At 39.7% G+C, this 114,689-nt stretch overlaps 4 protein-coding genes, 3 long non-coding RNA genes and 1 pseudogene across 10 annotated transcripts; 4 read left to right on the forward strand and 4 right to left on the reverse strand.

Annotated features, from left to right (window-relative positions):
* Nucleotides 1–815: 815 nt before the first annotated feature.
* Nucleotides 816–4,732, reverse strand: LOC121889735 (H-2 class II histocompatibility antigen, E-S beta chain-like). Its single transcript, XM_042401932.1, has 6 exons — nt 4,563–4,732; nt 4,018–4,287; nt 2,572–2,785; nt 2,142–2,209; nt 1,114–1,227; nt 816–912 (listed from the first exon to the last, which is right to left on the reverse strand). Exons 1-6 carry the CDS (start codon nt 4,615–4,617, stop codon nt 887–889), a joined length of 747 nt encoding a protein of 248 aa, XP_042257866.1. The 5' UTR covers nt 4,618–4,732; the 3' UTR covers nt 816–886.
* A 14,587-nt stretch (nt 4,733–19,319) lies between these two features.
* On the forward strand, nt 19,320–26,582 carry LOC121889069 (annotated as a pseudogene).
* Nucleotides 26,583–31,550: 4,968 nt separating this feature from the next.
* On the reverse strand, nt 31,551–46,970 carry LOC121889743 (RLA class II histocompatibility antigen, DP alpha-1 chain-like). Its single transcript, XM_042401942.1, has 4 exons — nt 46,752–46,970; nt 46,414–46,659; nt 32,500–32,784; nt 31,551–32,095 (listed from the first exon to the last, which is right to left on the reverse strand). The coding sequence occupies exons 1-4, from the start codon at nt 46,822–46,824 to the stop codon at nt 31,974–31,976; spliced, it is 726 nt and encodes a 241-aa protein (XP_042257876.1). The 5' UTR covers nt 46,825–46,970; the 3' UTR covers nt 31,551–31,973.
* On the forward strand, nt 42,275–46,181 carry LOC121889833. Its single transcript, XR_006093664.1, has 2 exons — nt 42,275–42,355; nt 46,040–46,181. It is a non-coding gene; the product is annotated as an uncharacterized LOC121889833 (long non-coding RNA).
* A 3,295-nt stretch (nt 46,971–50,265) lies between the features above and the next one.
* Nucleotides 50,266–52,544, forward strand: LOC121889829. The gene is made up of 2 exons (XR_006093660.1): nt 50,266–51,583; nt 52,155–52,544. It is a non-coding gene; the product is annotated as an uncharacterized LOC121889829 (long non-coding RNA).
* Nucleotides 52,545–58,548: 6,004 nt separating this feature from the next.
* LOC121889734 (H-2 class II histocompatibility antigen, E-S beta chain-like) lies at nt 58,549–65,783 on the reverse strand. Its single transcript, XM_042401931.1, has 6 exons — nt 65,652–65,783; nt 65,114–65,383; nt 59,518–59,731; nt 59,268–59,335; nt 58,856–58,969; nt 58,549–58,590 (listed from the first exon to the last, which is right to left on the reverse strand). The coding sequence occupies exons 1-6, from the start codon at nt 65,704–65,706 to the stop codon at nt 58,565–58,567; spliced, it is 747 nt and encodes a 248-aa protein (XP_042257865.1). The 5' UTR covers nt 65,707–65,783; the 3' UTR covers nt 58,549–58,564.
* A 25,581-nt stretch (nt 65,784–91,364) lies between these two features.
* LOC121889742 (RLA class II histocompatibility antigen, DP alpha-1 chain-like) lies at nt 91,365–111,708 on the reverse strand. Of its 3 annotated transcripts, XM_042401939.1 has the most exons (5): nt 111,528–111,708; nt 111,187–111,435; nt 93,230–93,514; nt 93,144–93,199; nt 92,195–92,463 (listed from the first exon to the last, which is right to left on the reverse strand). In XM_042401939.1, exons 1-5 carry the CDS (start codon nt 111,598–111,600, stop codon nt 92,425–92,427), a joined length of 702 nt encoding a protein of 233 aa, XP_042257873.1. In that variant the 5' UTR covers nt 111,601–111,708; the 3' UTR covers nt 92,195–92,424. The 3 variants fall into 3 exon arrangements, with proteins under 3 accessions (XP_042257872.1, XP_042257875.1, XP_042257873.1); XM_042401938.1 differs by lacking the exons at nt 92,195–92,463; nt 93,144–93,199 and adding an exon at nt 91,365–91,609 and having other exon boundaries at nt 111,528–111,698; XM_042401941.1 differs by lacking the exons at nt 92,195–92,463; nt 93,144–93,199 and adding an exon at nt 91,776–91,903 and having other exon boundaries at nt 111,528–111,707.
* LOC121889826 lies at nt 107,965–111,562 on the forward strand. Of its 2 annotated transcripts, XR_006093656.1 has the most exons (4): nt 107,965–109,043; nt 109,436–109,507; nt 110,813–110,901; nt 111,487–111,562. It is a non-coding gene; the product is annotated as an uncharacterized LOC121889826 (long non-coding RNA). The 2 variants fall into 2 exon arrangements; XR_006093655.1 differs by lacking the exon at nt 111,487–111,562 and having other exon boundaries at nt 110,813–110,954.
* Nucleotides 111,709–114,689: the final 2,981 nt, after the last annotated feature.

Below are 114,689 nucleotides of genomic sequence, written 5' to 3' on the forward strand. Positions count from 1 at the left end.
ATTGATGAGTTTAATAAACAGGAAGTGTGTCAGCTGTAGTGATCAATGTCTGATCAATAATATCATCATGTATCACTTTATTCACACTCACTAAACTTGTAGTTTCATTTTTTGTGGAATCAGAACAGACGGAGAAAACAACCAATCACTGAAAGCAAGAAGCTCAGGTACAGTTCACAGAGAGCCACAAGGTTTTCTGAAGGTTTTCTGAAGGTTTATTGTGGTTAAAAACTTGTATCAAATCTATCAATCACACACAAATCAATCAGATCACTGGATTATATTGATTGAAGCAGAGTTAAGGAGTCAGTCAGTGGAAATACAGGAGCCACTTTATCATCAGGCAGCGTAGGCGACTAAAAGGACCCAAACATCTGTAGATGAATTATGATGTTTAGATATAAAATGTTGAATTATGTTGCTGTTCTGACTCTTTGTACCTGAAATAACTCACAAAAGGCCCCAAAAGCTCTTAAAGATGCAGCTGAGTAGTTGAGAGGAAACATTGTTCCACTGATTTACTGACAGATAAATGTTACTGGTTACGCTGCTGCTTCACATTTTACCCACTAAACACAAACATTCACACATGAAGCATCATCACTGGTTCAAATATCAGCAGGACGCAAGAAGGGAAAGACCAGGACCAGGACCAGGGGTAGGACCAGGACCAGGACCAGGGGTAGGAGCAGGAGCAGGACCAGGACCAGGACCAGGACCAGGAGTAGGACCAGGAGTAGGACCAGGACCAGGAGCAGGACCAAGAGCAGGACCAGGAGCAGGACCAGGAGTAGGAGCAGGACCAGGACCAGGACCAGGACCAGGACCAGGAGTAGGACCAGGAGTAGGACCAGGACCAGGACCAGGAACAGGAACAGGAACAGGATCAGTTAGAGGGGACCAGAATGCGTCCTGAGTTAAAGAAGAAGAGACGAGAACAAGATCAACAACAGAACCAGACTCATCATTAACCCTGCTCAGAGTGGTTAAACTGGTATCAGACTGGTATCAGACTGGTGTCAGACTGGTATCAGAGTGGTCAGACTGGTGTCAGACTGGTCAGACTGGTGTCAGACTGGTATCAGACTGGTCAGACTGGTTTCCTGCTCTGACCTTGGGACTTCCTCTTGTAGTAGATGAATCCAGCCAGAGATAAGATCAGACCCAGGATCAGTCCTGACGTTCCGATGGCGATCTTGTTTCTCTCTGACTCAGGCAGGGACGGATCTGAGGACAGACAGGTAGAGAGACAGACAGGTGAGCACACAGACAGGTAGAGAGACAGACAGGTGAGCACACAGACAGGTAGAGAGACAGACAGGTGAGCACACAGACAGACAGACAGACAGACAAGTAGAGAGACAGACAGGTAGAGAGACAGACAGGTAGAGAGACAGACAGGTGAGCGGACAGACAGGTAGAGAGACAGACAGGTGAGCACACAGACAGGTAGAGACTGCCCTCACACTCAAATATCCTCTGTTAGTACTTAGATTTGCTGTTTCTGCTCAAACTGTTTGCTTCCACTCAAATATAATGTTGCACAGATTTGCTGCTTCAGCTCTTCTCCTCGCACTCAGGCTGCTTCTGCACTTCTGCGGGGAACTCTCAGATTAAATGTACTACTATAATACTGTATGCAGCTACTATAGTAATGATCACGGGTGCTGGTGTATAAATGAACCGTCCTTTTATTCCAAAAGTCATAAAGAAATCAAGGGAAGTACATTTAATGAAGCCCTGGAGGACGGAGTGGATGAACCCAGTTAAAGAGAACCCGCCTGTACGGGACGCTCTGAGAAGTAAAGCAAACAAACTCGCAAGGAGGCAGAGATCATTTCATTGGTCAACACTAAACCTGGCCTTCTATTGGTTGAGAAATCAGAGAATAGAAGTTCCACGAGCGCGCAGAAGCAGCCTGAGTGAGAAGAGCTGAAGCTGGAGCAGCAAATCTGTGACACATTATATTTGAGTGCGACGGCAGGGTTTTGAGGGACAATATTACAAAATTTGAACGTGAAATCAATAAATTATGCTCTCAAATTGATATAAAACGCTCTTGAAGAAAGATAGGGAAATAACTTCACAGACAGACAGGTGAGCAGACAGACAGACAGGTGAGCAGACAGACAGGTCTTTACCCCAGTCAGTAACCAGAGGTTCTTGCAGGCTGGCGTGTTCCACCATACAGGAGATCTTCTCTCCAGACCTTCAACACAAACAAACATCAGAGTTTGTGATGTTTGACTCAGAACTTCAAAACATTCTGTGAATTTATTTCGTTCAAAAATACAAATTTGTTGAACTTTGACCCACAAATTCACATCATTGACTAACAGTAATCCATCCTGACAGACCTCATGTAGCTGATCAGCTTATTGAAACAACATTTCATGAAAACATGCAGATGAATTTCACTGTGACAGTTTCTGATGTGTGACCAGAACTTCACTGAACACCTGGACCAGACTGGACCAGACAGGACCCAACTGGACCCAACTGGACCAGACAGGACCCAACTGGACCTAACTGGACCAGACAGGACCTATCTGGACCTGCAGCTGGACTCACCTGGGCGTGTACTCCAGGCGGGAGTGGATCTGGTAGTACCAATCACCGTCTGGCAGTTCATCGGTGGAAGTGACATCAGAGGAGACTTCCTGTCCGTCTCTGAGCCATGTGACTCTGATCTGTTTGGGGTAGAAGTCGTAGACGCTGCAGACCAACATGGAGGGATGGTTACCAGAAGAGGGAACCTCAGAGTCCAGGACCACGTAGGGCTTCACTGGAATAAAGTCACATGATATAATATAATGACATAATAAAACTAAACTGATGTAACTGAGTCAAACAAATGTCAGCATGAAGATATTTAAACTATTTCAACAACATGGAAACTTTCACACAATAACAATCCAACAGACTTTAGTTTCATGTTAAAATTATGTTTTGTTATAAAATAAATGAGCTGACTGAGGTCAGATTTGATACGACATATATAGCTAATGACTAATTATCCTGTTATCACTGCTTGTTTCTGATTGGTGGGTGGGAAGTCACTCAAAGCTAACCAGCCAATCACAAGTGAGAGATCATTAGCAGCTCTACAGAGTCACCAGTCTGAGTCTGATTAACGACCAGAAAGAAAGAAAATATCTGTTTCTGTCACGTTTCAGGTAAAACTTCTGTGTGGGAACAAACAGATCATTACTTTGTTCTGTATTATTCTGTGTTCTGCTCAGTTTATGTTTATTGTTTTATGTCATTTCATAGTTTAAGTTTGTTTATTTTGCTTCAGATTGAGACGTCCTGTATTTTATCAGACTACATTTGGAGGATTTTGTTCCCTGATTATTCATAAAGAAATTAATAAATCTTTAAAGTGTCTAGTATTTAGTTTTACTGCTGAACACTAATAAAATGTATTAACATTATTATTAGCAGTAGTATTGCAGTAGTAGTAGTAGTAGTAGTATTGCAGTAGTATTGTAGTAGTATTACAGTAGTTGCAGTGTTTCACCACCAGATGGAGTCTTTAGTCTGATGTATTTTAGGAAACAAACATCTGTCTGTTAATGTAATGTTAATATCAGGCAGATTAAACTTTAATGTTTTCATTCAGAATTATAATGTTTTAATATTATTTCAGGATCAATCAGCTGACAGGTTTTTAAAGAATATTATAATTTTCAGCTGAGAGGACAGAAAAACAAACTATAAACCCAGATGTGGTTTCATAGTTTTATATTTAATTCTCTTCTCTGTTTAATTATCTGTGACTCTGAATTTCATTGTAAACTGTAACTGATTCTCTGTTAATGACAATAAAGATTTAATTGATTGATTTGACGTGTTTATGTCTAAAAACACAAAACAAACCTTTAAAACTGATCTGATCATTGATTCATCAGTTTAAACTTTATTGATAAACAGTAAATATGAGTCATGATGTCAATCAATCAGCAGTTAATGATCCAGTTTGTTAACGAGGTTTAATGTGATCAAACACAAACTCACCTGATTTAGTCAGAACATTGTTGTACCAGTTCCCAATGTTGTTGTGGCAGTACGTCCCCCTCGCAGCTTTCATGTCAGCCAGATCTGGACCGTTGTTCCAGTAGTCTGCGTTCTTCACACCAAACTCAGTGTATCCAACAAACTTCTCCACACTGCTGTCAAACCTGGCGAGCTCCAACTTGTTGTAGTAATAAGAGAAGATGAGCCGGATGTCCTTCAGCTCAGTGGAGTTAAACTCACAGCGAGCCGTCTGATAACACATAAATCCATCTGAAGATAAAAACAATCAGTTTGTGAATCAGAGAATTGAACCTTCAGCTGACAGTGTATTGATCAGTGATCAGTGTATTGATCAGTGATCAGTGTATTGATCAGTGATCAGTGTATTGATCCTACCTGCTGTGTAGACAGTGATGAAGTATTAACAGTGTATTGATCAGTGATCAGTGTATTGATCAGTGATCAGTGTATTGATCCTACCTGCTGTGTAGACAGTGATGAAGTATTAACAGTGTATTGATCAGTGATCAGTGTATTGATCCTACCTGCTGTGTAGACAGTGATGAAGAGGAGGGAGAAGCTCAGAAAGGATGAAGCCATGTTGCTCTGTTCTCTTGACAAACACTGACACAGTCTGACTGAGAGCTGCTCTAAAAACCAGAGGAGCTGATCACATGACCTGCTGATCAGCTGTTACCAGGCAGACTGTTCACACAAACGTCTGCTGCTGGAGAACCAACTCACAGTCACAGGACACATGTTACAGTATCTCACTGTCTGCAGGAGTAAAACTGATGATTCATGAACATCAATACATGTTAACTTGTGATCAAACTTTAACTTGTTGGTTTAGAAAGTCACAAGTTTTAGTTTAAAGGTAAGAAAATCTCCACACAGCCAGTCTGCTGCCTCACTAAAGACTTTTATAGTAACTACAGATGAGGAAAATGTTCTGAAATGTTCTAGTAACATCAATAAAAGAATAAATATTAAGTGTTAAAATATTTAACATAAATGTTAACATTGAACCAGATTCAGCTCAGCTGTTTCCTGTTAATCACATTGAAAACATCCACACAGTGACAGAACACTAAACAATACAACATTACACACAGCAGTACAGGTGGATGTTAGACTGTTTAAAGACCAAAGTGTTTGTTTGCAAAGACAAAACAATCAAACACAGAGTCAGTGCTTCCAGAGATAAACAGCTCGAAGCAGATTTTCTGTTTGGCTTTAAAGCTTCTGATAGAAATGAACAAGGTTGTTTTTTCCTATTTGCATTATAAGCAACTGCAAAGGGCCCCCCTATACGGCTAAATGGCTATATTTTATACAGCATTTTTATCATATGTTTTAGTTTAACTCATCTGACCATCAGACTGATTGTGTTTACATGAGTTTATTATTGGTTAGCTGTTGGAGGAAACATGTAAAGTCCCGCCGCTCCACACACTACACGGTAAAAAGTTGATTAAAACAGACGCAGAGAAGAGAGTGGAGTGAGAGAGAAACTGTGGATATTAACAAGTATAAAAAGTTAATAAAGTGTATAAAACTGAGTCTTGAGACTCCTAGACTGAGATCCTAAACTGACCTCAGAACTAAGAACAGATCCTAAACTGACCTCCACACTGAATAGACTATAACTCAGATCTGAGGAAACCTGAACACACCAGAGAACTGAACTTTGTTACACCATAAGGATCATGGCTTCAGAGGAAATAAGGACGTCTATATAGTTTATTAATAGGTTTAAGTTATGTCTGTTATTGGTTTTAACAGTTTGTTTATCTGCTGAAATGTTGTGGAGAAATATGGGTTTGGTATTTGGTCTACTGTGAAACTGTTTCATTGCACCTGAAGAAGGTATAAAAAAAGATCCACATGTGATGCATTCAGGGACACGTGGTTTTCAGACAAACATTCACAATGGATTTGTGAATGTTTATCCAGATTTCATCACATGTGATATAGTCTGGATAAACATAAAACACTAATCAACTTAGAAATTGTAAATGTACACTGTTTTATTTCAGGTCCTGATGACCTTGTTAAAACTAATTAGGCTTTAAAGGATTAATTTACATTTGTCATTGTCAACAAATCCCACGAAAAGAACATAACCAAAAATATAAAAATGTGTTAGTCCGTCTTTTAATACTTTTCCACTGCAGTTTTTAGCAAACACGGAGTCAAAATGAACTACAGTGTGTGTGCTCATGGCAATGAAGGACCAACATCTTTGGCACTTAATATCCTTAACATAAAGTTGATATTTATCAGTGTCCAAAGCTCTGAAAAGGCTGAACTCTCAACAAATGGACAAAAAGCTTCTCAGTGAGATTATATTATTGTTAGGATGAACACACATCACCACACATCTGCAGCCATAGGCAGACACTGTGTGTCTCAGTTATTTAGTATAATGACCATAGAAAATAAAGAAAACAAAAATACTTTACATACACACATTTATATGATTTTTATCAACCCGACCCTATTTTAATCATAATTCAACTGTATCTCATGTCATAAATGATCCTGTTTGCTATCATGCATTTAAAAAGGATTGATGAGCCTTGGTAATACAGGTTAATGTACAAGGCACAAATTTAGCGCCAACCACCAGCCAAATGTTGGTAAAATATACAAGTGGCTGGTAGATTTACTTCACTCACCAGCCAAAAAAACAGTGATAATCCACTGAGTGGCTGGTAAAACTTGAACATTGACTAGCCGTTTGGCTGGTGGACAAAAAAGTTAATTTTGCTCCCTGTTAACAGGTTACAGGTAATACGAGTTCACCGACCAGTTTAATGTGTGTAAAAGTATGTGTGAATATTTTGTAGCAGCTTTGTGAGATTTAATATAATTTAATTTAATATAATAATATAAAATAATATAACTAAACACAGTGGATGTTCATGCATAATGTCACTCTGGCACAGTACTTCTATCTACTGGTTGGAGAAAACTTAATTAACATTTTAAGTCAGTTGTTCTGAAACTAAATTTCAATCTTTTCTACACAAGTGGTTGTTTAGAGACACTGAGACCAAAGACGAACTTTTAGCAACTGAAGTTAAAAGCAGTGAGGATGAGCTACAGTGTTTATCACTATACATCACAGCAGCTCAGTGCTGTCTGGCAGGTCTGTATCTGTACACAGCACCAGTAAACCTACAGCAGGAACTACACAAACTACACAATAAATACCAATAAAGATGACCTTTTTGGGAGCCTCCTCCACATGTTTTGGAGGAGCTTTCTGCTCCAGCCACCTCCTCTCCAATGTTTTTATGTGAGCAGAGTCTTCTGTAATAAGAGATGGAAGTATTGTGTTATTCCTGTGTAGGTAAATTAAATGTTATTCACTTTTATTGGAATTTTAATAATTCTTCTATGATAATGCACAACTCAGAATTAGAACATCTTTAAAATTCTCGGTTTACTGTCAAAGTGGCTTAATGAAAAGAGAAGTTGCTATGGTAACCTGGACTCCACTTTAACCTCAGTGTGGTAAGGCCTTATGCGCTGGCAGAAAGATCTTTCCCTCCCTCTCACCCAAAAGTGATCTGGATCTTTATTTTAACATTAGTTTAATAGGGTGTATAAACTATATTAGTCAGTAACACTGAATACATTCCCATCCCAATGTATTTCGCAGCGTAACTTGGTTGGTATTTCACTCTATGAGTTCTGCTCTGTCCCAGCTTCATCTACCTATGAACTGTAGCTGTACACGTATATTCAATTCAGTTTTATTTATAAAGCACTAAATCATACAGAAGTTATCTCAGGGCACTTCCCACATAGAGCAGGTCTAGACCAAACTCTTTACTTACAGAGACCCAACATTCCTCCATCAGCAGCAGCAGGAAAAACTCCCCTTTAACGGGAAGAAACCTGCAGCAGAACCAGACTCTAGGTGGACGCCATCTGCCTCGACCAGTTGGGTTGAGACGTTATTATATTTATATACTCAAAAGAAAAGAGAGAGAGAGAGAGAGAGAGAGAGAGAGAGAGAGAGAGAGAGAGAGAGAGAGAGAGAGAGAGAGAGAGAGAGAGACAGTATACTGAAGTGGAAGAAATCATTTCTACTGCTGGATAACAGGTTAAGTTAAAAATTCCTTTTCTATTTTCCTCCTGAGGTTCTTTGATGGTACCTAGAATCTGTACGTTAAAGGAGACGTATTATGCTTTTCCTTATTTTCAGACATATATGTGATGTCACAATGTCAGATGTTCATGTTAAAAGTGTCCGACTATTAAATAACAAGGTAAACGTATGTAGCAGTAATCCTCAGGCTGCTCTGAACGCTTGGTTTCCAATGGTTTTTTCTACTTTCAGCCGAGCTGACGTCAGTTCATGACGGATTTCTTTATATGGACGTCTGCTACATGCACAGCGCACGAGTTCGCTGCTCCACTCCGAGATTAGTTACGCCAAGCCACAACTCCATTACACAGCACAGCAAAGTAAAATAAGTAGTTTACCTGTTGGAGGTGTGCTGGTCGTATGCAGCTCATCATCATCATCATCATCATCATCATCATCATCATCATCACTATGGCTGTTTCTGCGTGTACTCTTCCTCACTGCTTCTTTCTAACTGATCCACTGAACAAATAGCTCAAATAGCTCCATATGTTGTTGTTTCAACTGGTTTTTAGCGCCGCTAACGAAGCTCCCTAATTCAGTGAGGAACACGTTTTTACTTCCTGTAAATTCTTCACAATAAAAGTCTCCCATCAATAAGTCATTTAAAAGCTTTTAATTTGAAGCAGTAAAGCAGGAAATGTTTGGTTTGCATTGACAGAAGAGTTACACAACTCTGATATGTAAAGCTGGCCAATCAGAACAGAGTGGGCTCATCGGGAGGCGGGCCTTAAAGAGACAGGAGCTAAAATGGAGTGTAATAGAAACTGTGTATATTGAGGGGCTGCATAAAGGGCCAGTATGAGATAAATAAGGAATTTTTTGAACTGTGAATCATGCAGAGCTACTCTAGTGGAGTCCAAAAATAAAACTTTAGAGCTGAAATGAGCATAATAGGTCCTCTTTATAGATAATGCTGTGCGAATCACGGAGTAACATTAAGTTAACGTCGACATAACGTTAAACCGTACTAAATTCACAGATAAAGCTATGCAACAAATGATTTCACCAAACAAGTAATTAAACATGGCAAATTAATTTATGTACTTGTAAAAGAATATGACTTAACGTTACAACTATTAGCATCCAACTATTTAGCTTGTACGTCAAAGTAACGTTAGCGTTAAGCTAGTTTTAAGTTAACAGTTACTCACCACTCACTGCCGGTAACCTACCGTTGCTGGGTATTTTTCGCCATCCTCCCCTTGTCGGCTTACTGGCCCGATCATGTCAGGGTCATTCAGCATTTTCCTCTTTGAGACACATTTTTCTTTAAATATACTAATTTGGTTGTAGTTGACCTGATAACTCACCGCATCCTGATCCATTTCTCTGTCTCCGTCTGGGACGTTAATCTGCTTCCAACGGTCAAAGATGACGATGCATTCAAGTGCACCATCCAAGATTCATCTTCATCAAAAGCTTGTTTTACGTTTACTTACTTAATAGACCTGTTATGTAAAGTAACTGACTGTACAAATGCGGTGTGACTTCTAAAGTAAACAAAGTCACATAATGGAGGAGGAGCCGAGTCATTTAACACGTGTGTGTTACAGTATTTGTTGTGCTGTTGTATGTTTTGATTGTGGGGGACTACGGATGCGAATTAGCTTCAAGCTAACTCCGGTGCAGTGCATCATTTATGCTTAAAACTGCACACTGTCCCATTCAATAACTCAAATCAAACAAATGAGCAGGTGATTTTGAGGTGAATGCTAGAAAAGTCACATTTTTGGCCATGTTCTTTTCATGGGATTTGTTGACAATGAAAAATATAGATTAATCCTTTAAAGCCTAATTAGTTTTAATAAGTTAATCAGCATCCAAAATAAAACAGTGTACAAACATTGATTTGTCTGGTGAGAAGGGTCACTCCAGTGTTCAGTATTAAAAAAATGGTTGCAATATTTTCTTTTCTCTCTCCCCCACCAGGCATGAAGAGGAGTGTCATGAGAAGGCAGTTTTCCACCACATTCCCCCCTTTGCGACTTTACAGTTGCATCAAAACATCTTCTCTACCTGCAATGATGGAGTCAGTCACACAGTAGAGCAATAAAGCCCCTGTGGTGAGATGACCATAAGTGTGGATACCATCCCAAGTGGATCCAATCATTGCAGAGCATGGCACAGAAAACCTCTCCTCCCTGTTTGGCAGGGAGTGAGTAAAAGCTGCACCTTGCCTACACCTCCCTGATCCGAGTTGTGAGAGCAAACTACTGTTAGCTCGATGAGGGAAATCTCTCACAAGTCAGTGTTCAACTAATCCAGTGAGTTGACATTACAGCATCTAAGAGGAATCACAAAATAAAATTACCCATATGTTAAATGATTCACAGTGTAAAACCATACCATAATATAATATCATAATAAAAGAATCACATTGTTTCACTAAGCTGGTGAAAACATATGATGTGAGGCTAGCACTGATTCAAGTAAAAACATATGACATACTGTAACTTATGGTTACTCAATATTGCAGAATATGCTGTTTTTCTGGTCTAAAGACCTGGATAATAGCAAGCTTTTCACACTAAAATAACCTAAATAAAACAAAATATAAAACACATGATTAAATGGGATCAGGCCTCGGTTCCATGTAAATGTGACAATAAAACTTTTCAAAAATCACAGAGTGCAGAGTGAGTTGATTGGAAACACGCATAATAAACATGAAAAAATCTTTGGTATGAAAGTCCCTTCTTTTCTCCATTACCCTATGGTGCCATTAAGACCCCCACATCACACACTGACTCTCAAAACACCAGGCAACTGCAGTGCTGAGTCAGGGTGATGGGTTACTCGTTGTTGCACATCCTCTTCTGGTCCTGATCTGTTTGATTATCTGTTGGCGGCATCCACTGATCTGTGGACTCCTTTGGATTTGTCCATAGGTGTCCTAGGTCAAACGTTGTCTCCATGCTTTGGGACACTGGGGATCTGTCAGAGTTCCTCTGTGGTCTCACTCCTCCCTTCAGTGACTCCTTTCACCTGTTGAAAGATAGCTTTGTGGACAGCAGTTAGGTGTTAGGTGACATCGTTTGCTAATTCCATCTCTAATTGTTCAAGCGGAGGTCCCTTATGGGGTCCTCTAAGGTATGCAGGTATCACATCTGGCTATTTGAGCTTCCCTCTTGCACACAAATTCCAACACATCTTAGCCAATCTCAGTTTCAAAGTACCATTTGCTCTTTCCACCATCCCTTGTGACTGAGGATGATATACACTTCCTAACCTGTGCTTGATACCCATACACTTAGTCAGGAGCTGTATCGTCGCATTTACAAAGTGTGGACCATTATCTGAACTGATCTCATGAGGTACGCCAAATCTTATATATTTAACCCTATATGTATAACCTCTTTAATAAGAAACTTTGCTACTGCTTGCAGCTGTAGCTGTAGCTTCTATCCACCTACTGACTCTATCAATAATCACCAGCATGTACTGCTTGCCTTGTGCCCTTCTGTCTTCTCCCATGTCAGTAAAGTCTATTACTATTAATTTGTCTGATCGATCCATCTGGCACCGGAATGGTGTCAAAAATGTTTTTCTTCGGTTATGCACAGCCCATGTTGGACAATCTGCCAGAAATCTATCAACCATAGCTGTCAAATATGGTGACCACTAATTCTCTTGTCTCCTAACTCCCTGGATCTTCTATATCACTTCTGCATCACTTCCCCCCTTGCGAAATGGCCTTCACCATGCGCATCCTTAATCAAGGTGTGTTGCACAGAAGTTGGATCCAGAAAATGACCAGCAGGACCTCAACATCCCATCTGGATCTTACATTCCCCCCTTTTTAACCAATCCCTTTTTTATAAATGCTGGCTGCTTCTTAAGGTTGGAGGAGAGAGGATAAGTCAGATGTTGGGCTCTGTTCTTCTGCTAAAGGAATGACTCAGTTTGTGCTTCACAGTCATGGGGCGTGCCATCTGTGGGCCACATCATTCATGATGCCGGATTTGTTTTAAGGTATCATTTAGCTTGGTGCTATAGTAGGCTAGTGGTTGTTTGCCAGTAGGCGTGTCTTGCATTAATACTGCATTTGCATATCCTGACCTTTCTGCCACATACAGGTGAGAAGGTTTACTGTAATTAGGGTGCCAAATGTTGGTACTAATTGCAGTTCCCCTTTAATGGCTTTAAATACGTCGTCGGCTTTGTCTGTCCCCTGCAACTGTGCTGAACTATTTATTTGCCCTGTTGCTTCAATCATTGCCCTGAGGGGTGCTGTTTTCAATACTACAAACAGTCTGGTATTTGCTGCAACTTCACCTGTTCTGCACTGTATGCTATCAGTGTGGCTGGTTTGTCATCCACTATCACTCTGTCAGCTATTCCCTGATCTCCTGTTTTGTTTTATATCCTAATGAGCTATTTGTCTGCTGAGATGTGGATGTAAGGGTTCACTCTGGGGGACCGTGTGTGCTCCTGCTGGGCTTATTTCACCAGTTGATGTGATTCAAATCCTTTTTCAATCATCAAAGTCACATGGTGTGGAGTTTTTGACTTGAAACTATTGTGTGAGATGTTCTGGCAGTTGTACAGCAGCAGCTGCTCCTTGTGGCCCCCCATAGATGTCTTCTGTAACCAGATGAACTTGGTGTTTGTTCATGAGCTCATCCCAACATTCTTCACAGTCTTTGTCTGATAGGTCACTGTAAAATTTAAAATACAGTGAAGAGGTAATGTTGGGTCTATGGGTTTGTTCAGTTGTGTTTGTACCCACAGTTTCCAGGGTTTGGTAGGACAGTCTCTTTGCCTGTGTCCCATTTGGTGACATCCCAGAGGTTGTCATTGGGCATCCCTGGGCCTCGTTGTGTTCTCGTTGGTTGAGTGGTGGTCAACCATATTAAGCAGATTGTGATCGGCCTCTCCAGCCCCCTCTCTGGCCGGGGCCCACTCCCATCACTGGTCTTCTTCACCCTTGCTGTGGTCTGTAATTACCCACTGGTTAGTAGACATGCACATGTATGGGCAGAGGCTGTGAGGCTTGAACGTCTGTTTGTTGACTGTATGACTGTAGTCTGTTGTGGAAATTTTCTCTGGAGAAAGAGGTACATGGAGACATAAAGAAAGCATTAAACATTGTTACTTGTTGAAGCAGTTGTAAACACTGTACAATCCATCACATCATCAGTAACAATTATACAAATGTCCAAACACAAACAAAAATACAATCATCTTGTATTTTTGGAGAGAAAGCTTGTTGTTCAGCTGATCCTTTCTCTAAAGATTGTGAACTCAAATTAGTCCATTTAGTAATTTATCACAATTTTAAATTTATTTAATTTAGATAAAGCACCTTAGTGACACTCCACTCCTCTATTGTCTATTTATATCCTTTCCTGCAAAAAAAGAAAAGTGTGCTCCAGTACCTTTTATCTGTGTATCCTCTATGTCCGCACTGTTATCACCCCGCCTTTACACTCACACAGAGGCTGCAGCAAAAAGAAAAAAAAGAGAGAGAGTGGCGTCTCTCCGTTGCTGCTATACTCCTCCACTGTGTTTCAGTCTCAGCGCATCTACACAGTCACAGATTAAACAACTCTTACTAGACTTCTCTCTTTTCACTATCCTTCTCTCTCGTTGGAGAAGACTAATGCAACCTCGTCGTACCAACTGTGTGGTGTGTTCAATCACTTCAATTATGGTATAGACACTTTGATCTAGAATATTTTCACCAAGCCATTGATAGTGCATACAATCAATATCACCAAATAAATGAATAGGCATTTGATCACTATTATTCTACGCACAATTACAACAACAAATATTATTTACACTGAGCTCAACATGTTATTTACAAAATCATATAATAGTGCACTTCATCTATTTGACACCACAACATACAAACAACACATAAGCTTTTTGTCTATATTCAGCCCTGATTATGGTGTTATCGCAGATTCTATCTGATCTGAATGCAGCTCCGTAACAGCAGTATCTTAGACTATTCTCATAAATTGCCGTCCCCTTGGGCTCCCTAGCAATTGTCCCCTCTTACTTTATCTGTACTCATACGTTCTGCAACTATTACATTGTTGCAGTTATATACTCATAATTTGGTTATTATACAACCAACACAATCTCACATTTAAACTCCAAAATTCCCTTAAATCACTATTATCAACTGTTCATAGTATCTCAAGGTCTCACATCACAGCAGCTGCTGACTTGTGCAAAGCTTTACTCCACACACACAGAAAGCATTACCAACACATGCATACATCACATTGAACTCTTTTCAGCGTCAAGTGAAAACACAGTTCACTCCCTTTTTCTATTTGATTATTTATTTATTTATTTCTATCACACAATGTTTCAATCTTCCAGATTCAGACACTTAATGAATGGTCAAGGATGGAGATACCATGTGATTCCGATTCATCAGTCTTTCAATTAATTGCTTCTATTAATTTTTACTAGTGTTTTATTGATAATCCTACTTAAAACACAACTTCATAATATTAGGTTCTTTAGAGGAGAGGTGTTAGTTACCTGCAGCCCGGGCAGACACAGTCTGAAGCCAGAAACAACAATTTAGCAGATTTGGTAAAAGATTCTGCTTACCTCTACTAGTGGGCACACTGGTTCTGGTCAACAGACGCCCCGCGTGAACGTCAGTAGCCTCTGACACTCTCCTGGCACAGCTCACCATGTCGAGGAAAAAATCTTCAAATGGGTCAATAACTGTTCAGATTACACACAACTCAACACAAAACTCAAAATTTATAAGAGAGAGACTCAAAAAAATACACTTGAAGCTGGTAGAGTTCAACGTGAATAGGTTTACTGTGTATGAAAAATACAGAGCAAACCGAGGCCTTCATCCCGGGACAAAGAACCTAATGCAAAATCATAAAACATGATATTTTATATCCGTCATAACCCCTCCTATTGTGGAGCTTATTTTCTAGATTCCACCTCATTTTTTAATTATGACGTGCTTTAATCATTTCACACAAAAAAAGAAAATGCTACACCACAGATTAGCCTTCTTGCTAACTCCCTGGGAACTGTCTCTTATTTGGCATAATGTTATCTTTGCACACTCACACTCACTGGTACATTCGTCATGGGAAGGCAGTTTCCACCACAGGAGTGACTACATGAGGGAGTTACAGTTTTCTATTTTACAGTTTTAATCTAAGGCTATTGTTTTGGTTAGGTTAGGTCTATGGCAGTTTTCAAATGAATTGTTCATGTAATTTTAAATGTTTTTTGGGTGTTTTTTGCCTGTATGTCCCCACATTTTCAGAACATTAAATATCTGTATATGAATGAAGAAAGAGGAGAGTGTCAGCGTTCAAGGGATATAAAAACAATGGTGAAGAAGTATTAATGGATTATGTCACTGTTATTCTTTCATTCTCTGAGTTTAGCAAATACAGTCCTTCAAAATGCTTTGGGGGATGCAAGCAGGAAGTATAATGTTGCCACTGAGTCAGTGAGTCAGTTACATCTGGCAATGTTGTATCCTTGAAATGTTTTACCTGTTGAAATGTTATATCTTAGCTATGAGAGGTTCCTGTTCTCACAGTAACTGGATTACTTTTGATACTGAAGAAAACTGTTAATATCATGCAATATCTGAGGTTATAGGGAGTGTGTAAATTTAGATGTCTTTTTCATTTAATTTTTGAGTTGATTTGTGTTTTATGTTTATCCAGACTATATCACTATGATGAAGTCTGGATAAACATTCACAAATCCAATGTTTATGTTTGTCCGAAAACCACATGTGCCCCTGAATGTTTCACATGTTAAATCACATGTGACTTAAACAGCACTTCACATGTGATAACTCACATGTTTTTTTGGTAAGGGTTCACTCTTTCTTTTTTTTTAAATCCCTAATTTCCCTTTGGGATTTATCTAGTATCTGTCGATCTTAATTTGCTTTGCCAGCTGAGGTGCAGAGAGACAGTAAACATGGTAGAGTGGGGACCACAGATGTTGCAGTTATGTGTTTTAACCAGCAGGCTACTAGGGAGCTCCACAGGACACTCATTTTAATGTAATTTCAAATTCTCAAAGCACAAAAGTTTCCAGTGTTTCTCCAGTATCTTACAATTATGGCATTGAACTGGTGTCCGCAAAAAAGGGAATGAATTTCAAAAAAATTTAAGGTACAGAGTCATCCCTTTGTGCATTATTTTAGATTTAATGAGTTTCTACAGAGGTTGTATCTAGTTGGTTTACCCAACATATGAACGGCATTTAGTCAACATGCCTCATATCAAGGAAGCTTCATGCAAAGACTGTCTCAGTGAACAAACAAACCAGGCTTAATGTCTGCAGGACAATGAGGCCTCACTGCAGCCAACAGCTGCAGCAGATACCATGATGAGAGCGTTAGCCAACATGTCCAAACTACCCAGCAAAAATTGTTCAGACAGCGACGTTGTGTCTCCGGCCAAAAATGGTTCCAGTCAGACACCAAAAACAGCAACATGCACATGAAACGCAAAAAAATTAAACTCAAGTCAAATTGCTTTGTAGTGGATGTGTGCACATATATGGAAAACAGATGTGCACATGTTTGTGTCAGTCTCTCCTTCTAATGAATATTTTGTCCAATTTTGGTTTAAAAACTGTCGTGAGCAAACATCACGTCGTCCTTTTCATGTTCAGTAGAGCTTCAAAAACACTTCAAACACTTCATTCACTGTACAAACGTCGATGGCTATTATGTTTTGTATTTTTCATACAAAACCTTTTATGTTTATTCATTAATTGGTTGAGAGCAGATCGTCCTAAAGACACGTCCTCAAAAGAATCAATGTCACTGGGCTTTTCAACAGTTTAGCAATGATGTGACCTTTATCTGGGTAAATAAAAGTTACAACGGGTTTATTATTGACTCACATATCTTCATCGTATATATATTATCTTCATACTTTTGATCATTCATGTTTGATATGAGTGAAGCATGTCTCTTCACCATGAGAGCTGAGGATGTGCTGCTCACTTTGAAAAGCAACCAGAGGACAGAAACGGAAGGGAAATAATGCTGTTGGGTTAGTTTGTTTTTATTTTGGCATGTATGATCTGCAACGTTGTTGACATGTTGATGAAGAGTTCAGTGATTTAGAGCCTGTTTCCTCACAGAGTTCAGATGAGTTAGCGTTAGCATTAGCATTAGCCTGCTGCAGCGTCAGTGGAAACTGGAGAAAAGTGCATCAAGTGGAATTGAAAGATTTCAAACTGTAAGATTATCTACAAGAAGTTGTACTTTTGATGATCATCTTTTTCTGTTGTTCATCTTATCTTCTGTTTCTGTAAAAATGATTCATGTCTTGTATTAACTCAGATATTTCATATGTTTGGTTATATATCATCGTGTGATTGCTGGAAGCAACCACACATTGTTCTTCTCACTCTTTATTCTTATTCCGTCTTCTGTACGTTTTTTGCCGCGTTTCAACTGCTGCACACTTTGTGCTATAAAAACCATTCAAACATCAGTCTATGCAACTCATTCAGCAGATGTGTGCTTGTATTTTTCTGAAATGTAACATGTTTCAGTGATTTTATATAATTTTTTAAAACATTAAAATTTATAATGGCAGTCTATGGGACGAACCGTCCAACTGAGTTGGGACCTTGGTCACTTTGACACTCAACTGCTTGGAAGTCCCTTATCGTACAGACGCCATTCAAACTGTAAAATGTTCACAAAGCTTTTTTTTCAAAGTTATCAGATTGTTTAGTGATATCTTTTGTAGTTTTTCAGCAATTTAAGCCCAAAGTCAGGGGTTTTTCAGACTTTTCCAGGTCTCACCAGTGTGTCATGTGATCAGGCACAGTGGAGAGCACAGATAATTTTAGACCAGAAATGTTTTTCTAAACTGCTGTCACTCCCACAATTTTAACTCCTCAAGCACATATCTTGCCTCAGTATGTTGCCACAAGCCTCCTCTCTCTCACAATGTAAATACATTTCATATAGGACTTATAGTTTTTGAGATCTGAACCGTAATTAATAGAGAGTCCCTGTCATGTTCTCATTGACTGCAATACAGTCTGCAGGATGTGTGTCTCCTCTCACTGCAGTTTCATAAACTTACAGATTCTCTCTTCCTTCAAACACTTTTTACACATATCATTCATTCTCATGTTAAACTAGTCTTGCTTTCACTAATGATGTACACATCTCTGGGCTTCAAGCTCTAGTTTAAGACAAATACATTTTCCTCATCAAAATGGAGATTTTTTCCTCTCATTACTGGGAATGTCTGTTGGCTCAGTGGTTTAGAACACTGCTCTCATGATCAGTTATCTCTTAGATGACAAGGTTGTGTGTTCAATACTTGCCCACTGCAGTGCTCCTCATAATGCTGTCATGTACAAAGTTGCTTTCCATCTCTATCATGTACCATAAGTCAATTCCCCTTTAGCTTACATTAACATTCTTACCTAAAATGTGGATTGCTACTCTTATTAAGTATATCTTTTCCGATTATAAAGATCATGTCACTTCTCAGCTCCTTTTAGATCCAAAGGTTGTGAGTTCAAGTCCCACTTAGGGCAGAGCTCAGTAGAGATGAAGGAGTCCAGGTGATGTCAATCTGCTTAATGAGCTGAGCTGAACTGCTTTTTTGTCAATTTCATGCAATTGACAGACTAAATAGCAGAATCTGGCCTGGAATTGCTGTGTGGCATGTTAGCTCAGTGCATAGCATGTCTGTCTTATGAGGATGCAGGTTCAATTCTACCCATTGCTGATTTTAATCTTGCTAGATTTTTCAATAGTGTTCAGCTTCCAGTTATGCAATCTAAATTCGCTTTCAGCAATCACACACAATTTCTACAGAAATTGCATTTTCTAGTTTATTATTGGATTATATTGAAAGTGACAGGTTGTTAAGATGTATAACTTAACAACGTGTATAACTTAACAAAGTCCGGACAGGACATTGGTTGAACCATTTTGGAACACATATTAAGTTGTTTATCTGGACATATATGAAGTTAATAGATTTATAAACAAAGTTTGGGAACAAAGACCATGCCTTGTACATAACTCACAGAGTATTTAGGCACAACTCATCCGCTCCTCTCCCCTTTGTCCCAGTTTGCAAGCACTCTGTGACACACTCACATCGTGAAAACACTCCTTACTTACCGAAAAATGGATCTCGAGTTGTTCCTCAACGCATTGGACGAGGACTTGTTTGACGTCCATCTCCCAGCGTCCGATCTTTCGAGTAGCCTCGTTTGCACTCGTCAATCTCCATCATTCGGGCCTCTCAGTCCCCATCTTCCGCTGACGCCAGCTTTATCGAGCCCTTGCTTCCCAGTGGCTCCAGGGGAAGGTCCCATATCCGGCGTCCAAGGGATGTTGCTCGTTCCCGGCGCCCATCACAGTCTCACTCAAGATCCCGAGCCCACCCAACAGGAGTAGCCACCGCGTGCAGTGCTCTCTCCGCCACCAGCGCACCGACCATGCCTTGGCTCCAAACATCTCTGATCGGACCACTGCTCGCTTGAAGCACGTCCTCAGCCAGCATCGCAATGACAATAAGGCAAGACTTTTCCAATTGTGCACAAACTCCCTGCAGGAAAACACTCTCTCCTGTCGATCTTTCGTGATCTTCTGGGCTCCCAGCGTCGTGTTCATTTGACGTCATGGCACATCACTCCGCCCAATGCACACCTTTTTCTTCAGCCACTTCAGCCTTTTCTGAAGGCCAGGCTGCTCATAACACTGCACAGCCTTTCTCTGCCCCACAACCACCTTTTCCACCTACTTTTTCTTTAGCTTCACTTACATCCCGTGCACATACATCCCTCCATCCCTGCATCCCTTCCTCCTTTCCGGCTCCTATCTCTGCTGTCCCTTCACTTCTAGCCACCTCAGCTGCTCCCCCACCAGCACCAACTACAACAGCCACACAGACGGCACCAACAAGAGTGGGCCTAAGCAGCACCATCAGTCACATCCCACCATTTCCATCCCCCATTCTCCAGCCCTCCTTTCCCATCTTTCAGGGTCAGTCAAATTGGAGTGGCAACGCGGAAGAACTCTGGGAAGAAGAGGCTCATCATCAACCTTTCGTCCCCCCATGGTCCCACCGTCCTGAGCATCAACAGCCTGATTCCCAGCCCGGACTTTTCCATGCAGTACACCACTATAGATCATGCCATCTCCCTCATCCGCCTCGCAGGTCAAGGAGCCTGGTTGTCCAAGGTGGACATCACAAGTGCTTTCAAGGTCCTCCCCATCCACCCACCCTCTTTCGGAAGGGTGCATACTATTTCGCCATGCGTCTGACCTTCGGCTGCAAGAGCAGCCCAAAAATCTTTGACTCATTGTCAGAGGCCCTCCGCTGGATCCTTTCCAACAACTACATTCACCTACTCGATGACTTCCTCGTGGTTACGCCACCATCTTCACCCTCGTCATACGGTCTTACCACCATGACTTCTGCATACACCGATTCAATTCAATTCAATTCAATTTTATTTATATATCACCAAATCACAACAAAAGTCATCTCAGGGCACTTTTACATGGAGCAGGTCTAGACTGTACTCTTTAATTTACAGAGAGAGACACCCAACAATTCCCCCCATTAGCAGCACTTGACAACAACGGTAAGGAAAAACTCCCCTCAAGCAGAACCAGGCTCTAGGTGGGCAGCCAACTGCTTTGACCGGTTGGGTTGAGAGAGAGAGAAGAGGGTGGGGGGGTGGGGACACAGAGAAGCAGAACAGCAACAACAAAAACAACAACAACAACAGATACATGACTAGCAGCAACAAACAGCAACAACAGCAACAGCAGGAACAGCTGGTGAAGGACAGAAGAAGGACGCCAACATGTCAGCATGGTTTATGGGGCACAAAGAACACTGAGGAGGAAGTCAAGTTAGTAACATGCATTAATAGTAAAAGAATACATACAGATGGAGAGGAGGAGGAGGAGAGAGGAGCTCAGTGCATCATGGGAAGTCCCCCAGCAGTCTAGGCCTATAGCAGCATAACTAAGGGCTGATCCAAGGCGAGCCTGGTCGGCCCTAACTATAAGCTTTATCAAAAAGGAAAGTTTTAAGCCTACTCTTAAACATAGAGAGGGTGTCTGCACCCCGGACCCAATCTGGAAGATGGTTCCATAGAAGAGGAGCCTGATAGCTGAAGGCTCTGCCTCCCATTCTACTTTTAGAGACTGTAGGGACCACCAGTAAGCTGCATACTGGGAGCGCAGTGTTCTAGCGGGATAATACGGTACTATGAGCTCTTCAAGATATGATGGTGTCTGACCATTAAGGGCTTTGTAAGTTAGGAGAAGGATTTTAAATTCTATTCTAGATTTTACAGGAAGCCAATGCAGCGAAGCTAAAATGGGAGAAATGTGGTCTCTTTTTCTAGTTTTAGTCAGAACACGTGCAGCTGCATTCTGGACCAGCTGGAGAGTCTTTAGAGACTTGTTAGGGCAGCCTTATAATAAGGAATTGCAATAATCCAGCCTAGAAGTAACAAATGCGTGAACTAGTTTTTCTGCATCTTTTAGGGACAGGATGTGCCTGATTTTTACAATATTACGTAAGTGAAAAAAGGCAGTCCTTGAGATTTGATTTATGTGGGAGTTAAAGGACATATCCTGATCAAAGATAACTCCCAGATTCCTTACGGTGGTGCTGGAGGCCAGGGTAATGCCATCCAGAGCAGCTTTATCATTAGATAATGTGTTTCTAAGGTGTTTAGGGCCAAACACAATAACTTCAGTTTTATCTGAGTTTAGTAGCAGAAAATTGCAGGTCATCCAGGTCTTTATGTCGTTAAGGCATGTTTGGAGTCTAATTAACTGATTGGTTTCATCTGGCTTCATTGATAAATATATTTGGGTATCATCTGCATAAAAATAAAAATTTATGGAGTGTTTCCTAATAATATTACCTAAAGGAAGCATATACAAGGTGAGTAGAATTGGTCCAAGTACAGAACCTTGTGGAACTCCGTGTCTAACTTTTGCCATCATGGAGGATTCATCATTAACATGTACAAACTGAAATCAGTCTGATAAATATGACTTAAACCAGCTTAATGCAGTTCCTTTAATGCCAATTAAATGTTCCAGTCTCTGCAAAAGGATTTGATGGTCAATTGTGTCAAATGCAGCACTAAGATCTAACAAGACAAGTACAGAGGGAGAGAGAAGTCCTTTGTCCAATGCAGTTAGGAGGTCATTTGTGACTTTCACCAGTGCTGTCTCTGTGCTATGATGCCTCTAAATCCTGACTGAAAATCCTCAAATAAACTTTTTGTGACCTGCCTAACTGGAGGGTAAGGCTAATCCCACATTAACCCGGGCTTCCCCCAAGACCACCTACTCTATACAGGTCAGCACACAGATAAGTGTAAAAGATTAAACAGAGACGTGGCTTCGAGTCCAATTGTATCAAAATTTATTTAAAAAGATCAATTTATAAAAATGACAGTGGCGTTGTAATACAACCAGAGATCAATTTATTAATATAATAAAGTTAATATCTGCCAAGTAGGTATTTAAGAGTTAAAGTGCCTCACACACCCTTGCAATCATGCTGTGTCTGTGCATATAATAAAAAAATATATATTCAAAATACTCCTACTCTAAAGGAAAACCAGAAAAAACATATGATTAACAAGCCAGGCTCACTGGTACAAGATAACCACTTTTTCCCACGACTATATCACCATGTGCCTTCACAGCACTGCCACCACTGCAAACACACACGCACACACACACCAAACTAACACCCCTAGGTGCCGTGTAATACTTATCTGCATGCAGGTGCACCACAAGCCATACGGCTAGAGCCCCCAAACAGTACAGCCCGGGTATCTGAAGCTAAATAAAGGGGCACAGAGACAGCATTAATACACCTGACGAGGTCCTTCAGGCGCAGTGGGTTCATCGGATAACACAAGGCAACCAATCCTACAATCAGTCAAAATATACTAAACCAAAAGAGGAAAAAACAACAATAAATATAACTAAACAAAAGAAACAAAGAAAAGAGAAACAGTAATAAGAAAAAAACAAAAAAACTACAGGCAAAACAGTAGCAAACTATCCTAAAAGAAAAGAAAAAGAAAAATCAAAAAAACAATCTCAAATATCCGACCGTGGCCCTCAACATGATATGCTCAATTGTTTCATCCTACCTCTACCATGATAACCCCGGCCAATTATGGCACAGCTCAACTGCTCCTCCGCACTGGACCCCTAAATAACAGAGAACTCATCATTTTCGATACAGCACTACACAGGAAACGACAACAACAATTATTAGTGTTTACCTCTACAAGTGAAATCTGTCTCCCACGGATCTGGGTGTTCAAAAGCTGGGGTTGTCTGCACCTCGAACAGAAAGACTGAACTCTCTGTCTGCCAGCTGATCACTATAGCACTTTGCCGCATGCGATGGGAAAACACTTCTCTCTGTGTGTGTATTCAATGAGTATTTATAATGTGTCCGGATGGTAATTGAATGGGACCTGATTGCGCTATTGGCGTTTCCCTTATATGGAAAGTAACATACTAACAAGGGGAAGTGACATAAGTGGCCGTGACCAGCCAGGTAAAAGTGACTACGCAGGGCTAGGCAGGTAAAAGTGAGGTGAAGGCGAGACTAACCCTTCTACATATTGTTATCTAGAAAGTCACGTAACTGTTTGGCGACTGTTTTCTCAAGGATCTTAGAGAGAAAGGGAAGGTTAGGTATAGGTCTATAGTTGGCTAAGACACCTGGGTCGAGAGTAGGCTTCTTAAGAAGAGGTTTAATTACAGCTACTTTAAAGGACTGTGGTACATAGCCTGTTACTAAAGACAGATTGATCATATTTAGTAAGGAAGTGCTTATTAAGGGTAAGACTTCCTTAAGCAGCTTAGTTGGGATGGGGTCTAAGAGACAGGTTGAAGGTTTGGATGAAGAAATCGTTGAAGTTAGTTCAGAAAGGTCAATTAGAGAAAAACAGTCCAAATGTATGTCAGGTTTCATGGCTGCTTCTAGGGTTCTTGAGTTTGTGGATAAATCAGTAAATTTTGATGCTGTAAGTCGGCACAAGATTGAGGGTGTGATTAAGACAGTGAGTGGGTTTATTTACACTCCAAGAGAAGCCAATTAGGTCTAACAATGAGATAAAGGCAGTGCTGAGACTATCATTATCGACGTCCACATGAATATTAAAATCACCTACTATAATTACTTTATCTGTACTAAGGACTAAATGCGACAAAAACTCTGAGAATTCAGATAGGAATTCAGAGTACGGGCCAGGAGGACGGTACACTATAACAAATAGAACTGGCTGTAAAGTTTTCCAGGTTGGCTGAGAGACTAAGATCAAGACTTTCGAATAAGTTATAATTAAATTTAGGTCTAGTGTTGATGATTAGGCTTGAGTTGTAAATGACTGCAACTCCTCCTCCTCGGCCAGTGTCTCTGGATTCATTTAGGCTGACATATTCTTCATGACACAGCCAGGTTTCAGTAAGACAAAATAAATCAATATGATGATCTGAGATTAGATTGTTTATTAATACAGCTTTAGATAATAATGATCAAATGTTTAAGAGTCTACATTTAATTCTCCTATTTTGTTGAACAGTTGCAGACGTGGTGTTAATTTGTTTTAGATTTTTATGAATGACTCTTCTTTTGCTTATTTTAGATTTAATGGATTTAAGCAGTCTCTATGTGGTTTGGGGGACAGACACAGTCTCTATGTGGTTTGGGGGACAGACACAGTCTCTATGTGGTTTTGGGGACAGACACAGTCTCTATGTGGTTTGGGGGACAGACACAGTCTCTATGTGGTTTGGGGGACAGACACAGTCTCTATGTGGTTTTGAGGACAGACACAGTCTCTATGTGGTTTTGGGGAGAGACACAGTCTCTATGTGGTTTTGGGTGGGTAACTGCTCTAATGGAAGCGCAGAGAAGCGTGTAGGACTGCAGCTCTGCCTCCTGGTCTCAGCTCTGGGTTGTCATGGTTTTGGTCTACTAATAAACTCAGCCATATTTCTAGATATGAGAGCAGCTCCATCCAGAGTGGGATATATGCCGTCTCTCCTAACCAGACCAGGTCTTCCCCAGAAAGTCTGCCAGTTATCTATGAAGCCCACATCGTTTGCTGGACGCCACCTCGACAGCCAGCAGTTGAATGATGACATGCGGCTATACGTCATGTCATCACTGGTCAGATTAGGCAGCGGTCCAGAGAAAACTACGGAGTCCGACGTTGTCTTTGCATATGTACACACCGACTCAACATTAATCTTGGTGACCTCCGATTGGCATAATCGGGAGTCGTTACCGCCGACATGGATGACAATCGTACCATATTTACGTTTATTCTTAGCCATCAGTTTTAAATTTGATTCTGTCGCCTGCTCTGGCCGCAGGAATGCATTTGACTATGGCTGCTGGTGCCGCTAACTTCATGTTTCTCACTATGGAGCTGCCAATAATCAGAGTTTGTTTCTCAGCAGGTGTGTCGCTGATTGGGGAGAACTTGTTTGAAACATGAACGGGTTGGTGGTGAACTGTGGGCTTCTGCTTAGGGCTATGTATGGATCTTGGCGTTCCTCTCTCTCCAGAGTAAACAGAGGGCCCAAGCACGTCTCTGGAATTCCTAAAACTCCATTACACTCCAAGCATACCGAGGAACTCCACCGTATCTCTTTACTCATTCAAAATTTTCCTCTGGCCGACATATGCACCAAGTGCCAATTGCTTTTGCTGCTGGGCCATTTCAACTACGCCATCCGCATCATCCCGCGGGGCCAATCCTTGTTGTCACACCTTCTCCCCAAAGCCACCACCGTCCCATCCATTCACAACCACATCACGCTCGACAATGCATGCAAGATGGAACTGAAACTGTGGCACCATTTCCTCTCCTCTTGGAATGGTATCTCCTTCTTTTATGAGGACCACATCACCGAGGCTCATGACATCCAGCTGTACATGGACGTGGCCTCTTCGGTCGGCTTCGGTGGCTACTACGGCAGCAGGTGGTTCACAGCCAAATGGCCACCCAGCTTTTCTTCTCTCACCCTTCCTCCGCTATTTCCGAAATGTACCCAATACTCATCATTGCCATCCTTTGGGGGCACGAATGGCCTAAGAAGACCATTGCCATCTACTCCGACAACAGTGCCATCGTCGACATCCTCAGCAAAGGCCGATCACACATTCTGGACATCATGCAGTTCATGCAAAAGCTCACACTGGTTTCAGCTCAGCACCAGTTCCTCATCCAAGCACACCACCCCCCAGATCACAAAAATGCAATTACTGATTCACTCTCTCATTTCTTGTTTCAGAAATTCAGACAACTAGCTCTAACCTCCAACCCTCTTCTGACCCCAGTCCCTCCGTTTTCAGCCACAAATTTCAACTGACCCCGCAGCTGGAACATCTGGCCACCACCTCATGGGACACCATCCTCAACAGCGTCACCCCCTGAACACTCTCATCATACCTAACTGGCTGGAATTCCTTCAAAGCTTTCCACGCCTCCCACGGACTTCCATTCCCTTCACTGGATGTTCTGACCGTCTCCTGCTTCATTACGTCCTCCCACACTCAACTTAAGATCAAGTCTTCCACCATACAGGCCTACCTCAGCGGAATCAACTTCTTCGTCAAACTGATTTCAGGAGCACCGTGTCCGGCCTTGTCCCACTCGCATATAAACATGTTGATAAAAGGTCTCCGCAAGGCTGAACTACATCCTACACCCCATTCACCCTTCACGTCAGATCTCTTGGCCCGTAGCATCCACGCCCTCTGTATAGGCTACATGTCTCCCTACATAGACAAAGCCTTGGAGTCCATGTTCTTACTAGCCTTTTTCAGCTTCCTGTGCTGCTCTGAGTTCACCGCCTCTTCCAACACCTTCAATCCATCTCACCACGCCACATTGTCCAACGTCTCTTTCCATTCTCCAGACACTCTCATCTACTACCTCAAATGCAGCAAGACCAACCAGTGGGTCAACCTCAACCCATTCATCTTTTCCAACTAGATTTGTACATAAGGTCTTACGAACCCATCCATGAATACGCCAACTCAAGATTAACCAGCCAAGCTTCCCCCCAAGACCCTCTGTTCATCACAGAGACAGGCAAAGTAGCAACACGCCTCTGGTTCCATCACCACATGCACTCAGCACTCGCCAGATCCCCAACCAGTTCTCAGGACACTTGTTCTGAATTGGAGCTGCTTCCACCGCTTGAAGACAAGGATATCATTAAAATTCTCAGCTGCTGGTCTTCTTCCACTTATCAAACTTACATACGTCGCGACCGAGACAACATCAGGAAATCCCACTCGCACCACTCCACTTGAAGACTCTTTTGGGGGCTCCACACAGACATCAGACCACTGAGACAGCACCCCCACTCTGAGTCTCAACCCCCCTCATTCCCCTTCCCGCTGTTGATGCCTCACCTTCTTACACCATGCATCCTCCCATCAACCCCCTCTTTTTCTTTTTCTATCTGCTCTTCTTCCCCTCATCCTTCAACCCTCATCCCCTCGACTCTCAAGTCAGGATCCCCATCCTTCAAAGGATTCTGTTCATCCTTGTAGACCGCGAAGGCCGAACCGAGTGTTGTTATATGAGACGGTCTGGTCTACGGAGGATTTCCAGCTGCATCACCAGCTGTTCCCGCCCTCACCCTGCATCACGAAGTGCTGCTCCTGTCGCCTAGCAACGTTGACAGCTGCAGATGACAATCGGGACACAGCTGGATGGAGCCAGAACTTTTCGTTATATTCTTGTGCCAGCAGCAGGGACCCAAATATACAGAAACACATTTTCTAAGAATTGAATTTAAGACTTTTAAGGACCTGCAGACACCTTGTTTATTCCATTTCTTATGTATTTTATCTATGTTGTAAATAGTTGTAAAGACCGCTGTAAATGAAATAAACAATGTATTAATAAACAATTACTTTGTTTGAATTCATTCAACAGTTTTTATTTTTCAACCAACCTCTGGAGCAGAGAGAAGAGTCTGTTCTCTCTCAGCAGCAGCAGCTCAGCTCCAACACATCGACCTGACTGTACTGGGACAAATAATCTCTACTTAAAGCTAATGTAAATTATGTTATTCAGTCTGTAATGTAGCTATAATAAAAATCCAAACTGTTATGTAGCTTAATATAATAAAACAAAATTTAATACAGACTGATATGTTTATTTTAATCCATTTATATTTGTGTAAATGTGGTGATATGTGTACATGTGGAGCTCCAGAGGCAGCGCTGCTGTTCTGTCAGTAAAAACATGAAGCTTCACTTTACATTCAGACAAACTAATGTTGCAGCTACAATTGTTAGATTTCATCTGTGAGATCAACATTTATCTTCCAGAATGAATTATATCATATATCTAAATACTGCAGAGACATTAGAGCCAGCGGTGAATCAGCAAAGAGCTGCAGATCAGCTCATGGATCATGTTCTCCCCGGGATGACCACATGTTGACCGGTTACAGTTATTTATTATATTGACTGTTAAAACCACTATGGCCTCTGTTCATTTCAATGTATATTACTAATTCAACTTAAACCCCTCCTGGTTGTATTCTGCATTGTGTGGCTCACTGCACATGTACATTAGTGTGTATCTGACCTCTTACATCAAGATGATGTCACATAAGTAACATCATGTTTTCTAGTCAGACTTAAAAAAGATTTTAAACCTTTATGTTAAAAAAAAAAATGATTGAGCTTGTTTTCAGCTGGAGGCGTCTCCTTTATAACGGACGTCTGTGGTGACACAAATCCAGCTTTGTTTATTGAAGTCCTGCAGCTGAAGCTGTCAGAGCTTCATGCTGCCATGTGTTTTCATGTAAACAGCTGAACAGGGGAAGTATAAAACTCTTTCCATCTCTCACCTGTTTGGTTCAGTTCATTTAGACTTCTGTGAAAGCTCAATAAAACCCTCCTGAAAAGCTCACAGTCCAGTTCCAACTGAACTCTGGTGTTTCATTTGTGGTTTGAAAACAAAGCAGAACAAACACTGAGCCTTTCATCTTCATCCAGCAGCCTGAAGCAGTTTAAAGGACCAGTTCACATTCTGTCAGGTCCATATGAACAGTGAAGCAGGTTTTGCTGTAATTATTCCTCCTGTTCATACTGAGCATTAGATATCTGCAGGTTTAACACAGACCTGCCCTTTAAAGGCTCTTTATAATCCACCAGATGATTTATGTATTAATACTGTGATGATACTGAACACCGACTGTGAAAACATTTTTGGATTCTTTTATTTATTTTATATTTTGATTGATCACAGCTGACAATCTGATTAAAAGAGAAACATTAATGTAGCTCAAAGTGCTGATTAATAATCAACAGCCTGTATTACTTTACAGGATTTGGCAACATATAAACATAGCACAAATTGTAAGGAAATTTGTGTTTGGTAGATTATTTCTTTGTTGTAACAAAGCTTTTTGGCAATAAATCTTATACCATTGGAAAGCCTGTTTATTTCCCTTTTAAATGGAGCCACATTTATAAGGAACATGCATTTGTGGGATGAGCAGCAGAGCTGAGTATGTGGGTTGCACCATGAAAAATTTGATAAACCTTCTCTGCCGATGCCAAACAGCTTATTCTGCCATTGACTCTTGTTTGGTGTTTGGTGGATTGGATGATTGAAGTTTGAAGAAACAAGACATATTGGCAATTTAACAATTTATTCATTTAACAAACAGGAGCCTCAGTAGTATGTGGAAGAACCACACACAGCCACAACAGCCTGGCACCTCCTACTCATGCTGGTCACCAGCCTGGTCACACATTGCGAGATGGCATCCTATTCTTCAACCAGCATTTGTTGCAAGTCAGCCAACATGGTTGTGTTGGTCACTCTGGCACGAACAGCACGCCCAAGCTGATCCCACGAGTGTTCAGTGGGGTTGAGGTCAGGACTGCTGGCAGGCCGTTCCATCCTCTCCACTCCCAAATTCTGGAGGTAGTCTCTGATAAACCCCTCTCTGGGATTGCCACTGGTTGCAGAATCTCATCTTGATATCTCTCTGCATTGAGATTACCTCCAATGATGACATGCCTGGTTTTTCCAGTGAGGGAGATGCTGCCCCACACCATCACACTGCCTCCACCAAAAGATGTTACTTTATCAGTGCAGCAATCAGCATAGCTTTCTCTGCATCTTCTCCACATTTTGACCTTACAATCCAACTGCTGTAGGCAGAATCTGGACTCATCGCTGAACATAACGTTCCTCCACATGTTCAGGTTCCAGTGCACATGTTGCCGACATCAGTGCAAACGGGCCTGATGGTGAAGGGCAGTCATGGCAGGCCTCCTGGCAGAGACCGGAGATTGGCTGCGTGCAGTCTGTTCCGGATTGTCTGGGCAGAGAGCCACCAGCCATATCATCCTGCAAACCTTGACTGCAAATCTGTAGAAGACAGCCTACGGTACCTAAGTGCTGACAGGGTGAGGAAACAGTCTTCTTGGGTGTCGACTTCCTGGGACGCCCACGATGCGGCCTGTCTCTGACATCCCCTGTAATATGAAACTTGGCCTTCACTTTGGAGATGGTACTAGGGCTCACTCCAAATAATGCCGCAACTTGGTTTTGCGGAACACCAGCTTGAAGTTGCCCCGTCACACGGGCCCTATCCAGATCAGTCAAACGTGGCATGTCGATTCTTGGAGCAGACACCTGCTGACCACTGTACCAGGGCCCAAGCTCACAGGTGCTGCCAATCAGGTGCCTGATTAGCACCTGATTGGCAGCACCTGATTGGCAGCACCTGGGGGTACCAGAAGCTCAAAACAAGAGTCAATAGCAACAGCAAAATAAGCTGGCAAATTTTTCATGGGCGCAACCCACATACTCAGCTCTGCTGCTCATCCCACAAATGCATGTTCCTTACAAATGTGGCACCATTTAAAAGGGAAATAAACAGGCTTTCCAACGGTATAAGATTTATTGCCAAGAAGCATCGTTACAACAAAGAAATAATCTACCAAACACAAATTTCCTTACTTTTTGTGCTAAATTTATTTATAAATCAATAAACTACCAATCACTGTCATTATCATTGTAATGAGGTGAAAAACATCATTTAATAGAAATCCTAACCACATGAAAATATAAATGTTTACTTAATTTCTCTATCTGGAAACCTGATGTTAACAATACATACATGTTTTAAACAGAGCAGCATGATTTAATGTAAATGATTTTTTTTTTTTTTTATGCAGCAGATGTTCATGGATTTTACTTTGTTTTTTACAAAGTGTCAGTTTGTAGTTGGATCAGGTGATCACAGCTCAGAACAGCCTGTGTGGCTTTTAGTGACAAAACCAGATGCAGAAGATAAGAATAAGAAATACTTTATTAACTCAAAGGGAAATTTAAGTGTCATACCAACAGTATTGATACAGCAAACATCACACAGAAAGTAGAGGTTCAGCCTGTATAACTGTTTCAACAGCTTTTTAACTATACAGGATGCAGCAGTATATCAGTTATCAAAATGATGTTGAAGCAGTTATTATACAGGCTGAACTTATAACAAAATCTATGAGTTATTAAAGTATTTTGGTCCCAGTTTTAACAAACAGCTTTTTTTTCACCTGCAAATCACTAAAAAACACAGACTACATTTCATAGAAAAAGATTTACAAAACTGATTTAAAAGTAAAATCTTTTACACACCATAAGTCTTAAAGCTGATTTACACATGAGATGCACAGCAATGCTAACAACTGGTTTACATGACATCATCAGCCCCAGCCAATCAGCTGCACTCATTTCCTTTGATGAGGAAGAAGGTTCCAGCTGCCACACCGAGCAGACCGACAGTCAGACCCAGTCCACAAAACACTGCAGGTCCAACACCTGGCTGCTTCACCTCCACATCTGGAGACAGAAACACAGAAACATTAACACACTGCTGCACCTCCACATCTGGAGACAGAAACACAGAAACATTAACACACTGCTGCACCTCAACATCTGGAGACAGAAACATTAACACACTGCTTCACCTCAACATCTGGAGACAGAAACACAGAAACATTAACACACTGCTTCACCTCAACATCTGGAGACAGAAACACAGAAACATTAACACACTGCTTCACCTCAACATCTGGAGACAGAAACACAGAGACATTAACACACTGCTGCACCTCAACATCTGGAGACAGAAACACAGAAACATTAACACACTGCTTCACCTCAACACCTGGAGACAGAAACACAGAAACATTAACACACTGCTTCACCTCAACATCTGGAGACAGATGTAAATAGTTTCTCACCCCAGAACCTGGTCAGTGGTTGGGTCAGTGCTGGGTGAGTCACTCTACAGCTGTAGATGTCTCCCTGCTGAGGGATGAACTCCAGTCTGGAGATCTGGCTGAAGGAACCGTCTTTGTTGGGGAAGGGAACATTGATGCTGGTTCCTTCAGTCACGTTGTCTCCGTTCTTGGTCCAGTAGACTTTAACAGGAGCAGGGAAGAAACCAGTCACATGACAGATCAGCGTGTTCTGGACTCCCAGCTCCACATTGTCCCTTTTGTAGATGATGGGACTAGAAGGAGGATCTGAATAGAAATACAGTTCAAATCAATAATGCTGCATATTTATACAGTAAAATAAAACACAAACATACACACAACTGGTTTAATGTCAGATATGATGTTGTAATAATATTGTCTTTAAGTTTTTACTTTTCAGTCCTCTCTGTATACAATAACCTTTCTGTCGCTGGAGGATCTTTTTATCAGCGAGCAGTCAGACTTTTTCTCTTCAAGCAGGAAGAATAATGTAGATAAAATAACAGAAAATATGTCTGCCAACTGAATACAATGTTATGATTACACTGACTTTACATACATGACTTTCAGTGGTCAGTTGAAATGAATCATTTGATGCAGTGTAAACATTAAAAACAGTTGTGATGACCCTGCTGTTTGGGTTAGCTGTGTCGTTCACCTGTCTCTGTCTCTACAGGTGTGTCATCAACACCTGGTGCAGCTGTTCCTGCAGCTGCTGCTCCTCTCTGCTCCTCTCTGCTCCTCCCTACAGGCCCCCTGTTTGTTATGTTGCTGTCTTAGTTTCAGACACACACACACACATTCACCACACATGCACACCTAACACCACTGACTCTACTACTATTCACATTCCACTCCTCATTAATATTTAGTTGTTTCTTTAAAGGGAACCTATTATGATTTTCCTTATTTTCAGTCAGATATATATAATGTTACGATGTCAGATGTTCATATTAAAAGTGGCCAAAGTGTCAGATAATGAGGTAAACATATGTAGCAGTATTATATATATATGTACATACATACATTATATATATATATATATATATATATATATATATATATATATATATATACATATATATATATATATCAGTAATCCCTGTGAGCAGAAAGTAGCAGCCTCAGACTGCTCAGACTGATCTGAAAGGTTTCGAATAGTTTTTTCTACTTTCAGGCCAAGTTGACGTCGGCTGGTGATGGATTTCTTTATATGGTCGTCTGCTCCACGCCAAGCCATGACTTAAACTTAAACTTTAAGTTTTTACTCTTCAGTCTTCTCTGTATACAATAACCTTTCTGTCTTTCTTAAAAGTGGCCAAAGTGTCACATAATGAGGTAAACATATGTAGCTCTGCTCTGAACGTTTCCAACAGTTTTTTCTACTTTCAGGCCGAGTCGGCTGGTGATGGATTTCTTTATATGGGCGTCTGCTCCACGCCAAGCCATGACTCCATTACACAGCAGCAAAGTAAAATAAGTAGTTCACCTGTTGGAAGTGCTATGGTCGTCTGCGGCTCCTCATCAAATATCATCATCACTGTGTCTGTTTCTGCTGGTACTCTTCCTCTCTGCATTATTTCTAACTGATCTGCTCAACAAACAGCTCCAGATATCTCCACATTGTTGTGTCAAATCGTTTTTAGTGCTGTTAACTCAATTGGCTTCTCTCAGTGTGTAAATAATCCCACTCACTGTCTTAATCACACCCTCCACCTTGCTCTGACTTATGGGATTGAAATTGAACATTTAATAATTTTTCCACAAAATCCTATTTTATCAGATCATTACTTGATAACTTTTGAATTCCTGTTACTGGATTATACACCATTAGATAAAAATGTCTTCAATAGATGTCTATCTGATAGTGTTGTAGATAAAGGAAGCAGTTCCATCAGTACTGAATTCACTGCCATGTCTCAATACTACAGAGGACTCTTATGTTAACTTTAGTTCCTCCCAAACTGATAATCTTGTTGATAGTGCTGCAGGCTCACTAAGACAAACACTCGACTCCATCGCCCCCTTAAAAAAGAAGATGATAAAACATAAGAGGTTAGCTCCATGGTTTAACTCCCAAACCTGCAAATTAAAGCAAACATCGCAAAAATTGGAAAGGATTTGGCGTTCCACCAAAGTAGAAGAATCTCACTTAGTCTGGCAAGATAGTGTTAAAACATATAGGAAGGCCCTCTGTAATGCCAGAGCCGCCTATTACTCAGCATTAATAGAAGAGAATAAAAACTGCCCTAGGTTCCTTTTCAGCACTTTGGCTGACAAAGAGTCATAACTCTACTGATCCATGTATTCCTATAGCTCTCAGTAGTAACGACTTTATGAGCTTCTTTAATGATAAAATTCTAACTATTAGAGACAAAATTAACCACCTCCTGCCCTCAACAGGCACCGTTCTCTCCCCAAACACAGGAACCTTAGTAACAGCAGTAAATCCTGACATATATTTGGACTGTTTTTCTCCAGTAGACTTGTCTGAACTAACTTCAATGATTTGTTCAGCTAAACCATCAACCTGTCTCTTAGATCCCATCCCAACTAGGCTGCTTAAGGAAGCCTTACCCTTAGTGAGCACTTCTTTACTAGATATGATCAATCTGTCTTTAGTAACAGGCTATGTACCACAGTCCTTTAAAGTAGCTGTAATTAAACCTCTTCTTAAGAAGCCTACTCTTGATTCAGGTGTTTTAGCCAATTATAGACCTATATCTAACCTTCCATTTCTCTCTAAGATCCTTGAGAAAGCAGTCTCTAATCAGTTATGTGACTTTCTACATAACAATAGTTTATTTGAGGATTTTCAGTCAGGATTTAGAGGCATCATAGCACAGAGACAGCACTGGTGAAAGTCACTAATGACCTCCTAACTGCATCAGACAAAGGATTTGTCTCTATACTTGTCCTGTTAGATCTTAGTGCCGCATTCGACACAATTGACCATCAAATCCTTTTGCAGAGACTGGAACATTTAATTGGCATTAAAGGAACTGCATTAAGCTGGTTTAAGTCCTATTTATCAGACCGATTTCAGTTTGTACATGTGAATGATGAATCCTCCGTGAAGGCAAAAGTTAGACACGGAGTTCCACAAGGTTCTGTACTTGGACCAATTCTATTCACCGTGTATATGCTTCCTTTAGGTAATATTATTAGGAAACACTCCATAAATGTTCATTGTTATGCAGATGATACCCAATTATATTTATCAATGAAGCCTGATGAACCCAATCAGTTAAACAAACTCCAAACATGCCTTAACGACATAAAGACCTGGATGACCTGCAATTTTCTGCTACTAAACTCAGATAAAACTGAAGTTATTGTGTTTGGTCCTAAACACTCTCCCATTTTAGCTTCGCTGCATTGGCTTCCTGTAAAATCTAGAATAGAATTTAAAATCCTTCTCCTAACTTACAAAGCCCTTAATGGTCAGGCACCATCATATCTTAAAGAGCTCATAATACCGTATTATCCCACTAGAACACTGCGCTCCCAGTATGCAGCTTACTGGTGGTTCCTACAGTCTTTAAAAGTAGAATGGGAGGCAGAGCCTTCAGCTATCAGGCTCCTCTTCTATGGAACCATCTACCGGATTCAGTCCGGGGTGCAGACACCCTCTCTATGTTTAAGAGTAGGCTTAAAACTTTCCTTTTTGATAAAGCTTATAGTTAGGGCCGACCAGGCTCGCCTTGGATCAGCCCTTAGTTATGCTGCTATAGGCCTAGACTGCTGGGGGACTTCCCATGATGCACTGAGCTCCTCTCTCCTCCTCCTCCTCTCCATCTGTTTGTATTCATGTAACATCAATGCATGTCACTAACTTTGCTTCTTCCCCGGAATTTTTTGTGCTTTCTCATCTCACAGGAACCCCGGGTCCTGGGCCGAGCCTTTGCGGTCCTTCACAGTCCTGATGGCATCCTTCCCTGGCTGTTGCTGCTGCTGTTGCTGCTGTTATCGTGTGATTGCTGGAAGCAACCACACATTGTTCTTCTCACTCTTTATTCTTATTCCGTCTTCTGTACGTTTTTTGCCGCGTTTCGACTGCTGCACACTTTGTGCTATAAAAACCATTCAACTGTCAATCTGTGCAACTCATTCAGCAGATGTGTGCTTGTATATTTCTGAAATGTAACATGTTTCAGTGATTTTATATAATTTTTTAAAACATTAAAATTTATAATGGCAGTCTATGGGACGAACCATCCAACTGAGTTGGGACCTTGGTCACTTTGACACTCAACTGCTTGGAAGTCCCTTATCGTACAGACGCCATTCAAACTGTAAAATGTTCACAAAGCTTTAAACTTTCCAAGTTATCAGATTGTTTAGTGATACCTTTTGTAGTTTTTCAGCAATTTAAGCCCAAAGTCAGGGGTTTTGAGGACTTTTTTAGGTCTCACCAGTGTGTCATGTGATCAGGCACAGTGGAGAGCACAGAAATGTTTTTCTAAACTGCTGTCACTCCCACAATTTTAACTCCTCAAGCACATATCTTGCCTCAGTATGTTGCCACAAGCCACCTCTCTCTCAAAATGTAAATACATTTCACATAGGACTTATAGTTTTTGAGATCTGAACCGTAATTAATAGAGAGTCCCTGTCATGTTCTCATTGGCTGCAATACAGTCTGCAGGATGTGTGTCTCCTCCCACTGCAGTTTCTTAAACTTACAGATTCTCTCTTCCTTCAAACACTTTCTACACATATCATTCATTCTCATGTTAAACTAGTCTTGCTTTCACTAATGAACAGCCGAACATAATGGCCTCTAGTTTAATTAGTTTAATGAAGGTAAACTGGAGGTAACAGCTGACGCTGGGTTTCTTCATCCTGATGCAGGCGTGTTATTAATATTCCAGATTGACAGAATATCATATTATACTGAAAAAAATATCAGACACACCATCGAGTATCTGTAACACAGAGTGTAAAGGACTTTGCACACCAAGTCCGTTTTGTATGCGTTTTTTTAATTCGTCATCCGATAAAAATCGTTACGCACAAAAACCTAGCACACTGAGTCCGATGCGTTTTATTATTCTATTCGTTGCGAAAATTCACAGTACAAGGCAAAATGGAGTCATCAAGCAGTGAGGATGATTTCCACTTCTTGAAGGAGAAAGAAAAAGAAAAAGGAAATATTGTCCATCCAAACCTGAGAAGACGTCAAGAGCAGGGAAAGTTTCACCTGTTGATAAAGGAGCTGCGGAATTATCCCGATCATTTCCAGGTCAATTTCAGGATGTCAGTGGTCCAGTTTGATACACTTCTAGCAATACTGGAACCACACATTAAAAAGAAGACGACCAATTTCTGGTACTTTTTTGAAAAGAACCAAGAAAGTTGAGCTTCATTAGTAAGAACGTTTTGTAATCAATCAATACATTCATCTTTGAAATTAGTGGGAGAAAAATTTAGTATTTAATGCCATCTCTCCATTTTTCCATGAATGGATCAAGAGCAGAATTATCGTATTTGGCTCACTAAGACATGAACATTATTTATAAGCTAAATTAGCCACAGCTTTTCCAACTGATCTGTTTGTGACTGTCAGGCATCATTTAATTATGAAAATCTTGTCAGCAGCAGTCTGAGCAGCACAGAGACGCACAGACAGGTGAGCTGCTGCAGCCTCAAAAATGTTCTTACCAAGGTTAAAACCAAACCTACACCCCTGCTTTAAATTGTTCCATCAATTTATTAACCTAGTTGCAAACACACATGTCTGTTCGTTCATCAGTTCATTTGCTATTTGTATGATTGTAGATATCTCAGCACTGGGGACTCATTTACCACCATCGCCAGCAGTGCCCAGGTTGGGCATCAGCACCGTGGGGAAGATTGTGAGGGAAACCTGTAACCAAATCTGGCTGCAACTCAAGGACAAATACATGCCAGCTCCAACAGAGGAGATCTGGAAGAACACGGCAAGAAGGTTCAGCTCTGGATGGGATGCATGTCAGAATAGAGGCCCCTGCAAACACAGGTTCCCTTTTTTAATTATAAAGGCACCTTTTCCACTGTCCTCCTCGCCTCAGTGGATGCGGATTACCGTTTCCTTGCCATAGACGTGTGGAGCTATGGTGGGAATAGCAACAGAGGCATATTTGCAGATTCTGTGCTGGGACAGGCCCTCCAGCGTGGAACACTGAATGTCCCATCTGCACCTGAATTGTGGAAGGTCAATCATGTAATTGTGGCAGATGAGGCTTTTCCCATGAAGCCATACCTCCTCCCTACCCTGGAAAGTGTCTTGAAGAGGACAAGTGCATCTTCAACCTCCGCCTGTCAAGAGCACGTTGCATATCAGAAAATGCGTTCGGCATTCTGACCCAGTGTTTCAGGGTTTATAAAGGCTGATGGAGGTGAACCCTGACCTGGCAGACAGCATCGTCAAAGCAAGCTGCATATTAGGCAAATACCTGCGCAATGAAGTGGAGGGACCAGCCAGCCAGGATGACAGCTTTGATGTTGGCGATGCCAGAGCGTGTCTACAGGAGATCCAGAGGTCAAGTGGCAACCGGGCATCTGCAGAGGCTCTGTGCATGATAGTTGGCCAGCATGATGCTGGCCAACTATCATGCTATCATGGCAGGACGACCGTGTGCGCCGCGGACTTATAGGTTAGAGATAAGGCAATGTAACCGTAGAAGATAGAAGATGTCAGATATTTTAAATTTGTTTGACTGTTGTTCATAGGTTCAATACTGTACAGTTAAATACATTAGCTGTTATTGTTATTTTTGTAAATGCCACACTGAACCAGATATTGTTCTACAAATATGTACATATAAAGTGAAATAACAAAAGACCAATGAACTCGTTCCGTTTATTATGCATTCATAAATATAAGGACTGCACACCTGCAGATCGACAGGTGTGTTGGAGAAAACTATGGGTCGACAATAGTAGAACAAAGAACTCCCACAAAATGTCTTCTGTGCTTGTAATTAGAGGAGATTTATTGGGAACAATGTTTTTGGTACGCAGTTCTTTGTTTTGCAATCATAAATACAAGAACCTGCTGCTCAGAAGAGCACAACCTGAACCTATGCAGACAGAGAAATTGCTATATTAAAAATCAATAATAATACATTGTTAACTAAAAAAATAATAAATTAGTAATAATTGTTTTGAAATTTAAATTACATTTAAACATTGTAACATGTTGAACAACAACAATAATTATTTACAATATGTACACAACTATCACGCCTGGAAATTAAGAATGATGGTATGTTGGATCCTGGAACTGCAGATAGAAGACCCCCCCCCCCCCCCCCCCCCAAGGTAGCTTCATGAACCAGCTGCTGCATCTTAATCTTTACATGGGAAAGTTTCTCTCATGCTGGGGGCCAAGCTGAAGAGAAAGGTGGACACTTCGTCTGTCTGCTGCTCCTGCCAAGCCTGACACTGCTGTTGCTCTGCCTCTCGCTCCTTCTCTCTCACTTCATCCCTTGCTTCTCTCCACTGCAGGTACCTGGCTAAACTATCTCCACTCTCTGTCTGCGTCTTTGATTTGGCACCGTGTCTACCTGAAGGGGCTGAGCTGTCCTCCCTCTCTGTCTGTGTGCTGCCCTCATCATCTATGTCATCACCCAGCTCAATATTACTATCTGACCTGTTGAAAATAGTCTAGTCTGACTTATGAAATGATACTGTGTGGCCATTAAATTGCACTCTGCTGTAACTTAAGCATCATCGTTGCTGTTGTACATTTCCAGTTACCATCTCTTTGTTGTGGAAGATTTCAGGAAGGACGTTGTTTCCATATACTTCCACCTATTTTTCCTGCTGGTTTCCTGTCCACTTCTGCCCTGCTTCTCTCTCTTTTTGTGGACGTATGTGTCCCTCAGGTAACACCAAGTTTTCTTCACTGCTTCAACTAACATAATACAAAACAAGGCAAATTAGCTTAGCTGTCTAGAGCACAATCACTACTGTCTCATCTTCTGTACATCCTCTGTTTTGTTATCAGTACCAACCATCCCCAATTCCAAGCTGCTCTGCAATCACCTGCCACAATCTGTCTTTGAATTCCACATCTCTATATTCTTTGCTTTCTTTCTCATAAGGTGCTTTGTGCTGGGAGATGAAATGGATAAGTTTCTCTGATGCCATTTTGGATGATGATGTTTGCGTGTACGGTGGCTCTGAGTAGTCAAACAACTCTTTTAACTGATGCAAAAAACGCAGAAAATTGAACCTGCTCCAAAAACTTTAATGACGGATGAAACTTTCGGAGTCAGTGTGTAAACGTGATTGACACAACGTGACGTTGTATTTATTTTTTGATGTGTGACAATTTCGGACAAAAAAAACGGACTTGGTGTGCAAAGACCTGAACACTGTATGAAAGGATAAATAAAGTCACATCATTCAGTACTGATAAGAGAAATATTTCCTTCATGAAATATATTGGTTGATAATCAATGATAATAATAATTTAACATTTATATGAGGTAAATGTTAGTCTGTGTGGAGGCTGCTGGATCTCAGTGATGATCTGAAATGTTACAGATGTTGAACTGTAATGAGGTTCAGTAGCTGCTGAGGAACAATCCACACAGCTCAGTATTTTCTATTAGCCACACTTTTTATGATCTAATATAACCTCAGAATAATAAAACAGTCAGTAAATGTAACTGTCAACTAATAAAGAAGTATTGGTTATTAAGTTCCCGTTCATATTATCTGTTGAGTGTTTAACTGAAGCTTCACTTGCTGCAGAAACAGTTACATCAGTGTTGTGATTCCTCAGTAAACTCAGGTCAGACTTTAAATACATTCAGAGTTTTACTGAGTGTTTTTTACCTTTCAGACCTTGTGAACACAGGACACAATAACAGGATGTGATGTTTCACTGTCCTGCTTAAATAAAGCTGATGATTTATGTATTCGTTGTTTTACAGCCTGTTCTAGTGACTGTGTGTGAGGATAAAGTCAGTGTGTGATGTGATGCTGCAACACTGAGTGCTGCCACTACACGAAAATCACCAACAGAAACATGGAAATAACAGATGCAGCCCAGTTTAAAATATGCATACATAAATAGTTGTTTGTGATAAATAAATAATTAAATAAATAGGGTTTGTTAAAAGAGTATGGTTAAAATTCATATTTCTCATTGTGTGTTTAAAAAAGTCAAGTTCATGGATAAAAATGTTAAGGATGTTAAAAATGCATACATGTATTTTATTTTATTTCTTTTTGATAAAATAAGCTGCTAATTAAATAGAGTGGTATCTTTCTAGAGAGGTGAATATGGTCAAATAGGTTTGTGTGTTACTTGGCTGACGTGTGTGTGTGCAGACAGGGGGAGTAAGAGAGAAAGAGGAGAGAGACTAGAGGGGCAGAGAGGAAAGCAGGAGGTGAACGAGCTAATGCGGGAGTTTTTCTGGTGGATATCCGAAGTTGTGCAGGAAAAGGTATAGATGAGTCTTAGATTGTCAGCTCGATAATCTGTACGAGGACATGTTTTGAGAGTAACAGATAACTTCTACCCGAAGTCTGCTGCGCTGTAGCCAATTAGAAAGAGGCGGCTCGTTAATGAAGTGAGCGGTGAGTTAGCAATGTGAACAGACTGTAGGCTGCTGCTAGCTAACCCAGCTCGACAAAGTAGCTTCGTCTGGACTTATTCCGACCTGGAAACGAGGGACGACAACCAGATATCGCTCTGAGCCACCCGGGGATGCGGAGTTCCTCTGGCAACGCTGGATAACCACCAAACTCCGTGAATATGCCCGAGTGCTGCCATCCTGCTCATGGACAGACACCTGTGGACTGTTAGCTTTCTCTGGAGGATGCCATAACTCTGAAAAAGGTACCGATCTGCTTTATTTGTTTCATGCTCTAAACTTGAGTGAAGCGACCACTAAGTTTTAGTCCCTACGATCACAAGCACCGCATCAGGCCTGCAACGCTTTTATTTTATTTTATTATATCCTTTTTTCCGGCTTAGCATAGAGTGATTATGTGTGTGTGTTTGGTCACTAAAATAATTCATTGGAAAAGATAAAAGCATATAATTTATTTTATTTAAAGGTAAAAAGGGAAAACTACTGTGTGACTTGAAAAACAAAAGCAGTGAACACTCCTGAGATTTAAGTTTATATTATTTTATTTAATTTTGCTTTAGAATTAAAGGAGGAAATTATTACTTTTAATTTTAAACGGTTTCTGACTGTGTTTATTATTTCAGAGGTTAAAGGATATATAGCCTTCATACACTAGTTGTTAGATTGTGGTGCTATTGTACTGTATTAAAGGGTTAGTACACTCAGTTATTTGTTATATTGTGGTCTCACAATAAGTCAAATTCAAGAGGTATAGGATTTCCAAAGTGACCAAAGCTAAAAACATTAAATTAATCAGAGTCAATATAACAAAAGAAATTAGAATAAAGAACTCAGGGCCCCATCTACATAATACAGAGGGTAGACATAGAAAACATTCTCAACATAAATAGTGAAGCTCATAAAGTCCTTTTAAAGTGACTAATGTCATACAGTGAAATATTCTATCTACTTTAATAATCAGCAGTCCCACTCAGTCAGGTTTCCTTGAGCATTTTCATGTCTTCATCTTTAATAGTGAGATCTGGATTGATGACCTTTGTCACATCTCTGTGCAGCATCACATTACTCTCCATCTAAACTCAGTCCTGGCAGGAATTTGGCCCCCCCCCCAGGAGAAATCTACATCAACACTGTTTTACTGCACAGGCTGAGCCCCGGACTCAATGATGTAAAAAGGCCCATGATAAATAAAATGAAATTCACAGGGAGGAAAAAACTCCTCTGGGTCTACAGTCTAGACCTGCTCTATGTGAAAGAGCCCTGAGATAACTGCTGTATGATTTGGTGCTTTAGAAATAAAAACTGAATTGAGCATCACCTCGTGTTTAGTATCTCTGCTGCTCCTGAGTGGAAACCAGAAGTACGATGTTTTGTTGTCAGCAACAGTTGTCACATTTTTACATGTAGTTTCACTCTTTTTTCACTCTCGTTCTGTTTCTAAGAAGTTTTATTAACCATCTGAACTTCAGTTTGCAGCAGTTACTGTTATTCAGAATATTTGTCACCGTGTGACACCGGAGTGGGAAATTGATCAAGTGTGACAGATGTAACTGATGTAACAGTAACGGTGATATTCCCCTGCATGAGGCTCTGGTAGGTGACTGTGTCGATGCCTGTTCAAAACACTGTAAACGTTAACAGCATTAAATCGTTTATATAGTCTTCTTGTCAGTCTTATATTCCATCATGAATCTGATGTCAAGTGGACCTGAGAACAGTTTCTACTCTCATACAGACTATAAGTCAAACATACAGTCTGAGGTCTGTGTGTGTTCAGTTGAACACAGTGTGGTTAGCTTCTAGCTGCTAGCTGTTAGCTGTTAGCTTCTAGCTGCTAGCTGTTAGCTGTTAGCTTCTAGCTGTTAGCTGCTAGCTGCTAGCTGTGGCAGGTTGTGATAGTGTTACATCCAGTTTAATTTGTGAATCAACATCTGTAATGTTATCTACCATCCATCATGTTTATATTAAAGGCTACAGACATTTATCTCTCATTACAACAATATTCTTACATGATTCATCACGCTCATCCATCCATATTAGACATGACTGTTAACTCTCATTTAACAAATAGTGACAGAGATTGGATAATGTTTATGTACAGGTGTAGAAACTAAGGTCACTGCAGGGTTCAACAGTCTGTATAAGTTCAGTTAATATATCACAACAGCTGTCTGTGGATGTTACTGACTGATGTTCTGCAGTGATTTCATGCTGATACTGTGCTTAAAGGCCAACTATTAGTTCTCAGTAATAATAATAATTATTAGCTAATATTAAAGAAAAGAGGAAGTAACTGCAAATGTCAATCAATCATTAACAAAATGTTGTTGTTGTCCGTCTCATGTTTGTATCAAATATCATTATTAATCTGATGTGAAGTGTTTCTACTGTCATTCAGCCTGTAACAGACAGTCTGGAGTATGTTCACCTCCAACACAGCTGGAGTCAGCTGTAGCAAAGCCTGATAAATCCAGATTAACCTGTGACTGATAATTTATGACATCTATATATATATACCATCAATCATATTTCATATTAAAGGCAGCACACATTTATCTCTCTGATCACAATGATATATTTACATTATCCAGCACATCACACAGGGGAACATCACCAGTTCATCCACACTCTGTTAATGTTTTTCTACACCAGAGCTGGTGTGATGTTAAGGATTTGATTTGGGTGTACAGATGTCACTTTCTGCTCATTTTACTTTTGATAGTCCGACGCCCATTAACTGGTAACTAACTGGTTAATTTATAAGAAAAGTTGTGACGTAGTTTTTGTTTGTGAGAGTCGTCAGCAATCAGTGATCACAGCTAACGTTAGCTCGACTATTAGCTCATCCTTCTTCTCCTCAAAGTGTTTTTAATGTGTTTAGTCACAGCAGCTCTCAATGACATAATGTACTCGGGCTCGAGGTATGAATATGAATAATATTACTAATACAAGACGACCCTGATTATAAGACATCTGTTTTTGGAAAAATAACGTTACTTATTGAATATAACTTAAATCATAGTATAGTTACATACTCGCTCTCTCCTGCAGGCTCGGGGAAGCGGTATCATTTGGTTTCTGTATCATATATGTTTGCTTCACTATGGGTTTATATTTGTATTTGGTGCTGCAACAGTCATAAAATTAAAAAATGAAACTACAGTCATGAGTGATTGTTGATGTGTTTACAGGTTGGACGGTAGTTGAGTGGTGACGGTACTGGTGGGGGAGGCTTCAGCCTGACTTCATTTATCACATGATAGTTTGTTTTTCTCTTTTCTATCATCTTCTCTCTCTGTAGTCTCTACATGTCTGAGTGGTTTTAAGGAGCGTTTATTCATCTCCTCTGAGTTCTGACCTCAGGTAGTAATAATGTGTGATCGTATGGAAACTAATTCAGAGGTTTCCTCCGGTGGTGTCGGTGGTCTGAGGTGGTTTAAGGTGGTTTAAGGTGGTCTGAGGTGGTTTAAGGTGGTCTGAGGTGGTTTAAGGTGGTTTAAGGTGGTCTGAGGTGGTTTAAGGAGGTTTAAGGAGGTTTAAGGTGGTTTAAGGAGGTTTGAGGTGGTTTAAGGTGGTCTAAGGTGGTTTAAGGAGGTTTAAGGAGGTTTAAGGTGGTTTAAGGTGGTTTAAGGTGGTATGGGAGTATTGTCACATGTGTTGTTGTCAGGTGACCTCTGTCCATGTCTCTGTCTCTCTGCTCTCTGAGGGTCAGAACAGGAATCAAACCCAACATTTCATCTCTTTTACAGTTTGTTCAACGTTCATTCTAACAAACTTTTGCTTCACAGGTGAAATGTAAGTTTTAGCACATTGAGCCAATTTCATTACTGTAATATTGTCAGTCATACTTCAGCATGTGTTCTTACAAAGATGTTGCTGTTTCAGTTCTTAACCTTTAACCTTTAACCTTTAACCCTACCTGTCCACAGGTAATGCAGTTATGTTGTTTTCAGCTTCCTGCTGCCTGCAGAGTTTAGAGACCTTCACTGCTGCAGTTTGATCAACAACTTTACTGCCTGTTAGTGTTAATTATTGATTATTATTCTGATTAAAACACTTTTATCGTCTCCAGTTTGTTTGTTGTTTGTGCTGCTGATGATACAGCACATATGAGAACATACATATAGAACATAGTAACACTGACACATGTAACTGTCCTGCACTCTGACAGCTTCAGTACTTACACACTTCACCTCTGATCACACTATAGAAACCATTTATTCAAGTGTCAACTCTGAGTTACTGATCTGCAGTTTAAATAGCAGTAAAGTGACAGACGTATTAAATTAGATTTAGTCTTTACCGAGTTCTGGTGAGATGTCCTTCACAGCATTACGAGTCTTCTCCAGGTTTGATTTGCAGATCTGTTGATTAGTCACAGCATTTTCATAATGTCCTGGGAAGCTTGGATGACCTGCAAAGTCGGGCAGAGCATCAACTCCTCTCTGGTTTTTGAAGTCTGCGTACCACTTCTCATTACCCTCCATTCCATACATCTCCTCTCCATCAGAGTCTGAACAGCCGTTGATAAAAAGATCTTCATGTAGAACTGAAGAGAAAACAGAAACACTGATGTTTAATCTGTCTGTGTTTGTCTCAGTGTATCAGAGCTGAAATGAGTTTAAAGAGTCAAACACTTACTGTCTGCTGAGACACAGGAGAGGATGAGGAGCAGCTCCCACACCTTCATAACCTTCATCACCTTCATCTTCATCAGCTGAAACTCTCTGAAACTCTCTGACAGACTCTGAGCGACTGACAGAAAGTCAGCAGCAGCTGAGCTCTTACACACAGCTCAGCCAATCACAGAGCAGAGATCATGTGATGTCATCAGTGACCAGGTAGACTCAGACAGCTGCAGACGGACTCGATCAGTAATCAATACTTTGTTTATTGATGGAGTCCAGTTGAACTTTTTATTGATGAAGAGATTTAAAAGTTTTAGTTTTGTTTCAGATTCGTCGTTAAACAGTTAAAATCTGAAAGTATTGATCTCATATCGAGAACTTTCAAGTTCAAAGAAACACAGTATTTAAATCATGAAAATAGTTCCCAGTTTATTCTGCATCATTTTAGACATAAATAAATACAAAAAATGTGATCATTTATCACAAAATCAAACAAATCTGTAATAAAATGAGTTTTTCTGTTTGAAGTTTCTGTGTAAAAACAACTTGTCACGTACGATTTAAGATAAACGTCTGTCTGCTGCATTAATTCCACACAGTTTAAATAAATAGTGAAGAAATGAAGGTTCACACTTTTACAAGCTGAATATTGATCAGTTCAGGTTTAAACAACCTGTAACTACCAGTGGTTGAGTTTGAACTGGTTTAGTTTAATCAGTGATGGATATTAAATTTACCATCATGTTTAGAACAGATTCAGTTGTTCGTACATTTGAGTGAAAGTTACAAAATGTTTTACTTCACAGACTGATAATCACTAATCACAAAGTTCAGGTGTGTTCAGGAATGTCTGTATGAACAAGAACCAGTATGTTTCTGCAGGTTCAGGCTCATTTATATACAGACATATATGGTCAACACTTCCCTCTGTAGTCTTAATGTAGAGTTACCATAGCAACCTGGAAAAACAAAGACAAAAAACCTCACAGGCAGAGCTGGAGAGTAACTAAGTACATTTACTCAAGTACTGTATTTAAGTACAGTTTGAGGTACTTGTACTTTACTTGAGTATTTCCATGTGATGCTACTTTCTACATTTCAGAGGGAAATATTGTACTTTCTACTCCACTACATTTATTTGACAGCTTTAGTTACTTTTCAGATGAAGATTTGACACAATGGATAATATAACAAGCTTTTAAAATACAACACATTGTTAAAGATGAATACAGTGGTTCCCAACCTAGGGGTCGGGCCCCTCCAAAGGGTCAGCAGATAAATCTGAGGGGTGGTGAGATGATTAATGGGAGAGGAAAGAAGAAAAAACAAAGTTCTGATACACAAATCTGTTTTCAGTTTTTGGACTTTTTCTCTAATCTTTGATTTTTGCTGAAATATTGGATCATTTGAACATTTATTGAAATGAAAGCATGTGAGAAGTTTAGAGGGAAAAATCACTATTTGGTGGAGCTGTTAACAACTCATAGACATGTGAAATGTGACCCCGACTACACACTGCTTTTTGTAAGACGTCAAAAGCCAAAAAGGTTGGAAACCACTGGTTTCATCTTTAACAATGTGTTGTATTTTAAAAGCTTGTTATATTATCCATTGTGTCAAAGTAAATTTCTCTTTTTAAAGAACATGTTGGTTCTGATTTGATGTCTTTAGGTTTCAGATCATTGAAGCTGCTGAAGAAAATAGTTTAGCTGTTAATTAAAAATATAGATAAATTAAATACTCACTTTTAAAATGATAATTAGAGTTTTATTTATACACAAATAAATAAATAATGAAATAAACAATGAGTCAATCAATAATTTTATTATTATTATTATTATTTTATTAATATATTTATGATCCTTCAGTCTTAGAAGAAAATGATGCAGTTTAACATTTATTATCCTCACTGTCATTTAAACTCAACTTTCTTATACTATTCAACTTCATTTACTTATTTATTTGTTTGTTTGTTTATTAGTTTGTTTATTTATTAGTTTATTTATTGATTGTATAGTTGGTTAGTTGGTTCTCTTCAGTTGATTACATCATGATTGTTAACATACGTCTGTTGGTAATAAAGCTACAGTCAACCAACTATACAATCAGCTGCTCTTTGACATGTTTTCTCTTTCACAGGACGTCTGTTTGATTTACAATCATCAATGAAAGTTCAACATTCAGTAGTTGCAGCTGAAGATGAAGAAACTGGAGAAGAATATAAACACAGCAGAGATTCATGGTTTAGACTTTATTTAATTTACTTGTTGTCTTCACAGCTTGAACAAAATGAGTGAAAATAAATAAATAACACTTTAATTTCTTACATTATAACTGCTAAACTTTCAAATAAAATGATTCACTCCAACATGAAGGTGACTATGAATAAATGAGGATTAACTTAAATAAGTATTTTAGTAAAAGTTCCTCACAGTTCTTCATCTTATGTTTCTGAACACAGGCGAGACAGAAGTGATGCGATTATTAAAAGACGTCTGCTGGGATTCTGTTTCAGTCCGTCAGAGATTCTTTGACACAGAGTTAAATTAAGATTGACAGTAAACCTGCTACGGAGCAGCTGGTTCTGCTGTATGAGTTACCATGGTTACCGTGGTTACCATGGTTACTGAGCAGCCAATCATATAAGCCACAGTGATGGAACAAACTGTCACTTAAACTAACCAGACTCATCAGAATAAGCTGGATGAAAACCTCTCAGTCCACCTGTGCAGGCAGATGTTTACAGTCAGACACTCTGAGCTCAGTCATGTGATGTTGTAGAAGTCAGCAGTCATGTGATCAGATCAGCGTCTCGGTTCAGCAGTTTGTTGTTCAGTTTACCATCAGACACCTGGACGCAGCATCACTGGAGTTTTTTTAATGAACCCACAAACATTTCAGGCGTCTGTGGAAAGTCCCGACTCACTTTCACTTCCTGTTCAGTCAGCAGCCGATCAGAAGCAGAGCTGCTGATGAGTCATCAGTCACCAGGATCAATAGGTTGTTGTTGATCAGCAGCAGACTGAAGGAGCTCAGACGCCTCCTGCTGGTTCATCGTGGTACATCAGTTTATTTTACACCTGCTCAGGTGTTCTCGGTGCAGACGTCCGGATTTAACCATCATCAACATGTCGGTCGTCTCACCTGATCAATGGTCTGAACCAGGAAGCAGGTTTGAGGCTAACGAGGTAACTTCAGGTGTGACTCTGGGTTTTCAGTTATACGACGCTGGTTCACTTCTTACCGGAGTTCATCACCATGGTAACTGATGCTGAACAGCTAACCTGCTAGGATCAACACTCTGACCAATCAGATCACTGGAAATAAAGAGTCATCATTCCTACAGGATCCCCACATAGACAAAAGTCCTGAGTTTGACAGAGAAGATGAGACTCAGTGTGTTGATCTAAAAGCTTCTCTCCTCTCTGGGAGGAAGAGTTTTATTCACTGATACACAGCGTCTCATTATTGATTAGTTCTTATTCTGATTGATTAACAGCCTCGTGTTCAGCAGTCAATAACTTGTGAATGAGTTCATGTTGTATTTTTTACCTGTGTTTAGTGTCGATGAATTGAAGAGTGACTGTATCCATAGCAACCAGCAGGTGGAGCAGCAACCATGTAGTTTTTTGGGGGGAAATTCATCACAGTGTGAACGAGATCTGAGAGAAATCAGAGGGTTCGGTCGCTTTATAAGACGTTCCAGTGTTTAGTTATAATGTTGTTGATTTCTCGTCCAATGGGAGACAGTTCAGTGGACAAACCGCCGCCCTCTGATCAGCTGTCCAGATGTGCGTCTCCTGGCAGCTTCTGTCCAGTCATTTCTACTGTATTACACTCAGACTCCTCATCTGTGCTGCAGTTTCCTCTCAGTCACAGAAACTTTCCTGTTGGAACGTTTTGATCAGTTGTTGTCCTGTTTCTGCTTCATGGTTTGCTGTAAATGCTGCTGTCTGAACCTGCATGTTGGTTGTTGTACATTGTCAAATCTAGAAAACTGACTTTCTCTTTGGATTGTTCACTCTGAAACGCAGGTATTGTGTGGTAGAGTTGATGTAATCCACAAAGTCATTCAACTCATCCGTATCAAAGAATCTTTTCCATAATGAAATCTTGGAGAGGAAAGGCTTGTTAGCTGAATTATGAATGAAACTCCATCACTCAGCTCACATATGGAAGGAACTCCCCATGTTCACACCTCTCCTCTGCAGATAATAAGCTTCTGCATGTTGGAAATCATTTTTAGATAGGATTATTTCTGTGAGCGTCAACAGAAATTCATCAGGCAGTAGCAGCTCAGTAGGGCGTGTTTCTAAATAATATAACAGTGCTTCAATGCTACAGCGTGATGGATACAGGTGTACAGACTCTGGACATCACATGTTACAAGAATGAAATCTTTGTCACCCTTAAAAGAATCCAACAGTTTAAAATATCTGTTGTGTCTCTAAATAGTTTAGTAAATGTCTTAACAATAGAAAGAGACAGCTGATACTGGATATGATAGGTCTGAGGGGCAGATTAATCAGTGGTTTGTGGACTTTAGGAAGCAAAAGGACAAATTTAGGAGAAATTGGATGTTGTACAGTCAAAAAGTCTTTTTCTGTGTCTACTATTCAAACCTGTTGAAGCCCTGCAGCCTCCAGGACCTGATCTACCTCAGTTTGATATTCATCCACAGGGTCACTGTTTAGGGGCTGTAGAGTCAACAATTATCAATGATGACAATGTTTGTTTTAATGTCTAAATCTACCAACAGTTGGTGAATGGTGAGTGTTAATTTTGGACCCTGTTCCCAGTACAACCAGTCTGACCTGCTGCCACTGGAGCAGTTGGGGTTAAGTGGTGGTTTTTTAAAGCACTTTGTAAACATTATTTTAAGAAAAGTGCTATGAAATAAATTATTATAATCATTATTATTATTATTATTAGTGAGGACATATCTGCATTGTGAAGTTCAGGTTAAATGTTGAGAACCTTCAAAAGTAGAAATACTGCATTTAAAATCTTACTGAAGTATCGGCAGCATTTAAAGTACAAAAAGTACAGCAGAGTATTATATTTATCATGTATATTTACATTATTGGAATATTAATACTGGTCCAGTCAGTGTAGAGATAATCTAGTCTGATTTATAACAATAAATATTTTTATAAACTGATCAAATTACAGATAAATTATTGATCTGAGGAGCAGCTGGTAGCCACAGCTGTCAGATAAATGATGTGCAGTAGAAGTATATACTCAGATAGAGTACATGTACCTCAGAGTACTACAGCAGTAGTAAATGTACTTAGTTATTGGTATGAATGATGTCACACGTTCACTTCATGTGTTGAGTGAACGTAAAGTTTTACTGACCTCTTTTATTCCTCTTCTCTCTCTCTCCGTCCATTCATCTGTTTCTGTCAATCAGTAAACATCTCAATCAACTCTGGAAACTTCTGGGAGGCCATGAAGAAGACTGATGTTAGTCCATCCTGTTCTGCTGGTGTTACTTACCTGACCCCCCTTTAGTACAGCTCAAGGGCTCCACCTAGTGGCAGCCCCCCCTCCACACAGAGAGGAAACCAGGAGCCCTCTGAGCTGAAGTCCTGGTCTGGATCATTGTGGTTTTAATCACAAGTTCTGTGATGTTCTGGTTTGATTTTGTTGTTATTTGAGGTCTGGACTTGGATTCATGGTACAGGAATATATGCATAGATTGACTAATGAACATGCTGTATTATATTATATATATCATATATATTACTGAATGTTAATGGTCTAAACAATCCCATCAAAAGTTAAAACAGGAGAAAATCAAGATGCTTTCTGGAAAGAAACACATTTGTCTAACATGGAACATGAGAAACTGAAGAAAATGTGTTTTAGAAATAAATTTACTCCTCAGATAGATCAAGAGAGGACAGACGGGATCAATATTGAATCATACTGTTTTTATTTTCTTTGTCTTTTTGTTTCAGAACAAAAAGACAAAGATGGTTAAATTGTTCTAGTAAAGATCGAACTGGAGCAGACAGAAGTTACTCCGTGTAACATATACACTCCCCCAGGCAGCGATATCACCATCTTCAGGTTATTATTATTATTATTATTATTATTATTATTATTATTATTATTATTATTATTATCATTATTAGGGATGGATGGGTATCAAGAACTGGTACTAAACTGGTACCAGTTCCAAGTACCAAAATATTGATAAGCTCCTGGACAAACGGTGCTGCGATCAGTATTTATGTAATGTTAATTCATTCTAACATAGTCGGCATTTTCAGATTCCCAACAGTCCCCTAATGATGACGAACTGGTCGGCATCAGGTGATCATGTTTGATGCTGTGTTACTGTGTGTTCTGTACTCACCAGAGGGCTGTTCCATCAACGCAGCTACAGAAAGAAGTCTGACTAGAACTAACGTCAATTTCCACTTGAGGTTCAAGTCGTTCCACTATCGCAGTTTAGCTGCGTCTAGTCAGCGCTCAGTCTATCCAGACTGGAATAAACCTGCAGTGTGCACGGAGGACATAAACAGCCCAGAACAGTCGATTGTAGAAAAGACGAAACTGTGTCACTAAAAGAAGAGAAAACTAGAGCGAACAGAACAAACCTGCTGATGAAACTATATGAAGAATATAAACTACAGTTAACAAGGTGAAGGAGACGACTCGGCACAAAACTGATGACAGATTAAATGCACACCTGTAGGCAGGTAGTGATGGTCTAAAGGTTAGAGGAGTGAACTGATCACCAGAAGGTTGATGGTTCAATCCCTGCAGGCTTGATGAGTCTGGGTGGGGAAGTGAAGAGCAGCGCTGGTTCCTGTTCATGGTTTTATCTTTATTTGTTAATAAATGAGCGTTCAGTAGTGTTGCCCTTCAGATCAGTGTGGTTATATTATCACTAGACTGGATAATATCAGATGTATAATTAAAATTACAGTGTCGCAACTTCAGAGAACCAACTTACCAACATTATCAAACTCTTTGACACAGTTTCTCTTTCACAAAATGTCTGTTAACAAGCGTCAATGAAAGTCAAACATTAAGTATTTTCTCTGTTATCTATTTCTGTCACATTAGTGTTAGACTTTAGTTCTTTGGTCATTTGTAATATTGTTGAAGTTTAGTTTCTGGTAGTGAAGCAGCATTAAGACACATCAGCAGCAGACAACCCTCATTATATCAGAATCACAAATACTTTATTGATCCCTGAGAGGAAATCAGGTCATGTTACAGCTGTTCTCACTGTAGAAGAGAAATATATATAATCATAGAGAAATTATAAGAACAAATATGTAAAAAAATATGTGTATCATACTGCAATATATGACAACAGTGTAAATAATAAGGCTGAGAAATGTGATCTGTAAATGAGTTAAAGAGCAAGAATAGTATCAATAAATAAGAAATATTGGTAGAAATAAACAGTATAAATATTTGTTAGTCCCAGCAGAGGATGAAGGACTCCAGGGTTTGTTTTCTCAGTGAAAGTAAAGAGATTTATTAAACTGGCAGCATACGAGCCACACGTCCTCCCAGTATCACATAATACTGTGTTTACTGGTTTGCAGTGTGACAGTTGTACTGGTCTGTTTCTGTTGTTTGTATTTATTGTTGTCACAGTGTTCATGCTGCTCTCTAGAAAAAGAGATTTTTAATCTCAGTGAGACTTTGACCTGGTTGAATAAAGGATCAGAGGATAAGAAGAAGATCACAGGTACAGAATACAAGTTCTGAATAATAACAAATGGAAATCTGAATCATTCTGTGATTTACAGTCGTCTCATAAACTGGGCAGAGAGGAGTTTAACCTGCAGATCCACCACTTCTTTCTAAAGGAAATAAGAAATAGAAGCTGATACAGTGATCTGAGAGGAAACCCAGTCTGCTTCCACTAAGTCCTGGTTCTGGAGAGGAAGAACCTGATCTGTTTCTTTATCACCTCCAAACACAAATCCAGATTAAAAGGGTCTCAGTGCCCCCTGCTGGACCGATAAGGACCATAAACACGCTAAACATCACTGGGTTCAAAGTTTGGGTCAATACAGCACCAGTACAACACTGGGTTAACTTTAACCAGTAGCACTCTCTTCTGACCAGTGTTACACACAACCAGTGTTATAACAACACTAGAACTGGGTCAGAACAACACTAACCAGTACTGTGCTGGTGCTGTATTAACCCAGACTGGGTCAGAACAACACTAACCAGTACTGTGCTGGTGCTGTATTAACCCAGACTGGGTCAGATCTGAACCCAGTGATGTTCAGCCTTTTTTAGAAAGAAGTGTCTGATTTAGTTTCAGAGATTCTGACCTGAAATCTGGTTTTTCTTCCACTTTTTGTACTTTGGAAATGTTCCCAAAGTTATCAGTAAAAGTGACATATATACAGTGGAGGAAATAAGTAATTAATATGTCAACTTGTTTTTGATTAAATATATTTCCAGAGCAGCTGTTCATATGAAATTAAGACCAGACATTAGTATTAACTCAATGAGGCAACACAGCTAAATAAATAATAACATTCCAATCAATGAAAAGGTTCTGTGCATTAAATTGTAATGACACAGGACAAAAGTATTGGACACACAGTAAGAAAAAGCTCTGAACCAGGTGATTCCTCTTGCCTGTGCTAATTAGAATCAGCTGGTTAGTGCATGTGGCTGTTAGCACTTCTACTCTTTTGAGAAGGTTTAACATCTGTGACAAATCATTTGTTACCGATCTGTCACATAAGAACCATCTCATGATGATTAGAGGCAAAGAGCTCTGACAAAACCTTCACAACAGGATTGTTGAGCAACGTAGGAATGACACCAGTTACTGACTGATTCCTCAACTCATAAATGTTCCCATTAGCACCACTGGGACCATTAACACTCCGCCATCAACAGCTACGCTCAGGAGCTTCTTGTAATATTATTGACTTTGCAGTAAGAAAATTAGTCAGAAGAGTCGCCAAAGATCCAAGAACCACTCGGAAAGAGCTCCAGAAAGACCTGGAAGAAGCAGGTAACACTGTCACAGAGAAAACAACAGGCGATGATTCCACCACCACAGTCTCCATCATCATACACCATCACCCAGTAAGACTCCATTACTGAAGAAAAGACATGTTGAAACTTGTTTGAAGTTTGCTACACAACATCTGGAGAAGCCTGTAGATTACTGGGAGAATGTCATGTGGTCAGACGAGACAATAATTTAAATATTTGGCTCTAACACTACACGCCATGTTTGGAGGAGAAACGTCTGCTGCATATGATCCTAAAACACCTACAATGAAGTTCAGAGGTGGAAGCTTTATGGTCTGGAGCTGTTTCTCTTCTCATGGTACCAGCAGAATCCACATTGTTGCAGGGAAGATGAATGGAGTCGTGTATCAGGATATTCTAGAGAAGAATCTGTTGCCATCCAGCAGGACGATGAAGATGAGACGCAGCTGGACCTTCTAACAGAACAACGATCCAAAACACACTGCAAAGGAGACTCGACTGGTTCCAGAGAGAGACAATAAAGGTGTTGGAAAGGTCCAGTCAGTCACAGGACTAGAACCCAACAGAACATTTATGGAAGTCGAAGATAAAGATTCACCAGCGGGACCAGAATCTTCAACATCTGAAGACTCTTAGCAGAATGAGCCAAAATCCTCCCTGAACACTGAGATTAGCTTCAGGAAGGTTTGAAGCTCATTGCAAACAGAAGCTTCTCTACCAAGTATCAACTACATTCAGTTAACATGTCAATACTTTTTCCTGCGTCATTCCAAATTAATGCACAGAACTTGTTTTATTGATTATAATGTCATAATTTCTTTAGCTATGTTGCCTTATTGAGTTGATAACAATGTCTGGTCTTAATTGCATGAGAATAGCTGCTCTGGAAATATGTTGATGTGTTGAACACTTGAAGATTTTATGGTTGTGAGTAAAATAACTGTGATAAAAGCTCCAGAGGAGCCTCCCACCACCTCTTATCAATATAATCAACTCTGTTCAATCAATGAAAAATGACTTTTATCCTCCGACTTCAACAGGAGAAGAAGGATAAATATCCTGGAATCAACTGGACTTTAATAACTGTTGTTTGTGTGAAACCTGTAAAAGTTTACGAGTTAGTTGATGAGTTTAATAAACAGGAAGTGTGTCAGCTGTAGTGATCAATGTCTGATCAATAATATTATCATGTATCTCTTTATTCACACTCACTAAACTTGTAGTTTCATTTTTTGTGGAATCAGAACAGACGGAGAAAACAACCAATCACTGAAAGCAAGAAGCTCAGGTACAGTTCACAGAGAGTCACAAGGTTTTCTGAAGGTTTTCTGAAAGTTTTCTGAAGGTTTATTGTGGTTAAAAACTTGTATCAAATCTATCAATCACACACAAATCAATCAGATCACTGGATTATATTGATTGAAGCAGAGTTAAGCAGTCAGTCAGTGGAAATACAGGAGTCACTTTATCATCAGGCAGCGTAGGCGACTAAAAGGACCCAAACATCTGTAGATGAATTATGATGTTTAGATATAAAATGTTGAATTATGTTGCTGTTCTGACTCTTTGTACCTGAAATAACTCACAAAAGGCCCCAAAAGCTCTTAAAGATGCAGCTGAGTAGTTGAGAGGAAACATTGTTCCACTGATTTACTGACAGATAAATGTTACTGGTTACGCTGCTGCTTCACATTTTACCCACTAAACACAAACATTCACACATGAAGCATCATCACTGGTTCAAATATCAGCAGGACGCAAGAAGGGAAAGACCAGGACCAGGACCAGGGCCAGGACCAGGACCAGGACCAGGACCAAGAGCAGGACCAGGAGTAGGACCAGGACCAGGACCAGAACCAGGGGTAGGACCAGGACCAGGACCAGAACCAGGGGTAGGACCAGGACCAGGACCAGGACCAGGACCAGGACCAGGACCAGGAGCAGGATCAGTTAGAGGGGACCAGGACCAGGACCAGGACCAGGACCAGGAGCAGGACCAGGACCAGAACCAGGGGTAGGACCAGGACCAGGACCAGGACCAGGAGTAGGACCAGGACCAGGAGTAGGACCAGGAGTAGGACCAGGACCAGAACCAGGGGTAGGACCAGGACCAGGACCAGGACCAGGACCAGGACCAGGACCAGAACCAGGGGTAGGACCAGGACCAGGACCAGGAGTAGGACCAGGAGTAGGACCAGGACCAGGACCAGAACCAGGGGTAGGACCAGGACCAGGACCAGGACCAGGACCAGGAGTAGGACCAGGACCAGGACCAAGAGCAGAACCAGGAGCAGGACCAGGAGTAGGAGCAGGACCAGGACCAGGGGTAGGACCAGGACCAGGAGTAGGACCAGGAGTAGGACCAGGACCAGGACCAAGAGCAGAACCAGGAGCAGGACCAGGAGTAGGAGCAGGACCAGGACCAGGGGTAGGATCAGGAGTAGGACCAGAACCAGGACCAGGACCAGGACCAGGACCAGGACCAGGGGTAGGACCAGGGCCAGGACCAGGACCAGGAGTAGGATAAGGACCAGGACCAGGACCAGAACCAGAACCAGGACCAGGGGTAGGACCAGGACCAGGACCAGGAGTAGGACCAGGACCAGGACCAGGGGTAGGAGCAAGACCAGGACCAGGGGTAGGACCAGGACCAGGACCAGGACCAGGAGTAGGACCAGGACCAGGACCAAGAGCAGGATCAGTTAGAGGGGACCAGAATTAGAACCAGGGGTAGGAGCAGGACCAGGACCAGGACCAGGGGTAGGACCAGGACCAGGAGTAGGACCAGGACCAGGACCAGGACCAGGAACAGGATCAGGATCAGGATCAGTTAGAGGGGACCAGAATCCGTCCTGGGTTAAAGAAGAAGAGACGAGAACAAGATCAACAACAGAACCATGTTTTAGACTGGTATCAGACTGGTGTCAGACTGGTATCAGACTGGTATCAGACTGATGTCAGACTGGTGTCAGACTGGTCAGACTGGTGTCAGACTGGTATCAGACTGGTATCAGACTGATGTCAGACTGGTGTCAGACTGGTGTCAGACTGGTATCAGACTGGTCAGACTGGTGTCAGACTGGTGTCAGACTGGTCAGACTGGTTTCCTGCTCTGACCTTGGGACTTCCTCTTGTAGTAGATGAATCCAGCCAGAGATAAGATCAGACCCAGGATCAGTCCTGACGCTCCGATGGCGATCTTGTTTCTCTCTGACTCAGGCAGGGACGGATCTGAGGACAGACAGGTAGAGAGACAGACAGGTGAGCACACAGACAGGTAGAGAGACAGACAGGTGAGCACACAGACAGGTAGAGAGACAGACAGGTGAGCAGACAGACAGGTGAGCAGACAGACAGGTGAGCAGACAGACAGACAGACAGGTGAGCAGACAGACAGGTAGAGAGACAGACAGACAGGTGAGCAGACAGACAGACAGACAGGTGAGCAGACAGACAGACAGACAGGTGAGCAGACAGACAGACAGGTGAGCAGACAGACAGACAGGTGAGCAGACAGACAGGTCTTTACCCCAGTCAGTAACCAGAGGTTCTTGCAGGCTGGCGTGTTCCACCATACAGGAGATCTTCTCTCCAGACCTTCAACACAAACAAACATCAGAGTTTGTGACAAACTTCCAGCAGCAACATTCTGAGCTGAGTTTCCTTCATTCTCAGTAAATCACTCTGCTCAACGTTCAGCCACAAACTCAACCTGACTGACAGCGAAGCGTCCTGACGGAGCCGCCTCACCTTTACTGATCACCCGCAGCCGGACTCACCTGGGCGTGTACTCCAGGTGGGAGTGGATCTGGTAGTACCAATCGGTGTCCGCCATCTCATCGGTGGAAGTGACGTCAGAGGAGACTTCCTGTCCGTCTCTGAGCCATGTGACTCTGATCTGTTTGGGGTAGAAGTCGTAGACGCTGCAGACCAACATGGAGGGATGGTTACCAGAAGAGGACGCCACCGAGTGGAGGACGACGTAAGGCTTCACTGAAACACAGTCACATTATGTATATAAAGTAACGGACTGTGTTCATGTTAGTGTTTCACTGTTATGATTGTTACTGTGAGAATGTTAGTTTAGTTCAGATATGGTCTGCTGAGTTGTAGTACTGATATTTCCAGACTGTCAGTGAACATGTTGTCAGCTTAGACGCTGTGAAGCCTGTCTGTCATGTGATCTACCTGTAGTGATCAACGGGAGGTAGCACACCTGTAACTGGCTGAGAGTTAGGGGAGGGGGTTGTTCTTTCTTCTTCCTGTTGTGGGCGCTCGGCAGTTAGTTTATGTTACGAGAGGCTAAGTGAGAAGCTAGTGTAGAATTCACACCAGGGTTTTTATTTATCTAGGTGCTGCCTACAGCCCACAGTAGCCTGTGTTACTGTGCACAATAAAGTTGCAGCAAAAACCGGCTAACGTCTCATCGTCTGCTTATCAAGGGACGTTACAATATATACATACACACACACACACACACGCATACATATATATGTATACATATATATACTCTGCTCAAAAGCACAAGTTATTGTGAATCAGTTTCACCTGCTTTAGTGGAGAAGCAAAAGCAAGACCACCCCCTGAAAGGGACTGGTTTTACATGTGGTGACCACAGACTATTGTTAGTCTAGTGTCCTTATCACTACTGGTAGCATCAGGCGGTACCTGCAGCCCAGTCAGGTTGCACAGGTAGTCCACCTCCTCCAGGATGTCACATCCATACATGCGGTCGCAGGAAGGTTTGCTGTGTCTCTCAGCACAGTCTCAAGAGCACAGAGGAGATACCAGGAGACCGGCTGTTACACGGGGAGAGCTGGACAGGCCCGTAGACGGGCATCAACCCAGCAGCAGGACCGGTATCTGCTCCTTTGTGTGAGGAGGAACAGGAGGAGCACTGCTAGAGTCCTACAGAACGACCTCCAGCAGGCTACTGGTGTGCATGTTTCTGACCAAACTGTCAGAAACAGACTCCATGAGGGTGGCATGAGGGCCCGATGTCCTCTAGTGGAACCTGTGCTGTATGTGTGTATAGTCAGAGTTGGCTAGTGCAGTTCTAGTGCTGTACATCAGTGCCTCACCACCCCAAATAACTGCAAGCTAGAAAGACATGACAAATGACAAACTGCCCAGTCTGTCATGATATTTGCCAGTTCTATGACTTTTTTATAATAAATGTTTAAAAGCAAATTCTTTTTAATCTACCACTGTATATATATATATGTACCAGAGTAGAATAATCCTGGTTAAATTATGGCAAAAATAGTGCAACACTGCCACCTAGTGGTGCAGCGGGTGTTGTGGGAACTACACAGACTGACGAGGTTTCACTGTGGTGAGACGAGTCCTCCTGCATGGTCTGAGATAATTAATGATTTTATGATGTTTCAAATGTTTATACTTTACATTTTACCATGTAATGTACTTATTATGATTTATGCTAACTGTTCTGAGCACAGACTATGATTTATTAGTCCCTAAAGTGATATTTTAGAGACTTGCTAAACTACATTTAGTAAGTCTGCACTCGTTTCATGTGTTATTAATCCTGAGACCAGAGCTGATTTCTCCTCGTCGTTCAACTGTGCTGCAGGAGATGATGGATAAAACCCGGTCATCCACCTGGTCATCGTCTGTGGTGTGTAGAAACGACAGTAGTTTGGAGCCGCATTTCATCACATACAGCTGTGACCCATCACACATATATTGTGTAATTATTATTATTATTATTATCATTATTATTATTATTATTATTACTAATAGCAGTGGTGTCAGCTGTGTCAGTTGTATTTTATAAAACAAACTTCAGTAAATCAAGTTTACTTTCAGGAAATTCAGTTTCATAAAGTTGATTTAAATAAGTCTGGTCTACGTTGGCATTGGAGCTGCAACCATTAGTCAATTAATCGATTAGTACTTTACTTATACTTATAGTAGTATATACTTATATACTACAAATACTTATATACTTATATACTTATATACTACAAATACTTAAATACTTATATACTTATATACTTATATATTTATATATTTATATACTTACATACTTATATACTACATATACTTAAATACTTATATACTTATGTACTTATATACTACATATACTTAAATACTTATATACTACATATACTTAAATACTTATATACTTATATATTTATATACTACATATACTTATATACTTATATACTTATACTTATATACTTACATACTTATATACTACATATACTTATATACTACATATACTTAAATACTTATATACTTATATACTACATATACTTAAATACTTATATACTTATATACTACATATACTTAAATACTTATATACTTATATACTTATATACTACATATACTTATACTTATATACTACATATACTTATATACTTATATACTTACATACTTATATACTACATATGCTTATATACATATATATTACATATACTTATATACTTAAATACTTATATACTTATATACTACATATACTTAAATACGTATATACTTATATACTACATATACTTATATACTTATATACTCATATACTTACATACTTATATACTACATATACTTATATACTTATATACTTACATATTTATATACTACATATACTTAAATAGTTATATACTTATATACTACATATACTTATATACTTATATACTCATATACTTACATACTTATATACTACATATACTTATATACTTATATACTTACATATTTATATACTACATATACTTAAATACTTATATACTACATATACTTAATATACTTATATACCTAAATACTTATATACTTATATACTACATATACTTAAATACTTATATACAACATATACTTATATACTTATATACTACATATACTAATATGCTGCATATACTAATATGCTGCATATACTTATATACTTATATACTTACTTTACTGCAGTAAAGTAAAGTAAGTATATGCAGTAGTAGCAGTAGTGGTAGCAGTAGTAGATATAGCAGTATTGCAGTAGTAGTAGTAGTATTGCAGTAGTATTGTAGTAGTATTGCAGTAGTAGTAGTAGTAGTATTGTAGTAGTAGTATTGCAGTAGTAGTAGTAGTAGTATTGCAGTAGTAGTATTGCAGTAGTAGTATTGTAGTAGTAGTAGTAGTAATAGTAGTATTGCAGTAGTAGTATTGCAGTAGTAGTAGTAATAGTAGTATTGCAGTAGTAGTATTGCAGTAGTAGTAGTAATAGTAGTATTGCAGTAGTAGTAGTATTGCAGTAGTAGTATTGCAGTAGTAGTAGTAATAGTATTGCAGTAGTAGTAGTAATAGTATTGCAGTAGTAGTATTGCAGTAGTAGTAGTATTGCAGTAGTAGTATTGCAGTAGTAGTAGTAATAGTAGTATTGCAGTAGTAGTAGTATTGCAGTAGTAATAGTAGTATTGCAGTAGTAGTATTGCAGTAGTAGTAGTAATAGTAGTATTGCAGTAGTAGTAGTATTGCAGTAGTAGTAGTAGTAATAGTAGTATTGCAGTAGTAGTATTGTAGTAGTAGTAGTAGTAATAGTAGTATTGCAGTAGTAGTAGTATTGCAGTAGTAGTATTGTAGTAGTAGTAGTAGTAATAGTAGTATTGCAGTAGTAGTATTGCAGTAGTAGTATTGCAGTAGTAGTAGTAATAGTATTGCAGTAGTAGTATTGCAGTAGTAGTAGTAATAGTAGTATTGCAGTAGTAGTAGTATTGCAGTAGTAGTAATAGTAGTATTGCAGTAGTAGTAGTATTGCAGTAGTAGTATTGCAGTAGTAGTAGTAATAGTATTGCAGTAGTAGTATTGCAGTAGTAGTATTGTAGTAGTAGTAGTAGTATTGCAGTAGTAGTAATAGTAGTATTGCAGTAGTAGTATTGCAGTAGTAGTAGTAATAGTAGTATTGCAGTAGTAGTAGTATTGCAGTAGTAGTAGTATTGCAGTAGTAGTATTGCAGTAGTAGTAGCAGTAGTAGTATTGCAGTAATAGTAGTATTGCAGTAGTAGTAATATTGTAGTAGTATTGCAGTAGTTGCAGTAGTAGTATTGCAGTAGTATTGTAGTAGTACTGCAGTAGTTGCAGTAGTAGTATTGCAGTAGTATTGTAGTAGTAGTGCAGTAGTTGCAGTAGTAGTAGTAGTGCAGTAGTAGTAGTATTGCAGTAGTAGTATTGCAGTGGTAGTAGTAGTATTGCAGTAGTAGTATTGCAGTGGTAGTAGTAGTATTGTAGTGGTAATAGTAGTATTGCAGTAGTATTGTAGTAGTACTGCAGTAGTATTGTAGTAGTAGTATTGCAGTAGTAGTAGTATTGTAGTAGTACTGCAGTAGTTGCAGTAGTAGTAGTATTGTAGTAGTACTGCAGTAGTTGCAGTAGTAGTATTGTAGTAGTACTGCAGTAGTATTGTAGTAGTAGTATTGCAGTAGTAGTAGTATTGCAGTAGTAGTAGTAGTATTGCAGTAGTAGTAGTAGTATTGTAGTAGTAGTATTGCAGTAGTAGTAGTATTGCAGTAGTAGTAGTAGTATTGTAGTAGTAGTATTGTAGTAGTAGTAGTAGTATTGTAGTAGTAGTATTGCAGTAGTAGTAGTAGTATTGCAGTATTAGTATTGTGGTAGTATTGCAGTAGTAGCAGTAGTTGCAGTAGTAGTATTGCAGTAGTATTGCAGTAGTAGCAGTAGTTGCAGTAGTAGTATTGCAGTAGTAGTATTGTAGTAGTATTGCAGTAGTAGCAGTAGTTGCAGTAGTAGTATTGCAGTAGTATTGCAGTAGTAGCAGTAGTTGCAGTAGTAGTATTGCAGTAGTAGTAGTATTGTAGTAGTACTGCAGTAGTTGCAGTAGTAGTATTGCAGTAGTATTGCAGTAGTAGCAGTAGTTGCAGTAGTAGTATTGCAGTAGTAGTAGTATTGTAGTAGTACTGCAGTAGTTGCAGTAGTAGTATTGCAGTAGTATTGCAGTAGTAGCAGTAGTTGCAGTAGTAGTATTGCAGTAGTAGTAGTATTGTAGTAGTACTGCAGTAGTTGCAGTAGTAGTATTGCAGTAGTAGTAGTACTGCAGTAGTTGCAGTGTTTCACCACCAGATGGAGTCTCTAGTCTGATGTATTTTAGGAAACAAACGTGTGTCTGTTAATATAATCTTAATATCAGGCAGATTAAACTTGTTTTCATTCAGATTAATCAGCTGACAAGTTTTTAATAACGACGTCATTTTCATTTGATGACAGAAACAGAAACTATGAATACAAAATAAAACAAACCTTTAAAACTGATCTGATCATTAATTTATCAGTTTAAACTTTATTGATAAACAGTAAATATGAGTCATGATGTCAATCAATCAGCAGTTAATGATTCAGTTTGTTAACGAGGTTTAATGTGATCAAACACAAACTCACCTGATTTAGTCAGGAAATAGTGGTACCAGAGCTCAATGTTGTGTAGGCAGTATCTCTCCCTGTCACCTCTCCTCCTGGTCAGCTCTGGACCGTTGTTCCAGTGTTCTGCCTGCTTCACACCGTACTCAGTGTATCCAACATACCTGTCGACACTGCTGTCAAACCTGGCGAGCTCCAACTTGTTGTAATACATAGACGCGATGTACCGGATGTCCTTCAGCTCAGTGGAGTTAAACTCACAGCGATTCACCCAATACTCCATAAATCCATCTGAAGATAAAAACAATCAGTTTCTGAATCAGAGAATTGAACCTTCAGCTGACAGTGTATTGATCAGTGATCAGTGTATTGATCAGTGATCAGTGTATTGATCAGTGATCAGTGTATTGATCCTACCTGCTGTGTAGACAGTGATGAAGTATTAACAGTGTATTGATCAGTGTATTGATCAGTGATCAGTGTATTGATCCTACCTGCTGTGTAGACAGTGATGAAGTATTAACAGTGTATTGATCAGTGATCAGTGTATTGATCCTACCTGCTGTGTAGACAGTGATGAAGAGGAGGGAGAAGCTCAGAAAGGATGAAGCCATGTTGCTCTGTTCTCTTGACAAACACTGACACAGTCTGACTGAGAGCTGCTCTAAAAACCAGAGGAGCTGATCACATGACCTGCTGATCAGCTGTTACCAGGCAGACTGTTCACACAAACGTCTGCTGCTGGAGAACCAACTCACAGTCACAGGACACATGTTACAGTATCTCACTGTCTGCAGGAGTAAAACTGATGATTCATGAACATCAATACATGTTAACTTGTGATCAAACTTTAACTTGTTGGTTTAGAAAGTCACAAGTTTTAGTTTAAAGGTAAGAAAATCTCCACACAGCCAGTCTGCTGCATCACTAAAGACTTTTATAGTAACTATAGATGAGGAAAATGTTCTGAAATGTTCTAGTAACATAAATAAAAGAATAAATATTAAGTGTTAAAATATTAAACATAAATGTTAACATTGAACCAGATTCAGCTCAGCTGTTTCCTGTTAATCACATTGAAAACATCCACACAGTGACAGAACACTAAACAATACAACATTACACACAGCAGTACAGGTGGATGTTAGACTGTTTAAAGACCAAAGTGTTTGTTTGCAAAGACAAAACAATCAAACACAGAGTCAGTGCTTCCACAGATAAACAACTTATAGCTGTTAGATCTTTCTGTTTGGCTTTAAGGATATAACCAGTGAGACTCTTTATTCTACTGAGTTGATCTCTCACAGAGAACACTGAGTCTACAAATGCAGCGTCACGATTCTCCAAATCAACGATTCAATTTGATTTTCGAGTTAAACATTTTTTCAGCTCTGCTATTGTTAGACTATTGAGTCTTAATTTGTAAAGATCAACAGATTGTTGGTTTTATGTTCTGACAGCTTCCATTTACATTTTTAATTTCTTCATTTTTTCATTTTCTTCTTTATAAAGATCAGCTACATGGCATCTAAGTGTGATATAACTGCCATATTTTTTAGAACGTACCACACTAAGGCCATGTGGTCATATTTAAATGATAATAACAATAACTTATTTCACTGCTCAACTGGGAAGAAACTGTTAAACACAAAAACAAAGAGATCCACTAGATGGCAGAAGTACGGTGGACAACAAGGACAAACGTGCTGCAACTGAAGAAAACACATTCAAATAGACAAAACAAAAGACAATTAAGAAAACATGTGAAGCATTTAGGAAACACGCTGCAAATACCACAATACAACAGACGTATTTCCAGAGGACGCTTAAGAGTGATGAACACGTCAATAACTCATAAGTTAAACATTGTTAAAACATAAACGAGGCCTCTTTCCTACTGTAGTCAGGTAGACAATGAGCTACAACCTTAACTTAACCAAACCAAGTCCTTTGTCTGAGCTGAACAGATAACATTGTTCTCTGTGTGAGATGAGTGCACAGGGACCGTCTACAACGTACAACACTGAAAGAGATGCTTCAAACAATATTCAGTAACCTTAAACCTTTTTCCCCAAACTAAGTGTTGCAGTATAACCAGCAGCAGACCACTGATGTGTGAAGTGATTCTGGGGACACTACACCGTAGAGAGTGAAGTTATTAGTGTGGTCCGTGTTACAGATGAGTCCTGGTGGGTGGGAGGGAGTCGAGCTGTTTCAGGCTGCTCTGAATGAGTCTGTCAGTTCTTTACTGAACTGCTCTCAGAAAGCAGACAGAGATCCAGTTAGAACATTGTTTTCTTCTTCGGGAGTTTGAGTTGAGGTTCAAGCTTTGGATGGCTTGTAGTGATCTGAGTTTAATGCCAAATAAAGTTTAATCTGACTACATTCAAATCTTCAGTGGTGTTTACTTCAAAAATAAAATACTGTACATGGCAACATGAGACTTAATGTTACAAATAAAACCAAAACAAACTAACATGTTTCAGTCAAAGATTAAAGATTAAATATGCATATTTGGTTGAAAAACAAATAAAAGGAGACATCTTAATAATTTTCCTTGAGTTCTGCAGGCCAGCTCAGGGAGGCAATGCCTCTTGGAGACTTTTATTTGCTAAGGAAAGGCAGGCATGTCACCTTGTATCACATTTATATATATCTATATCTATATATATATATATATATATATAAAATATAAAAAATACATTCAAGACAACAGTTAAGCAGTTTACATACATTTCAAAATAAGTCAATTCTTCTAATAACAAACATTAACCTTCATATTAACACTTCATGATGTCTAAACATACGACCTTCATTAGTTCAACTCTCTCAAACTATTTACACTGAAATAAAGTTAAGAAACATTTATGTGATGAGATTACGTTCAGAAACATATTCCGATATAAATTCAACACAATTTACTTCATAATATAAAAACATTCAATATGATTATTGTTTAATAATACAAGAAAACTTCAACCTGAAACTCTTCAAATATTATATTTTGACATTCATTTTACTTCAGAAAATTCACTCTTTCAATACAACTACTTTATATAATTTAATTACTAAAATATGATCGTCTATAAGGTTAATAGATGAAAAGTTAAACACTGATTTAAAATCCAAATACACGGTTACCAAACATTCATGAACTCTTAACATAAAGGAATTTAACTCTTGTCACTAAAGGGCAGTAAGGTCACGTAGTAAAAACACAATAAAATCAAAGTTTGGTATCTCTTTCGTAAATAATCACACAACTATCAAAGTTATACAGTTCCTCATGTATTTACATTTAAATAAATATGTACAGAAATATAAAAATAAATAAATAACATTTATTTATTTATTTATTTGACAAATTACTTATTTTTGTATTCATTTATTTTCATATTTAATCATTTATTTATTCCTGTATTTCTTCACCCAAATGATAATGAGGCCTTGACTATTCAGTCATTAGCAATCAAACCAACAAACCACAGTACTGTCAAAGAACTTGATACTGTGACCAAGCAGCAAACTCATGGATGTATGGGCAACCTCCGGGGCTGAAAAATGAAGCCAAAAACTGCAGTTCCTTGAACGGCCACTTGAGGCTCCAAAAGCGAGTCAATCTCCATAGACCCCCATGTTAAAATGCCCAACTTTACAGCAGAAATAAACATGTTTACAGCCTGGTACAAAAAACGGTTTTGGTCTCTGTAGCTAATTTACGTGTTCATGACAACTGTATGGGGGTGAAAGTTTTATATAACTCACCCGTTTAAATTTGATTAAGGCTAAAAGTTTTGCATAATTAAGGGAATGGCCGCTTTGGGTGACAGGTGGTGCTGTCAGCGGTGGCTAACTAGCCGCTAGCTGTCTGCTAGACGTCACCTCGGCTAATTTGAGTCCATGTTTGAGTCACTGAACCTGACCTCTCAGCCGTGTTTGTGGCTTTTGGAGAATTTTCCATGCAAACAAATAAGACATCAGACAAATAATATGGCTTGCTCTACGGTGGATCCTACTGACAGACCATCCTAAATGTCTGTGTTCCAGTTTTCCTCGATGAGTGAAATTCTAGTATTATTTTATTTATGTTAGCACTAATTAGCAGGTATCAGTGTCTGCAGTCATCATACCTGGCTTGTTAGCTTAGCTTGTTCACTAGCTAACTAGCCAGCTAATGAATTAGCCTTGAGTTAGCCTTGGAGCAAGACATTACGGTTATTAAACCAGCAGCACTGAAGTCAAAACGTAACAGAGAAGTGTTAGAATTTAGGGTGGTAATACTTTTGACCAAAAGGCATCTGTGTGAGGCTGGAAAATGAAGGTCCACCACATTAGTTAGCTAACGCTGTGCAATGTTAACATTAAACTTGTCATATGGGCAATGTAACTTTAATGTAACGCTAATGTCCTTGGTTGTTTGCACCTAAGTGTGAAACCCCGCCCATGGACTCAGGTTAACCCAACTGGAGATCCCCCTCTGCTCACTCTCTTTTCCCCTCAAGGCCTCTGCTGAGACAGCTCTGCTGCTCAGCTCTCTGCTCTCTTGTGAAACCTGCTCATAGCAGACACACACAGAACTCTTTTCCTTACGGCAGAAGATGTGAGAGCCTGCCTAAGACTCAACTCCTAAGTATAGGAGCCAAGAAGCAGAGTTAGCTTGCCGCTAACTCTGTATTGACTGCACAAAGGAGTCACCTGGGCCCTCTGACCTGCACTGGAGCACCGTCTACCCAGCAAAGTCTGCATCTTTCAGTTTTGGAGCCAAACTCTTCTCAGAGTTTTCACTAAAGCTGTTTTCTGAAACAGGCCCCTGAAGGACTTGACAACAGAAGTGTAACACAGGAAACCCTGAAGAACATAAAGAGTCAAAGAAACAAACAGGAACGTTGACATAACGTTACGCCTGCATTTCAGGAGGAATTGTGCAAAGTAGCGTAACATTTACTATAACAGACTATACTGAAAATATTTGTTTTAATTGTGTATGTAGTGACTTCAGTGAAAAGTAAGCTTGTCCGTTGCATTATTGTTTTTTTACATTGTCGTCCTTGACACTTACAGAACTTATTAAATTTATGTCAATCGTGTGTTACATAAGTGATTTATGGCATGAAAAACTGCATGTGACTGTCAAATGAAGAATCTATAAAAATTTAATAAGGAAATAGGTCTGTAACTACACTAGAATAGACAATGCAGACAGGAAATGAGGTATGTGATGTCCACCACCTGTTTAGCTAAAATAAATTGATTATGACCTGTTAAACATTGAAGTAATTTAAGTTGTATTGTTTGCATGTAAAGAACTCTGTGAAGTAGGTAATACACATGTTACTTTACATATCTATTTGTCTGTGTTAGGTTTTGCTCTTGATGATCAGGTGACAGGAGGGACCAGTGGAAGTTCAACATGAGAAGACCAAACTGGACTCCAAACAAGATTTCTAGTCCGTGCAGTGAACACTGTGAGAGTTTGACTCCAGGGTACAGAAACATTTTCATACAGGACCTTACAAAGAATCAAGCAACTTATTGGTTTAAATTGATAAAGTATTGATCATAATACATTAATATACATTACATTAAATTACAATACATTACATATTACATTACTATCTACTTGATTAGGGCACAGTTTGCTCTGTGCTGTCACTGTTAGGGTGAAATTACTAACACACACTGTAGTTTAGTATTCCCCTGATGCAAAAGGCCAAATGAAGATTTCACCAATCAAGCATCATGACAACACTTTTTTGCCAATTTTCACTTTTCAGTGCATTTAATGCAAAGACTCTTTATCATAGTGAGTATTACTACATGTTTCCACACATACAGTCTGTGGGGAAAATTATTCTGCAAGCCGAACACAACATGATTCTACGGTGGCAGTAAGCTTTAAGAACAATTAAATATTCTTTTAATAGCAACAATAATTTCAATGTGGATGAACTGCATAATGTACATTCATACTCCAGTTAGTAGTACACTGTTAAATTTAAAACCACATTCAAATACAAAGTTGGATATCTACAGAACTTAAACACACAAACCTCTTTTATGAATAACAGTCAATTACTCTGCAATAATGTCATATTTTTATGTTTCTTGTGATTTTTATCAGAGAGGGACATGTCTGAAGGACACCGCTGTGCCACCATTTCCTCCTTCTCCAAGGGCAAAGAAGAACAGCCAGAACAACATCACCTGTTTCATTAAATCAATAACTTGTTTATGTTTCTACAAGATATCAAAGATATCGAAGAAAATATTGAAAAATGCCCAATGTCCAAGGGTAAACAAAGAATTACCTGCACACTGAATAGATTTCAGCCCCGCAGGAGGTTATTATCATTTATCTGCAACGTTACAACCTCTGAGAAGGTCTTGTGGGTATTGCACAGGCGTTGTGAGGTTTATATAGTGAGGCCAAAAAAACAACCATACACACAATCAGCAGATCAAACACACCTATGCTGTAGGTGCATTTGAGCAGCTGATTGTTTCTTTTCATCGTTATATAAACCGCACGATATCTGCCACAAATAAATGATGCTTTCTTTGATCCCTTTTATTCAGCAGCTGACCCACTGGCTGGTTTGTGTGTCACATTCTTCTATGTTTAAACTAGACTTCTATCAGAGCAGCAAACAAAAGGCACTCTCCAAAACCTTCTCAGGCTCTGCTGCTGGGCGTAAGACTCCCGGTAGTTATCTTAAAGCAGAAAGTGAAAATACACCCTAACACACAGAAATGGAATCCACATAATTATTTCTCAACGTTTCAGTCTTCTGACCTTTCTCAAGACATTTCAAGACAATGTCTTGAGAAAGGTCGGAAGACTGAAACGTTTTGTGGCGCAATTCAGCAAAAGAGTTGAGCATTAATGCTAAATGTTTTATCTGTATTGTATGATTCGCTTGTCCTTTCAATCAATAGTCAGATTTGAATGTGAAATCTCACATTTTCAGTCAGTATTAAAGACAAAAGCAATGCAAATATAAATAGAATTTATTGAAATGTAAACTAGAAGTTATCATAGGTTTACTCTAAAATAAATGTTTAAACAGAAAGAAGTTAAACACAAAAAGGTGGACAATAGTTAAAACTGAAAAATAAACTCAGCATTAGTGATGACAGTCAGGGCTCTGTTTAGGCCTAACAAAATGGGTCCTAAAGGCCAAATTCAAAGGCAGTGACACTGACTTGGAGGTGGTTTTTATGGCAATTAGCTAATTTACTTAAAAACATGTCATTTACCCTTCGTGTGAACTGATCTCCATCTTTAGCCCAGGACAGTCGTGTCTGATGTAAGGGACATCCGGCACGTTCTTCTCATAGTCTCTGTGTCTCTCTGGGCACCACACTGGACATAGCCTTCACCAGTAACCCACACTGTGAATATGAGAGGAAAATAAATGAGTATAATTAATGCTTCACGTTAGGGGTGTCGCAATATACCAGTATTGACGATAACCATGATATTCAAAAAATGAAGAACTGATATCATGTTAATAATACACATAAGATAATATTGTGTAAATAACGCAGTGCCTCTTAAATCATTTCCATTTCGTTTTGTTTCACACTCCAACATAGTAGGTGGCGGTAATGTGCCTTAACGCTGGTTTCCACCCGCAATAAAACGGAAAAAAGAAGAAGAAGAAGACGATGCAGTAACTAGCTAGCTACTACCACAGTGTGAGGCCACAACTGCAGCGCAAAATCATGTCGGAGATGACAAACGAGAGTGAGACACTTCGCCTGCATCCAAAAAAGTTGTCTCACCAGTGTCTGGATTCTGTAAAAAGCACAATGTGTTGGTAGACACCCCAGTCTGCAGGAAAAGCTGATCTACAGTTAATGCAAAAGGGAGCAATACCACCAACCTGTTCACCCACCTTCACCTCCATCATCCTGCAGATTTCACCACGATAGAAAGAATAAGCTGCAGTTAGTTTGCTAGCCCTGAAACGGGAGATGTCACATTGAGGTTTTAGTTGTGTTGTTAAAGCCGAGTTATCATGGTGTTGGACAGTATTTTCTCTCTCCTGGTTATTTGTTAGGCAGCTTCAAAGAAGCGAGAGAGAGACAGGGATTCAGGTCAGCTAACGCTGTTTGAGTCAGTGGAGAAAAAAAGAGTTTTGCAATGGGTTGACAAAACTGGCACAGACGGTCCTTTGTATTCCTGCCACCAGTGTCCCCTCAGAAAGACTTTTCAGTTCTTCAGGGAACATTCAGACAGTGTTTCGCTCCAGCTTGAAACCTGATGAACTGAACATGCTTGATAAACATTTCCCGTAGACAGAGAATGTGAAAAATGGAAAGAGGAGAATAATATGTAAGTACGTGGTCAGTGAGCAGTATATCAGAGTGGTTAGATGTCAGCCTGTGATCTCACAAGTGATTTTGTTTCAGTGAACATTGTATTGATGAGAGATGTTAGGCCTTGTGGATGTTTTGTTTATCAGTTCATCTGGTTGCCTTTTCACTGTCCATCAAGTGTAATTGTTCTTTTTGTATGCTAATTCATTTGCCAATAAAGAGACAAAACACAATAAACAAAGTTTAAGATGAATTTGACTGATAGCATTATTTTTATTATTTTTTAAATTATTTTATAGATATTGTGATTATGTCATTATGATGAATTCTTTTGGGCACGATAACTGTGTGATGAAAATTTGATATTGTGACAGCCCTACTTCAGGTAATGGAAAATATAAAGTGAACTAAAAAGGGTGGCTCAGTTTCCTATGTTGACAGTACTATTATGTCACATCTGTAGGACAAAATGGAACAGGGGCGTAACAAATATAGTCTTTAAATATATTTTTTGTCCTTTGAAGACAGACATGTAACATGTAACATCAGCTGTCTAAAGTCAAGTAGTCAAGACTGGTACTTACAGTGGATGCTGTGTGTAGCAGGCATGGTGGAGGCATCACAGGTGGCCATGACCTCAACAAGGACGGATGTACGGAAAGAAATAAACATCTTTTAAACAAATTTAAAAGAGCCTTTCTTTCTCAACAGTCATATTCCAGATAATCTGGCACAGCACTGTTGATAACAATTAACAATACACATACATTTCAGTCCCCTGCGGACTTCTATCAGTGTCAAAACCATAAATATGCACACTGTTTGCAATAGCAGTGTGGGGAACTGTAATCTTTAATGTAAGTCCTTATACACACTGAGAATCAAACTGCAGATTTTGTTTGATGTAATTCCTTCATAGGATAAAAAAACAGCAATAATAATTATGGCTATGCAAGCCAGTATCAGTAAAATATTGGTAAAGATACTAAATGGCTACTGTTACATGCTTAGCTTATAATGTTAACTTATTAAAAGTATAATCAACTGACATCCAAATAAACAACTCTTAACTTAAGTTGTGAGGAAATCCAAATTCAGATTAATTGATTTGCTTCAAATTGTTCTTTAGATATGTATTAAGTAACATTAAACATTACGTTGATTCACGGTATCTAGCGTTGCAAATGAACACAATTTTATATTTAAGAAACATTGAAACATTTTAAGGTTGTGTAGTATAATCTCAATAACATACATCATTATTTCAAGTTTTGTTGTATAGTTCAAGGTTAATTTAACTCGGAGCGTAAACTGTAACAGTGCCAACCAGGAGCAAGACCACAGACTTACCCACATAGCCTAGCTTGTTAGCCTTAGCTAGCTTGGCAGCTTTGAGCTAGGTGGGCGTGTTTCAGGAACTAGGCTTCATTCAGCCCACATCAGCTCCACCTCCATGCCCATTTTGGATTAGCCAGGAGTTAGCATGGATGTATTATAAGTGCTCTTATCTATAGTTTCTATATTTGTAGGTCTCATAATACATCCATGGGAGTAAGGCCGTATTCAGACCAAACCAGGCAGTGTGGCCCACCGCCACAGGGTTGAGCGCAGGTGTGGGGGTGTGGGCGTGTTTATTTGTGTTCGAGAACGTGACCGCTGTAAAACAATCAGAAAATAATGTTTTATTGATCTGATTCATTGTCTTTCTCCCTGCTAACGCTCCCTCTCTTCATTCACTCTCCAGCTCGCTCGACCACAGCTGCTCTCTCTCTCTCTTTCTCTCGTCTTTTTAAAATGAGTCGGGAAGCCGACAGCAAAGTCTAACTTTACTTTTAATGTTATCAAACGAAGAGAAATGTCCTCCCCTCATCCTGGTAACGTCTTTGTCGTCCCTCATGGCAGAGTTTACAGCTCTGATCAGTCTGATCTTCGGCTGTGATTGGCCACTGCGGCTGAAGGCTGCAGTGGGTTCGTTTCAAGTACAATCGATCTGTGAACTCTCATATAGATTAACCGATGGCTGTTAAGTGACACCATCAACGCACGCCTCCTAATTATAGATATGAGTGGAGAAATAAATAAATACAGAATAAAATAAAAATAAAAACAAAAATATATGTAAATAGGAAAGAATAAATCAGGAAATAATTAAATATGAAGATAAATAAATATGAAAATAAGTAATTTGTCAAATAAATAAATACATTTGATTTATTTATTTTTATATTAACCTGCACATTTCTTTGATAACTGAGCCTTTTATTTCTATATTCTTCTATATTCTATATTATTTCATTTATTTATTTATTGAGCCATTTCTTTATTTCTTTATTTATTTTTGATTTTGACAGTTTCAGTCCTTCATATGTTTCTTCATGCTTCTGCAGGCTGTTACTTTCAGTTTTGTCTCAGTGTTTATCAGGTCATGACAGGCTGTGAAGTTGTGAGCTGATTGGCTGAGCCAAAGAAATGCATCACGTGAGCTCAAATTTGAACAGCGTCACTGCGTCAGTCTGGGCGCCAAAGTAACTTACTGCACTGCAGCCGGTTTGGGATTTAACAGCTCTTTGGATTACTACATTATCTTTTTTTACTTTAAAGGATTCTCTTTTTAAGAGTGCTCTTATTCTTGTCTGTGGTTGCTCGGTGTACAGTTGCCAGACGGTATCATAGATGGACTCTCTGACATCCTACAGCTTGCTAACTTCACCAGCTAACAATTAAATAGTAAATAGTAAATGGACTGTACTTGTAAAGCGCCTTTCTAGTCTTCAGACCACTCAAAGCGCTTTTTACACTATGAATCACATTCACCCATTCACACACATTCATACACTGAATGGTACAGGGGCTACCATCCAAGGCCCCAACCTGCCCATCAGAAGAAATCTAATCATTCACACACTGATGGTTCAGCCATCAGGAGCAATTTGGGGTTAAGTATCTTGCCAAAGGAAACATCGACATGCGGACTGGAGGAGCCGGGAATCGAACCACCAATCTTCCGATTAGTGGACGACTCGCTCTACCTCCTGAGCCACAGCTGCCCCAGAGTACTCTGAAATAAAGGAGCAACAAACTCGAATATTCAGATATACTCATAAATCGGCACTGGAAGATATGGAAAGCCCCAAAGACGTCTGTTCAACAGATATCTTTTGCAGTGTGGACAGTGCACTTCTTGCAGTGTGGTGAGGAGTAACGTTAACGTTAGCCATCAGTCCGGAGCAGCAGCAGCAGCAGCAGCAGCAGCAGCAGGGGGCACCGACATCAGCAGCTGATCAGTGTCTTCAGCATTAAAACACTCAGTCCTGACTAACACTAGACATTACACCAAGCTAGTTTTTGTAGTTAAATTATTCACATCGATCTCTGGCTGCTCAGAAGTGCGTTGTGCTAATATTATTATGTTAGCTAGTGGTCTGTAAGCTAACAGAAATCCATAGTTAACCTGACTGCATTGTGTTAAACTGAAACAGCTTCATGTTACAAATCTGTCAACAGGCCTTAACAGTAGAGTCAGTGATGCTGGAAAAAGGTTGTTGTAGTGATGGGCAAAAATTAACAAACTAATCTTTTTAAACAAATCTTTTTACTGTCCAGTATGTACCGGGTCAGCCCGTCAAACATACCGAGTGCTCATGAATCCCGGACTTTTCCCACTCATACTGCCCACACCCACTCACTGTTATCATAGGGTGCTGCTCACACTGCCTGCCTGCTACAGTAGTACAGCCGCTCAAAACATGAATGAGCACCTCATTGTCTAAAATGAGAACGTCAGTGAGTGACTCGAGTCAAGACAACCTGGCAGCTGCTCACTGAACAAGATCAAATGAACTGTTCTCTCGAACTAGGACGTATGAGTGAACAAGAAGTGATCTAATCGGACTCGAGTCAAGACAGACGGCAGGTTAAACTGAACAAACTGCTGCTCTCTCGGACTAGGAGGTCTGCTACCTGCCCCTCAAAAAGACCAACAGATCGTTGGTCAGTGTCACATCACATTTCGTATTGAGCTTATATAGCCTACCTACATACAAGTGGGATGCTAAATCAATGCATTTAAATTAATATTATATTAATATTTATATACTGTGAAAAGAATTGGTCCGCCCATTACTAGGTTGCTGATATTTGAGCTGAACACCTAAACAAATACACCCCTCCCTTCATTCTCCTTCAGAGGCTCCGCCCCCCAAATTCATGGACAGGCATTGCCAAGGCAACACAGTAGCAACTGGGCCAGCTGACCAATATGCAGGAATTCAGAGTGTCTGCTGCCTGAGAGTAAGTTAGATTCAATAAGGGGAAGTAATATTTCCGCTATGAAAATACAGGTGGCATATATGTCTAGTAGTACTGTAGCAAGTGTGATAATAAGCCTGTTAATATTTAAATAGGTGCTAAAGCCAAATACTTATCAAAGCCAAAGTCTAAGCCGAGGAGTAGCTTAGCCGTTGCTACTAACTTCACAAGTAATAATATAATATTATATATAACGGTAACTTTTATTCCACCGTCAGTGATACATGGAGCAGTGCTGTTTATTGTTGATTTTAAAAGGAAGAAAATAACATGGCAAGATTATTCAGTATCTCTGACGTTATTAAGATTATTGATATTAGTTACATTTTCTTCTTACTATGGTGTAAGTAGAAGATAAAAGAGCACATAGACAGGACGGGTAATGTCACACAGTCGAGGGCATGTAAGGGAAGTTAATGTGATGTATGTCTGCTGTAGAAAATAAAATATTTTTATACTAAGTTTGCAAATATATATCTCAGATGTTATTTAGATGTGTTACTATTATGGTGTAGCTCTGTTCCTTGTGGGCGAGGACGTGGAAGAGGGAGAGGCAGAGGTAGGAGTGCAACCAGTTCAACAAGCAGCCTGGAACCTAGTGACCTACAGCTTGTGATGCTGCAGGCTCAAAGACTTGCAGCTGAGCAAGTATGTAGCCTTGCTTGCTTGAATTATTTCACCAGTTCTCTACATAAACACCCCTATCCTGTGAAAGAAGTCCCATATCACATCAATATAGCAATATTACCTCTGGATTGACACTGGCACCACGTGTAATGTGAAAACAACTGTGTCTGGTCATAATAAATTTTATTTTGGACCACTGATAAAATGTTAACATTTTTCTCATCTCAGGAGATAATTCAGGGCCTGGACCTTGAGCAGTCTCATCAGCTGCTGCAGCACTGTCTGATAAGGGACCCAAGCATGATCTTTGACCTACTGCCCTCATCACTTGGAGACTCTGCAGCCACATCCCACCCTGTAAAGAGTCAGTGAAACCTGGGGTGTCTGCCAGAGATGCAGGGAGATGCCCTCCGACATAGAGACGAAGTGCAGTAGCCAAGCCCTCAACACCCAATTTCTACATTACTGCACATGGACCTCTACATTTTGGAGGAAGGGGTCCTCAGACTGGCCAGAAGGATCTGGAATGACATCAGGGCTGTGCATGACCATCCAAACCCTCGAGAGAGCAACCTGCAGTTCCGCCAGGCAGCCTATAGACAATTTGTTATGTGGCAGTATGGAGCACTTGGTCAAGGACATATAGTGGTGATAGCAAGCTGCTGTGAATGGAGGATCCGCGACCATTACTCAGATCCCCAGGGCCAGTACGCAGGCTACATCCCTAGCAGAGTGTAGACAATGTTACTGTATTTTCCTATTTTATTTGTTTATTTTATTCACTTTGTAGTTTTCTACTTCTTTTTTATTTATTGTGTGGTTCTGTTTGTTGAAAATGTATTTATAATAAACATGTAAAATGACACGTGTGTTTGAAATAACATTTTTCAAAGTCCCCCCTCTAACGGGTCAACAGAACATGAGATTGGATTAAACTTTAATGTCATTGCACAGAGTACAAGCACACAAGCACAACAAAATGCAAAAAAAGTAGTAAAGTGCATTCTATGTATAATATATAAATGTATGTATAATATACTTGTGATATAATATCATAGATAATATCAAGATAAAACACAGTAGACAACAATCAAATACAATAGAAATAAGAAAAATAAACACAAATATATTTGTGAATTGTGCAGTCTTATATAATCACAATGTGGGGAGTCAATCCTCAGTTGTTACCTGGAGCTAGTTACTCCAAGTGTGTGACACAGAAATGTGAGGAGGCAGGACTGAAGAAAAAGATGTTATTTATTTAACCCAGGACAACAGGTGTCATTATGTGCTGTCAACAAAAAAACTGAAATTGTTTCAAAACAGTATCCTGACTAAGAAATTATGAATTATTTTAACCATAGTTGAGATCAGAGGAAAATATGTTGATGGATTATGGCAGACTGGTATATGTATAAGTTTAGTTTGGATACTGGAACAAGACATAGATGGAGTAGGGCAGAGAATAGGGATCTGTTAGAATGCTACTATACAAATAACCCCGATGAGAGGGGCTACATGCAGAGATTGTGGGATATATGGATGCTTCGAAACTCAACATCTAAGCTGACAAAGAAACAACTACTAGCTCAGTGTTCCAACATCCGCAACTGCTATCACAACTAGAGATTGATGAGGTACAACGAACAGGACAGGACAACAGGTCAGAGGAGAGATATCATCATCCTCCCCACACTCCGAGATTGGGTACCAAGCCCCAACAAGCCCTTACGACCTTAACACAAGGGCAACTGACCTAAGAATGACTATCATGACTATCATGACTCATGACCCCCGTAGCCGATTACCAAGGCTAAGTGACAAAGTACCCTCTGAAAGTCTGCTAGAGGACTAGAATACAGCACTACGTACTATCCCTACTAGGACCATAACTGAGACCAATCAGCTGATATACACCACAGCAACAGTGATCCCACAGATGCTTAGCTACAAGATGAGCACCATGAGCCACAAAGAACATTACCCTCCATGGAAAAGGAGGCTGGAGGCTAAGATCAAGGCAACACAGAGAGAAGTTAGTCAACTCTCAGAGCTACAGAAAGGTGTGGGGATGACAGGGATACCCAGGAAGTACAACAAACTGTCTATACCTGAGGCACTGGAGACTGCCAAGCAAAGACTCACAGCTCTGGCTACCTGCCCGAAGAGATACACAGGAGAAGCAGAAGCCAGGAGAATAAATAGGATGTTCTCCACTGAAGTGTACTCTCAGTGGCAAGGTAATAACACAAGAACAGATCCTCCCAGGGCTGAGACTGAACAATACTGGAAGAGCATATGGGAGAAGGAGGCATCACATAACACCAATGCTCAGTGGCTAGTGGATCTAAGAGCAGACCACAGCAATCTCCCAGAACAAGATCCAGTAACCATTACAATGGCAGACATCCAAGAATGAGTGTCAGGTATGAAGAGCTGGACAGCACCGGGCCCGGACATGATCCACACCTACTGGCTAAAGAACTAACTGCACTCCATGAACGCCTGGCAGCACAAATGAACCAACTGCTGATAGATGGGATGCACCCAGAGTGGTTAACCCAAGGGCAGACAGTCCTGATCATGAAGGACCCCCAGAAGGGCACGATCCCCTTCAACTACCAGCCAATAACCTGCCTCTGTGCAACATGGATGCTCCTGTCAGGCATCATAGCAGCAAAGATGAATAGGCACATGGCCCAATACATGAGCAGGGCCCAGAAAGGAATTGGTAGTAATACCAGGGGAGCTAAGCACAAACTACTGGTCAATAGAGCAGTCACCCAAGACTGCATGACCAGGCAGACCAACCTGTGCACCGACTGGATTGACTACAAGAAGGCCTACGACTCAATGCCACACACATGGATACTGGAATGCTTGAAAATGTACAATATCAACAGGACACTAAGAGCCTTCATCAAGAACCATCACCCACCATCAGTCACAATCAATGACATCAAGCTGTATGCCAGGAATGAGTGAGACATCGACTCACTGATCCACATCAGGATCTATAGCAACAACATCGGGATGTCATTCGGGCTAGATAAGTGTGGTCGGACGGTATCAAAGTGAGGGAAGATGATCAGAACCGAGGGGGTGGAACTACCAGAAGGCAGCATTGCAGATGTTCAGGACAACTACAATTACCTTGGGATCCCGCAGGCAAATGGGAACCATGAGGAGGCCGCAAGGAAGTCAGCCACAGACAAATACCTACACAGAGTAAGGCAGGTCCTGAAAAGTCAGCTGAATGGGAAGAACAAGATACGAGCCATCAACACGTACGCCCTGCCAGTCATCAGATACCCCGCTGGTATAGTAAGCTGGCCAAAGGAGGAGATAGAAGCCACTGATATCAAGACAAGGAAGCTCCTCACAATGCGTGGAGGGTTTCATCCCAAGTCCAGCACCCTGAGACTGTACACTAAGTGGAATGAGGGAGGCCAAGGACTGGTGAGCATCAGAGCCACTGTCCAGGACGAAACAAACAAGATCCAGGAATACATCAGGAAGATGGCCCCCAAAGATGAACTGCTAAGTGAATACCTCAGGCAGCAGAAACCCAATGATGCAGAGGAGGAGGAGGAACCATCATGGAGGGACAAGCTCCTACACGGCATGTACCACAGACAGAAAGAAGAAGTGGCTGATATCAAGAAATCCTACCAGTGGCTGGAAAAGGCTGGACTGAAGGACAGCACAGAAGCACTGATCATGGCAGCACAAGAACAGGTGTTGGTGAAGCTGAAGTGTTTGCTAGCGTACATCAGGATATGGTTATGGAATGACTCCAATTCCGCAGCAGATATGTCCTTGAGCCATCATGCATCCAAAATTACTTCAGCAAGTTTCTGATGGGCCACAGAATCCACCTCAATCCACTCCTTGTCCCTGGCCTCAACTAGGGGACCATGTTGGCAGCTACTCAGTGCCCATGAATGCTCTCCTGTGACATGATGAAGTAGGCCGATCCACATGTCCTAAAATGCAAGTCACTGGAAGAGTAATGTCAACATCTGTGGTGTGTGAACACATGATGCTGGTCTGCAAAGAATAGAGAGAAGTGTAAAGGCTGTTGATGGGAACCTCTAACCATTTGTGATAACTGAGCTTGGATTCATGTAGCACTTTACATTTACATCTACATGCCAGTTAGCTATTAGTGGAAATACCCATTCACAAAAGACACAAACTTACCCAGGGTCATTACACTCTGTGTAATGTGTTTCTCTTTATATCCCAGAATTCCTTGATTGTGTCCACACAGTAGTGGTCCTGGATCCTGTAGAACACTGTACTGTTCACCATTTACATGTTCATGAATTTGAACAGCAGTGCTATTTTGGCATAGTTGTTCCCTGGCAAAAGGATATTGGTAGACAGAAGGAAATCTCCAATATGCATCCCATACTACAGAGTGGGTTGGGAAGTCCACCTCCATAAAATGGGACCTTGAGGATATATCTGGAATACAGTCTATCATCAGTCATATGCACATTTATGTAAAAATGTAATTTTCAACTTTGTTTTCCTACACATGAAAAGTCACATCAGATCTATACTGAGACAGGAAAATTACCCATTTGATAGTTGTAGCAATTCCCCTTGACTGTATCACAACTTCAGATGGTCTTGATGCACCTCAGTTTTGTCCGGTCTTGTGGTCCAGTGTCTTGCATTTGTTGAAAGGAAGGGGGAGGTTCTTTACAAGCTGTCTCAAGAAGCTGTGATATGTGATTGATGCAGGATGGCCGATTATATCATCTTCACAGATAACTTTTATGGCTTCTGAAAATGATGACATATGTGTTGCTGCATCTTCCTCAAAATCTTCACTATCATGCACTGTATCTTCAATGCTAATTTCAGGAAGAGCATCCAGAGAGATGTCTGTTCTCAGAGCCCCACCAGTCCTGTTGACAAAAATATGGTCTTAAAAAAAACAACACAATCACTGGACTGAGTGCAGAGCAAAGAATAGAAACTTACCGAACACAAATGCGTGGTATGTAGTCTGGATCATCACTGTCAGTGTCGTTATCCAGTTCCTCAGAGACACCCTCCTCTAAAGATGACAAATCCTCTGTGTCCTCATCCAGATACTATGTTTCATCCTCCCAGTCAATGATAGATAAGCCAAATTTAAAAAATCCAAAAGCCATACATAAGGTATTCTTATAAAAGCAGAAAAAGTACAAGGAAAACATACACACACAAAAATGCTGCTAAAACTTCATACAAATATGTAAATAGGTACTGATCAAAGGAAAGCAATAACAAATGGGATCTTAAGGCAGGAAAGAGGGTATGAGGGGCATTTGTATTCAGACCTCAAGGAGCCAGGAAGGACACACACAACTTATTTAGCATTTGTAATGTCATTGAGAGCATCTACACTGATTATGTCCTCATTCAAATCAACTGATGACCTACTGAAAAGATAGCGAGAATAGTAAGATATTATTTTATGTTGTTAGTACAATGGAATAAGTACATTGAACAGGCATAGTCATGTCTATGCTTGAAAAGCTACAGAGAAATTGTATGACAGAAATATTGTTCTTCATTTCAAATAATTTCTATGCTTCCTGTCAAAGTGGTGATGAAGAAATACACAGGGTGTGGTTTGGTTCCTGTCTGGGGCTCTCAACCCAGTATCTCAGGAGATACAGCACTAAAGAAGCTAACAGAAGAGTTAAAAAAAAAAAAAAAACAAGAAGAAAACTTAATGGATCCTTGCTGGTAATGTAATCCATCCATGCTGGAGCCTGTCTATGCACCCTGGACTCAAGAAGTAATGGAATATGACTGGGGATCACTCATCAGGATGGGGAGATGGTCAGCTCATCCCCCTGCCGACTCTGCTACCAGGCCAGTCCAGGTTTTCAAACATAAACATCAGATTAAACATCAAGTAAGACCATCTGTACATCCATCTCAACATCAAGGGAAACGGTCCTGGCCACATGGATCTTTTGGGATTATTACCGCCCGGATGGCGGCCTTTTCTCCCTGCTGAGGTTGAAAGGAGGTTCCAGGTGCACCAGGCCGGTGCTGAGGGGCTTAAGAGGAGCTTCTACCCTCCGGCCACCGGGATCCTGGATGAGATTGCTACATAGGACTGTCATCCGAGGCCGTTTATCGTACCACAGAGCATGCCTGTCAAAACCTGCATCAAGTTCAAAGCAGTGTTTTATCAGCAAAAACACCTGGGCTGTGTTTCATGGAGTGCTTTTTGAACTACTGTTGGTTCTCATTCCTGTATTGCCTGTCTGTCTGGCCAGAGCAGTCGTATTGATGGAAAACAACTGGGACATTGAGTGATTGGGCTTGGGACAAATGCTGGCTCATGGCCAGTTGACGCTCCTACAGTGAATTTTCATCATAACTTACTGGGATATTTTGCAATCTATTCCTCTGTCCTGCGGCACGGACGAGCCCAGGTACCAGAGCGAATCACTGATCCAGTGGACCGGTCATCTGCCACCCCATTTTGGAGAATAGCAGGTCTCCTCTTCATGCTGATCCTGCTCTCCGGAGATGCTAAGAGCAGAACTAAAATGCTGATTTGTGTCCGAGTGTGTCTGAGACTCCTCTGGTGCCACTGATGAATGAGCGGCAACTTTCTGAGATGGGCTTCTCCCTTAACAGACTAAACTTTGTTAACACGAGGCATGATGGCTCCATGAATAACTTTTCACTGCTGGGCTGTGGAAACCTCGGTGGAAACCTGGAGCTAAGCAAGAAGAATTTACCAATAAAATTAACAGCTTGAACTGGGATGATGTACTGTCCTCTGATGATCTGGACTATGGCTGTGATACTTTTACTCACAGAATCAACTCTGTGAGGGAAAAATTTAATATGAGGATACAGATAAAATCTAAAAATTAAAACAATTTACTGTGGTTTAATGAAAATTTGTGGAAACTAATGAAATCTAGAGATGCTGCACTAAGGAAGGCAATTAAAACTAGAAGAGACACTGACATGCTGGTTTATAAAGGTTGAAAAGGAGAACAAATTTATCCAAGAGCTAAGAGAAGCTAAATCTTGTTTTTATCTCAATATATTGAATGAGGCAAAAGGCAACAGTAAATTGATCTGGAAAAACATAGATGATCTCACAACATGGGGCCCAAAAACTTTAGGAGATATTAAACTCAAAGTACAGGGAAAGTTAATTGAAGATCATCTTGAAAAAGCCTTGAGATGACTTTTGTTGTGATATTGCGCTATATAAATAAAAATTGATTGATTGATTGAAGATCATCGTACTGTTGCTTCTGTCTTTAATAATTTTTTTCTTGAGTCTGTATATGAGTTAGGAAAAAAAATTACAAAAAGGAAACTGGATATTGTTCCTATAGATGCTACAGGTCAGGTTTTTCGGGCTGGTATAGACTAATGAGTTACAAGTAGACAAAATCATCACACAAAGATATTTTAACTCCCCCTATTGCTCATTTAATTAACTTGTCTTTTAAACACAGCTCCTTTCCTGATGACTGGAAATGTGCCATCGTCACGCCTATTTTTAAATCTGGAGACCGCCTTGAAGCCAGTAACTACTGACCAATAAGTATACTGGCAGTACTCTCAAAGGTTGCTGAGAAAGTTGTCATTAAACAACTGACAACATTTCTTAATACAAGCAACTTTGGTCTACATTGTTTGCAATTTGGCTTTAGAGCAAATCATTCCACTGAAACTGCTACCTTGCACTTAATAGAGCAAATTAAATCAAGACTTGAGGAAGGAGGAGTAGTTGGTGCTGTATTTTTAGATCTGCATAAAGCATTCGACACAGTCAATCATGATGTTTTAATATCGAAACTCTCTAAATTTAACTTCTCATCTAGAGCACTGGCATGGATGTGTTCATATTTATCTAATAGGAGACAATGTGTTAAAGTTGGTGACGCACTGTCCAGTAACATGAAGTGCACAATGGGTGTTCCACAAGGGTCAGTGTTAAGTCGCCTATTATTTAGTCTATATATTAATGATCTCCCTCAACAGTGTCATGATGCAGAGCTACAAATGTATGCAGATGACACTGTTGTGTACACACATGCAAAAACAGCTGAGTTAGTTGCTGCAAAGCTAACAATGACATTGGAAAGGATCATACATTGGCTTGATCAATCATGATTGATCGAGTCTAAATGTAATCAAGACTAAAGATATGTTTTTCTCCAAGACTATGGTACAACCTCCTAACGCAGATATTTTCATCAAAGGTGAAAAAACTGACATAGTTACTGATTTTAAATATCTTGGTGTGACACTGGATCCAAATTTGAACTTTAAGAAACATGTTAAAAAACAGTTAAAACCATAAAGTACAACTTAGCAAATTTCAGACATATTAGAAACTGTCTCTCTTTGGAAGCAGCCAAGATATTTATGCAGCTGTGATTCTTTCCAGATGTCTTATTGATCACATGTTGGGGGCAGGTTAGAGAAACAGCCATAAAACCTCTTGAGTTCTCATACAAACAAACTCTAAAAACTCTGGACAAAAAGCCAATGCATTTCCATCACTGTAGGGTTCTGGAGAAATACAATTTACTGAGCTTTGAGAATTTTAGATTATTTTCAAATTTGTACCTAGATTATAAAATGTTAAATGGTTGGCCCCTTTTCCACTATGTGACTTTGTGTTCACTTGCTCAGTAAGTTCTATTAGATCCTACAGAATATCCTCTATACAAGATTGTGAAATACCATTTCGTTGCACTGCATTCGGGTAGTCAGCTTTCTCTGGATTCAGTGGAACGTCCTACCTGATGATATGAAGAACTGCAGTTCAATCAATACATTCAAGGCCAAATTAAAAAATCTACTAAAGACCAATCAGCTGTGTGACCATTGAGTCACACAGCTGATTGGTCTGATTGACTGAGTTTAGTTCACATTATTTCTAGTTGAGATTGTGGGTGTATGTGATGTGCTGTATGTAGCTTTGTATTTTGTATTTTGTATTTTGTATGGTGTGTTCTGTGTCTTTGTTTTTTGTTTGTTTGTTTTGTTTTGTTTTGTTTTGTTTGTTTTTGTTTTTTTTGCTTTTTACTGTTTGTTGTTGTGCTGTTATATGATGTTTGTCGGGGACTTCAGATGCAAATTAGCTTCAAGCTAACTCTGGTGCAGTGCATCTTTAATATTTCAAACTGCACACTGTCCCAGTCAATAAATCAATCAATCAATCAATCAACCTCTGTATACAAAAGATCTTATGTCCAAAGCACATCAACAAACCATCAAAAATTAAATAAGGTAGATTCAGGAAAAATAATGGGCTGGGAGACAAAGGGCTTCCAACTGTTCAATAGCAGACAAAGTGCTCTTTTCAAGCTCCTCCGCTACTTCCATGTTAAAGTCATCTCTGCAAAAAACAAAAACAAAAAAAAACTTCATGTTCTGCTTTAGACCATATAACAAATCTGTTACTTTGAACAGATTATGAGGTCAAAGCAGTCACAAACAGAGAAATCAAAAGCAAAATATGTAATTGGAACAATTTACCTCAACCTTTCGAACAAACACTGAGAGCCAATGCTTGACACGGGTGGTGGAGATTCTCTGGATGTTCTGGCCTTGTATGGCAAGGAAATGTTTGTCTCTTCCTCATAGCTGAAGCAAAACAAACATAATAAAAAACATCATCAAATAAATGACATGCAAGCACAATAACACTCCTACTATACTATACTGTCAGAGTCTGCCCCCCCCCCCCCCTCACCTGTTGCTGTGGGAATTATCCAATCATTCAGTCTCACTCTCTGCTCTGCCACACCCCTCATTAGTTCAACCACCTTCACCTGGCGCTCCCACCTGCTCATCATCTGCAATCAACCCAGTATATAAGCTGCCTCGGCCCACTCCCTCCTTGTCAGATTGTCTACGCTACTATGCTAAGTCATCTTGCTTTCTTCACTGGACTGCCTTCCTGGTTTCTAATCAGCTTGTCTTCGACCATCGCTCCTTGTCTCTGCCCCGGTAAACCCACCAGCCTTCTGTCCCTGACTCTGAGTTCTGCCTGCCGGTTCCCTGGTCTTTGTCTGCTGTGGGAGTGGAAGATCGGGGTTCAATTTCCGGTGGAGTCATACTCATTAGAACTGTGTTTCTCCGACCGTGCTTATATTGCCTTGACATCGTGTGAAATAAAGACTACTAAGTTTATACCAGTGTCATTTGTGCTGCTATTGGGTCCATCCTATACCCGTTACACTATACTATACTATACTATACCAGTGTTTTCCCTTGACACGATGTGAGTGCCTTGTCTCTTTAGGTTTTTTTTGGTGCATACCACCAGACCTGAAAAATATTCTAGGGGAAACACTGTATACTATACTATACTCCTACTCTACCTTATTGCATTTTTAAAAACTACAATAACTGCACAATTGTCTAATGTATATAGTAAGTTATCCTATGTTTATATTTTATATTATATTTATAGTGTATGCTACGTTTTCTTTAGATTACATTCTCTATTCTCTTCTAGTGTTGATATGTATATTTACGGTGTATTTACTGTTCCTGTGCAATGCCTGGATAACCTGCTGTGAAGCTAACATACAAAGCAGACAGACAGCTATACTCTAATGCTACTATACATAGCTAAAATCACATACTAATCCATTTTGATTTCATGTTTAAACTTTTTTGAGGATGTGTGTTCTACCCATTAAATAATTTACTTGCATTATAATTTGATGGCTCTTTTTTGTTATGTAGTGTTAAAGAAGGTATTCATTATTTTTTTAAAAAAGAAAAGAAATGAACACTCACAATAACATGGATGTTAAATATTCTTTTTCATTATGAGTATTTGATTGATTAATTATGTATATTTTTGACATGTTACAACCCTCCCTGTACACTGGGACAGTTGTAACAGTGGAGTGACTGTATTTAAATCAATTTTGCAACCTGTGCATATTTCCTAAAGCCACTTAAATACAATGTTTCAGTAGTTGACACATTGCAGTTTATAATATAGCAAATTGCCAGTTCCAGTTCCAATGGTTTTTGATTTACTGGGAAAATCGCAAAAATTGTTACAACTGTCCCTGGTCTCCCAGGTAGGTTTCCCTATGTAACAGAGTCAATTATACAGCAGTAATATGTAGTATTATATTTACACAAAATCTGTAAGTAAGTAAGAGCCCCCATAGCAAGGTTCCTGAGGTTTGAGGACCGCAAACGCATGATGAATAACATGATGGTTTTTCTGATTACTCCAAGATGGTTACTGACAGACGCCTTCGCTTCCATGAATACAAGAAGCTGGTGGTTTTCCATGCTGACATCTGGATCCCAGAGAGCCACTGCACTTGTGAGGACCCACAGAAGGCACTCGCCTTTATCTGATCTCTTGGCTGAGATGCACCACTGTGGCTTCCCATTTGTGCTTTGAACTGACTGATATTTCTATTATTATTGTGCAGTGAGACCTGTACACACTGTGTATCATTATTGCCTATTAATGCTTATCTTTATAGTTTATGTAGGCAGCATTTATTTAACATGATAATGTATATGTTAACGCAGCACACAGCTGCTCCTGCACAGTATAGTATATTATCACATGGATGATGTCACAGCTCAGACTCCATTCATCCAGTGATTTAGGCATCTGTTGATGAGTGACTTCTCTTTATTATGAACCTAAAGGTTAAAGTTTTACCAGTGCAGTTTTTTTTCTCCACAAAATAAATGAATGATATTATTTTCCCACAGTAGAAAGCTTTAACATGTTGAAAGAAAATGTGTGCAGAAGCTGCAGCAGTTATTAAACTGTTAAAACCACTATGGCCTCTGTTCATTTCAATGTATATTACTAATTCAACACTTAACCCTTCCTGGTTGTATTCTGCATTGTGTGGCTCACTGCACATGTACATCAGTGTGTATCTGACTTCTTACATTAAGATGATGTCACATCAATAACATATTCTCTAGGCAAACTTAAAACAGATTTAAAACCTTTATGTTTTAAAAAACAGTGGTGATTGAGCTTGTTTTCAGCTGGAGGCATCTCCTTTATAACGGAGGTCTGTGGTGGGTTTTTGACCCGCTGACACACATCCAGATGTGTTTATTGAAGTCCTGCAGCTGAAGCTGTCAGAGCTACATGCTGCCATGTGTTCATGTAAACAGCTGAACAGGAGAAGTATAAAGCTGCTTCCACCTCTTACCTGTTTGGATCAGTTCATTTATGCTCCTGTGAAAGCTGTCAATAAAACTCTCCTGGAAAATCTCACAGTCTTCTTTTATTTGTTTTATATTTGGATTGATCACAGTTGACAGTCTGATTAAAAGAGAAACATTAATGTAGCTCAAAGTGCTGATTAACAATCAAACAACCTGAATTACTTTGCAGGATTTAGTAACATCTAGTTGTAAATCAATAAACTACAAATCACTGATTTAGCATTGTAATTAAATTAAAAACATAATTTCATAGAAATCTTAACCACATGAAAATATAAAAGAGTAATTAATTTCTTTACCTGGAAACAGAGCAGCAGGATTTAATGGAAATGAAATAGATTTTATGGAGCCGAAGTTTGTGGATTTTACTTTCTGTTTTTTTTTTACAAAGTGTAAGTTTATTGTTGGATCAGCTGATCACAGTTCAGAACTGTCTGTGTGGGTTTTAGTGACAAAACCAGATGTAGAAGATAAGAATAAGAAATACTTTATTAACCCAGAGGGAAATTTAAGTGTCATACCAACAGTATTGATACAGCAGACATCACACAGAAAGTAGAGGGTCATTCTGTATAACAACTGTTTCAACAGCTTTTTAATAACTATACAGGATGCAGCAGTATATCAGTTATCAAAATGCAGTTGGAACAGTTGTTATACAGACTGAACTTATGACAAAATCTGTGAGTTATCAAAGTATTTTGGTCCCAGTTTTAACAAACAGTTTAATTCGTTTCACCTGTAAATCACTAAAAAAACACACAGACTACATTTCTTGGAAAAAGATTTACATAACTGACATAAAAGTGAAATCCTGTCGTACACTAAAGCCTTAAAATGCTGATTTAAACATGTGATGCACAGCCATGATAACAGCTGGTTAAATGACATCATCAGCCCCAGCCAATCAGCTGCACTCATTTCCTTTGATGAGGAAGAAGGTTCCAGCTGCCACACCGAGCAGACCGACAGTCAGACCCAGTCCACAAAACACTGTAGGTCCAACACCTGGCTGCTTCACCTCAACATCTGGAGACAGAAACACACAGAGACATTAACACACTGCTTCATCTCAACATCTGGAGACAGAAACACAGAAACATTAACACACTGCTTCATCTCAACATCTGGAGACAGAAACACAGAAACATTAACACACTGCTGCACCTCAACATCTGGAGACAGAAACACAGAAACATTAACACACTGCTTCACCTCAACATCTGGAGACAGAAACACACAGAAACATTAACACGCTGCTTCACCTCAACATCTGGAGACAGAAACACACAGAAACATTAACACGCTGCTTCACCTCAACATCTGGAGACAGAAACACACAGAAACATTAACACACTGCTTCACCTCAACATCTGGAGACAGAAACACAGAAACATTAACACACTGCTTCACCTCAACATCTGGAGACAGAAACACAGAAACATTAACACACTGCTTCACCTCAACATCTGGAGACAGAAACACAGAAACATTAACACACTGCGTCACCTCAACATCTGGAGACAGAAACACAGAAACATTAACACACTGCTTCACCTCAACATCTGGAGACAGAAACACACAGAAACATTAACACACTGCTTCATATCAACATCTGGAGACAGAAACACAGAAACATTAACACACTGCTGCACCTCAACATCTGGAGACAGAAACACACAGAGACATTAACACACTGCTTCACCTCAACATCTGGAGACAGAAACATTAACACACTGCTTCACCTCAACATCTGGAGACAGAAACACAGAAACACTAACACACTGCTTCATCTCAACATCTGGAGACAGAAACACACAGAGACATTAACACACTGCTTCACCTCAACATCTGGAGACAGAAACATTAACACACTGCTTCACCTCAACATCTGGAGACAGAAACACAGAAACATTAACACGCTGCTGCACCTCAACATCTGGAGACAGAAACACACAGAAACATTAACACACTGCTTCACCTCAACATCTGGAGACAGAAACACAGAAACATTAACACACTGCTGCACCTCAACATCTGGAGACAGAAACACAGAAACATTAACACACTGCTGCACCTCAACATCTGGAGACAAAAACACTGAAACATTAACACACTGCTTCATCTCAACATCTGGAGACAGAAACACAGAAACATTAACACACTGCTTCACCTCAACATCTGGAGACAGAAACACAGAAACATTAACACACTGCTTCACCTCAACATCTGGAGACAGAAACACAGAAACATTAACACACTGCTTCACCTCAACATCTGGAGACAGAAACACAGAAACATTAACACACTGCTGCACCTCCACATCTGGAGACAGAAACACAGAAACATTAACACACTGCTTCACCTCAACATCTGGAGACAGAAACACACAGAAACATTAACACACTGCTGCATCTCAACATCTGGAGACAGAAACACACAGAAACATTAACACGCTGCTGCACCTCAACATCTGGAGACAGAAACACAGAAACATTAACACACTGCTGCACCTCCACATCTGGAGACAGAAACACACAGAAACATTAACACACTGCTGCACCTCAACATCTGGAGACAGAAACACAGAAACATTAACACACTGCTTCACCTCAACATCTGGTGACAGATATTAATAGAGTTTCTCACCCCAGAACCTGGTCAGTGGTTGGGTCAGTGCTGGGTGAGTCACTCTACAGCTGTAGATGTCTCCCTGCTGTGGGATGAACTCCAGTCTGGAGGACTGTCTGAAGGAACCGTCTTTGTTGGGGAAGGGAACATTGATGCTGGTTCCTTCAGTCACGTTCTCTCCGTTCTTGGTCCAGTAGACTTTAACAGGAGCAGGGAAGAAACCAGTCACATGACAGATCAGCGTGTTCTGGACTCCCAGCTCCACATTGTCTCTGATGTAGATGATCGGACTGGAAGGAGGATCTGAACAGAAACATTTATTATCAATAATGCTGCATTTAGTAGTAATTTATACAGTAAAATAAAACACAACAATACACACAACTGATTCAGTGTCAGCTGTAATGTTGTAATAATATTGTATTTTCTGTTTTCATGTTCCTCTCCATCATATCTACAATCCAGATTCAGCCAAGACCATTTCCAAACTCTTCTGTCCTGTGTAACATTAACTGAGCTTTGCAAGACTGTCAGTAAATGTAACTCCTCCACCTCATGTATTGACCCTGTACCTACAGTATTTTTTAAGCAGGTGTTCAACAGTGTTTCAAGTCACATCTCTCCAAACAGACATCTTTCCAGATGCCTGCTGTTGTTAAACCATCACTAAAGAAACCCAACCTAGATAGTAATGCACTGACCAGTTATAGGTCGATATCCACCCTTCCATTCATTAGTAAGATACTTGAAAAGATAGTTTCAGTCCAAATAAATTCCTTTCTTAAAGAAAACAACATCCTGAAGGAATTTCAGTCAGACTTACGAACAAACCAAAGCACTGAAACTGCTCACCAAGTTAATCAATGACCTCAGACTGAACTCTGATAAAAATAAGGTCTCAATTCTCATCCTCTTAGACCTAAGCGCAGCGTTTGACACGATTGACCATGATAATCTAATCAATCATCTGAAAGGTGGGTTGGTCTTTATGACTGTGTTAAACTGGTTCAAAACAAACATCAAAGGGAGAAAGTTTTATGTCAGCCTTGGAGATCATGTGTCTGAGGAACATGACAACTGCCTTGGTCCATTATTATTCTCACTGTACATACTGTCATTTGGTGACATCATCAGAGAGCACAATGTATGTTTCCATAGTTACACAGATGACACACAATTGTACATCTCTGCTGAACCAAATGATGCTGCAGCTATAAAATCCATTACTACCCGTCTTCTTCTGGCAATAAATAAATGGATGAGCAATAATTTCTCAAAGTTAAATGAGAAAAAATTGAAGTTCTTCTAGTCTGCCCCAAAACAAAAAGAGAAATGTTGTTTAATAATCTGAGGAAATTAACTCCCTGGATTAAATCTGAGGTTACAAATCTTGGCGTTATCTTAGATTCAGATCTGAGCTTCAGGTCCCACATTAACAAGGTGATGAAAACATAATTTTTCCACCTTAGAAACAGCTAAAGTACAACCGTATATAAATCAGAAAGATGCAGAAAAACTGATTCATGCCTTCATTTCAAGCTGGCTTGATCACTGTAATGCACTTTTTTACTGACCTCCAGATAAAAACACTGAGAGACTTTAGCTCATTCAAACCTCTGCAGCTCAGCTATTAAGCAGAACCAAGAGGAGAGAACACATTAGTCCCGTTTTAGCTGCTCTGCATTGACTTCCTGTGACATTTAGAATTGACTGTAAGGTCCTCCTCCTTACATAGGACCAAGTTACATTGCTAACTCACTGCGATCATCTGCTGCTGGTTTATTGGAGATTCCAGCAACAGCCGAAAGAAAATCAGGGATGCAGCCTTTGTCAGTTACACCCCAAAACTATGAAACACACTACTGATAGATATCAGGGAAGAAGCTCACTAAAAAAAATTAAAGCTAAAAACCTATTTCTTCACCTCAGCCTTTAACTAGCTTTGTCTCAGCTGCTTCACACTTAAATAACTGCACTTCTTTTTAACTTGATTTTATACATTCTATGTATTCTATGGTTTAACTTGTTTTTATTTTTATTTTATTTTATATGTATTCTCTTTTCACTTATTTCATCTTTTATCAAAATGTTTTATTTTCCCTCTTTGTGCATTTACATGTTTTTACGTTCATTTTACGTCTTTATTGATGTGAAGCACTTTGAGCTGCATTTGGTATGAAATGAATGAAATGTGTGAAATAAAGTTATTATTATTATTATTATTATTATTATTATTATTATTATTATTATTATTATTATCATCATCATCATCATCATCATCATAATCAATCATCATCATCATCATCATCATCATTATTCTTATTATTATTATTATTATTATTATTATTATTATTATTATTATTATGTACCACTGTAGCTTTTCATCACACTTGACTTATGAAAATGACAAGCAGTCCTTTTTCACTGTTGTCAATCTGTGGCTCTTTCTGTGACCCGCTGCAGTACATGACGTCCATAACAGCTACTGTAAGTGCACTGCATGTGAAGAGCTCAGCTGGAGCTCTGGCAGAACTAGTTTTACATGTTTGACTGTGACTGAAGCCCCATCATGTATGAAGCCTGCTTCCCTTTCACTCTGTCTCTGGGTAGGCTTCCCTGTATATTATACATCCATAGGTTCCCATGTGTTTGGAAGGAGTACACTAATAAATCATGTATTTAGAGTATTTATCATCTATCGTTAGTAAGTACGCACCCTTTTAGCAGATCACATAGATTGGTTTTCTCTTTTCCATCATCTCTCTCCAGTGTCTCTATGTCAGTGGTTTTTAGGGAGCTTGTATTCATCTCTTCTGAGTGCTGTAGGGTAAAGTCCCTGCATGTCTCCAAGGCAGACAGCACAAGACTCAAACAACCAACAAGCTCTTTCTTCAACCCCCCAGAAATGCTGGCCAATAATATAGAAGTAAGAGTCCCAAACTCCTCACTGACCAGACCATCTAAACCTCCTGCAAACAGAAAGGATCAGATAAGGAACCTGACCTCAGGTAGTAACTGTGTGATCACATGGGCACCTGGCTGTGTTTTAAAATGGAGGAGCAAACTTGGAAAGATACATAATTGGCGGGTGGGTCTGGGGGTACTCCAACAGAAAAAAAAATGTAATTTAAAACAAATTTCCAGCATTTCTACACCACCTAACCTCTTGGATTAAGTCAAGAAACAGCCATCTGCACTAGTCTAGATTAGTTAGATTGAGGGTGCCATGAAAACCAAGAATGCATCAAAAACAGTTTATAATTGGCTGGACCAGGACAGGAAATGAATATTAGAAGAATGGCTATTTCATATTTGAAATTATATTTATAAAATCATTATGTAGCCTAAAATGTTAGTAGGTTGTAGGCTACTAGCCCCCCTTCAAGGTCAAACAAGGACAAACAATTTATATAAATGAAATAGTCTTACAACACATCACAATATGATTTGGATAATTAAACCTGGTTAAACAACGTTAAACCTGATGGTTGCTATTATCAATATTGACAAGGCATCTTGAAAGACCAACAATTGCAACAAAGTACAAACAAATTGGATGAATGAAATGGACTCACAACAACTATCTAATTCCAATCTCACCTGTTTATTTTATTTTACACAGGTTCTGGTGGTAGCTATTCTCAGTAGCACCACTAGTTGATTTATAGTTGAGATGTAATGTTATACAGGAATAATCATAAATTCAAAAGCAGGTCATTTTAACCTACACTATCTCAAATCAAGGACTATTTTAATGCACAACTCAGAAGGTGACTTTTGCTCCTCAAGACTTAAAAGGGCTATTTTAGTTGAGACTAGACCTTACTGCAAAACCACCTCTTAGAGTAAACTTGCACCTCTCATTTACCCTGTTTGAGAAAATGACAGAATAATCATAATAATGATCACTTTATTTTCATGTCAGTGGATAAAACATTGGATAGATGCAGGAAGCAGCAAATAAACATAAAAATCAGCCTAAAAGTGCACAGATAAATTTGGCCATGCACATACAAACATGTATTTATGACCAGAAAAATCATCAATGACTCAAAAGACAACTTTGACAACAACAGCTTCTACATTCATATACATCATGATATCTGGAAACATGGTAATATTTTTGTTTTATAAACATTTGTTTGAATGTTTGTTCAGCATAATCACATTCATCACTTCAGTTAGAAGCATGTAGGGACACAACATCATTTCCTTCTAATTTATTTCTTGAACTCTCCAAACATGTTTTGATGCTTCGCATTCTTGACAGCAAATTGTTGAGCAACAGCATAAAGTTCCAAATGGTCAGTTTCGTCCTGTTGAGTAGGACAAGTAGACTATTCAGTCTCATTTGTGACATTGTGCTTCTCAGATATGTCTTCAGCCTCCTCAGCTGAGGCTGATGAGGAACTTGGCAGGACCAACAGTATTTTCAGCAGTGTCCTGACCTCGCTGAAAAGCCTGCCAGCATCGCCTAGATTTTTATTTTAGCAATTGTTGTTTTCACCACCTCGGTATTGCTTTTTTTGGTTGATATTTATCAGGGTGGGCAATATGCTCAGTTAAAGTTTCAACTGATGCAGGTCAAAGTCACCTGCATAGTGTTTGAGCACAACCTCTAGGTCCTCAGTGCAGTTTTCCTCCTTGATTGTTCTCGCTATTAGACTCTCCAGACTGGCATTTACTGTGGTGTCCAGGTTATGAAACCTCTCCTCAAGCATCTTCACCATCACTGAAATCATTGGGTCCCAATGCTTGGATCTGTAGAGCTGTTTTGCACTGCTGTATGTGTCAGGATCATCACAGTCTTCATCCTCAACTAATCTCCTTGGTGTCCATCATGTTCTAGGCATGGTGGGCTCGTCAATGTCAAGTTTTTCGAACAGACAGACACTCCTACAGACCATCAAAGGAGGGATCCAACTTCATGTGATGCAGATTCTCTTTGAGGCAGTCAATAGCCTCCCTTGCTTTACAAAATGTGATTGTTTTGGTTTGTAAACCTTGCTGACCATCTCTGATCTTGCAAATACCTTCTTGCACATCATCAGGCCAAGTAAGACTTCAAAAGATTTTAACTGTTCCACAAGACCATCTGCCTCACTTCTGGCACACCCTTTGTCATGTTCTGATATTTCTAATATTTGAGTTTTCCAATGTACTGCTGATAGAGGATGTCCAGAGGGTCCCAGCCACTTGTACTTACGTTGGAGCCAGTCAGCAAGATCCTGTGAGTCTTGAGCCCGTAGCATCAGTAGTTTGTTCAAATTGCTGTTTTCCTCTGTGTGGCCTCTAAGGTCTATTCTACGACCTTCAGTAATGCCACTCTTCACTTTTCAGTTTCTTGAAGCTCTTTTCTCTTGAGTGTCAGGAGAACAGACTCATTGGAAATGTAGCTGGAAAACGTTAAGGTTGCTTCCTTATGAGTATGCGAGTTTTCATGTGATTTAAATCTCATGGTGGCCTTGGCCCAATTCCTAAACCCATCAGAAACAAAAGCTTCCTGACTCAACTTTGAAAATGTAAAAAGATTCAGCTTTTCAGCCATTCTACAGCTATGACAGAATGCTCTCTCTACTTTAGAGTCCCATTCGAGCCATGGATAGTCTTAAAACCAGGAGTACTTGAAGGACCTCTGAACATTTCCAAATAAAGACTTGGGAAACTGAATGTTTGGCTGAATTGGGGTCCTCCTGAAGGTAGTGTCAGACCACTCCTAAAAATTAAACATCAAGAAAAACCTGTGAATATCTACACTGTTCTAGCACCCTGTCTTTAACATGCACATTCACTTCAGCAACAATTTACCAGAACCTCATCTTTTCCAGTATGCAGTTCTCACACAACAAGAATAGTGCTTCCACCCCACATCAACAACAAACAGAATCACACTAAAGTAAGCAGTAATAATCCTCATAGGACACATCAATAATTTCTCTCCTTCCCCTCATAACAACCAGATGAAGCTTGAGCAGCACCAGCATGGTAGACAAAAGGTGCATAAAATAATTCAATGTCAACTAAAGTCATATGTAGAATTTGTCAGAGAACAGTTGGCAAAACAGGAAGTAATGTTCATGCCAAATGCAAGTACCCATAAGAACATGTCGAGAAACAAGCAGAGCAGTCTGCATAACCCACAGCATTCACAGATTATGGACGTGTTTTTGCAAACTGTACAGCTTCATTTTCAGAATATAATATTATTATTATATTATATATATAATTATATTGTAAATAATTTTTATATTTTTTATTAGGATTTTTCTTATTTCTTATATCTTTTCATATATTTTAGTGCACATTTTTCTACTATATTGTATTCCTGACCTTTGATTATTTTTATTTATTTATTTTACAGTACTTGCTTTTTTTCTGTTTTTTATTCTTCTCTTGCTATGTTCATTGTTATGCACCAAAACAATAGACAAATTCCTTGTATTTGAAAACATACTTGGCAATAAACCCGATTCTGAGATCATTTTTAGGAAATGGCATCCCTCACTGATCCCAGGTTTAAACTCTGAGGGGCCACCATCAGTCATGAAAAATAAAATAAAAGGCTCTGCATCAAGTGAGAGAGAGAGATGCTTTGGCAATATTGTTCATATGACATTCATGCCAATAAAGTTTATTGAATTGAACTGAATTGAATTGAGAGAGAGAACATTTTGACATTTATTCAACGTGGAACGGATGCAATCTACATCCCTCATGGGTTGAGAATTAATGTTTTGAAAAGATGACCACAGAAGTTGTTCAAAAGATGTTCATGGCCCGACCTATAGCATATGTAAAGCCTGCAACCATCTATAATAGTTCATTGGCAAGATATATGAGTAGACTTTTGTGGACGTTCTCAACAGGTCATTGGATCGACGGCCTTACTTACTTTCGTAGACATCTATAATAGGCCACCAACAGACGGATGGTCACAAGATATCAACTCAATTTTGACATCAGAGGACATCGCCTATTCACTGGGATTTCCATTTCCTGCATATCACTTAATAAGTTTACTTAGTATAGTATAGCATCTTTCACAGAAATTAAATTCACAAAGTGCTTCACAAGAATAAAAGTTAAAAAAATAAGACAATAAAAACATATGCCACAAGTTGAAATTAACATAAAAAAAAACAAAGGCAGCGAGGCACCTCAAGAGGAAACACATGAACAAATGATCATTACACATCACACACAACTCCAATTCAAAAAGACGGATCCTCAATAGTTTTATAAAAGCTTCTACAGAGACTGATGACTGTATTTGTACAGGAAGAGAGGTCCATAGTGTTGGAGCCACAAATGTAAAGAAACGATCTCCTTTAGTGTTCAGCTGAGAGGAGGGACGGCTGGCAGGTCCTGTTTGGATGACCTGAGTGACCTACTGGCGACGTAGGGATGGATGAGATCCATGATGTACTCAGGTGGCTGTCCATGCAGGCCTCTGTACATAATAACAAGAACCTTAACATGGATCCTAAAACGGATGGGAAGCCGATGCAAAGAGCTTAAAACAGGTGTAATGTGAGTCATCCTGCTGGTTTACAGCCTTGCAGCAGCGTTTATAGCCGGTTCAGAGATGAAAGATATGATGGACTGGAGTTTTGCGATATGTCGTAGATGGAGAAAACATGTACGGGTCAATGATTTAATATGCTGATCAAAATGCATAGCCTTGTCAAATATGACACCAAGATTTCTAAAGTTAGACTGAACAGCTGATGACAGGGACCCAATGCTCTTAGCTACCTTGGGGGCTATACTGTCAGAAGCAATAATGAGAACCTCTGTCTTGTCAGTATTAAACTGTAGGAAGTTGTTTGACATCCAGTCCTTAATAGCAGTCAGACAGTTGTGCAGCACAGACAGTTTATCTGGGTTATCGGTTTAGGACAACCGCTTGTTCTTTGATTGTGTTAACTAATCTTTGATTCTTAAGCAAAATAAGAGATAGACACCCTGGATTCCTAAGTTTGTAAGAGTGGACCCTCTGCCTGCAGAACTGACCTCTGTAACCCTCTAATTGGGGGTCGATCAGTGATGCTCTACAGACTCAGAAAGACCTCCTAATAAACCATTTTGATAAGTTGAATTATGAAACGAACTAAAAGCATGAAATGACCCTAAAGGCCACTTGGACCGGAGAGAAACAACTCCCACCTTAGATGGAACACAGACTCTTATCACCAAAGCCATAAACTAACCAACATTCCTGAGGACTTTGAGAAGCCTCCTGCAAATCTGAGGCAAACCTGAAATTAATGTAAATTAAATGTCTAATCATTAGGCAACTTATATCATGTTATTTGTCATGTAAATACAAGAAGAACGGTATAACTTTCATAGGTGTGTCTATCTACCAAAGAGATATAAGACTCATGCCTGGGACACACAGCCTGCATGAACCTCAGCGGTGCATGTGTGTTGCTGAACTGCTGCGTCTCGCATGCTTTCAGTGTCCACACAGCGTGTCTGCTGTGGCGCTTCTGCTGTGCTGCTACTGGCAGTCCTGTCCTTCGATCATGTGCCCTGTCTATTTCTGCTGAGAATCGCGTGTGTCACGGGGAAAAAATAAGTGAAACCTCAAATCTCTTCTAACCTGTTAACATGGCCGTCGAAATGAAAAGCAAGAGGTTCCGCAACGCACATGTGCTACTCATGCATCCAGTGTGTCCAAGGCTTTAGATTGCATTATCCTTTTATACTACAGGTAACGATACTGTCCTCTATTGACAAGAGTTAAATTCCCTTTATGTTAATAGTTAATGAATGTTTGATAACCATGTATTTGTATTTGAAGTGTTTAATTTGTGATCTATTAACCTCATAGACAATCATATTTTAGTAGTTAAATTTGATAAGTAGTTGTATTGAAAGAATGAAGTCTCTAAACTAATAGGAAAGTAAAGATATAATGTTTGAAGGATTTGAGTTTAAAGTTTTCTTTTAATTGTTAAACAATAGTCACGTTGAATGTTTTTATATTATGAAGTAAGAGTTATGTTCAACTTATATTTAAATATCTCTCTGAAAGTAATTCAATCACATAAGTGTTGCAGAACTTTATTTCCTTTCACTTTAGTATTAAACTTTATTTTAGTAGATGGTTTGAGACAGTTGAGTCAATGCAGGTTGTATGACTAGATATCATGAAGTGTTAATATGAAGGTTAATGTTTGTTATTAGAAGAACTGACTTATTGTGAAACATATGTAAACTGCTTAACCATTATCAATCAGAAAATATCATGAATGCTTGGACACTATGAAAATGTGTTTACAGCTTTAATGTGAAATAAAAGGCAACAGTGACTTAAAATGTGAGTCTTTGAATGTAAAAACTCAGAATTAGATTTCCCCAAATTCCTTTACTTCAGGAGACGCAGGCTGCAAAGCACCAGCCACATCTGAAGCCCCGTAGACAAAGAAACTGAATATTCATCAATAATTCTGCCCAAAACCCTCTACGACATCACTAAAACCGGGGCGGCTGTGGCTCAGGAGGTAGAGCGGCGGTTCAATTCCCGGCTCCTCCAGTCCACATGCCGATGTGTCCTTGGGCAAGACACTTAACCCCAAAATTAAATGAATGTGTGTGAATGGTTAGCTTTCTCTGATGGGCAGGTTGGGACCTTGCATGGTAGCCCCTGTACCCATTCAGTGTGATTCGTAGTGTAAAAAGCGCTTTGAGTGATCGGAAGACTAGAATTTACCATTTAAAACTCCTCCCATCTTATTCTAACTTATAAAAACATCCTCAGAGAGATTCCTCTTTGAGCTGGCCTCCAAGAACTCAGGGACATTTTTAAGATGTCTCTTTTATTTGCTTTTATTTGTTTTTCAACCAAATATATCCGTGTTTAATCTTTTATTGCAACAAGTTAATTTGTTTTGTTTCATTAGTAACAGTAAGTCTTGTATTTCCATGTATAGTAATTAATTTGAAGTAAACAGGTACAGTATTTTATTTTGAAGTAGACGCCGCTGAAGACTTGAGTGTAGTCAGACTTAACTTTATTCAGCACTCAAGTCAAGTTTCTACTAGCCAACCAAAAGCCTGAATCTGCAACTTAAACTCCAGAAGAAGAAAAAGAAGAAGAAGAAGAAAAAGAAGAATGCTTGAAACTGCTCTCTGAGAGCAAGATGGCATTCAACGCCTCTGCCTCCACTGAGATGCTCCACAGCCCACAGCTGATCCGGGCTCTTCCACTGCAACACCGCTGGTGATGCTGCGTCAAACAACGCTGGACCTGCCAAGATGACGCCTCTACCACGACGACACACCTCAACAGTAAGGCATAACATGGCTTTCTGATCAAGGGTTGATGTTGAATAACGTTAAAATTAAAGATTTTCTTTAGAGAAGTTGAATTAGCATTCCCCGGTACAACATGTTAAGCCTCGAGTCACGCAATTCAAGCCACTCTTGCTGAATCATTTCCTTTATTATTTTTATTATCATTCTTAGGCCTTATTTATTTACTTTCTTTTTATTTATTATTTTCTGTATATTATCTGTATATATTATATTATCTATACTTTATCATGTATCCTCTAGACGTTTATCTATTAATAAATGTCTTAATTTATCCTAAAAGTGTTTGGTTGTTTCTTTGAGCTGCAGTAAACAGAGGTCACTGTTTGGGACAAGAACTTACGATTATGAGACTGATTCATTGATTAAACTGAACGAGGGTTAGTGCTTCCTCCTGGCACTGACATATCCTTACCAAAAAGGAGGTGGTGCCCTAATAACGAGGTAATTCATTAATAAAAAAGTATTGATACTCCTACATCAGGCTTAAAAGATACAAAGAGCTGAATATCGTCAGCATAATAATGATAGGAAACATCACTAAATTTGCTGATAACCTGACCTAGGGAGAGCATATATAAAGCAAAGAGAATAGGACCCAGAACAGAGCCTTGCGGCACACCACAGGAAAGAGAAGCAGTTTCGGATGAGTAAGGACCAAGAGAGACAGAAAAACTCCTGTCTGCAAGGTAGGAGGAGAACCAATCCAGGGCGCTCCCTGAGACACCAACACATTACCTGAGCCTTTCAGTCATTAGTCTGTGATCCACAGTGTCACTGGAAACTCAGAGAGGAGCAGTTTCGGTGGAATGCTTCTGACGTGTGTGTGGTCAAGACAGCAGTGAGCTGTTTGGCAACAACTTTACATCTACACCGGAAACAACAAATCCCACCTGACTCTTCCTGCTCTGCTGTGATGTCCTACTGAATGTAGTGAAAGCAACAATGTTGATGAGCACAGAGATGTCTTGAAAATGAACGGTAGAGGTATTCTATTACATTATAGAGCTACTATGCCATTTCAAGGCACCATTTCTACTTTGTCCACAGTACTGTGTGTATTGAAATACTGCAGTGAGAGGGAAAGGGAGAAAGACATCATATTTTGAACTAGGTGTAACAAAGGGGCTGAAGTCTTAACTATTTCAGTTATCCTGCACTTAATACTGGCCTATCACGTGGCCCCGTCCCACTTGCCTCTCCCTAATCTGCTGTGCTGTCCTCCTGAATGTAGTGAAACCAACAGTGTTGATGAGCACAGAGATGTCTTGAATGTGAATCTATAAAGGTGTGATAATGCAAGTCTACCTAGAGCCATATATCAGCATCTGAACATAAATGCTTATGGTCACTGTCCAGTGGTACTGAATGACAAGATATTCAAACAATCAGCCATTTACATTTTGTTTACATTTACACCGTTCTCTCTCCTCGCCTCACTTTCTGCAGCTCTACCTGTCTCTCTTCCTGCCTCTTCCCTGCTTGTACTTACATTCTCCTGATAGGACGATTGATAATAAGGAAGACAGCGTTACTCTAGGCTTTGACTGAAGTTAGTTACTGTCAATGAAAATTATTGGTGTGCACTTACACTAGTCTTCCTTTTGAAAAATTGGTCTTGCTGCAGTTTTTTTTTTTTTTTGGCATAGCCTAATTTCAGCTGAAGAGGTTAGTGATGGGCACTTTGGCTCTTTTCAGGAAGCCGGCTCTGTCAGCTCCGTGATGTTGCCAGAAGATCATTACCAGCAAAGCCTTGAATTAATGATGCAATTTTCACTAATATCTCCTCACAATATAACTATACTGTACTTAAGGCAGCAGGTTGTATAATTATACAAAGGCAGAAAGTCACAGGTTTAATTCCTCCAACTGGCCTGAAATGATGTGAAAAACCAGTCAGTACGCTGCAGACACACAGCAGCTGACGGAGAGAGGAGGACATATACTGAGAAATATTAGCTTTTTCTAGGTGAATAAATGTTCATGTGATTTATAAAGAGAGAAGCTAAAGGATAACGAGAATGCTGAAACTTCAAGTTTCACCAGGAGTTATTAATAACAACATCAAGCACATCATAGTTTAAAAAACACGCACACAAAGGGGAACCATTTACTGCATACAGCTATCAGAAGCTGTGTACAGTTAGCTGATAATTACGCTGATCAGCCATCGTCAGTAATCAATACAAACACACATTATTAAACCATTAACTAACAGCAGTCAACATCAGATAACCTTATCATACTTTAGCAGATAACTGGTGTTTCTGTAGTGACAAATGTTAAAAAATATAAACATATTAGCAGTTTGAATTAAACTGAAGCTCCTGTGCTCTCTGGGGAGAATATTACACCAAACCCCCTTTAAGAAATATGATGTGTTAACAATTCCTTACATGTCTGCAAAAACACATAACTCTAGAAACACAAGATAAAAGGAATCATATGTCAACAGTCTTCTTGTTAATTTGGCATCAATATAATCCATAAAGATAAACTGTATTTCTGTACAAACTTTGCATTTTTTTCACCTCAGCTCACTACCAGCCTCCGTTGAATAGCTGCACTATTTTAGTGGGAGAAGACGGTGGGAATGAGAGGCAAACTGTTTCAAAAATTAACATTTCTCACTAAAATACATGCTGGCTGGTTGATCAGAGACAGGATGAATTAAACACAGACTCATAACACTGTTGATTTTTTCGGCCGTTACCAAAGTAAATACCTGGTTTGCAGCTCAGCTTTGTCACAGACTCACTCCTGTGAGGGTTGACAGACTGTGATTGACAGCCAAAACATGCTGTGGCAAACGATCAGTGGTGAGTTCGAGTTGTTTGACTGAACCAACTCAAAGGGTCCAAGAATGTGTTATTTTTTATTACTTGCTTTGTCAGTTGATGAACATAGTAAAATGATGATTGATATGGCTGCTTAGATATAACCACCTGATTGCGGGGACTGTATGATGATAAGTTTGTTTTTAAAAAGACAAAAAGTCGAGGCATAGGCCATATAAGTGGTCGCCTAGGGCGCCACCTTGTCTGGTGGGCACTGGCCGCTCTCAAAGGAAAAAATAAAATTCCAAAATTAAAAAATAGATAAATAAAAATTCACCAGTGGGTGCCCCTATTCATTTTCTGCCTTGGCATAAAATATGAACAAATACATAAAGAGAGATTGAAATATACTTTGCACCCTTGTTCCTCACAGTGTTTCATCTGCTCTGTGCTCACTAAAGAAGAGTGTGGTGGAGGCTGCCTTCCCTTGAGCAAACGCATGTAGAAAAGATCTAAACCTTCAGGTGCACAAGGAAGAAAACAGAGAAGAGTGAAGGAGGAAAAGAAAGCCCAACACAGAGGTATGTCATCTTGTGTTAACATTAAAATGCTGTTTTGTGTGTAACGTTAGACGTTTCATTTCTAGCAGCTAGCTAGCTAAGTAGCAATAAAGCTAATGCTAGATAATGATGCTACGATAGCAGCTGGACTCAGATAACGTTACAGATTGAAGGATATGAGCAGAGGGGAACCAAAGTGCTCTTTTGTCGAGCATATTTATTTTCATTTTTATTTATTTATTTATTTTTTGTGAGGGCCTGCGTGGCCCTCAAAGAACATTTAACAATTAATAATAATTTATCTATAAATAAAATGACCGTCATGGCCGCTGCCGTCAGTCACATGATGACCTTTCACCTGAGGTCATGTGACGTGTCCTAACAGTAGTAACTGAGTTGCTGCTGCAGACAGACGCTCGGCGGGAGAAATAACAATGATTTCACTTCATTTCACTGTAAAAAGGAGAACTTCAGCTGCCGGTAAGTGAGGTTTGCAGCGCTGTTATGCACGTTGTTTGCTGTATTTTACAAGAGGAAGTGACGTGAACATGTCTGTTCAGTTAGCCGTTAGCCGCCAGCTAACTACAGTGTGCTGCTTTTCATTACTATGTATGTAACGTGTTTATTATTGATTAGTCAGCTGATCTGACAGTCGGCTGTTGTTGTCATACAGCAGATCAATAAAACTACCTGTGGAGCAGGAATGAAAGCACCAACAGCAGCTGATCATATTTATTCATCAATCATCAATCAATCAATATTTCTTCTTCATGAGCCAAAAGGCTTCTGTTCTTCTTCTCTGTTTCTGAGCGTCTCAGCTCCTTCAGGAAAATATGACGTCACACAGCTGCGTCTCCTATAAAATCATCACGTCAGACTTTCACAAACTAAATAAGCAACATTTTATTGTTATTGATGCTTTATGTCGGTTCTGTTTGTTCAGTAATTAACAGGTTTAAATTGTCTATTTGTGTCTTATTCTGTTCAGCCAGACGCTGCTATAGATCTATAATCAAATGATAAAACACTGGAGCAGTTATCAGCTGTTTTCCTTCCAGCTATCAATATGTATAAATTATTAAGTAACAGTGTAAAGTCTTAATTAATTGTATGAAATAATTTTAAGTGTAAACTTTAGAGTTTAAACTGTTACTTAATAAGTTTCTACATATTTAAAGCTGACTTCTACAGTTGCGGTGCTGTGGGTCATGAGTAGTTGATGCTGGAGTGAGTGAGGACCATAGACTGTAGGACGAGGACGTCCCGTCTGGTGAATGAAGTTCCTCCGTCCTTGTGAAGAGACAGAAGTGAGGGAAGCGACATGTTAGCGTAATGAAAAGCAGCGTATGACGGCAGCAACCTCCTCAACAGCAACTGTACTATGTTCCCCGTCAGGTAGAACATGTGTGCCTCAGGTCACACTGGTGATGCTCAACATACTATGAAGTGATGATTATGAGGTAGAAATGTATCACTGTGGTTTTTAGTACCATGGCTGATCTGCATAACAGCTACAGTTCATATGGCTGTAAGAAGTGATGGAGGTAAATAACACTGACAGCTCTGTCTGCTGTACAGTTTGATGTGAATGTTTGGATTGTTACGTGTGTCGTCATCTTGGTGTTTATTATTGCTGTTATAATAACAGGCAATAATTTCAAATATCATTTTCATGTTGATGTTTCACAGTCAGGAACATCTGAGATGTTATTTGATAGTTGAGATGAGACAGCTGAGTGTGATTCTACGCTGCTGAATAAAACTGCTGTGACTTTAAATTGATTCCAAAATGAAGTCTGTTTGTGAACTAAAAGAACAAGTTTACTGCCAACAGAACACACACACACACACACACACACACACACACACACACACACACACACACACACACACACACACCAGAGGGAGAATCATAGTGCTCTGATGTCATCAGGTGGGGACAATGATATAATATGATGAGATTTGTTGAAAGATTCTATGTTTTATTCTGTTGGAATAAAACTGCTATAATTCAACATGTGATGCTGTAAGTGATGTTGGTGTTTAAGTCTTGTTCCATGTGCCTCTTTTTAACGTTGAACAGCTGCCCCTCTACAGGTCTCTGCCCTGGATATGAGACTGAACGGCAGCCAGTAGCTAACGTTAGCTATCTGGATAACTGCTCCTTCCTACAACGTAAGGCACTGTGCTGAAATGTCACTGACCAATATCAGTGATAATAACTGACACTATATCCATAAAAACATAGATTTCTGCACAGAGTTGCACCAGCTGTGTGTGAGCTGGCACGAACCACTTGGTCTATATTAGATTACTAGATTGTAAAATGGCAGCAATTAATAGAAAAATGATGCCGTGTGGCAGAAAAACTGCTATTTTACCATCAGTGAGTTCTGTGACATGATATATTTATTAATACATAAATCACAACTAAGGAATAATTCACATTATAACTAAGTTTGAACTCACACTCACCTGGTGCAACAGGCTGCAGCAGTTATATGTTCCACTCTACAGCTACATGTGTTTGCTTATAACAGGCTGATATCTAATCTATAACTGTCCAGATGCTCTCAGGAAACATCTGCAGAAGCCTCCAGCTGCTGGAGAAGGAACATCTGATCTCCCATCTACAGCAGGTACGTTCTTTGTGGTCTGTGTAATTGATCATACTCTGCTTTGTTCTCATCATTATTATTATTATTGTTGTTGTTGAATGTTACAATTACACATTGTTACTAATTAAATGCAGGTCTTAGTCTCAGTTAAATAAAGTTTATTTGTACTTTATATGCAGCAGAATGACACAAATGCAACAGTCTGGATGTTCTGTATGTTTGAATACAGCTGCAGGTGAAACAACATCTAACATCATATCAAACACTGCAGCAACCTGCAGCAGGTCAGTTCTAAAACCAAACCCTAATCTAAACCAGAGCCCTGAGGTAGTAAAACCATCACGTTGCTCCCCCTAAATGAATGATGGGGATGCATTTGCTCCATTGATCAGGCGCCTATGTGTGATTGTACGGAAGATAATTCAGAGGTTTCTTGCGGTGGTTTAAGGTGGTTTAAGGTGGTTTAAGGTGGTTTAAGGTGGTTTAAGGAGGTTTGAGGTGGTTTAAGGTGGTCTAAGGTGGTTTAAGGAGGTTTAAGGTGGTATGAGGTGGTTTAAGGTGGTTCAAGGAGGTTTAAGGTGGTATGAGGTGGTTTAAGGTGGTTTGAGGTGGTTTAAGGTGGTCTGAGGTGGTCTGAGGTGGTTTAAGGTGATTTAAGGTGGTTTAAGGTGGTTTAAGGTGATTGAAGGTGATTTGAGGTGGTTTGAGGTGGTTTAAGGTGGTTTGAGGTGGTTTAAGGTGGTTTAAGGTGGTCTGAGGTGGTTTAAGGTGGTTTAAGGTGGTTTGAGGTGGTTTAAGGTGGTTTAAGGTGGTCTGAGGTGGTTTAATGTGGTTTAAGGTGATTTAAGGTGATTTAAGGTGGTCTGGGGTGATTTAAGGTGGTCTGAGGTGGTCTGAGGTGGTTTAAGGTGGTTTAAGGTGGTCTGGGGTGATTTAAGGTGGTTTAAGGTGGTCTGGGGTGATTTAAGGTGGTCTGAGGTGGTCTGAGGTGGTTTAAGGTGGTCTGAGGTGGTTTAAGGTGGTTTAAGGTGGTATGGGAGTATTGTCACATGTGTTGTTGTCAGGTGACCTCTGTACCTGTCTCTGTCTCTCTGCTCTCTGAGGGTCAGAACGGAAATCAAACCCAACATTTCATCTCTTTTACAGTTTGTTCAACGTTCATTCTAACAAACTTTTGCTTCACAGGTGAAATGTAAGTTTTAGCACATTGAGCCAATTTCATTACTGTAATATTGTCAGTCATACTTCAGCATGTGTTCTTACAAAGATGTTGCTGTTTCAGTTCTTAACCTTTAACCTTTAACCTTTAACCCTACCTGTCCACAGGTAATGCAGTTATGTTGTTTTCAGCTTCCTGCTGCCTGCAGAGTTTAGAGACCTTCACTGCTGCAGTTTGATCAACAACTTTACTGCCTGTTAGTGTTAATTATTGATTATTATTCTGATTAAAACACTTTTATCGTCTCCAGTTTGTTTGTTGTTTGTGCTGCTGATGATACAGCACATATGAGAACATACATATAGAACATAGTAACACTGACACATGTAACTGTCCTGCACTCTGACAGCTTCAGTACTTACACACTTCACCTCTGATCACACTATAGAAACCATTTATTCAAGTGTCAACTCTGAGTTACTGATCTGCAGTTTAAATAGCAGTAAAGTGACAGACGTATTAAATTAGATTTAGTCTTTACCGAGTTCTGGTGAGATGTCCTTCACAGCATTACGAGTCTTCTCCAGGTTTGATTTGCAGATCTGTTGATTAGTCACAGCATTTTCATAAGTTCCTTCCACGTACCTATAAGTATTTGAAAAGTCGGGCAGAGGGTAAACTCCTCTCTTGTTGGTGAAGTCTGCGTACCACAGCTCTTCACCCTCCAGTGTATACACCTCCTCTCCATCAGAGTCTGAACAGCCGATGATTTGAAGATCTTCATGTAGATCTGAAGAGAAAACAGAAACACTGATGTTTAATCTGTCTGTGTTTGTCTCAGTGTATCAGAGCTGAAATGAGTTTAAAGAGTCAAACACTTACTGTCTGCTGAGACACAGGAGAGGATGAGGAGCAGCTCCCACACCTTCATCGCCTTCATCACCTTCATCTTCATCAGCTGAAACTCTCTGAAACTCTCTGACAGACTCTGAGCGACTGACAGAAAGTCAGCAGCAGCTGAGCTCTTACACACAGCTCAGCCAATCACAGAGCAGAGATCAGATGATGTCATCAGTGACCAGGTAGACTCAGACAGCTGCAGACGGACTCGATCAGTAATCAATACTTTGTTTATTGATGGAGTCCAGTTGAACTTTTTATTGATGAAGAGATTTAAAAGTTTTATTTTTGTTTCAGATTCGTCGTTAAACAGTTAAAATCTGAAAGTATTGATCTCATATCGAGAACTTTCAAGTTCAAAGAAACACAGTATTTAAATCATGAAAATAGTTCCCAGTTTATTCTGCATCATTTTAGACATAAATAAATACAAAAAATGATTTAAAACGATTTTAAAATGTGATCATTTATCACAAAATCAAACAAATCTGTAATAAATGAGTTTTTCTGTTTGAAGTTTCTGTGTAAAAACAACTTGTCACGTACGATTTAAGATAAACGTCTGTCTGCTGCATTAATTCCACACAGTTTAAATAAATAGTGAAGAAATGAAGGTTCACACTTTTACAAGCTGAATATTGATCAGTTCAGGTTTAAACAACCTGTAACTACCAGTGGTTGAGTTTGAACTGGTTTAGTTTAATCAGTGATGGATATTAAATTTACCATCATGTTTAGAACAGATTCAGTTGTTCGTACATTTGAGTGAAAGTTACAAAATGTTTTACTTCACAGACTGATAATCACTAATCACACAGTTCAGGTTGTTCAGGAATGTCTGTATGAACAAGAACCAGTATGTTTCTGCAGGTTCAGGCTCATTTACATACAGACAAATATGGTCAACACTTCCCTCTGTAGTCTTAATGTAGAGTTACCGTGGCAACCTGGAAAAACAAAGACAAAAAACCTCACAGGCAGAGCTGGAGAGTAACTAAGTACATTTACTCAAGTACTGTATTTAAGTACAGTTTGAGGTACTTGTACTTTACTTGAGTATTTCCATGTGATGCTACTTTCTACATTTCAGAGGGAAATATTGTACTTTCTACTCCACTACATTTATTTGACAGCTTTAGTTACTTTTCAGATGAAGATTTGACACAATGGATAATATAACAAGCTTTTAAAATACAACACATTGTTAAAGATGAAACCAGTGGTTTCCAACCTAGGGGTCGGGCCCCTCCAAAGGGTCAGCAGATAAATCTGAGGGGTGGTGAGATGATTAATGGGAGAGGAAAGAAGAAAAAACAAAGTTCTGATACACAAATCTGTTTTCAGTTTTTGGACTTTTTCTCTAATCTTTGATTTTTGCTGAAATATTGGATCATTTGAACATTTATTGAAATGAAAGCATGTTTGTTGTGTGTTTTTGTTTCTTTGTAATAAAACACAGAAACATGAAAGAGGAAGAATCAGAGTCAAACATCACAACATTTATTTCTTCTTCTCTTCAGTCTGAGTCCAGTTTGGTGAACTGGGATTCTTTGTGTTCACCATCAAACCAGTCTGACCACACGATGCCTTCAGGTGTCTGTGTGAAAGCAGGAGTTTCCCACCTTCTCCTCTGACTCTGACCATCAGCTGGAACTCAGTTAACGTGAAGACGCTGAGATTTCCTGCAGCTCCTGAACGCAGCAGCAGCAGAAAGTCCCGACTCGTTACTTTCACTTCCTGTTCAGTCAGCAGCCAATCAGAAACAGAGCTGCTGATGAGTCATCAGTCACCAGGAGCAGCGTCCTGCTGGTTCATCACAGCTTCAATCCTCTGATGGGCTCATGAGGCGACCTTTGACCTCTGCAGAGTCTTCATCTTCATCATCAGGGATCTTTCATTTCTGTTTTTACATCCAGACTTTAGTCTTTTCAGCTTTTCATGAACGTTATTTCTTTACTGGTTTTTTTGTCGTTCCAGTCTAATGTTGTTATGATGCAGTTTATAATACGAGAAGAAACATCCAGGAGCTCTGCAGACGACTCTCACTGTCTCTAAAACCTTTACTCCTCTGTCAACTCACATTTCCTACAATCAGAAAATACTGTTTTATATCACAACCACAGCAACACGCCAGTTCCCAGTGTTCCCAGTTAAACCAGCAGTCAGGTGTCTGTAATCATTCCTCCTGTTCATACTGGATATTAAAAGTCTGTGTGAAGCTTCTATTCAGCTTCAGCAGTCTGAGTTAGTCATATCAAGTGGATATCTGACACATTTACAGTCTTTGTGTTTCCTCAGACAGTGTTTCCCTGTTGAGCTGCAGGTGGAAGTATAGTAACAAAAAGAGGAACTTTGGCACTAAAAAGACTGTAACGTTGAAAGATATCTACTTGATTTGACTCATTTGGACGCTGAAGCTTCAGACTGAACAGGAGGAATGATGACAGCAAGAACAACATGTCTGACTGTTGTTCCAGACACACTTGAAGAACAGTGAAGTGGTCCTTTAAACAGGAAGCAGGACGCTCGCTGCCCCTGCTGGTCGTGGTTGGAAGTGCAGAGAATCATCAGAACTAAAGATGAACAGCTGTGATAGAAAACGTTAAACATGTGACTGAATGAATCCGGTCTGATTCCACTCAGGTAGAAACCAGCAGGACAGGTGAGACCTTCAGGTGAGTCGTCCAATCAGAGAGAAGGACACAGTTTCATGAACAGCTCTGATTATAATCTGATGAAGCCAGAAGGAACAAGTTCATCAGTTTCCTCCTTCTCTCTTCACATTATTAACCCTTTATGAGCCGACTCACCTGACTGGATATCTGCTGCTGTTGTATTTATTATGAGTGAGCTGTTATTAATAGATACCTTATATTATTTTATCTTTTAGAGCCAAACACATACGATGTTCGTGTTGCATTAAAGTGTGTCAGGAATCGTTATTTACATGAAGTCTAACAGATGTTTCATGATTATAACTGAATGAAGCCGGTTATCTGCAGTTATTAAGTCTCCACAACAAGGAGGTTAATGTGTTCATCATCAACAACTCTTCATCTTTTCTTACATTCAGTGAACTAAACTCAGTTACTTTAATGTTTCAGTGATTGATGACTTTATTTCAGTGAACTCACCTGTAAAGCA

The sequence above is a fragment of the Thunnus maccoyii genome, chromosome 22, assembly GCF_910596095.1.
Source record: "Thunnus maccoyii chromosome 22, fThuMac1.1, whole genome shotgun sequence".
Lineage (NCBI taxonomy): Eukaryota > Metazoa > Chordata > Actinopteri > Scombriformes > Scombridae > Thunnus > Thunnus maccoyii.

Bases quoted from the DNA above. Each gene is read 5' to 3' on its own strand.
- LOC121889743 (XM_042401942.1), bottom strand. From the start codon at position 46,824: ATGAAGATGAAGGTGATGAAGGTTATGAAGGTGTGGGAGCTGCTCCTC. The intron at 46,660-46,751 runs GTAAGTGTTTGA...TTTTCTCTTCAG, and splicing joins CTCCTGTGTCTCAGCAGACA to TTCTACATGAAGATCTTTTT. The intron at 32,096-32,499 runs GTGAGAAACTAT...TTCTGTCTCCAG, and splicing joins ACCACTGACCAGGTTCTGGG to ATGTGGAGGTGAAGCAGCCA.
- LOC121889742 (XM_042401938.1), bottom strand. From the start codon at position 111,600: ATGAAGATGAAGGTGATGAAGGCGATGAAGGTGTGGGAGCTGCTCCTC. The intron at 93,515-111,186 runs GTAAAGACTAAA...GTTTCTGTTCAG, and splicing joins GGACATCTCACCAGAACTCG to ATCCTCCTTCCAGTCCGATC. The intron at 91,610-93,229 runs GTGAGAAACTCT...TTCTGTCTCCAG, and splicing joins ACCACTGACCAGGTTCTGGG to ATGTTGAGGTGAAGCAGCCA.
- LOC121889734 (XM_042401931.1), bottom strand. From the start codon at position 65,706: ATGGCTTCATCCTTTCTGAGCTTCTCCCTCCTCTTCATCACTGTCTAC. The intron at 65,384-65,651 runs GTAGGATCAATA...TTTTATCTTCAG, and splicing joins CATCACTGTCTACACAGCAG to ATGGATTTATGGAGTATTGG. The intron at 58,591-58,855 runs GTCAGAGCAGGA...TCTTTAACCCAG, and splicing joins CTACAAGAGGAAGTCCCAAG to GACGGATTCTGGTCCCCTCT.
- LOC121889735 (XM_042401932.1), bottom strand. From the start codon at position 4,617: ATGGCTTCATCCTTTCTGAGCTTCTCCCTCCTCTTCATCACTGTCTAC. The intron at 4,288-4,562 runs GTAGGATCAATA...TTTTATCTTCAG, and splicing joins CATCACTGTCTACACAGCAG to ATGGATTTATGTGTTATCAG. The intron at 1,228-2,141 runs GTAAAGACCTGT...GTCTGTCCTCAG, and splicing joins ACCTCTGGTTACTGACTGGG to ATCCGTCCCTGCCTGAGTCA.